Source organism: Emydura macquarii, unplaced genomic scaffold (genome assembly GCF_026122565.2).
Source record: "Emydura macquarii macquarii isolate MOO-44397 ecotype Brisbane River unplaced genomic scaffold, CSIRO-AGI_Emac_v2 contig_2768, whole genome shotgun sequence".
NCBI classification, from domain to species: Eukaryota; Metazoa; Chordata; order Testudines; family Chelidae; genus Emydura; species Emydura macquarii.
In genome coordinates, this window is record NW_027132905.1 from 5,707,809 (window position 1) to 5,844,008 (window position 136,200).

The window sequence follows — 136,200 nt, forward strand, 5'->3', positions numbered from 1 at the left end:
TTGCAAAGCCTAAATTTTGTCCTGAGACTGACAGTTTCCCCTTTTAGTGAGACTTTGCAAAACTGCTTTGAGTGTGTTTGAAATTTTTAAACTCTGGAAATAACACGATTCCAACTTTTTTTTTTTTTTTTTAAATCAACCTCACCATCAACACTGGAGTTGAAATTGACAGTATTTGAGGCACTCATTCCTTGTACCTAAACTTAAAATTAAAGTAAAATCATGTTTTACAAAAATAAACACACGGGAAAATTAATATTTAATACTCAACTAGAGTATAATAAAAGAGATGCCTAACCCTTACCAAAAATGCCTACAATATTCTTCATCCTAAATTTTAGGTCCTGTAAGTAGTCATGTTTTGGACTTTTACTATTGAAAATGTTGGGGAGTTTTTTGATACAAAAAGTTCACTTGTTTTCCCATTTTTATTCTTCTATACAGCAGAAATATGTGTTGACTGAAAGAGTGTGATCCTCTTACTCTGTGTATTAAAAATGATGCTCGTTTGGATATCCTCATGAGAGATTTTTGTGTTGTTCCAGGGGCATAGCAATCACATAATCATTCTTCAACATACCTCAGTACAATTATATAAAGCAGAGCACTCACTGCAAAACTGAGCAGTCACATTTCTGTTCTCCTCCTACAGACATGGCTTCTTAAGATAAGAGATCAAAAGTTTCTTAAAAGCCATTTAATGCTGGTGCCTATCCCATTGCCAGTCACATTTGTACTGTTAACCCAGTTAAATTACTCCAGATTTGTGCTGTGAATGATATATTGGCTATGAATATCACAAAACAACCACTGTGGTTTTAGAGCAGTGGCTCTCAGATGTGGATCTCTTTAGCTCTTTCTTTTTCTGGTGGTCCACAAAACCACTGAAAGAGAATACAATACTGGGCAAGATAAGAAAACTAATTGCGAGTCTGGGCCATAATTTCTTTTTTGCAAAGTGATCGCAGGGGACTACTCATTTAATGAATTATTAAATTAACTATTTTGCTGCCATTGGGTGGTCTCTCCAATTGAAAGAAAATGGGTGGTACTTCACCGTGGCCCTTATTCAGGTAAGCTCTTAAGGTGCTTTAGGTCCCATTGACCTCAATGGAATTTAAATATATGCTTGAGGTTGAGTATCTGTTTTAAGTGCTTTCATGAACTGGGGCCTTAAGAGACCTGATGCTCCAGTCAACTCCCACAGAGTTCACTGGGCATGTAGCTAGGAGGTTCTGAAAGGATGAGGAATAGACACAAAACACTACTGATATACTTAGCAGAGTTACGCCAAACCCTACCCAGACAGGAAAGCGAAGGAGAGTCTTGTCCTGAGAAATTTCTGAGGGGGCTGCCTGGGACCAGTTCACCTTGAGATTCTCTCTGTTTTAAAATGCTCCATTGGTTGCATGTAGGCAAAGGGAATAAACCCCATGGACTTCTGCTGGCTGTAATGCTCTGTGAAGAGCCACCTGCCCTCTCTACAAACGATGTGTCTATTTTAATAGGTAACAACCCTCCCTGGGTTGGAGGGGGTGGGGGGTGTTGGTCTCTGAATGCAGTGCCCCTGGGGTCAGCTCCTGTCCCTTTGGGCGCTAGTCTGGACAAGTCACTGACTGTCCCACCCCCCTTCCAGGCAGGACTCCAGCTCGCCCCTGCTGCCAGCCTGGCGGGCCGGGGGGTGTTAGCGGGCTGGAAGAGGGTCAGGGGGCGCCTGGTCTCCTGTCCCTGCCCCAAGAGTCCCAGCAGGCCCGCGGCTCGGAAGGGGATCCCGAGCGGGTGCAAGCCGGAGGGGGGGGCCGTGCTAGTTCCGCCGTGGCCCCGCTCCAGCCCGCGGGGAGGAGGCGGGGAGCGGGCTGCAGGCCGGCTTCGGGCTCGGTCCGTCCCCACCCCAGGGCGGCGCGCGCGGCTCGGATCCCAGCCGAGCCCGACCCGGGACCAGCGCCAGCCCCCCCCCCTTTGCCCCCAGCCAATGAACGAGGAGGGAAGGGGCCAGCCCGGCGGCAGCGCTATAAGAACGGGGCGGCTGGGCTGGGCTGCACGGCTGGCTCCCGGGGACCAGGGCTGCGCTGCCATCCGACCCGACCATGTGCGGTGAGTGAGTGGCTGGCTCACCTGCGGCCCCTCTTCCGACTTCTCCCCCGCCCCCTTTGTAGGGAGCTGCCCCCCCCCCCAGTGCCTTTCTTCAGGGGCCGTAAAACACGGGGGGGGGGCGCATCCTGCCAGAGCCCTTGTGCCCCCCGCCCGGCCCCCAGGAGGTGGAAGCCCCCCCCCCCCCAGCAAGGAGACTAGGGTCAGCTTTTCTCTGCCCCAGCCCCCCCGTTCGCATCCAGGGCCCCTGCTCTCCAGTGAGCCGGCGCCGGAGGTGCCGCCAATCTTACCCATGCCCCCCAAAACGTGTTGGTTTCATGGAGGATGGGGGAGCGGGGGGCAGGCTAGGTGGCTGTTCTTCTCCCCCCCCCCTTTCTCCAGCTCGGTGGGGCTGCACGGTCCTGGTGGCCGCCCCGAACCGCAGTGAGGACAAAGCCCATCTCCTGTAATCCTGCTACATGCTGGGTGCGTGCCCGGGGGCGCTAATTGAATCTTCTGCGGGACAGCAGGGGAGCAACTGGTGGGACAGGCGTGACTTTATTTTTAATTTGCAGCGGTGTGTAGCTGTGTTGATCCCAGAGGGATCTGTTATCGGGCTAGCTTGGTTACTAAAGTCTAATAGTCCCTTTTTAAATTTTATTCTCTCCTCCGATGATTTAGATCCGGAAATATTCACTGTAGTACCCTGTTGTTTAACTTCTGTTGACTTTTTTTTGGTGTTTAGGTAGCACATATAAGCTAAAGATTGGCAATGTGGGTTCCTAAAATTTAAATATCTAAATTTTTCTCCAGAGAAACCTAAGCACCCTTTTCAGGTGACAAATTTGGAAGATTTTGGCCAGATTTGGTGTTTGTGTAAACAGAAATGTGTAATAAGAGTATGCGGCGTAAAAAGTGTTTCTTGTAAGCAGATGATCTGGCTATTTAAATGTAAAATGAAAAGCTCTAGTTATTCTAAAACTGAACTAAGCTGTGAGACAAGAAAGTGAAGTGTTTGGCTCCAACAACACACTCACTCCAACTACTGAATGCTAACTTTCCTCTCTTGAGGAAAAAAAATGCCTTTACTTTTGGTCAAATTTCAAAGCATAGGCTGCCCCCATCTTGGTGAAATCTTGAAATTACAGCACAAGCATTCTTGTGAAATTTTCCATAGAAAATTCTCAGAATCCTTTTTCTCACATATGACACGCAGTCTGCCAGGAAAAGCCAGAACTGCAGGCTCTTGATAAGAGTCATCAAGCAGAGATTAACTTTCTGCATTTACTGAAAGTCCTGAGTGGTATTTTGGAAGCCCCCTTCTTGTTTTGTTTGTCGATTCCAGTGCAAAATGGCTTCTGTACAATCAGCTACAAGTAACTTGATCAAATCAGATAATTAACGGTCATTATTACAGTTTATAACTGGATTAATTTTCTGTGATGAAGATACAACGTGGTATTGAGGTCAAAGGACCAAAACCCCGCAAAAGACAAAACAATGGCTATGAACATCTGCAGTTGGATATAAAATATCTGATTCTATCTTGTACCTCAGATTCCTATTCAAGGGCAACATTTCATTGTTTAAATTGTGCTAGTGAGGGAAGACCATCACTTTCAATGGCTTTTTTTCATATAGAGCTTAGGCTATAATATTTTGGCTTTTTTGTTACAAGTTCTGTTGAAAACTGCATCGACTGAACATCTCTGAATGTTATTAAAAAGTATCTTCTTGGTTTCTCAGGTCTCCTTTATATCAAGTAAAAATATTTGTCAATCAAGTAACTTGGTTCAGTTTCCAGTGGATGTTAGCTTTTCAGAAAACACTATACTAAAATGTTGGTTATTTTTAAATGTATGTTGCTCAACTTCTCTTTAAATCCAGCCAAAAGCATGGCTTGTGTGAGGAATAAAGTACACGAGGAGTGAATAAATTATTAAAAAGAAGGAAATACTGTAGAAGTTTGTTTTTGAGAATGAATTATTTCCCTATATCCAAAGAATTTGTAATATATTCCTTGGCAACCCAGGCCACAGCTATCACTTTCAGTGTAATAGCCTCTAGTGGCTTCTGAACCTCTTAGTTGACATATGTAGAAATATAGCTAGAGTTCCCTAGAAACAAGGAGCCTTTAACAATTACAGCACATTGGTAGCATTGTAAAGGCAGTCCCAAAGGAAACTTTTCCTGGAGCTCTGCATAGTCACAAAGACGCCACATTGAACACAGAAGCCTGATGTGTCTTTAAATACATTGTGCAATCTGGCACAGAAAGCAAGGTTGGATCTGAGAAGGGAGGTGTGTAGCAATGTTTTGGAATGATATTAAGGAATTTGTATTTAAAAATGCTGCTCTTGTGGCTGATGGCAAGCACCAAACAAGTGGAAATGGCTGTCTGAAAAAAGCTGTCAACAAATCCTCCATCTAAGGTAGCTTTTATATGTAATAAACTATAGACGTTACTTCCAAGAAATCTGTTTAAGGATAACACTTGTGATGTGTTCAGATGCCTTTTTTAAGTTTAACTAATATGTATCAATGTCCTCTGCGCATATTGTCACCTGGATTTTAATACGATGGGCATTCTAGAAATGCCTACGCTACATAGATGTGTGCAGTGTTGGTCCCAGGATATTAGAGAGAAAGTAGGTGAGGTAATATCTTTTATTGGACCAACTTCTGTTGGTGAGAGAGACTAAATGGAGGGATTTCTTTTCTGTAGCAGAAAACTGTTCTCCTAAGGATATGCTGTTCTGTGATCAGTCTAATGAGCACAATAGTTTGTGAGACTAAAAAGCAATCAGGCCAACTCTAATATCTATGGTAGAAATCCTTCGAGATTGCTAGCAATGAATTTGTCCCTAGAAGATCAACTATTATCTTCACTACAACTTCCTTGGCTGTGGAGGACCACAGGGATATGTAAATGATGTTGTTGAGCTCTTAATACTTTTAATTGACTATTAAAGGAATCTTTTAACAAAGGCTTCTTGTATTCAAAATGTTAATTAGTCATTGCAGTGCCATATTTGTTAATAAAAACAATGTTTTCAAGTTTAATAGTCTCTTCCTCACTTAATAGCTCAACTTTGACTCCTTTGGCTCTGTGATGTCACTGTTTCACTAGTTCTCTAGTCTGCATATGGTTTTCTGGACTAGACAGGAGCTAATTTATAATGTGGGTTTAAAAAAAAACAAAGAAACATTTTTTTAACAGCAAAACCTTCCAGACTACCATTATAACAAAAATGGTCACAAGCACAATTTTTTTGTCTTTTGTTTGCAGGTCACCTTTTAAAAAATAACTGTGAATGTAGTCGATTCCCCTAAAATGATCAGTTCCAGAGGGGTAGCCGTGTTAGTCTGTATACAGCAAAAACAACGAGTCCTGTAACAGTTTAAAGACTAACAAATTTCTGCGGGCATAAGCTTTCGTGGGCTGCAACCCACTTCGTCAGATGCATCCCATGAAGTCTTTGCTAAAGTGATCAGCAGTTATCCTTCAGTCTCATTAGAAACATTATGCTATTACACTGCTGCACTTATGCTACTACACGCCAGCCTTGAGAAAATGACCTGACACATCAAGAATTCCTTCCTGTTTTAGTGATGTCCCGTTCCCTTGTCCTTTTCTCCCTCCCACTCAAGAAAAGAAAGATCCCAGCTTGTGCACTCTCTTCTTATTCTGTCTTTCTTTTTGTGAAGCAGAGAGTTCGGTTCTTTTCTACAGCAGAGTGATCTCTGCACAAGATGACCTCATAGATTTTTAAGGCCAGAAGGGACCATCATGTTCATCAGTCTGATCTCCTGCACATCGCAGGCCATAGCACCTCACCCACCCACTCCTGTAATAGACCCATAACCTCTGGCTGAGTTACTGAAGTCCTCAATCTTTATTTAAAGACTTTAAGTTACAGAGAATCTACCACTGACTCTAGTTGAAACCAGCAAGTGACCCAGGCGCCCATGCTGCAGGGGAAGGTGAAAACCCCCCAGGGTCTCTGCCAATCTGACCTGGGGGAAATTGATTCCCTATCCCAAATGTGGTGATCAGTTAGACCAGTGGTTCCCAACCCGTGGCCCATGGGCCAAAAATGGCCTGTGGGGTCTTTCAGAGCGGCCCGGGGCTCCCCTCCCATTGGCTGCAGAAGGGAGCCACTGCCTAAGTATCAAGGTGGAGCATGTTGCCAGTGCAGGCTCCCTGCTGCAGCCAAGAGGATGGGAGATCAGCGATCCCCTCCCTTTGGCTGTAGCAGGGAGCACGGCAAAGCGCTCTGCATGGGTCCCTAGGCTCTGCGGTCCCTGCTGGGGCCAGAGGGAGGGGAGCACTGATCTCCCATCTCCCTAGCTGCAGAAGGAAGCCACTGCCTAGGGACCCAGGTGGAGCACATGGTTTCCCTGCTGCAGCCAGCAGGACGGGGGATCCTCCTCGCTGAACTCCTTTCATCTGGCTGCATTTTAGGGGGCGGGCAGCTTCTGGTGGAGGCTGGTGGCCCTTCAGGGTTGTAAAAATTGTATTTGTGGCCCTCGAGCCAAAAAGGTTGGGAACTACTGAGTTAGACCCTGAACATGTCATCAAGACCCACCAGCCAGACACCTGGGAAAGAATTCACTGTAGTAACTCAGAGCCCTGAAGCATGTGGCATGATGAATGGGTCCAATGCTCTTTGTAGAGTCAGGGGTGGCAAGCAGGTGAAGGTTATGTTGAGGTAGCACAGAAAGAGAACTTTGTTGGTGGGGGACCATGTTCCTTCTCTCCGTTTCTTTTCTCCTTTGTCCCCTCACTTGGTTGTCCTTCCCTTTTGACTTTCCTTTCCTTTGTATTTGCTTCCCTAGTTTTTTCTTCTCTTTCCCTGCTAAAAGACTGTTGCATACCATATAAAATAGGAACTTTTCAAAAATAGATGTGCTCAAAGGACCTATCCTGGGGCAATTAATAAACATTTTTGGCCCTGACTTTGATTACCAACGTCCCCTTTTGTTGTACCTTAGTCTTCGGATGTCTAGTTTTGGATCTGGATTTGAAGTAGATCATAAAACTCCCATTTTCAGCTGCAGTCGTCATGAAGAGTGGGGAAGGCTCTTTTCAGCTCGATGTTCACTGCTGTTCCTAATTGGAGATGTCTGTGAGGAGAAAGAAAGGCTAAGCGTTGCCTAGAACTGGCGCACTTGCTTAATGAACATGAAACTGTAATTGGTTGCAGCATTTAAAATGGCTGGATAAATTTCTCTTCCCATTTGAAAGCCCACGGGGGATGATTGTACCAAATATAGAAGACTTTCTTGGGAAATGTTTTTGTGGTATTAATGTTTTGAACTAGATAAAGGGATTTTAAATCCACTTCTGAAGGCATCCAAACAAACTAAATATTTGCTTTCTGTTTTCTCTTCCTTCCCCATCCCCCTCCCTTTTCAGGAATCTTTGCTTATCTGAACTACAGAGTACCTCGGACCAGGAAGGAGATATTTGAGACTCTGATAAAAGGGCTACAGAGACTAGAATACAGAGGGTATGACTCTGCAGGTATCTAAACTTGCTTGTTATACAAATGAACAGTTGCAAACAGGATTATGCTAACTGCTTATCTTTAAATTTAAGATAACACTGCTACTACTTCTAATTAAGACTCAGCATTTTGATTTGCACAGTATTCTCTCATCCTAATTTTCTACCATTGCCTGGAAAGGATCAAAATAATTTCTCTTGGCTGTTTGTCTCATCTTCAACATTCCTTAGGACTTCGTAGGACTAAAAACTTGATTTAATCAGACGTTCAGCTACAGCTGAGGTGTAGACCATGTAACCAAAGGAAACAGGATGAGGGATATATTGTTTACCCACTATAAGGTTGGGTTTTGGGGTTTTTGGGTGGAGGTGGTTGTGTGTGTCTTGTTGGGGTGGAGGGGTTGGAGTAGGGAATCAAGGAGGCTTATCATATGTCATTTTAATTTTAACTTGTTAATGTCACTGGCCAAAATCTAGCTGGGGTCCTTACTTAGGCAAAACTCCTCTTGACTTCAGTGGGAATTTTTCCTGAATTGGGGAGACAGGGCTTTCCCTAATCTAATTTGAATCTTTGTCTACAGGAGTCCAGCAATAGACTTCAAGATCTTCTCTTTGAAGGCTAATTTTGAAGTAGAGCCATGTCTTTGCATGTGCATGTCAGTCTAATCTCAGGTTGGACATTTCTTATAGACTCCTAGACTTTAAGTCTTGAAGGAACCAACATGATCGTCTAGCTAGATGCATTTCTTAAGTAAATGATGCTTACAGATGTGTCTTCTGAAATCTAGGTGTTGCCATTGATGGAAATAATAACAAAGATAAAGAAAGGTACATCAGACTAATCAAGAAAAGAGGAAAAGTAAAGGCCCTAGATGAGGAGTTATACAGTAAGTTTAAGAATTCTTACATTGGCTTTGTACTTATTGCTGATATCCCCTTAAACCATAGAGTAAAAACTTTACTGCTGATCACTGCACTGTATAACAGGCATTAGATTGGAATGAGTGGTCTTTTATCAGAGATACTTGCTGTCACAAAGTACATAGTAAAGTAATCTTCATGCTCTAAGTGTAAAGCAGCCTTCTTGTTAAAGTAAAGCTGCTGGAGAGGCCTTAATACACTCTTCATTTTGGGTGGCTACCATACTATTTGAAATATTAGCTGCTTCTTACAAGCAGTCATATATTTAATGTACATTCCGCAGCAGGAGTACCAGAGCATGGACTCTTGTACAACAGAAGCTCTTACTAGCATTAAAGCAAACTGGTTGTCGTCACAGCATCAGTTTTATATAATGCTTCCATCTATGAAGAGCAGAAATCACACTCTACTATAAAATACAATGCAGACCTATATTAATGTGAACTTTTGGCTCAGTTTATAAATGCTAGGTTTGGTTGTAAAAGGATTCAGCTTTAGCAAATAAAGGTTTTAATCACAATAACTTGAACTATCCAAAGTAGTGTCGTGAAAGTAAATACTTAGGGGTTTTTTGCCATCTTCTAACTGCTTTTTAATCTACTGAAATCTAAAAATGTTGGGGGACAAAGTTCTGTTAATCTTGTGTTGGTGTGACTAAGATTCAATTTAAAGCCGTCAGTGAACTGATTTTCCTCTCTACAGAACAAGAGGGCCTGGACTTAAAGGCAGATTTTGAAACACATTTTGGAATTGCTCACACTCGCTGGGCAACTCATGGAATGCCCAATGCTGTGAATAGTCACCCTCAGAGATCAGATAAAAACAATGGTAAGTATTCTGCGTACCAATCTGGAATCATGTTTGAATTCGAAATGTCAACAGAGATTTCAGAACCTAGTGAATTACTATAAAACTGATTTAAACGTGTGTAAATTACAAATAGTCGGAACTTTGTTACCTTATCAAAGAGAAATTTCAAAGAACAATTTTGTGGATTTTTGTGAACCGGGCAAAGCAGTTTAATTGCTCAAATAAAACATTCATGCAGCTAAAAGTCTTAAGTGAAATTTGTCATGCTTAAGAAACACAAATGCAATAGAATCACTAAGGGCATAATTTGTTTTAACAATAAATATTTGCGTGTAAAAGAATTTCAACACAACTAGTCATCTACTTGGATATAATAATACAGAAAAACATCTTATTGGGCCAAACACATCCTTGGCATAACTACATTTCAAAGGAATTGCATCGAGGATGGATTTAATCTATTGGGGCTGTAAAATGCATAGTAATATTTTTGTAACCAAATATAACAAAGTTTGAGCAGTCTACTTGTATGTTTGAATCATGATTAGCTACAAAAATCCTAGGGACAGCTCTACACTTAAAACACTGCACCAGCGCTGCTGCACTGCTGTAGCGCTTCAGTAGAGACCTTACTACACTGATTGGAGAGCTTCCCCCCTTCATCATAGTTGATCTACGTCTGCACTGTCTGCATCGGGGGTTAGGTCTGTATAACTGTGTTAGCTCAGTGAAAAATTTACACCCCTGAGCGACACAGTTATACCAATGTAAAGCTTATAGTGTAGATCTGGCCTAAGTAACTTACTCCTCCTTCCCTGCCCCCTCCCACCTCTGGGAGTACTAGCTGCTTCAGATGTATCTCTTTGCACATATAAGAATACTAGAACAGTTTAGCTGGTTCTAAAAGGATTCTTGTTTAGAGCTAAAAATGTTTTTGATCAGCCCAAATTGAGTACAGTTCTGCTAAATATGAATTTTTCATTGTATTATTGTACATGAGGCTGTACCAAGAGAGAGGTGGACATGGTTCCTGTCTTGGAAGTTTACAATCTAAATCGCCTATTGGAGTTTTCTAGATTTGGGTTCAGATTTTTCAAAAGATTCAATCAGATTTTTTTCTGATTTCTCAATATCCATTTAGGCACCTAAAAATGGGAAGATACTTGTTTGAAGGGGAAGGGGTAGGAGTGGGCATCTTAAATACAGAGCATAGAGGTAGCAATTTAAATTATGTCAGGAGCACCTAGATCAGTGGTTCTCAACCCAGGGCCCAGTCAGCGCACAGCTGCAGCCCATGTGACATCTTCAGGGCCATACAGGTAGTATATATATTGTGTGGATGTGGCCCACAACACCTAGAGAGGCATATGTGGCTCACAAAAATAAATAGATTGACAACCACTGACCTAGATGGTGTGGCCTGACATCCTAACACTTCTAAACAAATCAATAAAGGCCAAATGTTCAAAAGTAGTCAGCCCCCAACATACTAACCTGTGTTTACAACCCTGCTACTTCTTATGGTGCCTAAATGGGAGCAGAATTCTTTTGAAAATTTGGACCTTAAGGGAAATTTTTAAAAAGCAGTAACTTTTAAAAATATAAAAACATTAATTGTCAGTCACCCCCAGCACTTGAAAACTTCTGTCCAAACAATAAAACATACAAGTTTCAAGTGTCCAGTCACACTAACACGTTCTTTGGTTGAGCCTACAGTATACGAATGGCCTATTGTCTCTTATGAACGTCATGATTTTTGGATGGTGGGTTTTAAATTGGTGTACGAGGGGTTTAATCATCCAGCAATCTGGCTAAATAGCGCATATTCTATGTAGCATCATTGTTATTAAACATCTAAGAAAATACTGTCCATAATAAACTAAAGTTAACAAAGATTACTATTACTATTAATATCTAATTACAATATTTAATCTCAGAAATTGAGTGTGAAGTCTTCAGAGAGGGGAACAGACTTCTTTTTGAAAAACAAGACCACACTCGCATCCTCCTCCATGTCCCTTATAAACCAGCCAAGCGATTTCTCCCACTGGGTGGCTGGGAAGAGAGGAAAATAATTTTACAGTTTCTATTTTGGGAAGTGCTCCAATACTACAGGGGGGGACGTCAAACTTAAGTCCTATAAGGTTGTATTTTAAAAAGCAAAACACCTAGAGTTTTATAGTTCACAGTGGGTGCTGCAATAAATCCTGATCTGAAAGCTCTGGAAGTAACTAATGTATTTTGTGGCTTTACGCTTCTGACATTAATTTTATGCGTGTGGAGTTACACCTCTTTTTTTTTTTTTTTTTTTTAAATGATTTGAATTTTCCTTTCAGAGTTTGTTGTTATCCATAATGGAATCATCACAAACTATAAGGACCTGAGGAAATTTCTGGTAAGTTTATAGCAACTTGAATAATTCCAAAACTAGAAAATACAAGCAATTGTGTACAGAAGTCTCATGGTATCTGCATAGTGTGTATTAAAATGTGCAGTATTTCATTTCAAAATTGCATTGTAATGGAACCTGCCTAAAAGGATACCCAGGAACTAATACAATGCAGTGCATTTATGTGGGCCTGAATAAAGAATAAAAGATGCCACTAGGCCATTTACGTGGCATGGCTAGTGTTGTCTGCAAATTTCTTTGCCTATTGTTGCTCATGTTTTTCTCTGCTCTGTTACATTTGCTTGAAGTCTCTTACCTAAATATGCCTTTGAAAATAATGCTATTACGTTTTGTTACATCTTCACACTTTGTTCAGTGATAAAAATATATACCAGCCCAATGTGATCCTCAGTTTGAGATATGTCTTTCTGGTGAGACACACCAGTTAAAAGGCACTAGTTGGTTTCCTGCCTGAGGAAGAAAACACTTATCTTGCCTTCAATATATAACATTTCAGGAGACCAAAGGCTATGAGTTTGAATCTGAAACTGATACTGAAACTATCCCAAAGCTGATCAAATATGTGTATGATAACAGAGAGAGTGAAGATATCAGCTTTTCAGCCTTGGTAGAGAGAGTTATTCAACAATTGGTAAGTGTGGGAATTCAGTCTTTCTGTGCTAGTGGGGAACTGTTCATGATGTTGTTAGAATATTCTCCATGAATTTGAGTCCACCACATAATTAATTAAAAGATGCTGCAAATTAACTTTTAAAAAATCTTTTTAGTGTTTTGTAGAGCAAGAAATTAGATTAAAATATTGAAAGTTTAAAAAACTTGGTAAATCTCAAACTTCATTAGCAGTTTTTTAAAGAAGCAAGGGGGTATGTTGCTGCTTTTTGCTAGACTGCTTTATTTTTAAAATGCTTTTGCTTAAAATGAGACATTCTGCAGGGGGCAAATAGTAGCCATTTTTTTAAGAAGCCTCTTTTGTAGAGGGCAGTAATCTTGAATACTACTGTGATTTATTTAAATACAGATTAGACTTAAATCAGGGCAATGCTGAGTAGCTTAATCTAATAAAAAAACTTTGGCTTCCACATTTGGAGTTCAATCTTGTATGTATACATGGTTTAACTGTTTGTTTATAAATGGGAGCCTACTATTGACTACCAAAAGTAAACCAAATATTCTATAGACATATGAATTGCAAACTTGCACCATAAATATTGAAATTCACTTGGTCCTCTACACCAATCTCTGTTCAGAATCCCCTTTCTCCTCCTTGCAGCAGCTCCATAGGATTTTCTGCAACACTAAGGCTGCAGTAACCACTGAAGGGCCAATGTGGGGCAGGAGAGGAGGATAGGAACCACAAAGAGCTAGTTGAGGGACTGGTGAGCTCATTTGCATAGACAGTCTATCCCCTTCAATAGTTCTGTGCATTCTGCTTTGTGCATTCCACACCGCACCTATGCTAGCCTCACTGATTTCACATAGTCCTTGTATGTGGGAGTCAGGAGATAATGCACTCCTTAGTCTTGGTAAGATGGAACAGGAGTTTACTCTTGCCACAGTATGGTATTTTTCATCTTCAAAGCTCTCTAAGGCTGCTTCTGAGTGTGGCGTCCTTTTAAAAAAAAAAAAAAAAAAAAAAAAAAAGAGAGAAAGAAAAAGAGCCCAGTAAGTGCACTTGATAAGCAAGCAAACTAAGAAGTAGTAGGACCAGAACTTTGGCCTAGAAACCTGAAAGTTATCCCATGTACATCCTGTAATGCTGAACAAATTTGTATTACATTTCCTAATGTTACTGCAAATCTTTTGGCAGTTTGTAGCGTGCACATTTGTCTGCCTTGCATTTTCAAGGGGGCAGTCTGACCTCAGGAAGAGACTCCAGATAACAGTAAGGAGCTAGACTCAAGAGGCTTCTCAGGAAATGGGGGCCCCAGATTAATGCAAGATGTGACTCATTCATTTAACTTGTTTGGGATTTTCCCTTCTTATCATTTGTTTGTACGGTTTCCAGGAAGGCGCTTTTGCATTGGTTTTCAAGAGCATCCATTACCCAGGAGAAGCTGTTGCCACCAGGTTAGTGAAAAATCCCTTTTTAAAAACCACTTTGTTCATTCATGTTGGTATATAATATAAAATCTCTGATCAGTAAAATATAGGAACAATCACTTCAGTATTTAGCCATTTTATTTTCTAGATAACTATAACATTATTTAATCAAATACAATTTGAAAACAAAGGTTTAGAACAAAATGAAATCTAAAGAAACTTGACTAATGCTATGATGAAAATACTGTACGTGTGTAACATTCTGTTTGGTTTTTTGAGATGAGCTAGGTAATGGTTGCGAACTGCAGCTTAATTCCCTCTGAACAGTTCTTCAATTCACCATTAAATAGAATTGATTTAGAGATCATGAACTATTCTTACTTTCTAAAACTACAGAATTCTAAAGGAGTAAATTGTTTCGTGACTTTCATTTTGAAAATTCCCTGTCCATAAATGTGGCTTTGGTCGTTGAAGTAGTAATTGTATAAATCATGAATTACCATTTTGTAAGCACAACTGAAAAGCAGTCAGGTAACTTGATTTACCAGACTTACTCTTGATGCATGTAGGAATTGATACATAGTGTAGCAAGAAGTCAGAAACACTACATAGGATGGGCTATAGGTGTGTCATTTGCTAGGTATGCTGTAGTGTGTTACTTGAAAAGCTCAGTTTACCTTCTGTATCCAAAGTGCTTTTACTTGGTATGCATGCTTTACTGTTTGATAACAAACCAAAAAAAAGGAGAGAGGGCTTGTGCACTCTTGCTTCATTCTGAATGGTGTATTCATTCAAACTGGCTAGAAGCCATTGAGCTAAAATGTTATACAAACACTGATTTCTAGCTCTAATCCAAGAGACAAAACTCATGCTCGTGTTTACAAACTCTTCTTTTATTTCTGATTGGAAAAGCAGCTTTCAGGAAAAAGCAAAGGTAAGTCATTTTATAAAATGATAATTCATGTTTTATACCACTGTTACCTTTTTGGTTAAAGACTGCTTTATGTAGTCAGCAGCTGCTGTGGCCTGCCTTTTGCTATAGGCATTGAGATGAAAAAAACTAATGTAAAAGTCTCCTCCGTGTTTTGGAATACATAAGCAAAATCCTATAATTGTGATGGCAGGCAGTATTGTCTATGCCAGTTGTCGTCTGTATTCTTTATTTTAGTATCCTCTGAAACTTTGGTATTTGTAGTAATATGTGGGAATTTTAAACTTACGAAGAAGTCAACCTCATTGCTTTTAATCTGAGAACATCTCCTTTAAACCTTGCTGATTTGTATGCTGATTCTTCTTAATAGAAGCCAAGTTGGAATAGATTGAGATTTTAAAAAATTGACTGGTTTAAAGCTTGTTCCAGTGACTTAATGTGGCATATGATCCATCTGGCTTGGAAAAGTGATAGAATTCTGCCTTGCCTCTTAACGTCACACAAGTCCATAGGCACAGTAATTAAGGCTGACAGTCCTGTGTTTGAGAGGAAGAAAGGCAAAACAAATCCCTAATTATACAATGATTATTGGGCTTACTGTGGTCTCATTTCAGAAGCAGAGAAACATGTAACTTTATATGTCGAAAAGAAGAGCTGCTTCTTGATTGGGTAGTATAAAGGGATCCAAGTACTATTTTGAAGATTGGCTCATATACATTTCCGTATGTGGTGTGGAGAGCAGCCTAGATGATACAGCTTGCCCTCCACCTGGACCTAGAATGTGAGGGCGAGCTCCCTTTCCAGTGGCACATGGCCCTCAACAGCTGTAGGAAGGAGGGGGATAAAACCTTCTCCCAAGGGTAGGGCAAGCCCTGGGCACTAGACGTTGCACCAGCAGCAGCCAGAGCTGCCGCACTGGCGGGGTGGGGATGTAACCATCTATATAACATGCCTTCTCATGGGACGGGGTGGGTGTATGTAAGGAAACTGAGTTGCATTTGTAGCATTCCCAATATATCATGCCATAAGGGTGTGGTTGAAGCATCTGCCTCCCTATGGAACAGGAAGGGGTGTGGCCTTCTAACTGCAGATGTCTATTTAATCAGAAAACCTACCCTGTATAAAGGACTTTATCACTAAGTTGCTCATCATTTCATTCACAGGCGAGGGAGTCCTCTACTCATTGGAGTTCGCAGCAAATACAAGCTTTCCACTGAACAGATTCCTATCTTGTATAGGACATGTAAGTTATAGCTATAGCTTATCTGTTTGTTTTTCAAGATACATAACAAACTTAGAGCAGGATTTTCTTTTAAAGATAGATTAATTTCAAGTCACAGGAAGTCCTTTAAAAGAGGTAATTTTTTTTTACCCTTAAAGCAATCAACAGATGCTCAAAGTATCCCATTTTGTATTACTGTTATATAATGTCTATTTGAGAGTGGGTCACTTAAAAGCAGTGTATCTCCTTGCTACCAGGTAGTCTGGACAAATACATGATCCAATGTTACACAGCGTAAACAACTCTAAATTCTAAGAAGTGCAGATTTCTTGTTAGAAATGGTGACCATAGCTTTTTTGTGACATCTTGAGTTGTGTAGTTTACCACCTATTTCAAACAAATTGCATTCTACATTTCAGATTGGTCTATATATTGGACTTGTCTCATTTTATTTAATCACTAGGCAACATTGAAAATGTGAAGAAAATATGCAAGACCCGAATGAAAAGACTGGATAGTTCTACCTGCCTTCATGCTGTTGGAGATAAAGCAGTAGAATTTTTCTTTGCTTCTGATGCAAGGTAAATAGCACTTGTGGTTTTTGGTTTGCCCTGTAGCAGTGACACTAGCCAGTTCTTGACATCTTATCTGTTGGTTCTCTGCTGTGCTTTTGTGATTTGGAGGGAGGCTGTTTTATCCTGGAGATTTGAGAAGCCCACCTGGTAATTAGTTTACTTACTTGATAAGGGTAGAAAAATTTATACCAGAGGTGGGAAAGAGCTTTTAATAGAACACCAGTTTTTGAGCTACATGCTAGTGATACTTGCCAATCTCTAGCCTTTCTGCCTCTGATCTAAAATATACTAATGCAGGCAGTCGAGGCAAGTTTAAGCAGCAACTACCAGCAAAGTATGTTGCTGGAATGGAGGGTAGTTTTGGTTTTTTAATCATACATCTGGTTCAAACTGAAACATTGTTCCAAATGTAAATCTGGCCATTCTCTATTTGCATGTCTTTCTGTAGTGCTGTCATTGAACATACCAACAGAGTAATTTTCCTAGAGGATGATGACATTGCAGCAGTGGCTGATGGGAAACTTTCTATCCATCGGCTAAAACGTTCAGCTAGCGATGACCCCTCTCGAGCCATCCAGACCTTGCAGATGGAATTGCAGCAAATCATGAAAGGTAAGTTGGAACAGCTACAAATATAGCACATTCAGAGGTGGAAAGTCTTCCTGATATTGGAGTGTGGGGGATTTATACCCCAAGAAAATTGCCATCTGATCACGTAATGACTCTTGCACCTGTTTCCAGCACTTTAAAGTCCTTCCTGGAAGCTGGCAATTCCAGGACTTCTGATCAGAGGGAGGATAGGGAGTGCATGGCACTAACTGCCACTGCAGATGATATCAAATTTATGCCCTATGTAGTTTTAGTTTTTAATGTGTTTGGTACTCATAAGCCTGGACTGATATGACAAAATTATAACAACACATCAGAACCTTGATTACAGACAGAGAAACTATTTCTGTTAACAATTTCCTCCAAAATGTATTTATTAGACTGTCCTTTTTTAGGAAAAACTAATCCAGTTAAATGGAGCAAATGGTTTACTTTTCTTCCCTCCCCTATCCCTAACCTCCATCCAGCTGCAACCAGTGATGTTACATTGACTCTCTTCATCCAAACCAGCATGCTACTACAGGTCATTCTAAAAGTTGACTCTCTAGTTGAATTAAAATTGAAATAACAAAAACCATTGAAACTTGATCCTTTGTGTTTGTCTAAATAGGCAACTTCAGTACATTCATGCAGAAGGAAATCTTTGAACAACCAGAATCCGTTGTCAATACCATGAGAGGCCGGGTGAATTTTGAGACCAAATCAGGTAGCTTGGAATATTTAATTATTAAATGTTTGTTATAAGCCAACAAAACTTTAACACATTAGCTTAATAAAATCCCTTGCTGAAGTATACTTTTTTTTGGGGGGGGGTTATTACAGTTCTGTTGGGTGGTCTGAAGGACCACTTGAAGGAAATCAGAAGATGCCGACGCCTGATCGTTATTGGCTGTGGGACCAGTTATCATGCTGCAGTAGCTGTACGTTCAACCTGTCATAAAATATATGGAATACTTAGCTTTGTGGTTTAGAGAAGAGCTCTTTTGCTTTCTCCTTCATTTCAAACTAAGTCCTTGGTATGGGAGTCTGAATATTTTTTTTTATGTATCTTTCTTTCTCTCTTTCCCATTCCCTTTGCACTTGACACTGTGTTTAAGCACCTCTGCTATGACCTACCATGCCAGAAATTAATCTTTTTCTTCTTGATGTTACAGAAAATAAGGTAGCTCAGGAATAAATGAAATCTTTATTTTACTAAGTTTTGTAAATACACTGATCCTTCATCTTTTTGTTTTCCTTAAACTGTAAAGGATTGATGTGGATGGCAATATTAACAATTGCCTTATGCTTATTGAATATAGACCCGACAAGTATTGGAAGAATTGACAGAACTGCCAGTGATGGTGGAACTTGCTAGTGACTTCCTGGATAGAAACACTCCTGTGTTCAGGGATGATGTGTGCTTTTTTATAAGTCAGTCTGGTGAGTTGCCTTGACCGTTCATCCCTATCTGAATAGAGGCATGTAGCAAAGTATAAAAAATCGAATAAACAAAACTTATTTTTGTCTGAATGTCTGAATTTGGAGTAAAACAAGGGAGGATAATCACTAATAGTACCAGAGCTCTATATTGGATGCAAATCTTGCTTTTCAAATCAATGGTTTGAATCAAAAGTAGAAACAACTTGTGAGTAATGCTCAAATTCGGTTTCATTGTAAATGTTTTCACTCATACTTACAAACATTTCTTGTTCTGCACAACTGGATTCAGTTGGTTAGAGCCTGAAGTGTAACCTTGAATGTGACAGATTTAAAGTTTCTCAGTGCTCTTGCTGTTCTGTATTTAAATTTAAATGTCAAACTACTTGTTCTGCAGGTGAAACCGCGGATACGCTTATGGCCTTGCGGTATTGTAAGGATCGTCGGGCTCTGACAGTTGGCATTACAAACACTGTGGGAAGCTCCATATCCAGAGAGACGGACTGTGGTGTACATATCAATGCAGGCCCTGAGATAGGAGTGGCAAGCACAAAGGTAGCTCTGTTCACTGTGACTTTTTATACCTTTCCTCTGGGAAACCCAATCAAATTGGTAGTTCAGATTTAGGTTGCATTAAGGGTCAACTCTAAGAGTTAACATTCTGTTTTCATCTACAGGCTTACACCAGCCAGTTCATCTCTCTTGTAATGTTTGGTCTGATGATGTCTGAAGACAGAATTTCTTTGCAGAATAGGAGACAGGAGATCATCAGTGGCCTGCAAACATTACCTGGTATATTTGAAGTTCAGACTTTTTTACTATTTCACGTAGTAGTACCTGGAGTATTCGGGCTCATTAATGGATTGAGACTTCCCCTCATTCTGGAATACAATAATTTGAAGTAAAGTGGGGGTATTAACTTGAAATCAAGTAATTTTGAAAATAAGTAGCACATCTGCCTCTGTAAAATCCTTTCTGCCCCTACTTGTTATTTAAATCGCTGCTGAAATAAATCAAGCTTATACAAAACAGATTTCAGAAAGAATTGCAAAAATAGATTTAAAAATACTAAATGTGTCACGTGGACACTTAATCATACAAGACCTTAAGAATCCAGTAGTCTCAATCCAGTCTTCATAACTTTGCATCTTTGTAAATAAGTTTGAATTCATACAACTGAGTTCATCTCTTACTGCTTCATTGAAACATATTGAAATACTAATAAATGTGGAATAATGGCATTTATACTACATTTTCTTTTATTATGTGATCTGATAGAGATGATTAAAGAAGTCTTGTCCTTGGATGAGAAGATACATGACTTGGCCCTTGAACTGTACAAACAGAGATCGCTCTTGGTTATGGGTCGTGGCTATAATTATGCCACTTGCCTGGAAGGAGCATTGGTAGGTATGCTTTTGAAAGCTTAGGATCCTATTTACAGGTTGTTTTAAAATATAGCTTTCTTCTTTTTCCTGTAGTTACATTTTTGGATTAGAATTAACAATAGCCAAAATAACTGATACAATTTTGGGTATCAACTTTTAATTCTTTTCCTCTCCCTCCCATTGCTTTTTGCTCCATCTGCAAATGTAACTATATACAGGTAAACATGATTTATTGTTATTTAAAAAATTCCAAAAACGTATATGGCTGAGGAAAAAATGTGGGAACCTTTTTGATTGTTGAGGCACCATCTTTGCAGTAAACTTCACTCATTAGGACTATCAGAGATGTTAGCATATGTCTGGTCAGAAATGATCACCATACACCAAAGATCTGACTAATCCTAAAATATAAACCTGAGAACTGTCTGTAACTCTGGCCATTTTTAATAAATCTCAATCCGTTTTGCAAATTTCTTTGAATAACCTAGTCACTCTGATGCCACCTGGGTATTTTTTTGCCCCAATCAAAGACTCCCATTGACTTCAGTCAGACATAAAATCTGATAATAAAATCATTATCAAATGACACCATTTTTATAGAACTGAAATTAAGATAATTGTGCTGAAAATAAGTGTGGGAAGCTAGTTTTGTTTTAAGAGTAAATAAATCCATTTTTGAAAATACCATATTAAAATAAACCTGTTATCTTATTTCCATGTTTAAACAGCTGACATTCAGGTTTGTATCTGTTTTTGCCCTCTGAGGTTCTTACCTGTTTTGCCCTTGATAGTAATGCTTTGGCATTTGCTTTCCAGAAAATCAAGGAGATCACATACATGCATTCTGAAGGTATCCTGGCTGGTGAATTAAAGCACGGACCACTGGCCCTTGTAGATAAACAAATGCCTGTTATCATGGTAATTATGAAGGATCCCTGCTTCACCAAATGCCAGAATGCGTTGCAACAGGTCATTGCTCGACAGGTAAGCTGTCTAGTAAGCACTGTATCTTATGGAGAGAGGTTCTGCAAGTTGAAATATGACACCATTGATCACATTTCAGAAACGGAATGTGATGGCGGTTCTGACTAATCATCAAATGAGATGCATTTATCGTTTGATTATAATGTAACATTAAAAGTTGACCCTAGTGGTGAAGACTGACTTGTAAAAATGCAGTTGGAATAATAAAGCTGTATATGGTGCTATAAAGTTAAAATCTAGATTAAATTAAAAATACACCAGGTAAACAAGCACCTAATTTCTGATAAAATAAACATGCATTGACATTTTTCTTACTATGTTTGAGTAATGCTTTCAGAATATACTATAGGTATTTCAGAAACCAGCAACATACACCCAAAAATTATCCTATCTCATCACTTTTCATTATTATGTTTTATTTATAGGGTCGCCCAATTATTCTGTCTTCTAGAGAAGATACTGAAAGCTCAAAATTTGCATACAAAACTATTGAGCTGCCACACACAGTTGACTGTCTCCAAGGAGTCTTGAGTGTTATTCCCCTACAGCTGCTCTCATTCCACCTGGCTGTTCTTAGAGGATATGATGTAAGTGTCTTCTATATTTAGGTACTGCAGTTAGAGAAACACACTTGTGAACTTCCTCCTACCCGCATAAAGAAAGATGAATAGTTTAACCATGTTTTCTAACAAGGGAATAGCTGGGCTCTAATTAGGCTAGATGAAATTTCTGTACAAGCTCCCTAATTTGAGCTCCTTTTAACTGGAGTATTAAAATTCCGTTTTCAAGAGAGTGAAATTGAGCAAATGATCAGTCGTTAGAGTGCAGACTTCTCTGTCCATTTTCAGGAAATATTTCCAGGCAAAGTGAAATTATTCAAGGAGCATGTGTGATACACTTTCATAAAATTTACTAAGAACATTGACTTTGGAATGGTGACCATTCTTGGAGAGGCCGTCCCATGGCCTGTCTTAAATTTCATCATGTGATTGAAACACCCAGTCATAGTAATGCATATATTCAAGGAGGGTGGATTGTAAAATGGCTTTTGACTTTTGTTGTGGATTTAAAACCTTCAAACTCGTTGCATTAACATTTTTGTGCATTCATTGGTGTTAGGACAGATGGGCAGTGGAATTCATTGTTGCATGTATGCACACACACAAATGTAGAAGATTGTTTTAACTACCATATACTGAAAATCTGTCATTCATTCCAGGTGGACTTTCCAAGAAATTTGGCTAAATCTGTGACTGTGGAATGAACAACCTACAATAGTTGGATATTTTTTGTCACTAAAGGTCTAGATTTTACTTCTGTAAACTTATTTTTAATTGATAGTTACATAATGTTATAAGTGGAATGATACCATTAACTGGAAAATTTTGGGGACAATTTTAAACTTGTTTTGTTTTTAATGGAGTTTTAAAAGCTTTTGATGTGCCTTGTACCGAAGTGCTTTTACTTATGGCAAATGTTGTTCCTCTAAATCCTAAAAATTGCCAAAGAAGAGGAAAAAAATAATTGTTTACACATGGTATAATGAATGAATATTTTTACTACTGTGCAATATATAATATACAGCTCTGGTCAGAGTAACTGTGAACATTTTTTTGGCCAACACTACTTAACTAGTTTTAAAGACTAAGTATTTATAAGTATAATTGTATAGCTTTTTAAGTTATTTTTTTTTTTAGTATGCCCAGAATGTATGTCCTGAGCATGTAACATTTATTAATTTGTGTACAGAGTCACTTTTTTTTATTTCATCTTTTGAACTGGAAATCTGTGGCCTTTGAGGGTTTCCTTTCCTCACACTTTTTTCTCCTAGCCTTTCTGAACATTTCCACTGCACCTGATATTTTTCTGTTAAACATCTTTTTCTCCCATCCCCTTTCTGTGGCTGAAAATTCCCAAAGAGATTTCTTCAGACTTCAGGTTTATTTAACTAAAAGTTCACCGAAGCCAGATCAACAGTTTGATTCATGCGCAGTCCCACCTTCATCGGCATGAAATGTACTGTGCAACAAAATAAGGGAACTGAGTATTTTCAAGTCAGTTACAATGCTTCTGTTTAAAGATTGTACAATCAAATTCCTATGCAATTAAAGAGAATAGAGAATGTAAACTCTTCTTGTGTGTGTGAAGTCTGTTGCCTGATTTCTGCCCCTTCCGCACTGGTGACTAAAGAAACAAACGTGTACAATAACTACTCTCCAGTACAGTATCATCTGCTTTTCCACCTTTGCAGAAAAATTTTCTTAACCTGATGTTTCTACAATCAGAATATGAAAACAATCACTTCTTTTTTGCAAGAGTGAAAAATGAGTAATCAAGTGCTTCTTTTTCAGGACTGGCTGTCCAAGGCTTCATTCATAGAGAGGGAAGGTCTTGTGCTTAAGACAGTGGTTGGGTTTCAAAATCTGGGTTTAGCTATGCCACAGGTTTACTGTGTGACATTGGACAAGTCACCTAACTCTCTGTACCTCAGTTCCTTGCTTGTAAAATGGACATTCTTCCTTTCTCCTATCCTTTGTGTGTCTTGCCTCGCTAGACTGCAGATTCCTGCTCTGTGTGTACAGTTCTTAAACAGTGGAGGCCTCAATCCCAGTTGAATTATTTCCTTTGTGCACATATAGCTAAGGCAAGCATAATAACTTTACAGTAATTAACTTTAACAAAAATCTTCCAGCACAATGTCTTATAAGTAGAGTAGGAGTAGAGAGGTTATTTTTACCTCTGTATTTGGCATTGATGTGAGTACTGCTGGAATGCTGTGTCCAGTTTGTTACCCACAATTCAAGAAGGATGTTGATTAAATTGGAGAGGCCTCAGAGAAGAGTAATGAGAATGATTAAAGGATTAGAAAACCTGTATTATCGTGATAGACTCAAAGAGCTTTATCTCCTAAGCTTAACAAAGAGAAGGTAAGGGGTAACTTGATTAGTCTACAAGTACCTACATGGGGGAACAAATATTTAATAATGAGCTCAGTAGTCTAGCAGAGAAAGGTGTACCTGATCCAATGGCTGGAAGGTGAAGCTAGAAAAATTCAGACTGGAAATAAGACATACATTTTTGACAATGAGGACAATTAACTATTGGTACAATTTATCATGGGTCATGGTGGATTCTTTATTGCTGACAATTTTAGAAAAACAGCCAATCTTGAATTAAAAAAAGAAGCTCTTGGAATTATTTGAGGGAAGTTACATGACCTGTGTTATATGGGAGGTCAGACTAGCAGGGCCGGATTTACACCTTACGCGTCCCTAGCACAGCATCTTCAATGCCTCCCTGCCTACAGCTGACCTTCCTGTTTTCCACAGGGTTGGGAGGGATGATGGGGGAGAGAGGGAGCTCGCCAAACCAACTCTGCACGGGAGGGCAGGCAGAGGAATATGCTCGCTCCAGCTTGTGGCCTGGCTAGGGAGCAGGGCCTCAGGGCCAACAGGAGGAGCAGGGGGTGGGCCTAGAGTTCCAGCGCTCATGCGGGGCCCCCAAATTGGCTGGGGCCCCTGGGCATTGGCCTGTGTGATAATCTGCCTCTGTTTAGGCGCCCCAGGCACGTGCCTACTTTGCCCAAATGGAAATCCAGCAATGCAGACTGGATTATTACAATTGTCCCTTCTGGTCTTGGAATCTGAGCTTTTCTATGGTGCTTATCAACACAGTGAATCTTGTATGTTGTAGCCCTTAAAGGAGACTAAATATTATATTCTCATTTGAACTACCAGTTCTTTGTATTGTGTCCTCCTTTGATGTGGCTGAGTTAGACATTTCCCACAACTTTAAACAGGAAGCCATATTTGTGGTCATAACACTTGTACCTTTCATGTGAAGAAAAATCTCACCTGTGTTTGTAGTTGAAAACCTTTAAAACAATTTCCAGTCTCCATTTGACTCATGCCAACAAACAAATGTTTATGTACATCTTCAAGCTAGGATCAACCAAACCTTGGTGTAAGGGTTGGTTTCCAGCTTTCTCTGTTAGTAAGAATTTTGGACTACTTTTCTCACCACAGATGATGAAAACTGCACACAAGGTGCAGGAAACTGCCCTTTGATGTTTGGGTATCAAATCACACAGGAACACTGGTCTGTTTTGATACAGAAATTCTCAGTGACTCCTTCAAGGGCCTGTTATCAAATACTTCCCTGCAACCAAAACAAAACAAACCCCTTCATCCTGTACAGTTGGATAATTGCTGTACTGTAGCATAGGGCCTCAAACCCCTCTGCAAATTTTAATATGAAATAAACACAGTTATAGACTAGCACTGAGGAGCTATTATAGTTATCTCATTCCCTTGAGGTTTATAAGAGTGAAGTGCTCTACTGGTTTGCCACAGCAGAACATTCAAGAATTACAAAAAACTTGAATTAAGGTATGTGATTTTAATAGCTCATGCAAGTTCTTGTCAAGAAAATATTTTTATTCTATGTACATACACGACACCCCCCCTGCAGGGCTGCTTTTAAATAGAGATGTTTTAATACTTACACAGTTTAAAGGCTCAAATAGCTTGTTGTAGTAATTTCTGATAAATAGCTCTTAAGCACAGTTTGTTTAGTTGTTTTTTTTTTTTTAAAAAAGATTTTGAAAAGTAAAAGTACAGTGAAAATCAGGTATGGATGCCAATGGCATCTGTAGAAGGCAGATTTTTTTTTGGCAGGTGCTAGAAAGGTCCTCTTCTGTTTTTTGAGCAGCCAATTTTCTTGCATTGCAAAAACGTGCAGTATTAAGGCAAGTTGACAACTAGTCTGTAAAGCACCTTAATTCCGTTGTTTAAAAAAATGGCTTTTAAAATTAAAGTGAGGAGAGACTAGGTAGAGGTGGAAATGATCATTGACGAGACACTACCTCAGTTGCTGGTGCCTATGTCAAGATTGTGTTTTTTGGTCAGTAGCAGTTTTAAAAAGCAAGCAGTCTTAAGGTGCAGGGGAAAAGTGCAGAGAAGCAGGCATGTAATGTAGATTTTTGCTGGGAGGCCCTAAATATTCCCTTCACTTAGGGGGCTTTCAATGCTCTGTCATCCCTTTCAATAAATATATAAATACTGTGCTATTCTACACCACTGCTGTAGGTTACAACAATTATTCAGAGATTTAAAAACAACATCAACAACATATAACAAACTGAGGGAGCTGTACTATCTCATGCCAATCTCCCCCACCCCGTTTTCTGGTCATTGCTGTGTGTTGCAGAATTAACCAGAGTGGCTCTCTGGTGGCAGAGAGGTCATGTCCCACCATGCTTTCCTAAAGACATTGAGGGAAAGTGACCACAGCATGCTGTGATGCAATGAGCGCCCAGTGACATCCTGACAGGAGGGGATGACATCACTTTGTGGCAATATGAGGGGCTGCCATGACTTCACCTCATGTCACCATGGCAGTGGTGGTCATGGTGCTTCGCTAGGTAATGCCAGTGTCAATCAACTCATGATGGCAGTTTGGCATAAGGTGACATCACTGTCATGGTGACAGTATAACATGGATTGATGACATCACCTCAGCAGGAGGCGGGCGAAGGAGGGGTAGCTGTGAATAGCCAGCCCCAGAAGCGCCCTGTTTCTACTGCAGGCCGCCCGTCGTCTGGCCGCCACCCCCCTCCCTTCTGTAGTGGCTAGCGGTAGCTGGTCCCGCCTCCACAGGCTGATTGGCTGCGGCCGGCGTGCGCTCAGTGGTGGTTGGGCGGTGTGGCTGCTCGTCAAGTGCTCCGGACCTGGCGCGGCCCGTGACTGAGGGGGCCGCAGGAGGCGGGAGGCCATTGTGGCTAGGGAGGCCCTGGGTGGTGGAGGAGTGAAGGGGCTGTCGCCGGACCCAAGCGCCCAGCCCAGCCGCAGGAGGAGACGGTGAGGGAAAGCAGGAGGAGAGCGCTGCGGGAAGCGGGCTGGGGGCGGGACGGGGACCTGCGGCCGGGCGGTTGCTGTGGTCGGGCGGGGTCTCCAGGCCTTGGGGTCAGCGGTGTGGGGACTTGAGCCCGCCACCCTCCCCGGGCCCGGCTTACCGAGCCCGCTCCCCTGAGGGCGAAACGGTCACCGGAAACTTTCCCTCTCGTCCCTCCTCCCCCGCCTCGCCCTGCGGGCTGTCGCTGGGGCTCGGCCCGAGGCGGTGCCGCATCCTGTCAGAGCCGCGAGCCCAGGCCCGCCGGCCCGCGAGCTCCTGCCCACGGCTCGCATCTTCCCCCTCCCTCCCCGCTGCAGCAGAGGCCGCCTCAGGTGGATGCCCGCCCGCCTCGGGGGCGCTCAGCCTCGTGCCGCCGGAGGGAGGGGCGCGGTAGTTGCAGAACTACATGGCGCGGGGAGGGGATTGATCCCCTCCCCGCCCCCCATGGGTGTAATGAACTCTGGGGGAAAATCACCGTTAATAGGCGCCCCCAGAGAACCCGCTCAGCCTTGATTGCTCAGTGACAGGTCCGGTACTTAAGGGCCGATGTTCCCTGCACTGAGCTATTGGGTTGGTTATGCTGCTTGTGTGTGTGGGCCCCCGGGTTTAAGAGCAGAAGGTTTCGTTGCCAAACATCCACTCTGAAGATATTTTGAATCTCCAGGAGCCTGTATCATTTCCTTCTAGTTGCTTGACGTTAATTAGTGGTGTGCTGTGTTTTGTGTACCTTATATCTGTTTTGTTAGTAGCTGTCATAACTAGTGAAGGCATTTCAAGGCCAGAAGGCACTATTATGACCATCTAGTCTGGTCTGTCCTACTGATACACAGTATACACCAGCAGTGATAGCAGTTTACCTTCAGAACTGAGATGCTGTCTCAGCTTACTACTTTTCAAGAACTAATTCACTATCAAGGTCATTCGGTAAAAACTGCGTATTCTAAAAAATGTCTCGTTCTACAGTGTTAAAATATATTTATGGGAGGAAAAAGTACATTTTAAACTATCTAACAGTAAGATACATGCAAGGTTTAAGTGCATTTATGATACAAAAATAGTTAAAAACAAACAAAAAAAGGGACACTGAGACTTTCCATATCTTGTCTCAATGACTTCATCTTTTCATTTATAAATTTAGCAAATTTGATTTTTTTTATAACTGCCACTACTGGAATCTCAGCCTGGGATTTAAAAATCAGGTTATGATCCTTGAGATTCTTTGCCCTTCATTGCCAGCAAAAGATTCTTCAACAAAAACATAACCATCAATTTTGTAGAAGTGCTTTTCTCCAGAGCTGTATTCAGAGTGCAGTACTAACAGTAGTAACCTGACTTGTCTATGAAGTAAGCAGATGTGACTTGAAGATATACAGAGAATGGATCTGTTTAGTAAGAACGTGCCATTTGCATAGTCATTCTCCTTACTGTAATGACACTTTAAATAGTGCATGTATGCTAAAATGTATTCATTTTACTGCATCTGACATGCTGTATTAGCCTTGTGGTTCTTGAACTTTTCTAGTGGTTGCAGCAACTAGCTGGAAAACAAAATAATTTTCAGATTGGACCACCCAATGTATGTTAGCTTCTTTTTTTTCTTACCACCATGTGCATATATTTATCACTTTTGTGTAATAAATGGGTAGTACTTAGTTTATAATAATCCAAGAGAGTTCAATTTATGAAGATGATGTCTTTGTAGTTATTTTGGTGAGGTTATCATCACTGTCCATAGAATCATAGAATATTAGAGTTGGAAGGGACCTCAGGAGGTCATCTAGTCCAACCCCCTGCTCAAAGCAGGACTAACCTCAGCTATATCATCCCAACCAGGGCTTTGTCAAGCCTCAGCTTAAAAACCTCTAAGGATGGAGATTCCACCACCTCCCTAGGTAACCCATTCCAGTGCTTCACCACCCTCCTAGTAAAAAAACTTTTTCCTAATGTCCAACCTAGACCTCCCCCCTGCAACTTGAGACCGTTGCTCCTTGTTCTGTCATCTGCCACCACCGAGAACAGCCTAGCCCCGTCCTCCCTGGAACCCCCTTTCAGGTAGTTAAAGGCCGCTATCAAATCCCCCTCACTCTTCTCTTTTGCAGATTAAACAAGCCCAGTTCCCTCAGCCTCTCCTCATAAGTCCTGTGCTCCAGCCCCCTAATCATTTTTGTTGCCCTCCGCTGCACTCTCTCCAACTTGTCCACATCCTTTTTGTAGTGGGGGGCCCAAAACTGGACACACTATTCTACATGCGGCCTCACCAATGCTGAATAGAGGGGAATAATCACTTCCCGTGACCTGCTGGCAATGCCCCTTCTAATGCAGCCCAATATGCCATTAGCCTTCTTGACAACCAGGGCACACTGCTGACTCATATCCAGCTTTTTATCCACTGTTACCCCCAGGTCCTTTTCTGCAGAGCTGCTGCCCAGCTCGTCGGTCCCCAGTCTATAGCTGTGCATTGGATTCTTCCTTCCTAAGTGGAGGACTCTGCACTTGTCCTTGTTGAACCTCATTAGATTTCTTTTGGCCCAATCTACCACTCCCCCCAGCTTAGTGTCGTCCGCAAACTTGCTGAGGGTGCAATCTACCCCATCCTCCAGATCATTAATAAAGATGTTGAACAAAACCGGCCCCAGGACCGACCCCTTTGATCTTTGATAGAATGAATACCTTGGTTTCTGTTTCTGTATTGGTCATATTGAGGATACCAATGACTGAAAACTCCTGTTTCTGAAATTCTGAAATTTCATTGGAGTCCCTTACTTTCCATATCAGTGTTGGTCCTACTGGTACTGATCTACAATCAGGATGTATGGAATGTGCTGTGCATACCTGGGGCGTATATGATAGATCAAATACATTATTGTCAGTTAAGAGAACAGTACTTGGGAGTCAAGAAATCTAGCTGACTGATAAACCTGATGGTCTTGAGCCCTAGTCAAAACACAAACCAGTTTCCAACAGTCAGGAGTTCAGGGAGCCATTATTCTGTCTTCTAAATCAGATTAATTTTAGGATGGTTTTATGCAGTCAAATTCTGTCAAAATGCCATTCAAGTTCGTAGCTTCCTCCTTCTTTTAATGTTTTGTCTTTGCTGTCAGAAAAAAAGTGTTACCTTGAGTTAAAATCCTGGTGAAGACAAGGTAGTTTGTAGTCTTTACATGAGTGAGCAAGTTGAAGACTGTGGGTGAGCCTAGTCTCTAATTTGACCTGCTAATTTGTATAAAACTACAAACGGCTTTTTCTCTACTAGAAATTTTAATTTGATTTAGCAATACACCTTTTTTTCCTAGTGAAGATAAGACCTAAGGAGGGTCTGGCTCCTAACTGCAAACTTTGGCTTCTTTTTCCCCCCATCATAACTTTCTTGTAGTGTGCTGGGAAATTACTTAAAACTTACCTTTTCCCTTCTTGATAAATTCAAGTTTCTTTGCCACTCTGGTAACTCCTGGGCTTCCACTGTTTTTCTTAAATGAAACATGGCAAAAATGGAAATTTTCATTTTTACTCCCAACCTCCATTCTTCCTAAATGCTCCCTTTCTCTATTGCTGCTGGAAACTTCATTATCCTCACGCTTAGTCAAGCTTGGAACTTTGCAGTTATCTTTGACTCTTCCTTTTCTTCTCCCATTGGATCCAGGCACTTTAGAAATACTAGAAGAAGAAGCTGTAATATTTATAAAGTCCACTGTTTTTTTTTTGTCCTACTGCAAAAACCTAGTTCATGCTATGGTTCTCTCTTGCCTGGATTACTTTCACCACATCACTAGTTCTCACTTTTATCCAGTGTTCAGCAACATTCAGCATTCTATTATTGCTGTGAGTATATCATCCCTCTCTTGAGTCTTTTTATTGGCTCTGTGTTTCTTTCTGCATACATTTCAAACTCCTTGGACACACTTTTATGTCTCTTTGCGATTCCGTTTTTGCCTGTATCGTGACTTTTCCCATTGCTTGCGAGGTCATTCCCTGGGCTCTGCTTTGTTGCTACTGACTTCCATACCTGTTATCTACTCTTGAAAGGCACAAACTAATGTTAAATTTTGCCATGAGATTGCAGTCACATACAATAGTAATAGAATAACAACTCCACATATAGATTTTACATTCTCCCCCTTAAAAGTTGCTGGTTAAATCACACTCCCTGGGAATGTTAAGTTATGCAGTTTGAATCAGTGAAAGAAAGTTGCTTCTTGGAGTGATGAAGGAAACAGTTGCTTTTTTTAGCAGTGATTTCATCCATAAAGATTTCTGTGTGTTTTAATTTACAAGAACTGGTAGCTGGTTAAAGAATGCCTAATTTGTTTAAATCTGTGAATAGTCCATTTATTTTTGCCATCTTGCATACATGAACCTTATTTATTAATAAGCCAAAGCAGTAATAATAATTCTTGATGAAAAATATCATTTAATAAATAGTATCTGTATTGAAAAATGGGTATACAGAAAATATATTGAAAAGATTTTAATAATTTGCCTGTTTAGAATAAACAACTGTTCGATATCTCTTTTTGTGTTTAAGGAACTTGAAAACTGTGCCAGGTCCTTGGGGAGAAAGCTACATGACACTGCATCATGAGTGACAATAAATGTGATAGTCAATTTTATAGTGTTCAAGTCGCAGACTCCACATTCACTATACTAAAACGGTACCAGCAATTGAAGCCCATAGGATCTGGAGCCCAGGGCATTGTTTGGTGAGTAATAAAAACTTTATTTAAACACAAACAGTTTTAAATACAAAGCAAAATATGAACATATGCTTGGTATAATGAAAAGGTAAATTTACAGTTGGCAGAATATAAAATACTGATTGTAATTAATACTTTTATCTCTTGCTACAGGATTATGAACTAAGCAGGCTCTACTTGCTTGCTGTAGTTTCTAGAATTGAATTTTTATTTTAGGAAACAAAATAAAAATTTTAGATATCTGTATAAGTTGTTAAAATGGGTAGTACATGTCCTTCTCATTAACCATTTTATTTTTATTTCTAGTTCTTACATTCCCCTTGTAGTTATGATATTATAATGTAAGGTATGACAATGAGATGGTGAGAGATTCTGGGTTTTACTCGTTTCTTCATCATGGCCCCCTTTTTCCCCCCCTTTTATTCCCAATCACTCCTATCCATTTCTAGGAGCCATCAATGCAGTGCCTTGCCATTAACTGGCAGGATGAGGCAAATCAATGTCATTGTCACTCCATGGATTAACCAGAAAGGGATGCTGTGTGAGGGGTTGGGCTGGCCGTCTCTTCCTTGGTGTGTCACCTCAACTTTGTGTCCAGCCTCCACTGGCCCAGGATGTGTGAATCGTTAGTCTGATCCTGAACCTTAGTCTCTTGTATGGCACCACAGCACTGGGCCAGCTAAAGGTAACATTTTTCAAATGTTTTCTAGACTGCAGCTATCAGCTCTACTCAGATTACTTGTTAGGCCCATGTTTTATTGGGCAAAACTTACTTGGTACTAGCAGGAATGTGTAGGTAACTCTAAAACGATACCAGTGGTCAAGGGAACAGAAAGGCATCATCAGGAATACCCTAGTATTGACTTTGAGCAACAGCCCCGTGGGGCTGTTTACACTTTAAATCCTGCCTGTGTTTTTGTGCATCCAGAATTTGTATTGAAATCAAATGGGAGTTCTTGTTGTGTAATGAATGCAAGGTAGGGCCCTAAATTGGGAGAAATTTTTTTTTCTTTTGCTTCATCTGTCCATGTCTTTGCTATTCTTATAATTGAGCTTTTAGAAGAAAAATTGCATGTTTTCACAGCAAACATTGTACAAATAAAACATTTTTATATTTTTCTACCATATATATGTATGTTGAGCAAACTTATTTAATCGCTCACGTTTTCAACTGCTGCGGATATGTCTGAAATGCCATTGTCTTGTTAATAGGCAAGAAGTAAAAGAAATTTACAACGGAAACTTTCATTCTTCTTTGAAATTAGTGTGTTTGAGTGAGGGATTTATGGTGTCACTACATGTTGGATATTAATGTTTAGATCAACTTCAGTATATCTTTTTAATTTTTTCAGATTAATATATTAGTACCAGATGGCATGAAGTAATGACCACCACCCTTTCTTTTCTAGATATGGTGCCTTTCTGATCTGTCCCACTTCCCTGCTTTTACAAACCAGATTGCTCCCTCAAGTTGAAGTCCATTGCCGAGGTCAGGCTGCAGGGTTGCAGGAGGGATAATCTGACATAATGGTTTGGTTTGAGAATTCTGGATTTAAGAAGCAGGGAAGGAATACAAATTAGAGCTACCAATTTCTCATCTTCATCTGAACACTGTCTGCAAATTAAAGAAGCAGCATCTAAAATTACATCTGCTTGTAAAATATTTAAAGTATGTATGGAAACTTGCATAATAAGCATTAATAATCCAGTGCTTTCAGTACAGAAGAATATTTTCTCCTAACTGTTGTACTTCCAGTTTGCTAGCTGGAAAGTAGTAGCTTCCAGGAGGTAGGATTTTTGGCTTTTAAAAAAAAACCTTTTTGTTAACCACAAAGCTAATTTTAAAAAGACTTTTATCAGTCTATCAAAATCCAGTTGAGCTCTGAATTGTTGGTGGGGGATCCCCATTACTCAGTCCACTATTTTAACTACAAGAGATTTGGAGTTAGTTATTTCCTTAACAAAATGTGAACAGGAGAAATGAGAGTTGCCCAGGTTTTACTAAGGATAAGTGTTAATATTGTTTCCCTTTCCCTTTTGGTTGATACTAAAATGTGCAAAGAAGTCACAATTTGTTCTAACATCCATTGTTGATGTTGGCTGGTAGAGGGAATCTTTTTCATATCTGAAATACAAAATAAAGATTTTTGAAAGGAGTTCAAAGAACTTGGGTTCCTTCAGAGAGTGGTTTAACTCTCCTCCCTAGCCTGTTTAAGGTGACTAGTCACATATTGCCATTCTATATTGTAGACAAAGTATAAAACTCAGCTTTTCCCACAAAGATTCTGTTTCTTAGCTTGTGACTATTAATGTATTTGAGCTCCTATGGTAAGACTAAATCTACCAAAGTTTGAACACTCTTTTTCAGATTCTTCCCTTTCCTCTCCAAATGACTTTTTCATATAGATTTTGATTTCCTTGCTCTCTTCTCTCTTCCTCAAGCCCCCCCATGGATTCCAGATTTTCCTTGCTCAACTTCTTCCCTATTCCAAAAATACTCATATATCAGTCTCCTTCAGACAGCCAAGCCATGATCTTGAGGATCCTGCTTTTTTCATTTCTGAGATGCAGACTGGGTCAATGTCTGTACTAGAGGAAACATTTCAAAATAAGACATATTGCATGTTTTTAAACAGAATTACAAAAAGAGATGGCATAGACATTTTAAGACTTTAACATATAGGTTCCTAAGATTAAACTGACTATGGGAGCCAAGTAATTTACTTTTGAAGAGATGCTTTACTGAGAATGATCATGAAGCATGTAATGTAATAACTTACTGTATATAGTTTTTTTCACTCCAGTACCCTTCGCAGACTAGTTGAGAGCAAAGGCATAGTACCTAATTAATGGTGAAGATGGAAAGCCTATATTTGTAAAGGACAAATAGTTGACCAGAACTATTCTTGGCCAATAATAATCAGAGCATCACAATAGCAAATTACTTTGTATTGTTGGCCTTGCAGTTGACCTTAGGGTTTGTTGCTGCTTGTAAACTTTTTTTTAGAAAGGAGAGGGAAGAATCAGAGTAGTGAAATTGGCAGTGTACAAATTAATTATAGCCTACTGTAGTTCAAATAGATAGATTTTTGTATATCCACTAAAAAGAAATAACTTGGTTACCACAACAATGAGCATGGTATAAATGCCTAGACAGAGAGAGAGGTAAAGATGGGCAGGGAGGAAATTAAATCCTTGGATCTTTTGGAGGCTTATGTATTTTATATAAGGGCAGAAACTGGTATTTTCAATGTCTTGTGTGCGGGGATGTAAGTCAACAAAAGTCAGGGTAAATTTTGCTCAATCTGCCAAATGTCATTTTATAAAATTATTGTATTTCCTGATTCAACTCTGATCTTAAAATTATTAATGAAGCATTATCTTTTACATGGTAATGTAAGTGCATTCTTAGTCTGCATTGTGGTTTACTGTGAGAGCAGAATGGCAATAGCGGTATTCTGCAGCAGTAGTGAATACCCTAAACAGTCTTTCATCTGTATTAGAATTGTGAAGAACTCACACTGGCAAATGTTTTTAATTTAAAATATCTGTAAGAGAGTCACTGTGTGATATAGGATGCTGGAAGAATATCCTGTTCATGTGGAAGGAAATATATTTAATAGACTTCCCATTATTAGCCTAGGTGATAAGAAAAATTAAGTGGATTTGGCAAAATAAACCAACTTTCATAAAATTTTGTAATTGTAGCAGTTTTCATCTCTTCTAGAGATGTCTGTCTTTTCCTTACAGTGAATCCTTCTAAAACTAGGTGTTTGAATTTAGAGGAATAGGGAAGAAATAATACTACTTATTCAGTGATCTGAAAGGTTATATGATGTTTTTCACTATAAACAAATAGTGAATTATAGAGCATTTGAAAATGAGTATTTGATTATGGTAGAGGTGATGGCCTTTTGGATTTTTTTTAAGTGTCAGTTTGTAACACTGTTAAGTATTGGAGTTCTTTGTTTTCCTTACCACATTGTAGTTTCAAATCTGCTTTCATACTGGTTAAACAATTATAAAACCTTTGGTCCATTTCTTTCTCTTTGTAGCAGCCTACCCGTTTTTTTCCCCTAGACTGTATGCACAGCATACACAATTTAATTTGAAATATGTTGTCAAAGCCGCTCCTGTAGATCAGCGAACAAGGAGTGGGCGAAGGATGGGGCTACTGACTTGCTTGTATCCCCTGAGAGAGTTTGTCAGATTTGTTACCTGATCACCGACTTGTGGAATTACACGAGGGACTTTATTCCCCTTAAAATCACATATGTATGCATTGCCATTGGGGTAGCCTATCTACTTGTGACTGAACTTGAAAATCATCAACCACTGTTTCATCCAAGCACACTTGTTTGTTAAGGGACTTTGATATTTTTTTACTGATTCAAAGAATTAATACGTCTAGCATACAAATATAGTGTTATCTTGTTTGGGTAAATATTGAAAAATGTCAATGTATTCTGTCTGGGTGAAAATATTGTTTTAAAAACATCTGTTCAGTTGCCTTCCTCCCCTTATGTATTCTGTTTTGCATATTCAAGCTTTGGTTCTGTGAATAATTGAAAATTACTTGATAATGGTAACTTCTTTAAACAAAGCAGTTATGTGAAATAGGTAACGGCTAAATAGACTCTAATTTTAGGTTAGAAATGTGTGTTAATTAGGATTTGGGCACAGAATCATGGCAATCATGCTCTTTTTCTTATTTCCTCTTGCAGGAGACTCCTGCTAATGTCACTTCTACTCTTGAACAGTACTGCTTTCCCTGTAAAGGAAGCAATGATTTAACCTTGACATAGTATGTGCTATTTTATTTCAGTGTTGATGCCACCACAGGGAAGACTATTGTGCAGGAGTACAGTTGCTCTTAAGTTTCTCTTAAGTCGACTGCTGGGTGTGTAGAAGAAGTAAAGAGAGGCTGCTCACAAACACCTTTAAAAATATTTGGCAGAGCCGAACATCCATTGGTACTAACTGAGCAGCCAAAATGGAGCTTTGATCATAGGGGCTCAGAATTAGATACTTGTGGCTATTGAAAACAAACTTGCAGCTCCTCTTCAAAACTTGCTTATATAAATGGGGGCAGAAGGTCACTAAGAAAAAGTAAAGCTCTTCAGATAAAAGCAAATGCTATTTGCCTATCTTTTAATTGGAAACCCTTCTTCCTAAAATCTGTGAATCCTCCTATTCAGTCTGTGGGTTGGAGTGCCCTCCTCCCAAGGAATCATAAAACTAGAGAATACTGAAGGATTCAATCAGTAACATTAATTAACTTATTTGTTGGATTTTTGCAAGCTTAAAAAATGTCTTAAACTGCATACCTATAAGGATCTCAGTATCCAGAGCCTTGTGTGTCAGGTGGAGAGTGATGCACTGAGGCATTTCAACTTAAGGTGAGGACTTTAGTAGTGTATATTTAATACCTGCAACAGAAATGCATTTACCCTAACAGTACTGCCAGTAGCACTGTGTGAAAAACTCATTTAACTCAAAATAAGCATCAGAGAAACTTTTTATTTCAGATAGGGTTAATACAAGTTAAAGTTTGATTTTGACCAAGACTTTGGGATTAGTGCCCCATATCTTGGAGAAGGTACTATGGAAACTTTTAATAAAAATGCAGAGGGCTTCGGTTTTACACTTCAGTCATTACTGCTAAAGGATATGCAGGTTGTTTGTTTGTTTGTTTGTGTCTGAGCAGAGATGAGAAGACATGAATATGACCAGGTTTGTGGATATGCATGATTTCAAGTCTTTATTTCTTCCTGTTCCCCCAAAAGATTTGCACTTACAATGTTTCTTTCAAAACTTTCAGTGCTGCATTTGATACAGTCCTTGGGATAAATGTTGCTGTAAAGAAGCTGAGTCGTCCTTTTCAGAACCAAACTCATGCAAAAAGAGCTTACAGGGAGCTTGTTCTTTTAAAATGTGTCAATCACAAAAACGTAAGTTATTTTTCTCATGAATTTAATTTTTTCCAAATAGTGCTCCTAACAAGGGTGCATAAAAGTAAGCCTAAATTATGGAAAGGTCACAACTGGTTAAGTGTGGGTCAGAATTGGTAAATTATTATAGATAGGTCAAAACTTTCATAGTAGTCTTTGCTTTCTCAAATATTTGAAATGTAAAGCAATGAAAGAGTGTTGGGACTTTGGTAACATGTGTTAATGTGTCTAATTAACAAGAAAAAGTTTTAGTTAGGCCCAATCTACACTAGGGTTTAGTAGGAGTGGATGTTTTTGTTTCCTTTGAGGTGGAAAGGGGAATTAGGTTTTTGAATCAATGAGGCTGCATTAGTAGAATCCTTCAGTGTAGATACTGCATCAGTGTAAAACTGGGTTGCTGCAATGCAGTTTACTCCAGTAAGTCATACTGGTACCAACCCTATCTTATAATGTGTCAGTGTGGGTTTGCACATCAGTGTGGTTACACCATTGTAAATTTCCCTAGTCTAGGCAAGACAGCTTTTAGGGCTTCAATTGTGGGGGGGGGGGGTGTGTGTAATATATATATAAAAAGCCAAAATAAAGAACAACCTTACTCAAGAGTAAACTATGAGACAGAATTGTAATTTGACCATACCGTACTTGCCTATAAGCAATAGTGAGATGGCATAACATTGCTAGCTTATCTGAATAATATGGAAGATATGATCAATATTACTTTTTAAAATCTTGATTTAACTTGACAATGCTTTGAAAACAGAAAGCATCATCCTGGTGCAAGTACTCAGGGTTCTAATTAAAAGAATACCAGAATCTGAATACCAGGACCGTATTGTTATGAAATTTTGTAAAGGATTTTGAGAACTATTTCTAGAAACATAAAGCATTTCTACACAGCAACTAGACACGCGCCATTGGCCCATGCCAGCTGACTTGGGCTTCTGAAGTTCTGGCTGGAGGGATGTTTCATCGTTGTGTGGACTTCGGAGCTCAGGGGTGCAGCCTCTCACCTTGCAGGGTCTTAAGGCCTGGGTTCCAGCCTTAGCTCAGAAGTCTACACAGCAGTGAAACAGCTCTGCAGCCCAAGCCTGAGTCAGCTGACATGGGCCAGCTGTGGGTTTTTCTTTGCTGTGTAGACGTACCCATAGAACAAACAGGTTGATGGGGCATCTCTGTCTTTGTACTATTTGGAAGCCGTTTTTCTAAGTATGGAAAATACTTGCACACCACTTTATTTCTCTCAAATATCAGAATTTTTGAGTGATAGATACATGACCAAGCTATTATTTGAGGCACAACATTTTAGGTTTTATTTGGAGAGAAGTGTGTGTGTGTGTGTGTGTGTGTGTGTGTGAGAGAGAGAGAGAGAGAGAGAGAGAGAGAGAGAGAGAGTGTTTTCATGTAACTAAAACATGACTTTTTAAAAAATGTACAGGTCCTCTTCTGGTACTTCAACACAGGTGCTGCAGTATTTTGCTTGTACCGTGTGAAATACATGAACTAAGACCAATGAAATACATTAGTAACGGACCAGCCTCATTTCACGGTCGAAGTTGAGTGACGAAGTACATCAGCAGTGTAAAGAGAAAGAAACTGAATTTTTGAAATTGTTTTAATAACTACATTGTCTTGCTCTGCATTTAATTTGTAAAAATTCATAAATTCAAGGTTTCTTCACGTTTTGTTTTTCCTTTTTAGATAATTAGTTTGTTAAATGTATTCACACCACAGAAGTCACTGGAAGAATTTCAAGATGTGTAAGTACTGCAGTTCTTAGATTTTTCTTGATAAACATTGCAATGAATTTAGAGACATATTCTGTTTTTTTTTTGTTTTTTTTTTTGTTTTTTTTGCATCCATGAAAGTGCGTGGTACTGAGGATAGACTCTGGCCCCTAATTAATCTTTAAATGTTAGTTAGCTCCTTGAAAAAATCTATAGCTAAAGTTGTTGGGGTACGTAATAATAGAAAATAATGGGAATAGTAAAAAGAACGCTTACCTTTTGTCAGCCATCTGCAACCTTTACTGACTACATGTGCATCTGTAATTATCACAGCTGTTTTCCTTTAGATAGGACAATCAAATCAATTACTTCAAGCCAGTAACTTAGTGTGGATAACCTGACATGCTTTTCTGAGATCAAGCCCATCAGAGTTACAATATCTTCAGCCTTAATTATAAGCTGAATATATTTCTTAACCCCTAGATTTTGTATGTGGCAGTAACAGATCTATCAATCAAAATATTTATGAGGCTCCAATCACTGTGGTATCTAGGTGCTAATGTGTGTGGTGTTGCAGCTTTGGAATGGTTTTATTTGATGAATGGGATAAGAAAGGGATAGCACATTCACTTCGAAATTAATCACTGCTCTTTATTTCACAAAATGCTTCCCTAATTTTGTTGATGTTAAGTCATAATGCAATGAAAGGAAATCTCAGTGTGACACGTTTCTTTTTTCATTCTGTCTGTAACTTCTGTGTAAATTTCATCTGAGCCTAGATTCTGTTAACAGACACAACATAAACTACCAATCCTGCTCTTAAATTATGTTTGGTAGAATTCATGGTTTTAATGGATTTCCACTCTTTTGTGATGTCAATCTATTAAAAAAAGCATATGTTCATTTTTATTCAAACTTTTACTATTTTTATATAATTGTTATAAACAATTTAAATTATGACATTCAAAATTTTTGCCTTGTACCAACATTCTGACACTCACTCATTTTTCAGTTACTTGTATGCGGTCCTACTTAAGAATATGTTCTGATGTTAGTTATAAAATCTCTGATGTGAAAAATGTTTTTTGATTCCTTCTGTTGTAGGTATTTGGTTATGGAACTGATGGATGCTAACTTGTGCCAGGTTATTCATATGGAGTTGGATCATGAAAGAATGTCCTACCTTCTCTACCAGATGCTTTGTGGTATCAAACATCTCCATTCAGCTGGTATCATCCACAGAGTAAGTAGTGTTTTGATATTGACATCAATAACATCCATCTTTAAAGGTGGTGTTTATTTGAATTCTTTTTTTGCTAGTTATCTTGTAAATCAGTGTTCCATTTCTTATTCATATTAATCATAGTAATATGAAAACCGTATCTAGTTCAAGGACAGACAGATAGATATGTGTGATAAATGAAACTCCAAAAAGCAAACGAGCTCTGCAGATGATAAAATGGCATTTTCAGCAAGTTTTGTTTAAGTGAGACCAAATATTAACACTGAATTAGGGAAAAATATAAAATACAAGATATTCATATTGATCGGCGAGGGAACATGAGTAAAGAGGCTCCAAGAACCTTTTGGCTATAACAAGGGAATAATTTGTATTGAAAACGAAATCTTTTAAAAACTTATGTATGACAGTAATATTAATACTGAAGGTAAAATCAGTAAATGAGTGCTCAAGATTTCAAAGCCCTGCACTACTGATGTCTGTCTTTTTGCAGCCCTATTGGGCTTATATTCACTGTCCCAATCGGGATGACTAACCCTGCTCCTTTGTGGGTCCCAATTCCTTCCACTCTTGCCTTTTAATTTCTTCCATGCAGCCATTGCCTGGAACCTCATGCCTTCAACCTGTCCTCCTTCAAGTCCCTTATTAAAACACAACCAAGAAAGTTTATGAACTCCAACATACCCACCCTTTAACTTGCTGAAAAGATGTCGGGGGGGGGCAATATAGCACTAATAGGATAGACTTAAATTTACCGTATTTAATTGCACTGCATCCAGGCAATCTGCTTCTAGGCTTCCTTAGAGTTATGGGGCACTCTTATTTTCCTAAATGTATTGTTTCAAATTCAGTAGGCTCTTAATGGGGAGTTCTGATTGACTGACTGGTGATGCGGTTATTTATATTCCATGGAAAGGAGGAGGTTGTCTTTTGTTAAAAATAAATTTTATGTATAAAAATTTAGAAAACATCTACTCCCATTGATCCAAAGCCTGATCCGAAGCCCACTGATGTCAGTGGAAAGGCTCCCATTGGCCAGTGGACTTTGGATCTGACCCCTGACTGGGAAAGAGGATTTCATAGCTGAACACATCCATGGTAGTGACTTCATTATAAATCTTTCCTCTCCCTGAGTAGTTGCTACTAAGTTATTATATGAGCACTACTGTCCATCAGTGGGCAGATATTTGAAAAATAATTGCTGCAGTCTTGTACATAACTGAACAAGAATTTGCCTTCCTTCATCAGGTGGCTATGTAGTAAAATGAAGGCAAGAACTCTGAATTAAAGTGTTAATTATTGAGGTTTCAACAAAATATAATTTGTTATCTTAATATCTTGATATTATGGGATCATCATTCATGATTCTATAGTTAAGGTTAAGTTGAGTTGCATTTAAAGCATCAATTCAACTTTTCTACCTCTGAGGATTACAGTGTGTCCTCCCCAAAAATCTCAGCACTTACTCTTTGAGTACAGAATGAAATTTCTGTGAATTTACAGGTAAATCTGTTAATTGGTTTGAGTTAATTTAAAATCGGCCATTTAAGAAATTTAGTTCTCAGTGTGAGAACTATAATTTGTTCCAAATTATCTAAATAACATAACAGAATCTTCAACTTCCTTTATAGTTTAAACTTGCAGAAATTTAGTATATTAGCTACATTTGAAGACACTTTTTTATTGACTGCATGTCCTTTTTTGCTGTTGTTTTTAACAGAATGTTTCTTACTCATCAGGGACTAAAGAGTAGTGTTCTTCTGCAGAGGATTTGGTGAAGAATTGTACTTTTTCAAAATGGCTGTCATTTATTTCCCTTGACGGAACATAAGCTCCAGGCAGCCTTTAATGCATTGTTTTATCCATATTAAAAATGTTGTCTACCTTTTCTTTGAAAAGCTCTAGCACTCCCATGCTTTGGAACAGGGGTCAAAATTTGATAGGGAGATGTGGTCAAGGTGTTCTTTATGTCAAGGATGTCTGTCCCCATGAAAATCTGTCCAAATTTAGCCAAGTTGTAAGTCTTTGAAAAATCACAGTTCACAGATTCCCAAGACTACGTTGACATAGGTCTTGTCTACACTCATGGTTATGCTGGCAAAGCTTTGTCGCTATAAGGTGCGGACACCCCCCCCTCCCCCGGAGCAATATAAGTTTTGCCTGCATAAGTGCGAACGTGGATAACGTTTTGTCAGTGGGAGATGCTCTCCGCTGACATAGCAGTCACTGCTCATTTAGGTGGTTTTGTTATGTTGGCAGAGAGCTCTCTTCTGCTGACCTAACGTGGCTACACTCATGTTTATGCCAGTAAAACTTATATCACATGGGGTTTTTTTTTTCACACCCCTGAGTGACAAAGTTTTGCCGGCGTAACCACGAGCGTTGACAGGGACTTAAGTGGCTAAATTCCACCAAAGGTTCTGTCTGGACTGATCATGTGGTAGCCCAGGACTAAGGATTTTTCATGTAGTTGCAGCCATAATGCTCTTTTTAAGTATTTTTGTGTGTGTAATTTATACATAAATTAACTAAATGTAATGTATATTAAGTAATGTGTATTAAGCTGTATGTTGAATACAGTGTGGTGGCTTATACTGATTTTATGGAAAGATGCATGGTATCTTTCAGTGTCATAAGCCTTTCTGTTAACTGAAATAATTTTTCTTTAGGATTTGAAACCCAGCAATATAGTAGTAAAATCAGACTGCACACTCAAAATCCTTGATTTTGGACTGGCAAGAACAGCATGTACTAATTTTATGATGACTCCTTATGTAGTAACACGGTATTACAGAGCACCGGAGGTTATCCTTGGCATGGGATACAAAGAGAATGGTAAGTTGCGGGAATGAAGTATTAAACCTTTTATCTAAAATGCAACTTTCCCGGAAGAATCTCTCTGGCAAGACACTTTCAAGTTTTCTATCTGTAATGCTATCGTAATTCATAGCATGGTGTTGGAAATAATGAGATTGATTGAGTTAAACATTTGAGGAATAACATTTGTCCTGTTCCATGTGCTGTTCTCTTTACCACTTCTTTTCTCTTTATTGCCCCTCCCCTTCCATTCTCACTTGCTTTCACTCCACATTCTTCTGCATTCCTATTAACATTGTTCCATCCTCAAAAAAGAATACATTGTTTATAAGACAGTTATGCTTCTAGATTTAAAAAATGTAGCAGAACCATCATAGGTAAGTAATTAACTTGTTATAAGGAATCTTCTCTTTCCTCCTGTTTACTATCCCCACATTTGTTGCTTCATTTTCATCATGTCTGTTTAAACTCTCTGGGCCAGGGAGTGTCTTTATACAGTCCTAGGTTTATGTAGCACCGAGAGGCAGTAGACACTGTTTTATTAATAATAATACATCTAAAGTATCTTAAACAAAGCTATCAGCAAGAACAATGTCCTTGAATTTAATTCCCTCAAAAAAAGTTTTCAGGCAGTTGCCAGTCAAGCAGGGTGATGCCCTGTATTCTGCTGTAGACCGTCAACCCAGAGCATCCCTTCACTTCATCTTCCTTAGCCTGGATTACCATTAATGGCTTAAAATCATACCTTTTTTGAGGTGTAAAGCTTCTCCCATGGCTTTGTAACCTGAGCGATCCACATAATTTCTCTGAGTCATCTGTTATGAAGGGTTCTGTCTGCTGCACAGGGTCCTTGATAGTACAGTAATTATTGGTGTGGGTCAAAAATATTTGATATGTGTATAGTAGAATTTGCTCTGAATTGGGCAAGAACGTTCAAAATAGCATTTAGAATAATAAACTAGTCTATAAAACTGTAAATATGCAGTTTAAATTTTACAAATTAAAAAAAGTTTGTGGTAATTTAAAAAATTCTTTAATCTTTTGTCCTTGTTGCACCTAACATATAATAGTGGATATCTGGTCTGTTGGGTGCATAATGGCAGAAATGGTCCTCCATAAGGTCCTGTTCCCAGGAAGAGATTGTATCCTTCTTTACGGTGGTTTCAGGGATTGTAAAATACAATACATATTTAAAAGTATTGAAGGACTGAAGAACTGGTCAGAAAGCATTTTATAGAGGTGTTTATTTTTGTTTTGTGTTTTTTTTTAACAAAAAATAAAGGCCTACATCACTAAAACTGAATTACTGTCTAATTGCAAAATGTAGGAAAAAGCAAAGTCAGTATTCATACTATTGAGAAACCCATCTGTTAGCAGTTTAGTTTTCCACATTCTTGTGTTTTTGTTGTAGGTAGTAGGTTTATTTGTTTGGGGTTTTTTTAAGTTTTCCACTTTTGTTCATGACACTTCATAATTTGATCATTTCATTTTTACTTTCAGTTGATATCTGGTCAGTTGGGTGCATCATGGGAGAATTGGTGAAAGGTTGTGTGATATTCCAAGGCACTGATCGTATCCTTCCCTAGTTATCCTTGAATCCTTTTCCACATCCACCAAAGATGTACAATTATTTTTATCTATTTATGTATATAAAAGTGTAAAAAAGAAAACAAAAATGTTCACTGCTATATTTTAATGGATCTATTGTAATGTTTGAAATTAGTGTCATTAACCAAATAGCTGAACTTCCTTTTTTCTCCTTCTTACTTGACAACATTTAACTTAATTCGTACTGCTCGAATGCTTACTATTCATATTAACAACTTCACATTTTGAAGTCTTAAAAGGATATTACTAGGTTAAAAAGAAAATTTCCTTGCCAGTAGTTCCTATTGTTAAATCATTAAAACTTACATCTATAAAAAATTACTTTTTACAATTTATATTGTTTGCTCTTAGCATTTCTGTTTGCTCAGTGAAAATAACCCTATTCTCAGTAGTTTAAGTTTGTAGTCAAAAGTAGTTTTTGGGGTGGGGTTTTTTTTTTTGGTTCTTGTTTAGTAGCACACAGCAGTGCTGCAGCATTTCAGATGCAAATGTTGCAGGAGAAGAACATACGTTTAAAAGCACAGATCTCTTGGAATATTTTTTTTAATTTTATAGAAACATTTCTATTGGTCTTAGGTTTTCTAAAAGTTTGTTCTTACAAACTTGACATGTTGGTCCAAATTTATCCCAATAATATCCTCTTGTAATATACTATACAAATTCTATGTGATCTGGTGTCACTAGTATATATATATCTAGAATTCTTTAGAAGTTTGAAGTAGCAATGATCTGTTTGGATCCGGGAGGCCTCTTAACTCATAAAATACATCTGGTTAAGCTAACTTAAACTATCTTTGGCCATATATATATATATATATATATAGTGTATACATTTATTAAATTAGTATATTTCAAAGCCTTTCCTTACAGGCAAGTATAAAATATATCTTTCTTACTTGTTTCCAGTTTATAATACAAACATTGGAATACATTTTTCTCCATTTTAATTATTCTGAAAATGAGACACTGAAAAATGAAGAGTTATGTGAAACATCTAGTTCTGCGTCAATAAATACAATTTTATCTTCCCAGTTCTTTTATCCTTCTAAAGTAGATTCTGTAAAGATATGACCTCTATAAAACACATGAACATGTGACTATATAGGAATTTAAATCTGAATGCTAAATTCATGACACTAATCTTCAGCAGTTGATCATGCATTAATTTACAAGCACAAAATAATATAAAATATTTTTCACCTCTTCTTCCCTTGTATATTTCTTGTTTTATCCTTCAAAGCCTTCAGACCAACCTAACACAATTCTTCATGTATGTTGTATGTCTTCTCACTTGCATGTTAACATTGGCTATCCTGATTACTGTCTTGATTTATTCATAAATAAATCAAGGGAATTTTTTCATATTTATCAAATATGTAAGTGTAAATAAAGCTCCACCAATCTAGATTTAACATAGCATATACTATCTCTAACAGCATAGCTACCAGCAACATCCACGATAGTTAATGTTGCCTAACATTTTCCATTCTAAGATTCGCTGTTTCCAGTTGCTTATAACTTTGTTAAACTTAACTATTTGGGCAGAAATTTTCCATTTCATGTGTCTACCTTGGGTATATTTTTAAGTTCCAGCTAAAATGGTTCAGCAGTTTCAGATGAGATTGGAGAAAAATACATTGTTTTGGCCCATGTTAGATACTTACAGCTGTTTCATTGAGAAACTGTGGCACCTCCATCCTTTAGCGCAGGGATTTGAACTTTCGCAGAAGAAGTTTGCTCTTATGCCAGGGATATGCCTTTGACTGCGTGAAAATCACAAAGTTTGGCCAAGTTATAAGCCTCAGAAAATCATAGCTAACAAATGCACAATAGACGTTTATTGGAGGCTGGTGGCATTATTCTCCAAAGATTCTGCCTGTGATGTGCATTTTCCACCCCTACACGACTAGGTGTTGAGCTGGACTTTCCCTGCAATTGTTCCTCCCGGTTGTTATGGTGCCAGGTAGCAGAGCAGAGAACAGGAATTCTCTCTCTCTTTTCTGTTCTTTCAGTGCTCCCACTTCCCAGGCAGTGAGGTGAAGGAGGAAGCAGCCTAATTCAAATGCAGAAATGGTGGGGAGCGGAGGAAGGGAACAGGGACTGGAGTCCACCCAGTGGCTTCCTGGAAATAATTATGGCTCTCTGCAACTTTGGGGGACCAAGAATATTTCTCTAGATCTTAAGAAAACTCAATTCTCCATTTATTTTCCTCCAGAGCTTCAAGAAGAGTCAGAAAGCCTATAGATCTGCTTATAGCTAGGTAAACTCACCATTTATTAGAATCTTCTGAGGGACTTCTAAGAGTGAAGTCTCATACCAGTAAGATAAGGGAAGCCTCTGAGGCAGAGGCGATCCACTTCTGTGGATGAAATCTGCAAGGCTGTTACATGGTATCCTGTGCACACCTTATATTACAATCAGGATTCCACCTAGTCGGGGTTTTAATTGCTACTAGACCCAGTCCTAGAGCATAGGAAACATTTGTTTCTACTTTCAACACTGGGGGAGTCTTTTGGAGAAATCCAGTTCAAACGTTCATTGGTCCTGTTCAGTTCTTTGTTAGATTATTGTAGGTCATTACGTTTTCCTGAGACTGTTCTTGACTAAAGAAAGGGAAATGGGGATTCTGAGAGTAGGGCCTGGGTGTGAAGTTTTATTAACCCTAACTGATGATACTTTTGAGGAGAAACAACCCTTGGTATGTAGATTGGTGGAGCCCCTACCAGAAATCCAGTTTTCCAGGTGGGAACAATATTTTTTTGTGTGTGTTCAACAACTTTCTTTTTGTGCATATTGTTTTAGCATGAGAGTTAACTTCTATGACTTTTAATTTTACTATGCTTTTGATGTCAGTTTTCCATTTGAATGCATGGAACAAACATAATAAAGTTAATGTATTAGAATAATCTTTGCATTAGATGTCTATGTTTTTAATATGTATCAGTGCATATTATAGGTGTGAAAAGTTCTCAGTTGTGGCTGTATTTTTGGCAGACTAACTGACGTAAGCACTTCACAACAATTTCTAAATAGAATTTTTTTTATGCAAAGGCATGCCATTTTGTTTGTTAAGCTATTGCATAAATAGATACTATAGAAAGTTTTAGATTTGACATAACTACATGTTTAACTTGTGAATGTTGACAGAGTTAGTGTTCAACACAGTGCAGTACTGCATTAGAATCCCAAATTCCTTTGATTCAGAAAATGAACAGGGATTCTGTCAATATGAAAGTCTCCTGCAATGCTAAGACATTGAGATAAACTACCTTACATAAGTTAATTTGCTAGCTGTCCAAGCTAGTTCAGCAATAGGTACCTTTTTCCTAGAGTGGACTGAATTCTCAACAACTGCATCACAGTCAGTGATGATAGAAATAATACAAGAATAACTTATCTGTACAGTCCTCTTCAGACATTCCTGTGTCTTCTATTACATAGCATGTGATAAGACACTTGATAGAGCCACATTGCCAAATATTTTCTGAACCCCTGCCTGTGCAGAGAAGACCATACGTTTTAGTTCTTCCTTCCTCTACTTTTTTCAATGTAAATAAATAGAAAAATGATGGGAATTTCTAGCTTAATCCCAATAAAACATACTAATTGTATGTTGTTTTCCTAACTGCTCCCTAAGCATCCTCATTATACAGTGACAAATTGGGATTCACATTCTTAGTCAAAATGCTGTTTTAAAAGCCAGATAAATGAGACAGCTTGACAGAGGGGGTGTACAGGTGTCATGTAGATAATATTGAGGGCAGGGGGAGAGTTGGGAACATGCATCCTGTGACTTTACATTGGAACTCTTAATAATCTATGATTGATTGAAGAGTAGTCACTGTTTTTGTTAGGTATTGCCATCATTGATAGTTTAAAAACAACACTGATGTAGAAAATTCAGATTTGCTATTTTAGAAGCCATTATAATTCATTAGTGTTGAATTTTCATTCCATGTTCTTAAGGAAACAGTTGTCTGATGAAAAATCACTATGATGCAAACTTTCTTAAGTAGAAGAAAAGTGCTACAAAATTCTTCACTCTGAATGTGATGCAGTTATTGTTTGGTCAGATTTGTCCTGATCTTTTCCCTGCCCTTTATTAACTTTCTTTGTGGGGTGCTCTGTACCTCTTAGGTCCAGAAGATTAAGCACCAGTTTTCCTTTCTTTTCTTCCTGTCTGTATTAGCAAAGTGCTTCATTGTGGACACCAATCTCCAGTTACAGACGTGGAGTCCTTTTGAATTCTGTCAGTGCCACTTTTAAAACAGGCCAGTAGATTCTGTTGCTCAACAGAGATTTACACTTTACACATTCTGCAGCACTTCCAGTCATTCCTACTATTAGGGATTGGAAGTCTGATTTTGGGAATCAGATTTGTTCTTTGCATGACAACTTAATGCTGTTGCTGCAAGAACAATGTTACAGTCCAGATTTGGCTCTTTTACAGTGCAGGTTTTCATTACTTTCAGTGCACACAGATGCTTTGTGGCACATTTCTATAACCAATAACTTATACAATACAGATTTGAAATTTTTCAGCTAATTTTCTTAAAGATAGCCTCCAGATATTGATCAGTGGAATAAAGTTATTGAACAGTTAGGAACACCATCAGCAGATTTTATGAAGAAACTACAACCTACTGTGAGGAATTACGTAGAAAACAGACCGAAATATCCAGGTATAAAATTTGAAGAGCTCTTTCCAGATTGGATATTTCCATCGGAATCTGACCGTGACAAATTAAAAAGTAAGATATTTGGAGGATGGGGGGCACTTTCTAAATTGGTTCACTTAAAGTATATGCAATATGGCAGACAACGTGAACAGGACACTATGCTGGTGTAATACAGTCTGATACCATCACACTACATTGCATTAGGAGGCAGGAGATTGAAAGCAGCATCCTTGCTTTCTCCTGCAGTGGTAGCACACCATGTAATGTCTTACTGCTGCCATTAAAATAGTTCTCGTTAAATATATACATATGTTCTGTTTTCAAAATTCCAGTTTATTAAGATACTGTCTATGGCTTAAATGTTTTTACTAAAAAAACATTTTCGTGAAAGCCATTTTATAATGAAAATTGATCTTTCTTTCTCTAGTTGATAGCAATTAAGCGTGTGTAGTTATCATGCTCATTTTAACTATTGATTAAACTAGCTTTTTTCCCCTAAATTACTGGTATATTAAGTTTGCCTTCTTGCCTCTTGGCCATTTGCAACTGTAATTATATTTAAAAAGCTTCATCAGCAGGCATCTTAAATTTGTTGTAACAATGTGACACCACATTGGTCTTGATATGGAGCTCAATCCAACAAATACCTATTAGTAAATTGACTTGTGAGAGCAGTCTTGCTCACCACCATAAGAATACACGTAGCTAATGCAGCATAAGCAATAACTCCATCAAAAGGAATTAGTGACTTCATAAGTCACAAGAGCTAAAGCTTTCTTTTTATTATATTCGTACCTATTTTTAAAATTCAGGTTAGTTTGTTACATTTGAAAAATTATTTTAGTGCCATACGAACCACGGCCTAGTACCACAATGGGACTTGCACAAGCAAAGTTACTTGAGTGTGTTTACAGGAGTGGGCCCATGACTTGAATGGCATCAAATAATGTTTCATATCAAACGTAACCTTAATTTTAAATATATGTAACAATATAATAAAAAGAAGCTTTGTCTCATTTGGCTTTTGAAGTTACTAATTTCTCTCAATGGAGTTAATGCTTTCATATGTACAGCCAGATGTGTAGTTGTACTAGATATCTATTTCATCTTGATGCATAATGTTCAATGAGCCTCCCACACAAGTTATAAGAGACCTATTTAATCTTAGTGCATTGTGAGACAAGGTTGAAGGCCAAGGCTCTTCAGGTAACTAATAGAACTACTTGAATTATTAACTTTCTTATGAAATTTGTTTGTGATCTTTTTTGTTAGGATATATTGTAGCATATGTTTTTGTTAAACTTTACCACTGTTACTTCTAAAACTCTGCGTTTGTACTCCCCCCCCCCCTCTTCTAGCAAGTCAAGCTAGAGATTTATTATCAAAAATGCTGGTAGTAGATCCAGACAAACGAATTTCTGTAGATGAAGCCTTACATCATCCATATATCACTGTCTGGTATGATCCAGCAGAAGCAGAAGCAGTAAGTATACATAAAAAATGTTACTTAAAGTATTCATTTAATCTTCATATTTGAGACAGTAGTTTGTGTCTTGGGTCAGGTCAAGAGCAGGCATTAAATTCTCCCTTTTCAGGCTAGCAGAGTTTACATATGTAATCTTGAGAGGAGAATTGCTTAAAATAATTAAAGTATCATCTCCAAAACAGCCCAAGAAGTGTTATTACTGTTGGTTTGAAAACCCTGTAGTTGATTTCTTCTCCATAGATTATACATAGTTGCCAGTGCAACTATAATTTAGGCAGGTTTTTAATCCTACCGGTTTTTTTGATAAAACCATTGAATTTTGTTGAGAATCCTTCTGTCTTCATTTCTTTAAACCTGATATCCAATTTTCAGCTGACAAATCTAATCATTTTGGTACATCATTCTAGTAGCCTGCTTTACCTGTCAAACTGAGAGCATATAATTCTGAGCCACCTCTACAAAACAGATATTCTGGAAATATTGGCAAGGGACCCTGCTAGAGATGAGCAACTAAAAATAATATTTCACTTAGATCTTTTTTATTTTTATTTTTTTGAAACCATGGCTAATTATACTAATGAAGTGTCGTAGTTATATTTCATTTTTTATATTCTTTGTAGCCTCCTCCTCAAATCTATGATGCACAACTGGAAGAAAGAGAACATGCCATTGAAGAATGGAAAGGTAACAGCCAAAAATGACTGATTCCAGTTATGGTGGTAATTTATCAACCATTAGTACTAAAGTAGTGTAACTGCTACACTGCATGGCTGACCAGAACCCACCAGATAAATTATATAATATTGCATGGAACAATACGAAAATGATTAAATACCCAGCAAATCATAAATGTCATGGTATGAAGTTAATTATAGAGTGCTATACAATGCATTTGGAAAGGGCAGAAAGTAGTATTTTGCAAAATGCAAGTTTTATTTTTATTTCCGTTATTTTGTTAGCTCTCTTTAGTGTGGGTGGGTGGGGTGTTAGTGTGGGTTTTTTGTTTTGTGAACCAGCCTTCTAAGGTAAGTTTTTATAATGGACTGATATGTTTTTCTTAACCAAGAGTTCTTCGAAACAGATACACACTATCTTTCCCCCATCTAAGCCCCAAACTTCAATACCTAGTCTCAAATCTGTTCTAAGAGTCCTGCTTAGCAGAGTCGTGTATTTATAATAAGCCACCCATTTTCTTTCTTACATAGCTTCTATATTGGTGGAAATGTGTTAATTTGCACAAAAAAAATTAAAGGCATTATGTGTTCTGGTAAAATTATGCCTTGTATATTGCTTTGTGTACATCACCTTCTGATGAAACCAAGAAGTGAAATAGCCCTTACTCACTCAGGTAGTCTTGATCACATTAGCAAAATTAGTTTTTCAAGTTAGGGCTACATAATATTACCTTTAGAGAGAAGAATTTATAGATAAGTAATTTCTGTCATGGTTAAGAAAAAAGGGCTAAGGTTTTACACTAGAGGTTGTTTGACTTCTTTATTATGCTTTTAGGTGGACATACTTTTTTCTGACCTTTGTAAATGTTTAATTTCAATGTAGTTCAGCGATACAGTAAGTTTTTACAATGGATTAACTATTATATTTCCTTTAATGTGTTTAGAATGTGTCTTTTAACTTCGGTAAATATTGAGACTCTTTGCAAAGTCCATTCATCATTACAGATGTTTGTTCCATGGGAAAGCATACCTCTAAACAGCTTATAAATACCCTTTTAAAAATGCACAAGAAAATGGCTGAAAGCACTGTTTTTTATAATATTATCTTTCCCTACCGACCCTTTTTCTTTTACTTAAGAATTAATATACAAAGAAGTAATGGATTGGGAAGAAAGAAGCAAGAATGGTGTGGTAAAAGATCAGCCCTCAGGTTAGTCATTGGTTTTAATATTTTAATTTTTTCTGCAGCTCTGTTACATGTGCTTGGTGAGTTACTCATACCACATGAATGAAAATCAGGAATCCACTTATGCCAAAAAGTTTTGATGTCTAAGGCTTTTGGTCCTGATCAGTCTCCCAGATTCATAGTCATTTTGACTTGCAGTGAAGCGAGTTGTGGAAACATGTGCTGCTGCTGCTGCTCCTCCTTCCTTACTGGAAGATGTAAAAAGAATTGTTTTGAGTTTAATTGTTTATAAATCACTGCTTTCTAAGACAGTCTCCCGTCCTGTAGCAATGAGCTGTGTTCTTGATGCCCAGATGTATATTATCTTGCATTGGCTGTATTACCAACATCTTACAGTTAAAATCCAGGTGGTTGTGGCTTCTCCTAGACTGATAACCATATTATAATAGACAGTTTAGCATGTCTGTACTTCTCAAAGAGTTTAGTACAGTGGCTAGTGTCTGCAATGGTTTCGTAATAGAAAAATGTCCAGTGCACTGAAGAAACTTGCAGCAGAGTTTCAATCCCTCTATTCAGATTTTGGGGGGTTCTTGCCTTGGTCTTGTAAGTTAGGTGGGTGGTAGTGATTTTTTTTTTAAAGCAGAATATAAAAATTGAGGAAAAACCATTGCCCTATTTCCTGTCTATATCCATTGTACTTACTGGTATCCTTTTATTGTTCCAAGGAACTAATTTTTTTAATTAAGGTAGTAATTTTGTCAGATCCTGAATCCTAAGCCAAAGAAAGTGCAGGTAAATCATTTTTACTTAGATTCCCGTATTTGTAAATAATAAAATAACTTATTATCCTTACCCTTTCCCTTAATAAATGATACTAGAAACAGCATATATGAAAAGCAGATACAGCCAAATTTGAAGCCTATTCATAAACCCATTGTGTCGACTCTTCATTTTTGCTGGGAAACAACTTCATTTGCTCTTCCATTCTGGTTTTGAAAGAGTTTGCTTTATCTTATCCCTGTTTTTCAGTTGGATATATTATATAGATTTACATTTACATTTAAATTCAGAAGTTAATATTATGATCTTTTCAAAGGACTGAATGGTCAGATTCTGCACAGGGACTCCAGTGAGGCACCTTACATTTTACAGTAAATGCTTTCAGGGGAATATCCCATGTTACCGTCTGTGAAGACCCATGTTTTTTGTGGGTTTTATTTTTTCAGGATTTCCAAAGGTATGAACCAGTTTTTACCTTATTCAGCTCTTAGTAAATTTTAGCTTTTAGCTCATGGGAAAACCTTCTACTGACACAGGAGCAATGTCCCTGCTTTTAACAAAATAAAAGACTCCAAAAGGAATAATTAATTCTACCTTTTTACAGTGGAAGGAGATAGTCAATCCATGCCTGAGGGTAGCCCTTTGCCCGGACTAGTACAGCCTCAGCAGGAGATTCCTCAACCCCTCCCTGCTTGCTCTTACAATGCTTGAGCATCAGTGCACCACCCTTGTTGAGTTCTGTTTAGATGAGAATGAATTTATCAGAACAGGCTAAACACAGCTCTGCTGCCATTTTTTCATACAATCGGAGGACAACATTTCATTACCCCTGCAGTTAACACAAAAGTGATTTGTAACCCAATACCAGGCATACTGACCATTTCCCATTACGCTCAGCATCTAGGTGTGCTTATGCAGATACAGTGTGATCATGCTGGGTACTTAATTGTACTCATGCATATACAAAGCCCATACAAATAAATTGCTCTCTCCCCTCCCCCCTTCAGCTGCTGAGCAGGGGAAGTGACCCCCAGATCTTACTTACTCATACAGTTCTCTGGGGGATGCCATCTGATGAGAGAAACTTCTGCACATCCACATATTTTTCACCACATGGTGTAAATACAATGGTTTTTAGAATGTCCATTGTCAGATAGAGTAACATTAAGAAAAACGTGAAGCAAAAATCTCAGGTAATGTAACTATAATCTTCTGTCAAGGAGAAAGTTAGGTTACCCCTTAACATTAATTCCAACACATTCAGGAAACAGAGCAGGCTGTCCAACCATCCCTCCTGGAGAGTTAGAGCTAGTATCGTCTGAAGTCCCCAAAACTTACTCTGGGCTGCAGATTGGATACTGAATACCCTGAATTAAAAAAACAAAACGTATGAAAAAACAAAGTCACTTTTGAGGCAAAATTCTAGTAACATTATCAAAGTATTTATATGTTATGACTTGTTTTGTTTGTTCACCCAACAAAAATTTTACTTCACACAGATTTTAGTTCACACACTTGTGTGCTTGCTTACTTTGAATAGTACCTTATTCCACATACACTAATTACCATGGGCTTATATCTTCTGCCTGACAAAAAATTTTAACTTCTTCCTGTGTCTCAAAAATGATCATAACCAGCACAATCCTAGTAAGTTAAATATTTACTGTTTCCCAATACCAAGTCTTATATTTTAATTAGCATTAGTGTAATTGGGAAATAGTTCACTCTGTTAAATTCAAACTTATATCTATTGTGTTGCCTCTAAAATTGAATTCCTCATAACTACTGTCGTACTTGTTACCAGTACTGTTTTGGAATTTGAGGAGGATAAACCTTTCTTTGTGAGTTTTTGGTTAGCAACTGATATGGCTTTATGAAGTACCATGCTCTGAGAATGTGCCAACCATATTGAAAGTAATTCCCCCCCACACGCACTTTTAGTGTTCTCTGGTATTCCAGTGAATCTTACTTTTTCTCTCTTCCAATCCAGTTTTCAGACGAGTCCAAGCTGATTCAATATAACATTTCTTTACTATAAAACTCTCAGACATAGTCAGGAGGAGGTGTATATGTTCCAAACCCTGAAATAGACTTGAACTTCTTGATTATTTCTGTCTAGCTTCTCATCTGTCGTCGGTTTGAGTGCATCATATCTTTTAGGCAACATATGCACATTTTTACTGCAGTTTAGAAATCTGAGAGAGTGGCTTCTAATGTAATCCCTTCCAACAAGAAGTATGAGCTTGTCTTCCTCTGAGGTGTGGGTATTGTGTAGAGGAACCCAGTTGCTTTCTATATGGACCTCCCAGTCCTAAGTCTGGCTTCATTTTTGAAATCTTCCAATGCCTCCTGCTCCCTACAGGTTACTACTGGCTCTTTCCTTGTATGCCTCCTAGCCAATTCTAGAGTCTCCCCTGATACTTTCTCCACACGAGGCTTTCTAGTCTGAGCTGCATGCTGCTTCTGGAATAGCCAAGTGGCCCTTTCTGGTCATATGACCCATCATTCTCTCTTGAGTACTAAATATCGCAGAATGCATTCTCTTTAAATGGCCAAGCCCTAGTGACCAGCATAGCAGTGCTTCTCCTCAAAGGAATGCCATGTCCTGTGTTATGTGACAGTAAAAATTAGTAATCCAAGCCACTCTGGGAGGTGTTGGGTACCTGTTGTATGCTTTGACTGTTCTGACTAATATTACATTTTGTGATGTGAATAGGTAATGCAGAAAGCATTACTGTTAAGAGTGAGATGGAGATCTTCCCATCTTCTCAAGAAATAAAGTGACAAATTATTCAAAAATATAAAAATAAACAAATGAGATGTCAAAAGGGCATGGAACAATGTTTCCTTTTATAACACTACTGTGGAAATGTAGAACTGAAAACTGCTTATCAGAAATGTATGCAGACTTGTTTTCTGCTTTTTTTTTTTTTTTTCAGAAGTACTAAGCTGCTTGTATTTTTTTTTTTAAAGGTACAGCGTTCTTTTTGGAGGAAAAATGCACACTGTTGCATATATTTTGCATAGATATGGGAGCTCAAATTTTGAGTTAACTTTTATAGTCTCTTAATAAATACAATAGTAATACATTGTGTACTCTGGGGAAGGAGATACTAAGAATCCTAAAGCATTATTATCTGTATTTGCAATAATGTCTTGCCTCAGATTTTATTATGCTTGGTTTACTTAGCACAGATGCAGCAGTGAATAGCAACAACAGTCCTTCCCAGTCATCATCTATCAATGACATTTCATCCATGTCAACAGAGCAAACATTGGCTTCAGATACAGACAGCAGCCTTGATGCCTTGACAGGACCCCTTGAAGGATGCCGATGATCAGCCAGGATTGCAGACTTAACATTGGAAAAAAACTCGTTTCCATTGGGCCTGAATTGCTTGTAAGTTAAGTTAATGGAACCAAGTAGAGAAACTCCATGTTCTGCATGTTCTACTAAAGTAATGCCTATGTTTTTACTCAGTTGTAATAAGACTCCCTGCTTACTGTTGTAGAATGAAAGCAAATCAATGTCTAAAGAAGAAAAAAATTACAGTTTAGACACTACTATAGACTTTTTTATTTCTGCCTATTTCAGGTGAGCAGTTACAGTAGATGTGTACTAGATAACTTCTGAGTGAGTTCATGGACCTTCTGGTCTATTCACTAGATTTCTGTAATACATAAATGGTCATTACATTTTTGCATAAAATTACCCTGTAATGGGTTTTTTGAATGTATGGCGTCTGTATAATTTGCTTAAACACGACTACAGAAATTTGCTCAATTTAACTCCAGTATGTTGTATGTGTGTTACTTTACATATTGGACATTCAGTACTATATTCAAGGGGCAATTGTTCTTCCACATGGCACTTTTTTTTCCCATTGAGCCCTTTCTCTCCTCACCACCCAATAATTCTGTATATCATCTTGTAGAATAGATAAACCCGTGAATTTCAAGTTTTTTACACATGAATGTGACTATGCTTCTCTGAATGCCATCTTTTAGTTGTTTTAGTGGGAGATAGAATGGGTTATCTTGATCTTTAGGAAAGATTTTTCTTGATTGAATACTCCTGAGTGCATCTGTGAAGTAACATGCCTCTTTAAATGAGAGGTGAAGTACTAAACTATTTCCTTTTTTTCTGGCTCATATGTTGTTTTGGTCTTTTTTTTTTTTTTTTTTTTTTTTAATCAATAAAAACTTTTAGAAACTAATCTTCCCCTAATTTTTCTTTCAGGAACAAAATAGACTCCTGTAGAGCTTCTCCCTTAGTCACTCCTTGTGTCTCAATGTAAAATCTGGTAAAGTGCAGAGACAATGGGGAGACTTGAAACCTAACTGACCCCCAGAATAGCTGCACAATTTTTTTTCCAGTCTTGTTTATTCTACACATTCTACAGTGTGAACACTTCTAAATTTTGCCTGATTTGACAACTGATTTTCTTAGATATTTCTTATATCCATAGAGCTAAACTCTACTTCAAAATTAGACAAAATTCTTTATTAAAAAAGCCATCTGTCTACATTTTTAACATGGTGCCACAGGAGAGGGAAGCTGTTAGCATTGAAGCTCTTTTTCACTTTTAACAGAAGCTTATCAGTGCAGTTTTCAGATTAAATAATACAAACATTGCCTCTTACATTGCACAATATTTTGAATTATTAGAAAATGTGTGTGCAGTAGAATAGTGTTTAAGTTATCAAATATACAGTTGTGCATTTGCAAACAGAAAAGCATGTTTGCTTTGGAACGCACAAGTGTAAGAAATGCTTTGCTAAAGGATCTTTGTGTGTGCATGTGTGTATTGTTAAACTATATAACTAAAATAGTAATGAAAAATGTCAAAGATGAGGCAAAACATATTACTTTCATAGTGGCACTATAATTAGCCGTTGATTTAGATACTGAAGTCTTGAACATTCAAAGAGAACTTGTACAACTTTCTTACTGAACCAGCAATTATATTACTGAGCTGAATTGTTCAGTATACTGTTTGGGAAAGGAAAAAGAAATGCCCATGATTTTGCATGCTCATGGTTATAATCTAAAAGGTAGAAGTGTTTCTGTTAATGCAGTGTACCCATAAATGTTTTTAAATAGTTTAATTTGCTGTAGCTTTGAATTTATCAGAACAGAAAAATTCACAAGCAAATTGGATAGAAGTATCTCAGTGATGTAAACTGTAGGAAGTAAATCTTGAGAGTTCACATCTGGCATCTTGGTTTTGATTTTTTTAACAAGTACTGTTTTTTAGCTTTGTGTTTTTGTATTTTTGTATTTAAAAAATACAGATTTATTATTATTATTTATCTTGTGTTTCTAGTGATATGTGCAAAATTGTCTGGCAAATTTTGTCATTAGATCAAACCTTTGGTAAAAATGATTATTGTGTGTTGATCCAACACTTATTCCTTCTGGTGTATTGATCCAGCAACTGCTGTTTTGTTCTGGAGATAGCTGCACTTCACAGATTGCATATAGGTTAGTTGTGTAGGCCAAGACTTTCAAAAGTGACTAGTGATTTTTGGGTGCTGAAGATGAGGTATCTTTTAAGGAGCCTTGTTTTCAAAGGATGGGAGGTCAGGACTTTCTGAGAATCAGGACACTTTAAGGTATCTCAATTTAAACACCTAAAATCACTAGTCATTTTTGAAAATCTTGGCTTTAATTTGAACTTTGAAATAATAGGATGAAATGTGCCAAATAATGCAACTTACCACTAAGGTTCCTTAAGATTTACTTTCCCACTGTACCTGAGACATAAAGGGCTGGAATCTCAATAGCAATTTATTGCATGTCGTATTGCTGCTGCAGAGAAAATACAATTAAGCTACCTTAGTAATAAAATAAATGACTTATTAGTAAGTTATTGTCTGCCAATGTTGTTCTAGTCCTGTCTGTATCTTGTCGCATATTTTGAAATCCTTGATTAACTTCTGGGAATGACCTCCTGAATTTGTAAATTTCAAGATTATAAAAAAATCTTTGCTTAGCTTTCCATACTCTTCAAGTAAAACATACTAACCTAACTTCTTTTCTGTTTTAACTGTTGTCATTGGGGAGCAGCTTGCTCCACTAAATTTAGTCTGTTTGGTGTGCCTCAACTGTATGTATAGCGTGATCAAGGGGGATTCCATTCATAGTTGTCATTATAATTTTTTACATTGTTACAAAAAGAATCATTTGAACTAGTAAGAGAGTTTTTTCTAATTTTATAGTCTAGTCTCGAAAATGTAATCCTGGAATAAAAAACAACTGAGTTTAAGTGACCATATTTTCCCATAATCTTTACTGTAGTAAAAGATGGATGGGAAACTTCAGTTGTGACTGCAGAACTATAGCTTTCTTGGTAACATGCATGAAATATAAAGTCTGCATATTATAAATTGAATTCTCGTATGAAAAGAAACAGTTGCTAGTACACTGAACCATATCTCTTGTCTTGACTTTCAAGAAGTTGGATGTGCAGTTGCATTCACTAAAATGCATGCAGAACTGTATGCCAACTTCCGTGTGTACTTGCACACACACATTGGGTATTTACATGTAGAAGATAGGCATATATTGCATGCAGATTTTGAGCATACAGTTGAAGTCATGACTATTTGCAAATTAAGCTGTATCCAGTTTACAATATTGATTTTGTTGTCACACAAGAACCCCATCTTTGATGAAAACTGATACTCACCTGTGTAATCTTGACAATAGTTTAAAAGTTTAGAAATGAAATTTACAGTAATTGCAATAGGATAACTTCTTTCAGATGTAGATCATATATATGAAGTGATACAGTTGACCAGTTTTCTGCACTTTGTGTTTAACATTTAAAAATACGTGTGTGTGGGGGGGGGGGGAGGAAGGGGGGGAGAGAGAGAGAGAGCGCGCAAGCAATCCAACTGATTCTATAAACATGGATGTTGCCTTTTTGTATGACAAACTATATATAATGTTAACACTAGTCACACACACAGACTTTTGAAATGTTTAAAATAAGTGATCAAACTTAGTTCATATACTTAACTGCTCACTTGAAAGGAGAAGGGGATAATGGTTAATTTTCAGATTATTATATTTAAACAGCTTTAATTATGTAAACACTGAGTAACTGAATGGCATTGCAGAAATGGAGTGTGGTTTAAAAAGTTGGTTTAATTTTATTTGTGCTGTTATCACTTATCCTCAAAAGCATGACTAAACTAAGAACCCAACCATTTTGAAGTTGAGTGAGCAGTCTACAGAATGTGCTTTGAGGAAATACATTCATATGAAAGATTTTAGTTTTTAAAAACCAATGTCAAAATAAGGTTTGTCTGCACAGATCACATAAAATATACCAGTCTAACCACTGGAAATGCAAGCCTTTGAAGTTTGTTGCATCTTATTTCTGGTAAGGATTTAAAAACTTCCTTATCAAAGAATACAAACTAGATAAGCTCAGTCTCAACTAGAAATTGTTACTAGTTCGTTGTGAAGATACAAAAACCTGTTAGGGACCAGATTGTTGTTGGGATTATTTTGTTGGGTTTTTTTAAAATCCTAAGAGTGTGTGGGTGTTTGTTCAAAATTATGTAAAAAACACGATTTCTCCTTCAATTTATAAATCTTTTCTAAAGAAAAGCTTTTTAGATGGACCTCTACCTAATACTAAATCAGTTTCTTTTTTGGATCTGGTTTTATTTGACTCTTGTCATAAACTTATGATTTTAGAAAGAAGATGGGGTTTAGAACTTCAAAATACAATTTAAATGTCTGTTGTCCAAGAGTGGAGTGAGTGACCCATTTCAATGTGGCAGAAGTGCACTGTACTGATTTGGCATGCATTGTAAATTCCTTGAAAATTCCTCAGGTGCACAAGTGCAGACAAATCTTTACTGAACTTAATACCAAGTTGGCAGGTAGGTTCAGTCTTGCAGCAATATAGTTTGTATGGGCTGTTTCATTTGAATTGTGAAACTTAGAGTGGAAGTACTTTTAAGTGAAGAAACACTGAGCAACCTTTGTCTGTAAATGCTACTTGTGTATAAAATTGATTTTATTGGGGCTTGATGCTAAACTTAGTGATACTGGGTACTTGGATCCACATTCATTCCTGGGATGTGCACTATGCGGCTCCCGTTTTAAATTCATATGTTGTGCACAGTTGCATCCAAATGCAGAATTTGGACCTAAATTATGTTCCCATGACTGATTTCCTGATCTTGGTAGTTTCATTACTTCTTCATGAATGTTCTTGAGTTCATTTTGATGTTGGGGGTATGGCAGAAATAAATGTATTCTGGTTCATTATCTTACGTATATTATTTTAGATTATCCATCATATAAATTACAGTGATGTTCTAAATAAGCATTATTACACAAATCTATCAAATCAAACCTATTCTTATGCCCACTTATGCATGCCAAAAATGTCTTGAGCTAAATGATGTTAATACGTTTTAAGTAAACAATTTTTTCTCTTAATATTTGTATTAGAGGAGCGTGGAGAGGCAACCAACCTTTGCATTTGTGTTCTCCAAAATGACAATATTTATTTTTGTAGCTATAATTCTGCTTGTGGATTTCAATCCTGCAAACTTGCAGCGTTGATGTATAGCTATATCTGGGTCCGATATTTCAGTCAGAATATATATTTAAAAAATCAAAACAGAATATTCTTTTTTTTGGGCTCTGTTACTGAATATATGGTAAATTAGTTTGGTCCCAGAATTCAAAAGCAGAATATTGAAGATGTATTTAATATTTAAGTTTTTACTCTGTCTTGCTGCTTAATTTTTGAAAAGGTGCTTGCAGTTTTGCACAATAAAAACTAATTTTAATTGCAGTTTTGAAGCACTTTAGGATTCTTCTAAACACAACCCTGGCATTCTATTTTTACATTGTTTTGCATGTTAAAATTGTTTAATGTGTTGTAAATCTTGATGTTGCTCTTTGTGACCCTGTAGTTAAGGTTGAATCAGCATGTCACTTTAAACATAAACCTATTTTGAGAGATTTAAACATTTGGGCTTACTTTTTTTTTAATAGGCTTAACTTAATGTATTGTAAAATGAGTTAGGAAGCATCCACTTCCCCAAATCTAAAATGGTTTGATTAGCAGTGTGGTTGCTTGGCCACCTGTTACATAGGTATCATAGTTTCTTGGTCCTAAGAGGAGGATCAGCTAAGAACATCGGGTCCTTTATTGAAAACAAAGTCTATTAATGCATACTATGCTTTAGAGGAGAGTTGCTATTTTATGGTAATGCCCAGACACCCCAATCAAGATTAAGGCCATATTGTGCTAGGTGCTGCGCAATCACATGTGCAGGCATAATCCCTGCTCCAAAGAGATGATTTTGTGACCCTGATCCTTGGAATGGGCCTTTGAATATCATCAACCAGGAACAACTAATCAGCTAGAGCCTTCTTTTCTGTTCTCACATACTCTGCTTAAGGCACACTAGCTGAAACATTGACAGTAATATTTGTTGCTCTCCAAGTTTATGGAAATGAAGCCAGAATTTAGAGCTTTATAATAGCACACTGCATGTACTCACTGCTGTCTTCTAGGGAAAAAATTGGGAACTTAAAGGTCTTATGTGTGCACGATATTTCTCTGAATTTCAGATGCTTGGATTGGTGCTAATTTATTAATTGAAATTGGCAGAAGATTAGCAGTGTGGTTGTCACTTTTGATATGTATTTTTTTTTAAATGGCTGGCAGCTTAAACTTTATAAAGTGGCTAATGTGGATTTTCAGTTTTGTTTAAAATAAAATTAAAAAGTCTTACAGTAGTTTAAATTTCCATGATAGGTTAATGCCTCTTTGGAGCCATTAGTTTACTGGATGAATAAACACTTTTAAAAACAAGACTCTATCACTACATAACTCTTTTTTGAAAGGCCAAAATTATATTACATACTGGTGGATCCAAATGTGCTGTACCAGTCTTTCATGGAAGAAATGCACTTAAATGGAGACAAATACACACGAAATTACCATAATATGATTTGTCCAGTGCAATGATACCTTTTTGCTCTATAGATTATATACAAGGATTCTCCTAACTTCCATCTGAGTTTCTGAGCAAGAAAGAAATGGATATCGAATACAAGTATGTTACAGTGACTTTAAAAGCTTTTAATACAAACTTTTGAATCCATGTAATTCAGTCTACAGTGTTTTATAGATATGAACAAAGACTTCTCAGCATGAGTTGAAGATGAAATATCAGCCTTAAGAGAATTTCATGGATTTTCCTGGTTTCAGTCACAGGCATAATGTGTTATATGTATGAAATAGTTTGTCTTTTGCTTAGTTTTAGCAGGTGTAATTTTTATGAGAATCTTCTGTCTGAGATGTTTAAGATGTCGATGTTTAACATTTGCCTATTCTGTTCTCTAAAATTTTTTTCAAAAATCTTCATTTGTGTTCGTTCCCACCAAAATGTGTATCTTATAGGTCCTTTTATGTATTTACCAATTATCACAAAAAACAGCATCAAGCCCTAACATATATCTTATTCAGAGTTTATGACCTTTATTTTAGTTACAGTATGGTATGTGATATCGGAAGAGATGTTCTTTTAAGTCTAATGGTATAGTTACATAAAGTGGCCTATTCTGCCTAATAAACTGGGCTTTGATTGCCATATCTCATTCTTGATGCTTGTGCAATAGGGAAATGTTCTGTGTAATGGCAGTGGCTATTTTGTCTCATGCTGGATTTTGATGTCAAGAAGATTAAAAGATCTTTTTTACAGACAACAGTCATTTCTTGTTTTCAGATTAATTTCAAGGAAGCTAGAGTTTTCATATGGAATGTTGTCAATAGCTAACTCTGAAGTGATAGCTTTAGCCTCATCTGAAACTTAGTTTCCTAAGTTTCTTTTTCAAAAGTCTTATTTTAGAACATCAATGCTAAAGCCACTGTAAAATTTCAAATAAATATGTGAACTTAAAGTATGTGAGAAGCCTGTTTCATTTACTGCAGCAATGTTATCTTTTTGTCTTCAATTTTCTTGCTTTGAAGTTACACATTTGTGCTAGTGTGTCACACTAGCAAAGTATACACTTCCAGTCATTTTGTAAGAAAATTTCAATTATTGTAAATTTCAGTTAACTAGTGGTTCTGAAAATGCAAAAATTAATAGTGTGAAACTCCAGTGAATGAGATTTTTAAAAGAAACTGCTTGTGACTGTTTTCTCCTTATTAGCTGGAACAGCATGACATGTTAAAAGCAATTGGATATTATTACCAGGGTAGAAAATATACAGTGAGAGAGAGATTGCAGTGCTCACTAATCAGGTACTACTGACAGCATTATCTGCACGTGTACTTAAATAAAATAGTACCAAGGTCTGGATTTTTCTAACACCCCTCAGAGTTTACAGATTTAAAAAACAGTTGCTTACAGACAGAAAATTTCTGAGGATTGTCTTTTCACCATCTGTCTAAGAAGTGAGCCTCCTGTTTTGGTCTGTTTCATTGGACGAGAGAGCCGTAGAGCTGCTTTCAAAAACTTTACTCAGCCGCAATTATCTGGGCATGTAAGTGTTTGTTTTTCATTGTCAACTTTGTAAAAGGTAGGGGAAAAGATTTTGTGGCTCATCTGGTAAGTTTTCATGATCATTTTGCAACGCTGTTATATACTGCAATATAAAAAGGAAGGTTAAAATCTGGAATCGCTAATGCTTTCGTGCTACTGAAGGTCTTGCCACTTTTTTTGTTTTTGTTTTGAGTTGGATGATATTAAATGAAGGATTAACACAACCATTTCTCTGGATGGATGTTGTAATTGGTTGTCTTGTCCAAACTTGTGTTCTAGAGTTTGAGTTTTATATAAAGAAGTGAAAAGCCTTACTGCATTGTGTGTCAATCTCTCTTGATTGGAAAAAAATAGTTTTTTCTCCTTTCTACAGGGTACTGCTTCCAACTATCTGGCTGAAGAGTTGGGAGAGTCAGATCCTTAGACAACCTGATATTTGATGGCAGGATATTTTTCAGGTTGCTGGTTCAGCTGCAGAAAGACATCTTGTTGTATGAACTAGAACAGAATAGAAGAAGATAGAGCTGCTTGGCAATGCTGTATTTGTGCGGGGTTTTACAAAGTATACTGAAATACGTTCCTTGTCTTACATCTTGTCTTGTCTGTTCCCCTCAAGTTCTTCGGAGACAGCAGTTCAGTTATAGAAGGGTGTGGAGAGAGGTGAAAACAAGATAGGAAGAATTCTTGAGGAAAGTGGGACTTCAGGAGGTCATTTAGTCCAACCCCCTGCTCAAAGCAGGACTAACCTCAGTTAAATAATCCCAGCAAGAGCTTTGTCAAGCCGCAGCTTAAAAACCTCTAAAGATGGAGATTTCACCACCTCCCTAGGTAACCCATTCCAGTGCTTCACCACCCTCCTAGTGAAAAACTTTTTCCTAATGTCCAACCTAGACCTCCCCCCTGCAACTTGAGACCTTTGCTCCTTGTTCTGTCATCTGCCACCACTGATAACAGCCTAGCTCCATCCTCCCTGGAACCCCCTTTCAGGTAGTTAAAGGCTGCTATCAAATCCCCCCTCATTCTTCTCTTCTGCAGGCTAAACAAGCCTAGTTCCCTCAGCCTCTCCTCATAAGTCCTGTGCTCCAGCCCCTAATCATTTTGGTTGCCCTCCGCTGGAGACTCTCCAACTTCTCCACATCCTTTTTGTAGTGGGGGGCCCAAAACTGGACACAATACTCCAAATGCGGCCTCACCAATGCCGAATAGAGGGGAATAATCTCTTCCCGCGATCTGTTGGCAATGCTCCTACTAATGCAGCCCAGTATGCTATTAGCCTTCTTGGCAACCAGGGCATACTGCTGGCTCATATCCAGCTCTTTATCCACTGTTACCCCCAGATCCTTTTCTGCAGAACTGCTGCCCAGCTCGTCGGTCCCCAGTCTGTAGCTGTGCATTGGATTCTTCCGTCCTAAGTGGAGGACTCTGCACTTATCCTTGTTGAACCTCATCAGATTTCTTTTGGCCCAATCCTCCAGTTTGTTTAGGTCCTTCTGCATCCTATCCCTACCTTCCAGGGTATCTACCACTCTCCCCATCTTAGTGTCATCTGCAAACTTGCAGAGGGTGAGGCACTTGTCACACAAGTGATCCAAGGAAAGGACCTGCATATTAGAAGGTGCAAAACTGAGCATGACAGGAGAAGAAGGGAGCAAGGAAGAATGAATTGGGACCAGTTCAAAAATTCAGCCAGGTGTGGGATTATGTAAAGCCTTGAAATGTGTATGAAAAGATTGAATTTGTGGTGGTAAAAGACTAGAAATTATGGATAGTATTTAAGAAGGATATTAGGTGATATGGTCAGAGAGCCTAAAGAGTGTGTGGAGTGGACTGGACAGCATACACCTCATGCACAAGTAAGGGTCTGTAAAGCCTGACTTCCATGATTTTACAGTTTTGAGCTCTGAAACTGCCTACTTCACTCCGTGTACATATCAATGGATCACACAGAATGAGGCAGTGTTTCAATGAGATGTTCTGCATTGGCACATCATTCCTGATCTCAAACTTGAATTTTCCAAGAAGAAACTTGTTCTTTTCTTTCCATAGAACTACATTTAGGACAGTTTATTTACAGGACCAAGTCTTCATGAACTGGCCCAGGTTCAAAGACCACCCAGTTCATAGCTCATACTCCCTGTCTCCAATGAAAAATGTTCCACAATCCTTCTTTATTAAGAATATTTTTACTGGCACAGTCTCTCCCTTATGCCTTATGAAGACCTCCCTCATTCAGTTCACATATTATCAAATCATATAACATGAGGCAGCACTTCTTTAGAGTGCTGACTTATTCTATCTGCACCTTCACAAATCATCCCCCATGTGCACATATCAAATTTTATTTTAATGTATACAATATACACACACAAAGTAAGGCTCTGGGATTTGTTTGCTTTTAACCCTTATGACATGGCTAAGTCAAACCTGATTTTTTTTTCCCCACTGTACCACCAAAAGAACACATATGGTGCTAATGTCTCTGATAAATCTCAAGCTTCTGTTGCCTTCACTGAAGCACAAGAAAAGCTTATAACTAAGTCATACTTCTGCTTTTCTTTCTCTTCCCATGGGAAAAGTGTACCTGTTCACTCCATAACTGATGAACTGTGTATACTCAAGATTTCAGAAATATGTGCCCTTGGTCTCAACACACAAAATTTCAGCCTGAAAGAAGTAGATTTGAGAAAGTTAAAACTAAGATACAATACAATGGCAAGTGTTGTTCAAAAAAGGGAATTTTCTGTCTGTATACTCCATTGTGTTTTTGGCAGAAACCAGCTGGAATTTTACTTTCTTGGACTCTGAATGGAGAAAAACAATAGTTGTCATACTGGTACAGAGGAGGAGGAAAAATGCAACTAACCCTAGGCACTGAAATATGACTTAGAAATATGTCCCCCAGTTTTGTATTTAAAATGTCATCCAATTTTGTGTATTGCTTGCCTTTTAATATGAGCTGGTAAACAGTAACCTAATCACATAATTTATTGATTATATCCCATCATAACACAGGCTGTCAGTTATACCAGTCTTCAGAATATAAATTATGTTGATTATTGTTCTGGTTTTGCTTCAGAAAAATGCAGATTTTTAAACTCTCCAATGACATGCATTTGAATTGACCTTGGTTGCTCATTAATTGGTGTTGATTCTAGTGACTAGAGAAACTATATTGGTAATTTGTAAATACAACTGTAATAAGGCTGTTTGGTTAGTTACGGTAGAACCTCAGAGTTACAAACACTTCAAGAATGACAGTTGTTCATAACTGAAATGTTCATAACTCTCAACAAAATGTTAGTTATTTTTTCAAAAGTTTACAACTGAACATTGACGTAATATAGCTTTGAAACTTTACTATGCAGAAGAAAAATGCTTCTTTTAACCATTTTAATTTAAATGAAACAAGCATAGAAACAGTTTCCTTACCTTGTCCAATCTTTTTTTAAACTTTCCCTTTATTTTTTAGTATTTTGTTTAACACAGTATTGTACTGTATTTGCTTTTTTTGTTTGTTTGTTTCTGCTGCTGCCTGATTGCATACTTCCAGTTCCAAATGAGGTTTGTGGTTGATTGGTCAGGTCTTAACTCTGTTGTTCATAACTGAGATTCTACTGTACTTTGTGGATGGGGAAATGGACAGACTGAAATATAATCAATTCTGCTTTGCACAGGTTCAAATAAAGATTTTTTTTCTTCCACTCAATGCTGAGGTGACTTTTATTAGTATGCTGTTCTCATTGCACTTTTTGGATTGTCTTGAACAATCACAATTTTTATGTGAGCAGGCAAATATAATTATTTTAACATATAACTTTCAAATTGTGATTTTACATTGTTGAAAATGAATAGTAGGCATTGCTAATTTAGTTTATTAAAATACTGCGGTTTTATCCCTCATTTGTATTAAAAGTTTAAAGAAGTTTAGTTTGTACTACTAAGCTTATTTTGTGGTTAGGAATCTAATTTCTGTGTTGAAATAGGAATAATCATTTAATCAAATATCAACCGTTTTGCAAACTAGTCTAGTTCATTGATTTAAAAACTTGGAACAATTTTTGCTCTGTCTTCTTTACATCATTTGTTAATTCCCCAAAGGTATCAAAAAACTCTTCCATTTCCCTCTGAAGCATTTCATTTCTTCTTTCTGCATCTTCCTGTGCCCGCTCTGCATTTCTCATTTTAATCTCCACCAGACTGTACCACTTCCGTTGCTGACCCAGTTTTGAATGCAGATCCTTAATCTTCGATTGCAGCTCTTTGTTCCTCTGCTCCAGGCTGTTTGAAAGATAGACAGTGCAATTTATAGGGCTTTTTTTTCCTCTCTCTTTTTCATGATAAACCTACATTTTTAAAGAGCATTTCATTTTCAGCATGTGGTTCTATAAAATTAAGTGTGGAGAGGCACTTGGTATCCTCAAAGCAGGCTATGTTAGGTCCCCCTTCAACTTGTTGCCAATGCCCTTTTTCCCATCATCTTCATGATTTATCCAGTTTCTGCAGCTCAGTGAGTTAATGAACCAAGCCTGCTCACAAAGTTGTCTTTCCTTTTGAAAGGTTAATGGAATTCTCCATTTTATACTTATGCTGGTATACCTTGTATTGCAGGGTAAAAAGCAATTATTGTGCATTTCCTGCACAAAGACCCACATGCTTTGACTTAGGTTATGTGCAAGACCGCTAATATTAAGAGTTATGGAAGAGAGAGGATATAAATCAGTGTGTAGTTTCACTTATATTCTTAGAACATATATGCAGACTCCCATAAACACACAGTTGGATTTTACATCAGATTTTAATGGAATCTCACATGTGTTCAGGATCCTTGCACAGCCTATGTATCTAATGTTGAAAAACTTAACAGCTATCAAAATTTGCTTTTCCAGACCCTTGGTTATTTAACTTTATAACTTATTGTTGCTTTAACTTGTATGGAATATAGATAGATGGGAACCACGCCGCCCACATGCAAGAGGCCTCTACAGTGGATCACTACACCTGTTCAACAGCAAACAGCAAAACAACTGTTTTTAGGAAAGAAAATGAATGAGGATACCAAATTGAAACTGCAAGGGAGAATTTAGGCAGAATGTAGTAAGGATGGAACTAAAAGAGGAACAGCTCCTTTATTTTCCCACCAATCCCTTATTTAATCTTTATGTTTCTCAACATGAAGGTTGATGTATCCCAGGCCTCTGACATTTTGTCCCAGTTGCAACATTTACTTTCCTTTTTATTTTACAGATAGATCTGCATAATATATGGGAAGGCAATGTTTTATCGTTAATTGCTTTTAATTACATTCATCTGAAATGCTGAGGTGTCTTCAGTGCTGGGCAAAAAGTATTTAGGATTTAGTTTACTCCCAGATGAGGCTTCATCTTATAGTGTTTGCAGGCAAGAAATTTATTAACCAGGAATAATTAACCCCTTTGAAAGTGGAACTATCCCATGAAACTCAGAAACATCCAATGAATCTTCAATATCTGACAGTTTGCACTTGCTCTCTTATTTTGGGGGCATATCAAATATCCCCATTTGCAATTCACTAAAATCATTTCTAGGTATATCACAGTTTAACTAAATATTCCATTTGGATAATTTATCTGAAATCTTATAGCTAATTAGGGATTGTATCTGTTTAGAAGGAATGGGCATTTTTGTATAATGAACAGGCAGCATTGTTCAGCTGACTGAGCTAGGAGCTGCTGCATTCTTTTTTCAGGTCTACTTCTGACTCACTAAGCAACTTGGGATAGGTTACTTTCCCCATTCAATTTCCTGATTCAAATAATGAGGATAGTACTTGTCAACCTCCCTTGTGGGCTGTTGCAAAGAATTTTCCTTTTAAGTTTGTAAAGTTCTGTGTCAGTGCTTAGTATTTGTATTGTTCATATCCTGGCTTATTTTCCCCCATGCCCAAACTGACCTCCCAAAATACCGCTCTTTATGCTGGCTGAAAGTGGGGGGAAAAATTCCACAACAGACTTTACAGATTTTTTAAAAATCTTCTAATTCTCTAAGAAATTTTAAATGCTTGGAAATTTTCCAACCAGCTCAAATGATACTGGCTTCTATTAATTTTAAATAAATGACATTAACCTAAGCTCTGTAACAATGAGTCAAACCTGTTCTCTTGTAAATACTGGACAGTGAGAAACATTCACTATGAAATGTAAAAATAAATAATTCTATTGCAGTAGCATCTAAGGATCCCAGTTGTGGATCTCTGCCACTTGGCAATAGGTACAGTACGCACAAACAGCATAAAGTCCCTGCCCCAGAAAGCTCATAGTCTAAGATCCTTTACCTTGTAATTTTAGCTTCTTGCTCTGCTTTCTGCCTGGACATCTGCTTCTTTAGGCTGACAAGATGGTGCTGCAGTGAAGTTGAATTTGCTGAGAAGTCATAGGCAGGGGGAGATCCTTCACTGCTGTTATCTGCTGGGCTATGTCCCAAGTTTTCCTGGAGCACCAAAACATTGGAAGTGGCTGTGTTAGTTTCTTGGGACTCTTCTGGGCAGGTGGACCTGGTTAAATACCTTGAAGGCAGGTTTTCCTCAAACATAATTTCACACAGGGAGCTAGTCCAGGAGCCCTGGCCAGTATTGCTCATGCCCTATGAGCTTTGCAAAAGTTCTGTTTTGTTATAAAAGAGAGCTTGTTTTCATGCATCTGCCTCACCCTGGTCTGTGAAACTTTTCTTCCTCACCACAGCTGTTTGAAACTTTTCAAATACTTGGAAATAGTCCATTTTGTTGAAGCCTGGATCTTGTTTCAGTCTCCGATTTTGTTTTTGATATGGAATGGGTGACGCCTCAAACTGGTGTGCCAATCCACTCTGCGCATGGCCTGATTGTGCTGGCTTGTTCTTCTCCCCAGAAGACACCGCCTCCTTTTTACCCTCCATCTTTTCTGTGCAGTTTGAATGACATCTGGTGGGTGGCACATTTTTATAGCTGTCTGTATTACTAGTTGCATTCTTCTCTTCTGCCATGGTAATCTTGGCTGTCAGTAACCTGTTGCGGAAGGGGATATCTGGTCTGTATTCTACAAATACAAGGCTTCCTATGTTCCACGTTGCACAGATTATTGTAGAGGCATGTAAAATCTGTTTTGGGTGTCTAGCCAGCCTGGCGTGAGAAAAACTGCATGAATGGAAAACAGCTTGCTGTGCTTTTTTTATTACTGACATCAACTGTTGCACATTTTAAAGGAATCAGAGGGCAATGGTTAAAGTAAAGCTATTCAGTCTCTCTTCAGCACTGTTGTGTCAAGGACAAGAACTCTGAGGTCAAGGAAGCTTAGGGCTTTTTTTTTTTTTTATCTACTTAACTCTTCAGTTCCGGTAGGAAAAATGAACTAACATGAATACATTTTAAATGGACGTTTATTTTTTTAACTGTCTCTTTTCAGAGGGTACTCAAGTAAGTAAAGTAGAGCTTCATACTACAGATAACCTAAAATAACTTGAATACAGCAAACTAAATAGGAAAAAGAAAGTTTGTCCTTACAATTAAAATAACTTTAAAACTAGCTCAAACAGTTTAATAATAATTTGGAGCGCCTTTTCTTCCCAGCCGTTTGGTACAAGGAACAAGAGTGAAGTTGAATGGTGGGCAAACCTACCAATGTAAATACCAATACAAATAAACTATATGAAATTGGCAGAATATTCAGTTGGCCCACCTACCACTTTACTTCTTTTTTGTGTGTTTTCTTTCAGGGTTTTCACATGTCCAGGCAGAGTCCCTCTTTTTGATGTTTTTACTTCTTCACTCTGATTCAGAGTTTGTATTTGAAAATAAAAACCTGAAAATGGGCTGGCTTAATGGAATTTGACTACAATTCTTCAGCATCCACTAGCTTTGCTTTACATGAGGTTTTTAGCTATCCCCCGGTCTCAGATGAATAACACGCTATTATTCATCACAGTATGCCTAAAGGGCCTTGCAGACCATAGAAAGTAAATGGGACTTTTGAAATGTTATTCTAAGCCTCAATAGAAAACAGCCCTTGAACAAGCAGATGGAATATTCAATAAATCTGAAGAAGACTTGAAATTTTTATCATAAGAAGAACCAAGATAAATAAGAACTACACACATTTTGAGGGCAAGAAAACTCTATTTCCACAAAACAATCTTTGGATCCCATTCCTTGAGTCAGTAAAGTACTGAGCAGATAAAAATCAAGCACTGCAACTGCTACCAAACAAAAGCCTTTAATACTCCAGAGACATTTTTTCCTGGAATAATGTCATTGCTTTACACAATTTTATGTTTCATAAATAACAGATGGCTGAAATCTCTGATGAATTAGATTCTCTATCTTTTACGAAAAATCACTTTCTGACACAAAACAAAGGAGAGGTGGGGAGAGAAGCAGGCAACTGTAAAGAGCACCAGCTGTTACTTACATAAACATGAAAGACTTCCCTTTTTTCATTCAAATGTAGATTTTCTTGTCAGACATTCTTCTAACAGGAGCTATGGCAAAATCACATCATTCTCCCTATCTGTGAGGAAGTGGTTCTAGGTACTGTAATAGGAAATGAACAACCTAACCTCCTTGAGAACTGAGCTCAGGATAGCATTACAGTGAAGTTGCTACTGATGTATTAAGCGGGTTGACAGCAAGGAAAGTAGAAGGCTATTTTACTAGTGCATTAGGTGCTTTGTCATATACGGTTCAAGTTGTGCAAAATATATGTTCAAATTGGCCCTGGCAGAGTTTTATAGAGGACACTTTCTGCCTCAGAAATGACTTCCTATCACATCCTTTGACTGTCTGACTCTTCTGTCACCTTTTTTTATTTTCTACATGTCTTTGGGTGTAGGTGGAAAATAAACAAAAATAATTAATTCCTAAACATTTTATAAAGCTAAATCTTTTTGTGTGCAAAGAGAATTTACAAAGACTTCAGAGAACAGCTCCTTGAGGATTGCATTAGAGAATATGGAAATTGGATGGATTTGGTCTTTCTGGATGAGTCTCTTATTGGTTTCACAAAGCTGTGTTTTGTGTAGCATTTTAGCACTATCTGAATTCTTATTTGTTTTGTGGTAGCAGCTAGAGGCTGCAACCCAGTGTGCTAGGCACTGTACATACGTAAAACAGAGATGGTCCCTGCCCTGAAGAGTTTGCAGAATTTGCAATCTAAGTCACCACCCCTGTGCGTTAGACACACAACTAACTCAGCTACTGCTGCTGTGCTCCTCATAATGGGGGAAGGAGAGTGAGCAGGGCAGTGTCTCTAGGGAGGAGGAAGGGAACTGGCCAATGTGTCAGTAGCCTGATTTGTAGGGAGCTGGTAGAGGGCATAATGTGGAGGGCAAGAGAACAGGGCAGGGGCCTTGCCTGGAGGAAAAAGTTTCTGCAATTCCCCAGGGTAGGAGCGGGAGACCCATGTCCTGGGGGCATTGGAAGGGTTCAGAAAGAGACCTTCCCATCAGTCAATAGTAAAAGGGAAATGTTCTGTTCTCCCCACTCTGACCAATGTGTGTAGACTTTGTCCATTTCAGATTCAGTACCCTGAAATGTGTGTGCAGGTGCGCGTGTATACACACACAAGTGATTCCCTTTGAGAGCTCAGAAACCAGATCCAGAGAATAAAATCTTGGGATTTCTAAACCAACTACATGATTTTTTTCAGGGCTTGTCTCAAGATTTTTGAACATGGAGGTGAGGCAGCGGGGCTCTCATGGTAACATTGTGAATGTTGGCAATACTGAGGGCTTGAAGATGTGATAGGAGCTGGAAGAGTAATTTCTGTTTTTACCACTTCTAGGAGATGAAGCACAACCTCTCCATGCCGCCTACTGAAAGAGATGGATCATTTACAATAGCACCCAGAATTGTTGTCCCCTATCCTCAAGTTTAAAAATCCAGCCTAGTGGAACACTGCAATAAACCCCCCCAAAATGGCCTTCCTGAGAGAGTACACGGAATAGTTTGTACTAGTTCCCTTCCAAATTAAAGGTCAACGACAGAAATAAGAGTTGTATTTTTTTTTAACCCTGAGGCAGAGGAAGAATTTGGATCCAAACCTTCAGCCTGCATAGGCCTGGGATGTTTTGAAAAATTGTTTAGTTTTTGGACATTGCACAACCATTGGATGGAACGCAGGAGTCCTTGTCCAGCATGACTTTTTCCTGGAATTTAGAGATGCTACCGTGTGCGCTTAAAATGAAACATGCTTGAAATAGTTTTTGCAGGCAAGTTATGGGATTTCCCCCGATTCTGGTCTAATTCCCGTTTCATGCTCTTGAGATCAGAAGAGATACACTAAAAAAGAAGAGATCGAAAACAATACAGTCCATTCACATTTTGTCAGACATGAATTACACTGTGGGCAGACTGAAGCATGAACTTTCCTGAAAGGTCAGTGAGCTAACTGTGGCATGCCAGTTTATAATGAATACTTAAGACTGTGTGGTTGTGTATCTGACACTTCTGCTCTTATCAAAAGATGTGTCCTGTATGTGTGTGTCAAAATCTGACAGATTCCATCTACAAGGAAAATGAACTTGTTGTTGACCATGGTTGTCGGTAATGGGTTCTTACTTAACCTGGTGTCAAAAACAGTTTGGCTGTTAATGAAGATAAGACCACAACCATTCTCAACACAGTTTACAGAAAGGGTGTTAGACACCACTTCCCACTAGGGTCAATCTGTTTCTGTAACAGTGTTGAAAATGGTTTTTGTCTGGCCTACACCAGCAGCCAAGTCACTTTCAACATCTGTTATGGCAAGAGTATACAAAGGGCTGGGAGGAGGTAATTCCTAACATCCATCCTCACTTGCTGCTAACTTGCCTGCTATCGACAGACCCTCGGCGGGCCACGTTCTGCTCTTGTGCAGAAGCATGCTGTTACTGAGAGCAGAAAGTATCACAGTACGTCCCCTGGCAATGTTCCTCTACCCCAACTCAAGCAAGAACTGTGCACAGAGTACAGTAGGGGGAAATGTGATCTGGGGGCGCTGGCAGACCTTGATCATGGTGCACTGTATGTGTAATATGGTGCTTGTTCGAGTGGTGAGGCGTGTCTCTGGGTGGAGGAGTAGAAGTATGTACTGTGAGGAAAATGAAAATTTAAAGTATTGGCTTTTGGGTTAGATATGTTCAGTCCAACCTTCATTGCCACAACAATGTAGTGTTTTTGCGTATTAGTATGCAGTGTCCCAACTGAATGACATCACCATGAATCCAAGGTTAATGTCATTCAACAGCATATGAGATAGTCTAAAACTAGGGCAGGGTGCTGGTAAGGGTGTGGTCTAGGATGTGTGGATAAGGGAATAGCTTGAGACCTGGGTTCAATTCCTGGCTCTGACACTGATGTGCTGGACTACCTTGGCAAGTCACTTTCTCTCTCTGCCTCCATTTCCCTACCTGTAAATGGGGATAATAGCTCTTTTGTAATGCACTTTGAGATCTATTGATGAAAAGCACCGTAGAAGAGTTTGTCATTTTTATTATTAATTATTGCAACCACAAATCCAACCCTGCTAGAGAGCCCAGCACCTCCTGAATATCCTCCTTTAATTCTGACTCCTCCTGGAGTTCCAGCTGAATAAAATATTCCTCAGTTCCTCTCCTAAGCCCCTCTTTAATATCACTGTTTTTAAACTGCTGTAGCTTCATTTCAGTGGGGCTGGGGTGTGTGCGAAGTCATTCCTTTTTTTTGTTCAAGTTAGTTAAGCACTTTAGAATCCTACCAGATGAAAGGCATCACTAAATGTACAGAATTATTTCCCGCATCCTCAAAGGTATTTAGGCAGCTACCTGCCACTGAGGGAGTTAGGTGCTGAAGTGCCTTTGGGGATCTGCGCCATTAAGTGTGAAAGTCACATGCTGTTTGCTGTTTCGCTGTAGCTGCGTTGCCCCCGGGATTTTAGAGAGACAAGGTGGGTGAGGTCATATCTTTTACCGGATCAGCTGCTGTTGGTAAAAGAGACAAGCTTCAAGCTACATAGAACTCTTTTCAGGACCAGAAAAAAACCTGACTTTTTTCCCCCTAACAGCACACAGGTGTGTTTCACCCAATGGCCACTAGATGTCATAGTTGCTTTTTAATTTTAAACTGATATAGATGAAAATGCATAGAGTGAGAATTTTCAGTGAGAAGAATTGGGGTTTTCTCCAAGTTCAGTAGTCATTTTTGATGAGCAATTTTTAAAGCGAAGTTAGGGGATATATTGCTACTCAATCTGAGCAAACACTGAAGATGGACATGGTGTGTGTGAAGGGGGAATCTTTTTATTAAAAAGACTTACAGGTACCTTGCAACAGAGGGCGTTGTGTGCTTCACTCAACAGAAAAGATGGACCTGGGGGTGAGACTATTTCAAACACGCGGCTCTGCAGAGCTATGAAAGTGACACTTGTGTATAAGTGTCATACTAAATAAAACTAGATAGGAGTAAGGGCTTGGGTAGAGACATAAAAGGCGTCTCCAGCAAGTGCTATCATCCATTCTCTCTCTCTCTCTCTCACTGTTGCTTCATCCAGCCTAACAATGCAGGCTGCGCAGTTAGTGGAGACTTATAATACAGAGATTCTGGTTAGTAAAGAGCCCAAACAAACTGGTTTGTTGCTCAGTGGTTGCCCCTTTACCTACTGGCCTTTCATGACCTTTAATTAATTCTAAAACATGTTCTAAAAAAAAGTTTAAGGGACAGAGTGGTAGTTGTCTGAGTCATCTCCATCAGAGGTAGAAGACAGTGCAGGTATTTGCTTCATCACTTGCACATTTACTCAGGCAACTCATTGAAAGGACATTTCTTTACTAATTCACAATGTAGCTAGTTGACCAAATTTCTGCTGGCATCTACTTCTCTGCATGGTCTGCCACATAATTAAAAAAAGAGTGCCAGGATCTGTAAATCTGACTCTTTTTACCTTTATTTTACTTCCAGATTGTCATCTTTATATGCTCATTAGCTCACTTTCCTCTCTTGCTGCAATCTCTTTATCCCAAATAGGTGTATCTTCTTCCAATTTCTCTGCAACTCTGGATGTAGCGGAGGTGGGACTATACCTCCCCTTATCCAACACACAGCATCCCTGTCTCTAGCATATCTTTTCCATGCTGAGAAATAGTGTTTCTTCTTGGCAGGTTGGGTGTGAGGCTATTAAATAAGTTCACTATATTAGTCCTCCAAAATTTGGTTTTAAGATGGAAAAAGAGAGATGAAGGGATGATGGGTAATTCTTCAAGCTTATAATACAGTATTTATTTATATCAGACCTCCAGTGTTCTAGGGTCCTCTGCACAAACGAAAGTAAACCCAAACTGCAACACGTAATAATCAATCCAAGACATAGGTAAATGTCTCATTTTTCATCACAGCCCACCCACCAGATTAAGAGTGCAGCGTTCCCTACACCCAGTTCCTGCTTTGGCTTCTACTTTTATTGTTAAATGTGCAGTTTTTCCAAATTTATTTTACTCTCCTACACTTAGGCTTATGCAATTGGTAGTTTATTGCTCTCTGCGTGCCTGAGCAACTTCTTCAAAGCATCAGGTAGGCCTGCTCCTGCCCTTGCTGATTCTTTCACGCTGCATGCAAGAGGAGGAGGATTTGGATCTTAAACCTCTGTAAAACTTACCATTAAAATAATAGAAAACCTTTTCCCCTCTCCAGATTTTACAGACATCAAAATGGCAAAATTCTCTTCTCTTTATTCAGGATGCCTTTTTCTTTTTTGCCTTATTTTCCAGTGGGGCCTGCATGGTAGACATTTCATTTCTGTATCCAGCCAGCCATGATAACTGCAGCTAAACTACAGCTAAATGGGCACCCAGACACTCATCTCCACTCTGCAGAACTATTGGCATTTGCTGCAGTACCAGGCAATTTGCGCTCTTATATAAGAAAGTGACTTCTTCCTCAAGACAATGTCTCAGTGTAATCTTCCAGCTCCAATTTTGCATGAGAGGGAGCAAAGGAAGATGTTGTCAGTTTCACTATCTGACCTGTCAGCGGATGATTCATAAATTAGATGCTTTCTATAAACGGCAACGTCTGGTGCTTGTGTGTGTTGGCGAATAGAAAGCCATCTTGGTCCCATCCATCAAACAGTTGAGAATGATTGAGTCACAACATATGCAGTTTGCACGTTTTTACATTTTAACAAAATGATTCTTACTAAATTTACAGAAATAGGGCTTGGTGTTAACCTCTGTTCTTCCCTTTTGTGCTTTTGACTTAAACAGTGATTCCTTTATTGCTTTAAAAGACATGTAAGTTCTGAGTGTGCACCATAAAATTGTCTCTAATTCTTCGTTTTGTTGTTATAAAGTAACTCCTAATGCAATAGAATTGGAGGGAACGGTCCAGAAATGCAAAACTGTCCAACTGCTTCTCCTGCGTTTATTTTATTGGAAACAGTTTTACTATTATTCCCATTTAATTTTTGTATTTATTATGCAAATATTGAAGGTGAAAAGTCGAAGTCAATGATGAGAGTTAAGCAACGCTAAGCACTTCTGAAAATTCCACCCTATCAGTTTAGAGAGGCCAGTGTCTTTAATTCAGGCTTGAAACTCCTGTTGATGGGAGCTACTGAATGAAAAGAAAAGATGAAAAGAATCTTACTGCCAGTTTAAAAAAAAAAAAAAGACTCATGTCACTTGAATGATGATGCCAGCTTTAACTGCAGTCTAGACATCCGTGGTAGTCATCAGAATGATGTGACAATAGTTCTGTATTTCCAGCTAGCAGTTTCTTAAGTCCACTTTTTTTAGATCTCACTTTTCCAGTAGGGAAAAGCGATCTCGAAGTGTTCTGTTTTTCAGCAGGAATATTTTCCCCCCTCCTGCATCTGCATCTGCAAAATTGTAATTAAGAGAAAGGAGAAGCCTTTTCCCTTATCCCTTTTTTGCTGATTTAAATTATTTCCTTTCTCTGACCATTTTTCATTTTTCTGTGCTGTTGGTGACCTAGTATGTGAACAACAATGAAAAGCACATTAAAAAATATCCTATGTTAATGCCATTAATCTTATTAGTATTTCCTGAAAGCCATGATTAAGTGTTTGCTGGTGCAGAGGATAGCAGCCAACGTGCTACTGATGGATCATATTTTGCCTCCACAGTGCTGTCAATCATAAGCAGAGCTGGCTGGAAAAACAGAAAATTTGTTTGTGAAATTTTTTTTTGCAAAAAAATTAGTTCCTTTCTGTTTTGTCATTATCTTGAAATGTTTTGACCATCTCCATAGCTGGGGGGGGGCAGAAAGGAATTTTTGCAAACGATGTATCATGTTGCTAATGTTGAAAAATCGCAATTTGGAGTATTTCAACCAGCTCTGGTCAGTCAGGAACAAAGAAATTTGTTACATGAGATCAGGCCCATGTAGTCCAGTATCATGTTTCTGACAGAGGTCATTGCCAGATGCCTCAGAGGAAGATGCAGGAATCCTTGGAATAGAATCACTTGCCCCCAGAGGAATTGTCTTCCCAAGCTCTGTCAGCTGGTGGTCACCCATGCACTATTGTATGAAAGTTTACACCTGCCTCTCTTTCAGGCTAATGTAATTTTGGATATTTTTTATCCAGATAAATGCCTGATTCTTTTAAAAATCCTACTAAGCTCTTGGCCTTATAATGAGTTCCACCAATTACTTATGCATTGTGTAAAAATGTATTTGGGACAGGAACTGTCTTTTTTTCCCCCTGGGTTTAAACAGAGTCTAGCACTTTGGGGTCCTGGTCCATAACTAAGGCTCTTAAAGGGAAATGCTATTTGTATTACAGTAGCATCTGAATTCAGTAGATCTGAATTATAGACTAATTGCTATTCAGTGTGTAACTGTTGTTGATGTAGTGTGTGAATGCATTCTAAAAATATAAACTCACTCTTCTGTATGATCAGCTAGTGTGTAACTTGATAGTAAACACAAGAAAAAATATTGCTGTAGGTGAAGATTCATTTTAAAGAGAAGGCTTTTTTCTTTAAGACAAATGTAAATATTACTTTCCCTCAAGCTTGCCTGATAGTTGGAGCAATTCTTCAAGGAAAATCAAACAACGCTCCAAACTTCAGTAATAAAATTCCAAGACATCACAAAAACTGGCAAAAGAAAAAAAGTTATCCCCTGGCAATCTAGCAAGTTATTTTGCTTGCTATGATTTGCAGGACTAGGGATCAAAAGGTTTACATCTATAACTCTCCCTCATAAATAAAATAAATCTTTTAAAAAGGATAAACTACCCATGAGACCTACTGAGTTGGGTTGGGTCTGCTGTCCCTGGAAGACAAACTGCATTTGAAACACAGATTATTTGGAAGCACACAAGAGAAAATCTACCTTTACATTGCGGTTGTGGTGGTATGAGGAAATGAAATGCCATGGGAAAGGCTATTCTCATGGAATCTGATGGTCTGACCAGAAGTAGAAATTATTAGGAATGTCCAGAGAGAGTCTGTACTTGTTCATTTTCCAATTCAATTGTGCAGATCCAAGAAGTGTGGATAGCTGTAATAAACTCTGTATCTAGACTTGTGGATGCTTCTTCCAGACAAAGTCCAACACTGAACATTTTGAATAGGGCTGTGCAAAACTTTTGCACCATAACAAGGGAAAACTTATTTGGTTCTTTGGTTTTGGCTCTGCTAGCAAAACCACAATGGAGGCTCTCATTATTCTGTCACTCAGTCTTCTTTTCTGCCCCTACAATCCATAAACAGCAATCAGAAGGGATTTGTTGAAAAGCTTGACTAAAACTAGAATTTCTCTGCTGGGGTTTTCTTAAAAAAATCAGTCAAATCCACCAGTTCAATGGCAAAAATGTTGAAACAGTGTCCCCTTTTGTTTTGAGTTTCAGGATGATATAGATGCACTAAACATCCTAGTAAGGTCCCTGAGACTCATGTGAACTGACATTGAGGGGCATCACACAGCTCTGCTTTGAATCTCCTTATTAATTTTGCATTCGATGAAGTGGGTTTCTTCCCACGAAAGCTTATGCTCAAATAAATTTGTTAGTCTTTAAGGTGCCACAGGACTCTCGTTGTTTTGCTAAAAACAGACTCACATGGCTACCCCTCTGGAACTTATTAATTTCGATCATTCTGTCTGGATATATCCTCCATGCATGATCAACTGTTGACTGATTTCTTAAAGCAAATGTTCCATATGTGTATCTCCTTCCCATCTATTGATGTTTTCTATGCCAGTAGCAGATTGCACTTGGTCAGTGGATTATTGATTTTGTTTAATTAGTTATTTCCAAGATCAGATTCATATTGATATAGTTAGTAGAAGTCATAAACACATGCTCTGATTCAAGCAGGTTGGGGAAAAAAATGCACATTTTTGAAAATATATAGAGGGAAAAAATTACACTTCGCAAATATTTTGACCAGCTCTATTTCTTATCCATAGTCACAATTGCACTGACAGACTTCTAGCTTCACTGATTCGAATCCTGCCAAAGGTGGTAACGACTGAAAGTTCTTATCATCTGATGTCTGGCTGGTGAAAATGATTTTGGTTTCAGTCCAGAACCGAGTGAACATATGTCCACAGTCAGCACTGTTTGGCATGGAGAGGCCAAAGATTAAATAAGCATAGAATTTACATTGCCCTCTTGACCCCGAGGGAATGTCTTTAAGGGTTAGGGTGCGGCATATTTTCTGGACAGTGTGGAGAAGTTCACACTGCCACTGCTTGTTCTGCTGATAGAGGACTTCATGTGACAGGAATGTCAACCTGTCTGAAATGTACTCGGAACAGAGACCTGCCTCAATGAATAAATTTGTTCCTTATGGACCAGATGCAGTAGTTCATCCCTATTCAGCAAAGTGCATAAGCAAGTGTTTTATACAGCAAAGCACTTACCTAAAATTAAGCATCTGCATAAGTGCTTTACTGACTAGGGACGGGCTTAAGCACTTTAGTGCTGTGCTGACTCGAGCCATAGTCCCTGTTTATTTTGGTAGGCCCTAATTCAGCATAGGATTTAGGGCATGGGCCCAGATGCCCAAAGGTTCCATTGACTTCAATGGAAGTTAGGAGCCTAAATACCTTTGGGTATCTGGGCCTAGATCCGCCGGCAAAGTCCCTAGAACTCTGGTCCCAAACCAACAAAGCACTGCAGTGGGAGTATTTATGTACTTAAAGTTAAGCCTGGGGTTAACTGCTTTGCTGAATTGGTGCTAAAGTCCTCCGCTTTTGCAGGATTGAGTGCTACAGCATGTGCATCAATTTAAGAATGTGATGTCGATAGGACTATTTGCACGCAAGCTACACCTGTGCTTTCGTAGAGCAGAGCGTTAGCTAGCAAGAAAATATCACCTTTATACTCACTGTGTTGTACCATGACTACCCCAGAACTTGTTACATGCGGAAATGGATATGGCTCCACGTGACACTTTTGTTTGAAATTATCTGAATTTTATTCCGCCAGATGTCATTCATATTTACAAAGTTATCACTGAGCCGATTGCTAAATAGGATAATACTTGCTAGCATTCTGCCATGTGATGAAACTGCAGTTGTAGGGAAAAGTCTCCTCCCCTTCCCCCCTCCACTGCTGCTTAAAAATAAGAAAGAAAAGCTGTTAAGTCCAAATCACTTGATTACATTGCCTTTTGCTAAAAGTCACTTGAATGGGACAGTCAAAATACAGTCTCATTACCATCCATTTGCATGTACAGTAGTGGCAGTGAAATAGATAAAAATCAGTAGAGAAATCAGTAGTGTTCACAGCTTCAGGTCTTCTACCCAGAGTTTATCAGCAGCAGACAGCTGAAGGCGTAGAGCACAATTAATCACAGGACAATCTGCTTTTCAGGGGAAATGATTGGCAGTTGGAGAGAGCTCCAGACTTTCTTGTTAAATGTGTGAGTTGACAGAGGCAAATAATCTTTCATATCACATTAATTTTATTTTTGTTCCCTGTGAACATGCAGGTGCCATGCAATGGAACAAGAGCCTGAGATTTGTGCTTTGAAAGACAAGAGAGGTTACCTTCTAACCTGAAATTCTTCAGAAGAATTAATTTGAAAAATATCCCAGCTAAAGGTAATAGTAAAGCAAGATCTAGAAAAGGAGTTAAACACGGGAGGGACATAGGAGCCAGACCTCCCTAGTCCATCTATGGTGGTATCCTGCCTCTAGAAGTACCATAGCCAGCACATCAACATGGAGTATAATGGGGATGAACATTATGAACAAGATGTAGCAGATGTCCAGAATGCTTTGGACTTTTATCCACTAGGGATACAAGGAAAATAAATGGCCATCACTGTCTCCAATGCAACAGGATCTGGCTTTGACAAACATGAAATAGCTTCCCAGGGTCCTCCAAATGGTAGGACTCTGTCTCCTCCTTTAAGACCTACTACTGCCTTTTGGTTGGATTCTGACTCAGATGAGGTGATTGCACAGGGGAGTAACAACCGTGGGTTATCCAGACCTGTGGTTCAGGCACATGGGATTAAATAGGGTTATTTGCTTGCTTACTTTTTCCCTGGAGCAGGTGGGCAGGGTGAGGCTGGAATTTGGCTCCCCCCACTCACTCCTTTACCTGTTGACCAGAATAGCTTAGCTGGTTGGGGGTTAGTAATTTGCTACTTATGTAAACTGGGGATAACTCACTAGCCCTGTAGGAGCAAGCAGGAAGAGAGGGTTGCAGGTGAATCTGAATCTCAATGCCTCCCCACCGCTTGCTCACTTTTGTACTAACATCACAATCCAGCCCTCTGCGATGGCTTAGTCACTAGTGAGTTCCCCATAGGAATCACCCTTTCACAGGAATCTTTTTCCAGCTTGCTTTCCTGGTAGCTGGCCTCTTAAATTTGGGAGGAACAAGCAGCTGCTGTTGCCCTCTTGTGGTTCTTTACAGTCAGATGTCTGCAGCCTGCACTTCTCTCCTCTGTTCCTTGTTCTTTTCCCCTTTTCTCTCCTTCCCAAAGAGATGGCACATCCTTCCCCTTGCTCCATACAAACAGTGCTGCCCAGGTATTGCACAAAGAGGAGAAATTCCCTTCCTGCCCATGATGTCCTGAACTTGTGATTGGATTTCCATTGCCTTCCTGTGCATTTGCTGCCAGGGTCACTAAATGGTGGTAAAACAATCCAGCCCTCTTAAAACTCACCCATGGTATTTGTCCCCCCTAAATTCTCATGCTGGGAAGTTCCACACGTGGATTATGTGCTGTGTAAAGAGCTTTTCTTTTTCTTTTTATTATTTGTCTTTCAGTAGCATCAAGAGGCTTGGCTGAGATCAGGGCCCGGTAGTGCTAGGCAATGTAAAAACACACAATAAGTGAGATTCCCTGATCCAGAGGGCTTACATGTAAATAGAGAAGACAGACAAGGAGTGTGGGGAGGAAGGCTTATTATTGCCATTTTACACATTGCCTAAGTCTAGCTCCTAAATCACTTAGGCACTTTTGAAAATGTAACCATAGCTCACTGGCCAGTGGTCCCCTCAGGAGTCTGAGGCAGAGCTAAGAATTGAATGCAGTTCTGCTGGATCACAGGCTAGACCTTGAATGCAAGAGACCATCCTTCCTCGTGGAAAACTTGTCTGTAATTTACTGCTTTTAAGTGCCCGTTTGTCCTCACGTTAAGTAACAGGGTAAAAAAAGGTGCCCGGTCATTTGACGGTGCCAGTCAATACTTTGTGTTCCTCATGAAACCTCACCTTGCTCTTCTTCTGTCCAGGTTAATCCATGTTTATAGACCCTGCTCAGAATAAATCATGCTGTCTTGCCTCTCCAAGCCCCTTTTGCCCAGTTAATTGGCCTTCTCTGGTCTTGTGCCTGCATGTCAAATGCAGCAGGTTAGCACAAGAAGTAAAGGTCACTAAGGCAGTTGGCTGGGACCAGGTATGCAGAAGGAAATGTCACAGGTAGGTTAGTGCTTTTCAAAATCCTGCCTTTATTTCAGCACAAAGGATCCCCCAGGCCATCTCGGGTCATGCAGCAAGAGAGGAATGGGGAACAGTTCACGCACATCAGGATGGCCTGTTGTGTTAGCAAATCCTTCTCCTCCTCGGTGGTAGGGCTGGTTTAAGAATATCTAGGGCCACCTGCAGCCCTATATGCAGAGGGGCTCCAATTGGGATAATTAATTCACCCCCACTCCCAGGGTTATGACTAACAATGCAGGAATGGCTGGAGTGGGGGGTGCAGGGGAAGCTACTTGCCAGGGGTGCCAGGAGCTGCCAGCTGAGATGCTTCAGATGAAGCCCCTCGAAACGCAGCAAGAATGGCTGGGGAGCCAGGCCCTGGATAAAGGTCCCAGAAGGAGTCTGCGGTGGCAGCAGCAGCAAGCAGCAGGTGGAGAGAACATGACATTTAAACCTCCCCAGCACATGCATACCTGCACCTCAAGGCCAGCTCTCCCTTTCCCTTCACTGCTTCCCCTGACAGCCTCCCCCCACCAGGGAGTTCTCAGGTCAGGCAGTTCCAACAGCTTGGTGGGGTGTAGGGCCTTCGGCTCCTCCGGACCAGACTCATCTCAGGGCGTTTGCAGGAGCAGTGAGCGTGCTGCACAGAGTTCCCTGCATCCTGGTGGGAACCTCCTGCAGCCCATCCTACCAGTGGGGGAGGGGCTGGGCTGGCTGTCGCTGAAAAAGGCTCTTTGCTAACGTGGTAATGGGCGGAAAGACATTTAGCACTACCGTTAATAGGCACTTGGCTCTCTGGCCTCCAATTTAAAACATGAGCTTCTCTGTTGAATTTGCTGCTGTGAGCGGGTCATGCACCTTTTTGGAAGACCCTGGGCCTGATCCAAAGCCCAGTGATGTCAAAGGAAAGACTCCCACTGATTTCAATAGACTTTTGACGTGGATCCATGAGAGGAGTGTTGATATAAAGCTAAGTGGAGCAACAGTCTCAAGTTGCAAGGGGGGAGGTCTAGGTTGGACATTAGGAAAAATGTTTTCACTAGGAGGGTGGTGAAGCACTGGAATGGGTTACCTAGGGAGGTGGTGGAATCTCCATCTCTGGAGGTTTTTAAGCTGCAGCTTGACAAAGCCCTGACTGGGATTATTTAGCTGAGGTTAGTCCTGCTTTGAGCAGGGGGTTGGACTAGATGACCTCCTGAGGTCCCTTCCAACTCAATGATTCTAAGTGAACATGGGATGGGACTGTCCTTCAGGGTGTCCATGCTCTTGGCCTATAAACTGTAGGGACAAGCTGTACCGTCCCTCCCAATCTTGTTCCAATGGTTGCTTTGCTTGTGTTTGTGGTTGCTTCTGAGAATGTTCTAACGCAGTAGCTCTCAGCCTTTCCAGACTAGTGTACCCCTTTCAGGAGTCTGAGTTGTCTTGCGTACCCCAAGTTCCACCTCACTTAAAAACGACTTGCTTACAAAATCAGCCATAAAAATACAAAAGAGTCGCAGTTCAGGGTTACTGACACATTGCTTACGTTCTCATTCATTTTCTCATATCCCATATCCTTATAAAATAAATCAATTGGAATACAAATATTGTACTTACATCTCAGTGAGTACAAAGAGCAGCATAAAGAAGTCATGGTGTGAAATTTTACTTTGTACTGCCTTCGCTAGTTTTTTTTTTATGTAGCCTGTTGTAAAACTAGGCAAATATCTGGATGAGTTGATGTACCCTTTGTTACACCGCTGTACTCCCAGGTGTACACATACCCCTGGTAGAGAGCCACTGTTCTAGTGAATATGCTCCATTAGTACGACTTCCGGAAAACGAGTATGTCCTGAAAGCCAATTTCAAACCTCACAACTAGCCACCAGTGCAGACTGCAAATATGACACTCAACAAGGCAATCCCAAATTCATGATGCTGTTCCGTAACCTACACCCATCGACCAGTCAGAAGCAAGGCCAAGCAGCCTGAGCTGACTAGTTACACAGCGCCAAGTGTAAATATGGAGTCACTGCAACAATCGGTTGGCGAATTCTTTTCTGACCAGGCATTAAATGTTCGAGACATATACAAATAATTTCAAATAATGAATCCATTTCCAACTGGTCTGTGGACAATGTGTGAACAAAAAGGGAGGCAAAATTCATTGACTACCTTATTAATTATAAATTATTTGTTCAGCTCTCCTCACAAGCTAGTGAAGGACACATGGTTAGGAGGAGAGCTCTGGTTTCCTAATGTTTGTCCCACAGTGCACTAGGCAGGTGTTAGGCCCCCAAATCTGCATTCAGTAGTATGTCGCAGGGGCGCTCTCTTTGTTCTGTTTATACAGCACCTAGCACAATAGGGTCCTAGTCTATGACTGGGGCTGCTAGGTGCTTCTACAATACACATTAATGGATGGACTGCTGCACTTATGCACTGCCAATTGTAGGATCAGGTCCTTAAAGATTTTTTTTAAAGCATCATTTTTAGTTGCAATCTCTTAGAAAATGTAACATGCTGTACATCTTGTTGCTTCTGCTGGCTAGGCTATTAAGCTGATTCCTGGTAGTACGTTTTTTATCTTCTGCTAATGTATGTTTACTTTAATTAATAAATATTAATTGAAATAACATTCAAGTTACACAGTTTTTCCTGTGAATCACCATGATTTAGTTCATAACAGGCAATGTTTTGTTATTGTAAAGCTTGGGATGTTTTTACCCTCTGACTAGCCCAATGATAAAATAGTTCACAGACCCCCCAAGGAAGGTAAAACAAAAAACCCATCTTTTAAAAAAAATGCAATTATTCTTAAAAAAATATTCTAAATAATGCAGCACTTAATTCGCCACTGCGTGCTATTAAATGCCTTTTAGCTATTTCTTTTGTAAACTCTTCTGAAAGTGACTGGTTCCAAGCCAAGTTTAGGTTAATGATACTGAATGTGCTACACGGACTCAAAAATTGCCAAGAAAGTTGCTACTGAAAATGACTTTGAGTCATCAGGAAACTTTTGAAACATGAAGGACTATCTTTTTGTGTGTGTGTGTGTGTGTGTGTGTGTGTGTGTGTGTGTGTGTGTGTGTGTATGTATGTGAGAGAAGTGTCTAGCAAGGGGCCTCAATCCTTCATATCTCATATTTGCCATGGCTACGCTCTTTCCAGAATTAAGGGCCCTGATCCTACAAACACTTGACTACCCGAGTGACTTAACTCTTATGAGTAGTCGCACTGACTCTGTGAGTGTTTTCAGGGTTGTATCTTAAGAACTCAGAGACTAGTTCAGTTTGGTTGTATGTACTTTTATGTGTGTATTTTTGCTTCTGTAAGCAATGTCTCTGCATAGAGGAGGTTTATGATATTGTGTTGCTTAAGCATGGCTGTATTTTATTTTAAATCTTCTAATTAGGTATCAGACTAATGATCTCTGAGTGCTTTCTCATGCCTGTCAATGTTCTAGAGAAGTTAAATGGAGAAGCCTCACAATTTATATTTGCAATATTGAAATGCCACATCACTGGAATATTCACGGGACAGTAGCTGCTGAAATTTAAGAATGTGGTGGGAGCTACCTTTTAATTTACAGTAGACAGAGCAATAAATCAAAACATAGCAGTGTCTCTATTAAACTTTCTTCTCCATCAGCCTATTATGGATGCAGGCTGAAATAAATCATGGCAATCAGCATACTGCACTAAATGTGCTCTGACGGATTCTCCATCTTTGTTGCATGAAGTTGTTTTTTTAATCATTTCCCTGCTCACCTCAGTTGTATGTTTTATTTTTAGTTGGTTTGTTCTCAACAGCTGCCTTTGCCATACGCGGTTAAACCCTGGAGTCGTTCTGCTCTAAACTGATCTTTAATTTATTTATAACAGCTCACGGGGCTGGATTCTGGGCTGCACGCACTCCTCAGGAGCAGTGCAGAAGGTACAGTCAATGGCTGGTCTTGGACCTAGTGCGGCCTCCGGCACACGTTAGAACAGCCCCTAGGGCTGCTTTACGTTCCCACCAGTGGGACCCCTTCTTCTCCTGCCCTCAGCCACTTCCCTGTCATGTTCCTATGCTGGGCCTGTGCAAGGGAGGTATGGGAGGCAATGGAAGTCCACCTAAACCAGCTATGTGCCATTCTCCACACGCTGGATAAGCTGGCTCCACAGTCCCTTTGCCCCTCCAACTGCAGCAGAGCTCACAACCTAGCCAAATGTGGGTAATGTAGTAGATCTTGCTAAGCAAAAAATGAAATCAGGGCTCTCTTTAGTGTGACAAATGGCCTGACTGTATTGTCATTGTAAGGCTTAAGAACTGTTTCAGAGTATGGAAGCTGCCATGCCATTAGACAGGAGGATGTACCTAGAAGAACGTAAACTCCTCTGTTAATTCAGTCCCCGTCAGTCAAACGCTGCATCTCGACAAAGCCAAGGGAAGCTGCTAGGTTTTGTTGTGCAATGAAACTATTTCCACCCAATAGAGTGTGGATTTTGTGATTGAGACACACAGCGGTGACATTTCTCCAGCTCTTGTGCACCTCCCATTGTATTTTGGAGTGGAGTTGCAACTCAGCAGGGCTTCACAATTCCAGCTCGGTCAGAAAGAACTTTCTGTGTGTGGAGTGGGAGTGGCTGAGACAGTTACTTTTCATCAGTCACGAGAGCGGCATAGAGGAGCACAAAAGTGTGAGGCAGGGACGCCAGCCCAATGTGCCCCTGTTTACGATCCATTGCAGTGCTTGAGCAGTGCCAGCAGCTCTGACAGAGCAGGAGTTTGCAGATCCTAGTGTGTCTGGAAGCAGTTGTCTCTGGGGATTCTTCTTGATACAAGTAAATGCTGAAGCATTTAACACTTTCATGGCTGTCCTATTTTCATCTCTGCTAAAAGCCATACTTTCCCCTCTCTTCATTAATGTGGCTCCCAACTCACCCCTGTTCTCTTCCTCGTTCTCTTGCTTACACCTTTGCAAATTCCCCCTCCTGCCACGTGCACAGATCTGTCTCGCACACTCTCCAGGGTTCCTAGTACCAACTCACTCCCTCTCATCTCCCAACAGTCTCCCCTTGCTCGGACGAGCTGTTTCAGGATTGTTTCCTCTGAGTTGGGTGAAGTGAATCTTGAATCTCACATGCCTGGTGCACAATGCAGTCTGGATCACATGCCACCTCAGACACCCTAGAATGCTCCACCATTTGCAAGATTTAGGAGCACAGAGGGCAGCTGGACCCCACAACTGGTCTTCTAAGAAGGTAGTGAATGCAAGTGGCTGGCCCTTCTGTGAATTAATTTACTGAGACTCAGCGTTAAAGAAACTAGCAGTTAGAGTGTGAGGATAGCGCTAAAGGCTAAATCCTGCAAGCCACTGAGGACTCACAACTCATTCAGGTCAACAAAGGTTGCAAGTTTCTATTAGTTCCTTGGATTGGGCCAATGTGAAACCTGGAATGGACTCCTTGGGTTAGTCTTTTTTAAAGCTTTTCTGTCATCTCGTTTAGGGATCTGGAAGGATCTTCTTGTCTCAGAGGAGGGGAGAACTATTTCCTACCGACCTTCAGACATTTCTTTAACATTCTGAGAAATTAGGGGACAATCCCAGTTTTTCTCTCTTTCTAATAGGGTTGGTTTTTTTGGTTTTTTTTTGCTATTGATGGGTCCCACAAGTCTTAAGGAAACAATATCACACTTTTGAGCACCAACCACTGCTAAAACAATGTAATTAAAATGCTAAGAAACTCTTAAGCTTAATGTAAATCTACTGTGCTGAATTGTTCACCTGTGAAAGGTATGTGATTTTTCAAAATTAAAATATTCCATTTTAAAGTTCTTTCTTAGTGACTCCATCTTATTAGCATATATTAGCATCTTTTTGCATAGCAGATGCAAGAAATCTGGGTAAAGTAGTAATAGAGACAAGGTTCATATTTAAAAGGCATTTTGTACATCAAATATCAAGGCTGTTTCAATTAATGATGAAAAAGAGCTTGATTAGTTTTGCAATTTTTAGGAGCACATATGTTTCAAAGGAAACAGCTGGTAAAATCAGCTGGACTTCTGCGAATCTTTCCCTATTAAACTACTAACCTTTTGGAGGACTTTGGCAGTCTATATACTGCTTATTTCATTATTTTACACCTATAGCACCATATAGCAATTACAAAGTGCCTTGAATTATGCCTACTCTTCTCCCATTGAAGTCAGTGGGAGTTGCACCGCTGACTTCAGTGAGAACAAAGTTGGGCCAGTGCTAACTGCTTCTGAAAATCCAAGCCTACGCATATACTGTATGTACTGATTAATCCTACAAAGACCTGTCACCTTATGTATTCATTTAGCTGGCATATAAAAACCGCAAGGCTGAGACTTGCAAAGCCACTAAGGTGAATGGGATACCCAACTTCCCTTAAAATTGTTATTGTATAACAACTCTCTTCAATCCCCTTCTCGAATGAATGGGAATTGGGCATCCACAACCCTGGGACAGCTTTGAACATTTCAGTCCCGAGTTTGAAGGGATCACGTGCTATCGTTGGCAATGGGAGGGCGATAGGTTAGGATTTTGTGAACCTCACTTATGAGCATCATTGAAATGGTTACAAGAATCTCTTCCTGTTTTCTGTAGGCCGCATCCTCAGCTGGCGGGAATCAGTGGGGCTCCACTGAAGTCCGCAGAGCTATGCCAACATACGTGAGTTCTGGATCTGGCCCTATATCCTTACTCTGGGGAAAAAAAATTCTCTTGCTTCTACTTTCCTCTTCCATGACTGCTTTACCTTAGACCTCCTTTGCCTCCAAGACCTCGGGATGCAGTGACATGGACAAGCCTTCCTGGATCCAATTCACCGTTGGCCTGTGCCCCTTTGGAGCGGATACAACTGGCACCACAAAGCAGCCGTCAAATCGAAATGAAATGTTTTGCTTTGGGCCAAACTGAAATGATTTTTTAAAAAAAGTTGTTAAAAAATTTCAGTTTCAGTTCAACCCATAATGAATTAAAAAAAATAAATTTGGAATTGCCAGGAAACTGATAAATGCATTGTTCTCCCAGCTTTGCCTCCTTTCTGAGGGACTCAAAGTATTTCACAAACAACGACCCTCACTAAACCCCTTTGAGGTATGTAAATATGATTATAGTCATTTTACAGATGGCTAAACGGCAGAGTGTGGTTAAATGACTTACCCAGGAGCCAACAAGTCAGTGACAGAGTTGGGAATAGAACCTTTGAGTCCCAACTCTTACCTCCCTGCCCTGATGGCTAGATCACATGCCTGTGAGCAGAATTTGATGGCCTGGAATGGAATTTAAATGATCCTCAATTTTATATGCAGTGAGTGCCTGCATGTAAACTGCTTTTAGAACAAATTCTTCCTGTGATCGTCTATAAGGACATTTTCATCTAAAATTGTACTCTGCAGAAACGGGGCTTTTGGAGATGGGCAGCTAAGCTGCTCTTGAATGATGGCTGGGAGGGTAATGGTAAGGTTGTAGGATTAATTTAATTTATTAAATCTTTGAAGAGTTTACATTGAAGATGGTAAAGAGCCTTTGGAGATTGGTGTCGCATGCAGTGGTGGGCAATGGAGTAATTTATTTGCCAATGATCCATTTTACATTTCCCTCCCATTTTAATTAATAACTTAAAAAACCCTCAAGTGCAGCTGTAGATTTAATCTTTACTTTTTTTTTTTTTTTTTTTTTGCTGTATTAAAATACAAAAAAATTGATGCCTCAGCATCAAAAATGCTTCATTTAGCCACTTCCACCCTGACTCGAGAGCTGCTTTGCAAATCTTGGCAGTCACTGCCTCCCTGTAAATCACCTCATTGTGATCAGGGGGCAGGATTTTGCTTTTAGAAGGTCCCATGCTTTATCTGGAAAGAGCTTTAATGCTTGGGCAACATAAATTGTTTCTGAATCACACTCTAACCAGGCTATTTAAAGATGTGTGCCTCATATCAGCAACACAATAGAAATAAGTATCCAGAGCAGCTACATAAATCAAGTGTGTGGGCCAGAAATGTTGAAGCCTGACCTTTTCTTTAAAATATGCGTGCCTACCATGGCCGTGATATTTAGAGGGGCCTTTTAACGTTGCTACAGTTATGGATATTTCAGAATTTCTATTCTAATAACCTATTTGCAGGGGGGAAATAAGTTGGCTGCTATAAAAATTCATTCCAAGCTGAAATCTAGTTATGAGGTTCCGAGCTTAAGAGCCAACTAGTTTATATATAGGAAGAGTATATACACACATCTTGTTTTGAAGTTACAAACTAAAAGTGAAGGATTTTAAGGTATTTTTCATATTTCTGTAACTTGTTCTTAAATTTTTAAAGAGAAATTCAGTAGCTGATGTGATTACTTCTCAATGTGGACTAATGACCATCTACCCTACAAACAAAAGGGTTCAACAACCCTGAAGATTGAAATGTACCAGCAAGTCAAAGTGATGCTAAGCCCAAACTGTTGAGGTTTCTCGGTTTTCAGACTGAACTCATGCGCAGCCATTGCAGCTGGCACAACTCAGACTACATTCTGCCCTTGGCCCGCAGGGCACGTGAAGGCTCACACCTAAAACATGGACAGCGTTTACTGATCTTTGGGCAAAGCTGGGCCAAGATTTGGAGTTTGTGGCAGACCCAAGACAGGCCTTGGAAAGGGGTATATTATGAAAGTCGCACACATCTCTAATTGTGACCTTAATATAAAGAAACATAATGGACCAGATTCATCCCTGATTTACCCCCTTTCAGACTTTCACTGACTGCCATAGAATTATGCCAGGGATGAATATAATCCTTTGAATCAAAACGTCTCACTGGAATCTAACAAATTTCCATGGAGTTGATCTTTTTACTTATTTGATGCAGAAATAAAATGCTGAGTCTTTCCCATGCCCCTAGACAACAAGATGACAAATTGTCAGCTATTGCTCTAGGAGCTCTGTTGTGCCAGAGACATGGTTCCTATCAAAACAATAATTCATTGTCTTGTCTTCAAAACCACTCAGCCAGCCAAAGAGGAAATGAACTGAATTATGAAATAACAAGTAACAGGCTAAGTGATATTAATCATGCTCATGGCTAAGGACAATTTGAGACATCCTCTTTTAAAATTCTGTTTAAGTAAATACATCTGTAACTTCCTTAGTCCCTGTAAGCCCTGGAATTTAAATGTTCAGAGCGGAGCCTGACTAGAAGGGGGTTAGATACACAATGGAGCTTTCTGTAATTGGTGCTATGTAGCACTGGGCATACCTGATCATAGCGGATTTAGATTAAGATAGTGCAGAGCAAACAGAAGTAAAATCTCATCTCTGATGGAAAAACATGTTTCTATAAAAACATGAAATAATTTGTGTGTTCACTTGCTTTGAAATTTCTGCTAGAGAGGGATCCAATCCGCAAAGTTCAGATTTCGGTCTGAACTTCTTTAGAATACAGACATGGTTAGGAGACCCGGGATATTTAACTAACTGAAGATAGGTTTCCATAGCTGAAAACCTACTCCACACTGAGGGCCTGATTCTCAGTTAGATTAAGGCCAGGACCAGTGACTGCATAAAGGAGCATTCACATAGGAGGAAAGGGATCGCTGAGAACACCACCTTGTGCAGGGAGCCTCCTTCCTATCTGGATTATCCCTGGTATAAGGGCCGTACACTGCCCTTTTCCCAGGTCCTATGGGGCTATGAGAAGCAGAGCAAAGGTTAGAGCAGCCCTAAGGCTGCTTTAATTTAGACTGAGGGCTGGACAGGCAAGGTAGGTTTGCAAAGCCCAAAAGGCTGTGGTAGGATTTATATGGCATATGCACAGCTGAGGGCAGAACTTGATCTGGAAGGACAATGCGGGAAGATAGTGCTGATGAAATTGTTTAATCAAGTTAAACAAAGAAAGAAACAACAAATGAGAATCACCCTGAGAGAGAGAGAGAGAAAATGCACTGTGTACTACTCCCTGTATAACAGCCTTTTCCACAGACTCCCAGTTCTGCCGGGGGGGGGCGGGCAGCAGTACTCCAGGGAGTGTCCTTTTCATTTTACTGTAAATTACCTATTCACTGCACCATGGGTCAGCACATGCAGAGGGGAGGAAAACTATCCACTGAACAGCAGCAGGCTAGAAAATCTGTGGGAACAGCAGTGGCAGGATCTATAGCTCTATACATCTTCCTTGTGCCACTTTCTATACTGGCATTTGCCGCAGTGTGACAACAGCCTGGTATAAAGCTGTATGAGAATAGGTTATATTCCAGTCTAAGAATGCTTATCTCAGTGTAAGCACGTCTATCAGAATAACTGTCTACACTAGGGAGGTTGTACCACTTCAACTGTGTTATTTACTTATTTTTATTGTTCTAGCATCAAATCATGAAACATAAAATGCCCATTTCCAAGGCGTCACAAGCTTCGTGTTTTCAGGTGAGCCATTTTGTTAATTTCGTACTAGCTATGCCGCTGTTATCAATACGCTGATTCACCCTGTTACATGTGAAAAGCAACATTCTCTGCCAAAAGCCCTGCACAGTGTATCACTGCACATGCCTATTTTTAGCTGGGAAAGGCAGTATTAACATTTAAAAAAAATGCTTCCCCAGCAGAGTGCCAGGCCCACCTGCGTGCCCTGCATGGTCATTGACAATCTACAACCCACTTTCCCTCTATGACAGATTGAACACAGGAACAAATAACAAAGCTGTTCGGGTAGCTCTTGATTTATAGAAGTGGAGGTGGTTGGGGAAACAGTTACTATTTGCAAATAATATTTCTACTGCAATTCCCCATCTTAGACAAATACTCACACCAGGACTTACCATCACCTCCTGACCACACAGTTTCACCAACAATTAAGTTTTGGAGGCCCCCATTCCTCCCATAATGTTGTTTCTACACCTAGTAGTGCCATGGGAGTGGGGTTATTTAGTACACCCGTTCTGTCATTGTGTTAACTGTATGAAAAAGAATGATTTTTTCTACCACTGGACTGAAGAAAAGAGCTGTAACTAAACATGTGTTGACCCTTGGTTTGAGGAGGTGGGGCATGAATTTTGGAGGCTGAGTACTGGGAGGGAGAAGGACTATCCAAGCTGAAAGAGTTCTTCACAGCTTCAAGAACCTTTCTCCACAGCCCATGAGGACTTTTCCTCTCTCATAAAGGGAGCTTTGCCTGGAGCCTTTTCTCCCTTTTTACCTGGTGCATCTCCCTGACACTCTCCCATCTTTCCCCTCCTGCCCCCACAATATATATAGGACTGGAGAGCTCTCTCTCTTTCGACACTACAACTAATACATCTCCATAACCCTCTTCCCTTCTAACCTAGTCTTCCTCCTCGAAGGGAGACACTCTCCAATTGTGGACCAGTTCTGCGTTCCTTCTTTAGGTGGAGCTGTGCTCATATGTTTCTGATGCAGGCAATGCATCCTCTATAAGAAGCTTCCACAGCACAAAGGGGCTGCAGGGTGCAGTTTCTGAGCAGATTCCCTATGGGGTTGGGAGGGATAATGCACATCCTTCCTGACCATTCAACAGCTATGGTGCTCCACAGGGTCTAGGGTGAGTTGATACCACAGATCTAGGTGACTTCTGCCCATTTCCACTCACATGGGGAGGTCTTCTCTGCACGTGGACCTGGGGGAAATAATCTGTCCCTTACATTCTTAAGTATCAGGCGGCCACTGAAAACACACATTCAAGACAGACATTGGCCAGAAAGAGTCAATTCTTGGTCATGTTGACAAGCCACATTTTTATTATGACTACAAGAGAGAAAAGTTCCCATTTACCAACTTTTCTGCTGAGCCTCAAGTCAAGCCTTCTGAATTGTAGGCAGCCGTTTAGTCAACTTGAGGAGGGCAGTGTCTGTGTGGTGAGCCATTTATAGCTGCCATCTGATGAAGTGAGCACATTTGTTTAAATCACTGGTAATTAATAGTTTTTTCTTCTTCCTTTTGTCTATTTGATACAACTCAGCTGGAGTACAGCAACCCAATGGATAAGGATTTTATTTAATTTAATGACTCTGACTGCAACAGTTAATTGTGTCAGTGTGTGAATTGTAATGCATCACCTGTCACATAAAGGGGCGTTGAATGACATTAGGATTAACTGGGTTTTTCTTACCAGGCAAATGAGTTTAGCCCTTTAGAGAGAGAGCAAAGTTAATGATAGCAGAGGGTTGGCTCTATTCAGGGATAAAAGTCAAATTTGTGTCCTTTCCCGTGGCATTGAGTTCAAGGCACCAGAGGAGAATAGGCCCTGGGATATTGCCAAGAGGGATGTGTCGGGGATTTCAGACACAAATGCAGGGTTCTCAGGGCACACCGTGGTGCTCCCCAAAGCCAATTCTCTTTAAAGCTACATTTTATTTTTTGGGATGGTTTGGCCCACGAAGGGGGAGAAGGAGACAAATGGGCAGTTGCTTCCAATGGGTGAGCCTGTGAAGAAGAAAGCTTCCAAAAATATTAGAAGAAAATTGCTACAGGTGGTGGCACAAACCCCTCCCAATCTTGCCCTCGTTTTGGGTGCCCGCTGAACAGCCAGGGAGAAATTGGGCAAGGATCAGACACATGCCTCTGATTAAACAAATGAAGAGAGTTCAATTTAGAGAAGGGGCCTGAACCAGAAGCTTGGATCTGAACAGCAGTGAGTGCCCAGAGTTTGGATCCCAGCTTGGGCCCAGCTCTAGTTAAAATGCATTCTTCACTCTTCTGCTACTGCCTTTGGAAGACTGGTCTTCATGTAGGTCTCCCCCCCACGTGCAAAGGAGTGGAGGCTCAAAAGGAGATTTCAGATACCCTAGGTTGAGAAGAGGGTAAAACACAGGGTGCAGTCAGTCAGACATAAATATATATAGGGCACCTCTGATCTTATGATCCTTGAGATACATCCCATGTTCTTTCTTTTTCTCTCTCTCCCCCCTCTTGTTGGTGGGAATGTTTTATATAGATGAGCATTGCCTATTTCACATTGGTATAGAGTCCTTTTAACTCTTGGGTTGGGTTTCTTTTTTTGGTACAAACTCTTCCATCCCTCACAGTCTTGCTAGGTTGACATTTATTGACCCACATGACTTTATAGTTCTAATAAATTTAGGCCATGTGCACACTGGGGAATTTGCCTCAATTTATGACACTGGTAGCTACAGGGTAAAAGCACCGTAAGTCATGATTTACACCAGTGTAGCTTGTTTCCACCAATGCAAATAGCTGCTTTACTTAGCTACACTATCTGCTTACGTTGGAGTAGCTGGCTGTAATCAGGACAAATCCCGAGTGTCAAGAAGGCCTAAGTTTGGTGGTGGTGCATAAGCTTTGTTGGAGGAAAGATGCTGCAGTGAATGCTGTATTTCTCTCCAGGAATCCTGAGCATGCACATGCTTTTATCATTCCACTGACATTCTGGGGTTAATTAATTTGGTTAGAGCTCATTGATCTCATGATGATGATGTCAGAGTGTCCTTCAGTGACACTGAAATGCAAGCTGATCCTCCTAGCATGAGCAAGTGGCTGGGAGTGAAGTTAATGAGTTAATTACTTTTGTAGACCTATCAAACATGAAAATGGTTTTCCTGTTATCTGTAATGAGTGCCCTTCTTGTTCCTTGGGCTGGTTTTTCCTTCATACGTTCAGGTACATTCTGAATAATTAACTAGTCAGTTCAGGAATAGAGGCTTTTGTTTTGTGGTCTCTGAAACAGTAAGGAAGGTGCATGTGAGAAAAGCACTGAGTGATTTGTGAGGAGGAGAGATTGCATTGTGGCTAGCCATCCACAGGGCCCCATCCTTTTCCTGATGGACTTGCTCCTGATTTACACCAGGGAAAATGAGGGAGGAGACTCACACCCCAAATTCCCAGAGTTGCAGATCAAGGTAAGTAGCCTTTCATGAGAAAGTTAGCAAATTATAAGGCAGACACTGAAAATATAGAGAGGGGAATGCAGTCCCTGGAGCTGGCGTGTTACTGACCAGGGAACAGATATTTTAGGTGGTGAATCGTGTTGGCTTCTCTCTATAAATAAATTGCTGAGGCAGAAAGAGAGTTTTGCATGGGGAAGTTGGTGCGTTAAATTCCAAGTCAGAGAAGCTTTTGCCTGCAGGCAGCAGAAAAGTCTGTTTCCTTTTCACCCTGAGATTGCACTTGACTTTTGATTTATTAAACTGCTGCATGTTTTTGGTAACCAGAAGCTGTTGGCACATACCTGGAAAGGGGAGCTGTGGGTTTGATTCTAAAACCACTTAAGCTGGTCTTACCCTAGTGTAACCAGTACTTGTGTAACATCCTTCCTGTTCGCCATCCCCGTCTGGGGTTTGTCCTGGATACAGTAAGTCTGCCTTGTGGCGTTTTATACAGCTTTGGGGGACTGGGCCTGCGCATCCTCCATGTGCTCCGCATTGGGTGCCATGTGCATTCACCTCAGACCTAAGGCCCACGCAGACAAACCACCAGGAACAGTTTTATTCTGTGAGGAAATAGACCAGGATTGCAGTCCAGTAGCCCCCTCTCTGCTTGCCTCAGGCTCCCAGCTTCAGGGCTAAAACGTCCTGCTGGGGAGCAATTCTCCCAACATGCAGCAGTTTGTAGTCCACAACTTGTAGTTCCCACCACTGCTGCTGAAACACACAAGACCTTGGGCTGCACCCAAATTACAGAGGGGCTCGGAGAGGGCAGGCCCCTTGACTACTTTTAGGGGCTACCTCACTTCTGTCTGATGGATGCCTTACTTCCCACTACTGTGTAAATTAAAGCAAGCCACTTGACAATCAGCACCTCTCCTCTACCTTTCCCTCCCCATAATTTGAGCACTGAGTGTAACTCTATTAGGCCAGATCTCAGCTGGTGTAAACAGTGTGGCTCCATTAATCAGGAGTCAGTGGAGTTTTGCCAATTTGAGGATCTGGCCCAGTGATTTCAATTGGCACTGAGATGTCCTAAGCAGCGCTCATGAGTAGAGATGTGTGACGTAAAGACTTGGAGAAATGGAGGGGACATTCCCTACCTCTCAAATCCAAAAACGTGTTTGGCATTAAATCCCAAATGAGGCAGCTCTTCCTGTCTCTCCAAACCCCTAATTTCACTTTACCCACTGTTCCCTTGGCATGAAACTTCATCCCCAAAGTGGTACATCAGGTTCACTGTGAAATCCATGCATGTCTACTGCCTTTCTGTCACGCTCCTGATTAATCTCCTCGTGTTAAACCGGGATTTCACAGAGCTCCCACTTTCACGAGAGCTCCTTCAGCCAACATAAATAAATGGTCATGCAATGGTTCAGACTGCACATGGTGCATGTGCTGCAAAGAGGCAGATATTCAACATAACAGACGTACTATGGGGCAAAAGCAAGTGTGCTAAACGTTCAACTTTTCATGTAGATGGGGGAACGTGAGCGTTCTTTAGCGTCATCAAAAGAGAGGAACAGAGGCCTGGTTCTAATGATCACTCTGCATTTGTAAGTGCATGCTGCTCTGCGAATTGAGAGCAAGGATGTTTTCGAATACTTTCATTCAAACTGAGCCAGATTCTAATCTGTTACCAGTGCAAATCCAGAGCAACTCTGCTGAAGTCGGTGGAGATATTCTGAATTTACACTGCTGTAACTGAGTTCAGAATCTTTCCCCATGTGCTTTTGTTGGTATGTCTCTGATGGGTGAGCAGGGCACAATTAAAATGTAATTTAATCACTATTCTATTATTATTACTTATTGCAGAAACACGTTGGGGCTTAATCCAAGATCAAGGCCCATTGTACTTGGGACTGACAAATGCATAATAAAGAAAACAATCCTTGCCCCAGAGAGTACCAGTTAACTCATCTCATCACTACTCTATCGATGAGTGTAACACAGACTACCAGAGCCACTGGAACACAAGGACTAATGACTGATTAATTGCTAGTCTGATTAAATATGCATTAGATATTTCATTTAACGTTTACTAGATCTTAAAATAGCTTTCTGGTTATTGATCACCAGTTTCTTACAGCTGCAGATGCACTACAGTTAATTAAAGCATGGCAAATCTATAGGATGAAATCAGGTGCTCTCCTTCTTTAAGGAAGGTTCAGGGCGTTTCCGGCATAAAGTTAAAACTGAGAATCTGCATGGAGTTAAGTTTGCTGTACTGCTCTGTTGGAATAAGAATTCCCATTTGTTTGCCATTTCTGTTAAGTGGGGAAATGGTTTGGATTGCCAGGGCTGTCCTGATGAAATAAAGAAATCAGGGCAAAAATATTCAACATGGTGGCCCCAAACTGTTATTGATCCTTTCAATATATTTTAAGGTATTAGGACAAATGATACAAAGAGCCTCCTTGATGTCTAAAGTCTGACTGTATTAAGGGTGTGTCCTTGAGGTGGTGTAGAAGAGTTTGTGTCTTGCCATTTCATATTACCCAAAGCGTTACATGGGAGCAATCGTAATGGTGATGAATATAAACCGTTAGACCACTTCCTGGGCTTTGCTAAGGCTGCTCTGGGCCATTCCACTGAGGAAAGTGGCTATGGCTCCCCTGCCCTCACTCCCCAGCTGACAAAATGGCACTTTGGGGCACAGGCAGCCAGTGTAATATGATTCAACAGAGCTATGTGGCTTTGCACGAGCTGGGGATCTGGGAGGGATCCATTAATTTGAAGTGAATATTGGAGAATATTTCCCAAAAGCAAAGTCCAAACACAGAGACCACATGTTTGCAGAAATGATTGAGTGAATCATTCTGAATAAGGAAGACTTTTGAGGAAATCGTAAGTTTTCATGGTCACGAACAGACAAGGCAACATTTCTCAAATTATTTGCTAGCAATTTTTCACCCAGCATGGCTTTAATTGCACTGATTCAAGTTAAAGTGGAGATGATTTGATATTTAACATGATATTAACACTCGGGAAGTTGCTAATGCCCAAAGGTATCTTGCTACCGTATTAATTTGGCTGGCGAAGATGAAAAATGATAGCGCCTTGAATAGCACAGCAATTTGTAGCACATTTTTCAAAAAATGCTGATCAATAGATAGATCAAAATGCCACAGTCTAAACACACTAATCAATTCTGAAAACCAAGATTAATCCCCTGATTCATTTTTAATCATTCAAAATAATCCCCTTAGTTCACATAACCATAGATATATGTACTGTGGCCTGTGAGGTACATTAGTGTATTAGAAGAAGGGAGAAACACATGCTCTGACCACTTTGATGGTTTCTCTCTCTATGCTTAGAATTTGGGAATTTAAAGAAATTAAGAAGTAGAGTGAAGGCAGCACATTGGGTTTAATCATTGTTTGTTCAAACCAATAACTGGTTTAAACTTACTGTATGTATGAAAAAGGCTTTTCTACTATTGTAGCATATTCTCTGTTATAAGCCACTTTGCCCCTTTATTTATAATAGAATTTATGATGTTGTCCTGAGACAAAGTATGTATCTCGGTTGGATGTTTGTAGCTGGCCCTACTGAGAGTTTTGGTTCTGGCCTCATGAAAAGTTTAAGCTGTGGTTTCAAGGAAATGTACTGGCACTAGGGAATGTTAATCTGGTTAGTTCTGGAGTAAGGAGGAAGCACTCTATCCCTTCTGCAGCAATGGACCTGCAAAATGATGTCTGTCTGGCTTCTCCACCCAGAGAACCTATTCAGCATCCAGCTGGGCCAGGCTGTGCAACCTTCCTCATTTAGACCTGGATTTAGCAAAGCACTTAAGCACCTGCTTAACATTTAAGCTTAAAGATAAGCACATGCTTAAGTGCCTTACTGAATGGAGGACTTTGCTTTGTCAGTGTCTTCTTTAGAGAACACCATGGGGATAAAGGCCCCAATTCAACAGAGCACTTAAATACGTGCCTGCGTCACATTTCCTGCAATGGAACTTGAGCACATGCCTCAGTGCTTTGCTGAATCATGGCCAGAGACAGCTGCAGGGGAGCTTAAATGAGGGCCATCAATTTCAACTTTAGGAATCAATGGATGAAATTTGATGGCTTGTATGTAGACGCTCAGACTAGATTATCATAATGGGACCTTCTAATAATGGCCTGAAGCTCTATGAACTTTAAAAGGTTCAGAAATCCAGACTAGCAAACTACTGAAAAAAAAGAAAAGACATTTGCAGCTTATTTGAAACTCACCCAAACTACCTGACTCTGGGCTGTGCATTTTTTTTGAGACCTCAGTGGGTCAAACTTCTGTTTACGCTAGGGTGAATCCAGAGGAACTCCAGCAAAGTCAGTAGAATTATTTTGGATTTACGCTGTTACAAATAAGAGCAGAATTCATTGCAATATTTTCCAGTACTTGCACTTTCTGTTTCAGCCAAACACTGAAAGCCTAAATTAAAATACGTCAATTAAAAAGTTAAGCAAACTTATTTCAACTTCTGGCTAAAGCGTTGAATCTGGTTTTCATTTGATCCAAACTGGGATTTACCCAACTCCAGCAAATGTATCCTATAGGATGCCCATTTGGTTCATTTACACTAAAAGTTATTTGCCGCTTTTAAAGGGAAAAACCCCCCAATCTATAGGACTCTTGTGTTATGAAGACAAATGAGTTGGAGAATAACAATACAGGAATGGATAAAATGAACTCATGGCATTTTGTCCTTGTTTGCAATTTTGGGAGTATACAAAGCCCTGTTTTTGTCATTATTTCAGCAGAGTAAAGGATTTATTTATTTAGTAAAGCATTAATCTTTCTTGTCGGTAATAACATGCGAATTAGACACCTGCTCTAGGCATCTGTGGAGCTCTTTTTGGTTAGGTGGTATTGACATGTCAGATATTTGGACTTTAATTCAGAAAAATGGTGCCATTTTCATTTCTCTCCTCTAATGAAGAATGAAGGCGTGAGCCGATACAGAGCTGTCCAAAGCAATGCAAATAAAAATGAAAAACAATATATAGTCTAGCCACTAAACTACATTTGACATCTCATTTAAAAATAAACAGCCTGTCCAAGGGGTATTCATGGTATTTTTAAATCTTCTTTTGAATTCTCATTTAACTAGCAATTTGGCTTCTTGGATGCTGGCTGTGAGACTGAAACCACTTCATCTACAGATGTAAACCCAACAAACGTCAAGGGGAAGAAAGTAATGGCAGCTGCATGCAGACATTGAGCAGGGGGTTGGACTAGATGACCTCCTGAGGTCGCTTCCAACCCTAATCTTCTGTGATTGGCCCAGATGCTCCCCTCAGCTCTGGTTCCATGCCACACAGTTCCCTCAACCCTCTGAAGCCCCCTCTCTGCAGTCAGCCCTCTGAGGATCTGAGCCTCTGAGGGGGCAGTGGAGGATGGAGCCAGAAGAACTAGTGCCTTTTCCCCCATTCAATCTCCCACTAGAAAATTTTCTTGGCAGGAGATGGTATCAATCTTTACATACCAAAAAGACTTTTATGGAGCATCTATCCAAGCTAACTAGTCAGCATTAACTTCTGGAAGTTCCCCCTCCATATTGTATATCCCCAGCCCCGAGCGGAGATTTCAGAGCAGCTGCTGGCATGAGGGCCAGGGTGCTGAGGGAGTAGTACTACTATGGTCTGGGGGAAAGCAACTGCAAAGCACCTGGGCACAATATCTTTGCCTCACCCAGCAAGTTTTCATGCAACTGACCCAGTCTCTGCAGCTGTCCTAAGAACTATCGGATTCCACTGTGTATACTGGGACATCCTCATGTTAGCTGGCTCTGTCCTGCTGCATGCTTGGTCATGGTGCAAATCATGCACAATGAGCACAATCTGCAGAGGACCACTGAGTTTCAGTTAGACCCTGCGCTAGAACTTCACTTATGTGGATAAATATGGGCCATTGAGAAGAGACGAGTTTCTTATATGTCCACATATTTAGGACCAGATTGTGTTACCCTTTCTTACTTTGGGTAGGGCCATGTCTACAAGCAGACCCATGGGGGAAGGCAGTGCAGAATGTGCATAAAGGTATTGCAGTCTGTGTTTTACTCTGAAAACTGATACCTATCTGTCTTACAAGAAGGATGCTCCAGTGGTTAGGGCAAAAGCCTAGAAACTTAGACCCATGTTCAATTCCCTGCTCTATCACAAACTTCTGGTGTAACCATGACAAGTCACTAAGCCTCTCTATGCCTCAGTTCCCCATCTGTACAATGGAGACAATAGCCCTGCCCTGCCTCCGAGGGGCTTTGTGGGGAGGAATACTTTAAAAATCGGGAGTTGCTCAGATACTAAGGTGACAGGGGGAGGGCCATAGAATTACCATAGATAGCTTGTTCTGGTTGCTTAAGGCAGGCTTTACTGGGATACAATTTTTCCTTTGCAATTCTGATGTCTCCACTTACTGAGTGATGCTCCTTTGTGATGAGTAAACGTTTTCTGCACAAAAACAGAGACTTATAAATCAGTCCCAAAAATGAATTATGCAAATGTAATAATTTAATATATTCCTTGTGAAATGCTGCTGGCAGTTTGACAATTATCATTTTTCTTCCCCCCCTCCACTCCCTTACCAATGATATCTTGCATTTTCCTTTAAAACTAAGGCAGGAGGGGTCTGGCTTTTGAGCCATTTCATGTCAGAGAGATCAAATGAATATTCGGATGCATGGTAAATTAATCAAATGTTGTCATTTTCCCAGCAGTTCACGGTCATTAACTCTGTGCGGCTTCCTTTTCTCTAGCAACAGGTGAAACAGAACCTGCCAACAGCCAGATTTCATCAGTGTCGGAAGGCAGCCACGTTCGCCATCCTTCACTCGTCTGCTTTAAAAACACAGGGCAGGGGTCTGAGACAAAGCCCACTGAAAGTCAGTGGAAAACTCCCATTGGCTTTGGCTGAGGCCTCAAATCTTGCTGTCCCCCGGGGAAAAACTGTGGCAGTGGTCAGAAAACCCTGTGGGGGTCCCATGGTGGAGTTCCTACCAAATCATTCCCGTGCAGAAAGGACATGTTTTGCCCCTTTGTGGGTGAGCCGTGGATCTGGCCACCTCCACCCCACCTGTCCTCTAGCATTTCCAGGAGGCCTTGTGCCTCCATGCCCGCTGTGGGTGCCAGTTGCCTTCCCTCCATTCCAATAGTTGGCCCTATCAGCAGCAGCCTCTGGAACGCCGTGTAAAAGGGTGTTCTCAGAAGGGGCTCCGAGGAAATGTAATACCGCAGGGCAGCGTTACCTTGGTGCCCTGATCTCCAGGGGGCTGGTGGGGTATGAAGTGCTTTCTCCCTCCAGCCTGCCTGCTCCACAATCCTCCCACCCCAGGCCCATAGAGTGCCCACCACAGGCTCTGAGGGAAGGAGGGAACGCTGCATGCGGATGGAGAGGTGTACAATCTCACCTCCCTGCTTCTGCTCTTGGCTTCAAATCCCTGCTCCAGTCCTTTTGACCCATTGTTTTGTCCCTTACAGAAGTATGGTCAAAGGTCTGTTTTTTTAGTCTGGGTCTCCCAACTTTGCTCCAATGAGAGTCTTGCTGGGTGGAGGATTGTGGGACTTAGCCCAGACAGAGTTCCTCATTGACCAGGGACAGCACACATGGCTGACTGCTCTTGCCTGCCTAAATCCCCTAGGCGCCTTTGAAAATCTCAGTCTATAGTGGTCAGCAGTGTGAAAAAATCCTGCTGTATAGAAAGTGAACTCCAGGCATTATTGGAATATTCCCCCACCAAACCCCCTCGATTAGGGGCATTTAATAGGATTCCTTTACGAACGCTAAAGCTGCACAGTTCTACTAATCTGTTACATTTGGCCAAGATTCTTCACTACCACGTATTACAAACGTCAGTCCAGTCCCCTAACGTGTTCATCAAATATTTCTTTGCTTCTGCTTGATAGATGTCAGGCACAACCGCTACTGGAGCGGTGTCGTTCTCAGAATTTCCTGCCTTGGGGTCTCTTGGAATTCAGCACTTGAGTGATCGCATACTTCTTGAGCTTGTTCAGTCTTGATTTGGAGCGAGAGAACGGTAGTTGCCATGTCAACATTCCAACGGTTCCCGCTCCCGTCTTAAAAAAGTAAATGGGGTATAAAGCAATTCGATACAACAGGCTGCGGTGCTGTTGTCAATAGCTATTTTTGCGTCTTGTGACATGACAATATCCATAATAAACACAGGCTGGCACTTCTTCTGGAGAACATAAAATAATCTTTCAATAAAATACCCTTCCTTGTCTTTCCATTAACATGTTATATTACATGTGCCTTATATTGGAAATAACAAAAAGCCATTTGTTTTTCTGTTGTTTTGAGCTGTGAATTTATCAGTATTTCAACAATGAGTTTTGGCTTGTTTAAAAAACGCAACGGGCCTGCCAGTGTAGTAGGGGCTCACCTGTGACTAGGAGACTGCCCAGCATTTGATCTATTTTAGCTGGCCTACTCCTTGCTGGAGAAGATGACACTATAGAAGGGGGGACATGTGACTGGAAGGCTCTGAAGAGGAAGGTTTTTGAGTTGTGTGGCTACTCTCTGGCAGTACAGAGTGATTTGGCAGCTATAAAAATACAAGCAGAATAACTGGTGAATTTAGGACATACACCCGGTAACGCATGCTGAGCCCCTGCCGACCCAGGGTGTCAGGAACTGAAGCTGAGTCTCTGCATGGCCCTGCTTGGAAACACTTGGGTCTCAGTATAAGGGACACAGCAGTCACTTTTGCAGGCCCACAAATTAGGGCCCCATCCTGCAAGGGCACTGGTTTCCACATTGCACTTGGTTGGTTATTAGAACGATCTGAAATTGTCATATTTTCAAATCTTTAGTCTGAACCAATGACACCTGGTAGGAAAAGAGAATTTAAAAAAAAACCTTATGAGCTAAGGCAAACCACCATCTCAAACTGTTTAGACTGGGATAATGGGATATGTGAAGCATTCTGTTACAGCAGAATATGAAAGAAAATGGCAGCAGGGAATAGATTCTCAATTTAAATAATGAGCTCCCCTTGCTGCATGACAGATGGTGATTGTCTCAGAGTTGTGAAATCTCTTTGGAGGGGTCAGATAGCTTGTATTTCATGGAATAATGAGGGAAGAGGCGCTGGTTCCAACACATGCCGTATTTTTCGTGTTTTTCCAGTGGTATTCCCAGCTGTCTCTTCTCTACCCTTGAACAGAGCAGATTTGATCCCTTCCAGATCTCTCATGAGTTTGGCTTCCCTCTACTAAAGGAAGAAATCAAACGCTAATGGGAGTGTGACTAATATTCAAAGTCATCAGAATGTCCCATCAGCATCTTTATTTGTTTGAAAGAAGCTCAAAACCAGAAATGGCAGAAAACATTTTAGGCTGAATGTGCCATTTGTTACCTGTGCAGAGCTGGCTGCAATCCAGCTTCCAGTTATCTATACTCCAGGGCCATCTCCAGGTCTTAATATTTGGAAAGGCAGATGGGATGGCAAAAAAAAAATTAGTAATGTGGTAGGACGACTTCCATCTCCCTTTGAGCAGGATGGGGGTAGGTTTCTGTTATCGTTTTTTTAAACGGTAAACCTAGAAATGCACAAAGCATCTGAGTAGTCTGAAGACTAAGAAAGACATCTTCCTTCTTTCTTTGTGGTTTGGTAGCTGGGCCATGCTTCCTCAAAATTCAGCACATTCTTATAAATCCTTGCAACATGCTTTTTCATCTCTGGGTAGCAATATGTTAGAAGGAAGCCAAATCAATCAGCACCCTCCTTTCATGGTGGATCAATGACAGGTGTCACCTTCTTGGCTGCTTCTGATGCCAGGAAGAGAGACTTGTTGCCACTTCAAAGGAGAGCGTGTCTATCGGGCAGCGAAATCATTCATTTCCTGAGCTGTAGCCTTGAATGATAAATTCCCTGACAAATTGGGAAGATGAAAAACAAAGCAGTCTGGTGACACTTTTTTCATTTAGTTAATGGCTTGTTAACATACCCCTGTTAATCACCCTGTTCAGACTGGCCTGGCAGCTGAGAGAGAGACAGATTTGGGTGACGCCACACCATTGGCAGACCTGAAGTCTGGCCGACCCTAGAGGATTTTGGCATCGGAACACACCTCATGTCCCCTCTCCCCCCGACACGTTATTTGTGCTCATCCCCTGGCAGGTATTTGTTTCCTTGCCCTGTCCCTTACCTGCGGGGAGAGAACCCTTCTACAACCTTCGGCAGGGAGGGATCACCCAGCAATCACAGCAACTGCTGTTGGTAACAAACTTGCAGCTTTATCAACCCCCTTCACTCTAATCAGAAAGCACCACAGCTCTTGTGCCCTTCAGCTGTAGTCACTGAGTAGAGGCTTCCTTCCTTTCAGGCTCTGGCCGATTCTCGAGGGCCGTGCAGACGCACAGAGGGGGTCTACACTGCAGTAAAACACCTGCAGCTGGCCATGTCTGTGACTTGGACTCTCGGGGCTCAGGCTGCGGGGCTATAAAAATGGCAGTGTAGATGCCCAGGCTTCGGGTGGAGCCTGGGCTCGGGAAACCAGAGTGTACTGTGCAATTGTATAGTCCCGTAGCCTGAGCCCTGTGAGCACAAGTCAGCTGACACAGGCTAGCCGAGGGTGTTTTATTGCAGTGCAGAAGTACCCCAGGGGCCACACTCTCAGGGTGCACACTGGACCCATGCCCCAGCTCAGGGCTCAGATTCTCAGTCTCACATGTCCTTGAAGCCTCAGTGGCACCAGCGCATGCCCTCTCTGGCTGCTCCTGCAGTCCCTTCCTCAATGGCAATGCCATTCTCCAGTCTGAGGAGACCCGGCAGCAGGGGCAGGATTTCCTGCCAGCTCTCAAGCCAGCCAGGCTGAAGAAGCCAGTTCCTCCTCTCTGTCCCCCCCTAGTCTACTGGGACTCCAGGGGTCAAGTCAGCTTTCTGTCCTAGCGTTGCTCTGGAGTGGGGGTTCCAGGCAGGGACGTAGGTGGTTTGGTTTGTTCCACTTTGGCCAGACACTTAGGGCGTGTCTACATGCAGAGTTGACGGATGTGATTTTAAACCGCTTTAGTTAAACCCCTGCCCATGGGTCTGTGGACGCCCTGATTTCACAGTATTGCTAACTCCAAACAATTGGCTTAAAAATTGTGAGATCTTTTTAAAACGCCACTAATACAATCGGGGTTCTTTTTCTTTGCCATTTGATTTCTATGCCTTTTGGGTGCACTCACGTCAGATTTTCAAGTTTTTCCCGGCAACCATGAAGGCTAGAAATGTTGAGAATGAAAGCTGAGATTCTCGAATAATCACTTTACTCCAGGAGCTGGGGCTTGTAGGAAAACACTGAACAGTGCCATAGAATTGTGGGAGTGGGCAAATTCCATGTAAGCCATAATAAGGCTGGTTTACTTTGTCTAGTAAGAATGGGGTTAAGCTAAACCAAAAAAGCTGCCCCTAAACTGAAATAAAAGTGTCCACAGGGGGCTTCACCAGTTTAACTAAAGCACGGCTACCCCTCTGGAACAATTTAACTAAAGCAGTTTAACTAAACCAATGCAAATGTGGATATAGACAAAGCCTCAGGTTCCTTCTAACACCATGCAATAAAGGCATGACATGCAGGGCAGCTGCGAAGAGCAGGATCTGAGGTTGTGAAAACCACTAGGGAATGCAGATGCCCAATTCCCATTAACTACAAGGAATTTGGATGCCTGATTCCTGGTAGGTGGCTTTGAAAATCTCTCTTTATTTCCTGGGTCCATGACATGGGTCAGTGTCATATGACAGAAGAGAGTGTCTGCGGATGTCATTCCCCCTCTTCACAAGCTCTGACATGTAACAGTCAAGAGACATCAGTACTTCTGATTTTTCGCTTTGAGACACAGGGGAGGCTGCTAAATAAAAAGGGGGGCAAGAAGGAATCCACATATTCCCAATCTCTTAGTGAATTAATATAAAAATTGTAGCTCTGTCTTTTTGCTTTTTTCTCCCCCAGAAGACCCACCCCTTGTTCTGCTCTTCTGCCTTCACAGTTCCTAGCAGGAGACCTAGCTGCGAGCGTGTTAACGTTATGAGCAACTTGAGATATGTTGGGACAGATTTTCACAGTGCTGCGCACCCATAGCGCCCATTGACTCCAGCTGGATGTGCAGGTGCTCAGCGCTTCTGGAGATGAGGCCCCAGATGCCCCAAATTAGTGTGCACTTAAAAAAAAACAAACGCTGGCGTAGTTGTGTGCTTGGACCCCCTATAGTGTTCTGCTGCACTTGCCCTTCTCTGGCATGCAGAGGCTGTCACTCTTTATAAAAATTCTTCCTTTTATGCGTTGGCTTTTAGCACGTTTAGCTGATACAAACCAATCAGAGAGACATTCTGCAGAGACATCAGTCTGGAAATGAGCGGAAAGGCATTAGCAGAGGGGTTCTGTGCAGTGGAGCAGTTGACAGTCCATAGTGTTGACAGGGAGAGAAACCTATAGGGAAAAAAATGGGTTATTTTAAAAGGTTATCATTCTAAATTTAGATCCAAAGCTGCTAGAGAAGATTGGTAACTTTTTTAGCAGGCTGACTGATCGGTGTGTATCTTCAAAGTCACTGGGGATGTGTGGGGAGCAAGAAAAAAGCTTCATTCTGTATAATCCTCATCATTCCCAAAGTGTGAGCCCTATTGGGACAGACTGCCAGTTAGTATATCTTTGTACAGCACATCACCCAATGGGAGCCAACCTGGTTGGAGCTTTTAGGTGCTACCAGAATATATACGTTAAATAATAACGACCCCCTGATGTGTTACAGGGCATTCCCAATGAGCTGGCAAAACTCCCACATGCTACAAATGATACACTGTACCTCCTTGGCAATAACCGTCATTACCCCTCCACTTTAAAGGAAAACTTCATTTGTCTAGAAAACTGAGTACCAAGGCAACCTCTCTCTAAAAAGAACTGATGATGTGGAGGACAAAGGGTTTCTGGAGCAGAGTCCTAAGGGGAGATATGTGACATGCATTCAGTGGTCTCTCTTCAGTTCTGTAGCCTCCAGTTTATACATTTAATGGTATGATGATAATGCGCTGGGGCATTCGGAGCACAAGTTGATGTTTTGTCTCTCGATTTTTTTGGTTACACTAAAATCTGCCCTGCAGCTCTCAGATTAATTAAATGCTGACTGTCAGCGAGAGCAGGAGAGGAGAGTATCTTCCTGCTCTTTATATATGTTAGACAGATTGAAATACATAATGTCCCTAGGAAATAAACATGTTCCATTCGGCAAAATCAATAAGGCAGAAATCTCCATGGAGCTCTCCTATTATATTACAAATAGATTAAAAACATAGTACCTGGTGTGAAGGATTGTAGCTTCAATGTTCCTGGTTGTTGCTCATGAGGACACTGTAGTAAATATGGTATGCATACTTATTGTGTAATTTACTGTCTTTATCTTTAGCCGTAAATTTGTTATAGTTGCTAATTTTCATTCCTTTGCCTGTAGTAGTGAATTTTTTCACACATACCTATTCGATTTGTTTAAGTACCTAAGAAGTCAGCTACTTTCTACAATGTTCAGAATAGTCCGAATAAACCACTAATCAATTTGTTCCAATTGTAGCCCTCTACTGAATAACTTTCTTGTTCTAATGAAATTCAGCCTCTACCCCCAAACAGCGAGCCTCAGGTTTTTCATTTTCTGCTTCAGTGTGGCATGTGCTCTGTTTCACACATGCAAAGTTTCCTCTTTCATGCAGTTTTGCAGTCATTTGCATCCAAGAAGATGGATAGCTAGCAGCTAGGGTTACAACTGCAAACTCAGGACATCTAGAAAGAGTTACTTCAATAATCTGACACTAACCAAGACTAAAGCCAGCACAGTTCATGTGGCTAGTCTAAATCAATAGGAAATAAATTAATCCTTTGGCGTTTTCTCTCTAAAAGGGGCCAATCACCATAGGACTCATTGAAGCCTGGCCATGTGTTTGGCCCTTGTTCGTCTGATTTCCTGAATCATGGGACAGGAACTTCTGTTTTTCCTGTTCTCTTTTATGCAGTTTGTTCTTCTAATGCACCGGAAAGGTTCAACGATTCCTCAGCAAATGAATATTCATGACTTGGGAGAGCTTCTTCCACCCTGGTTCATGTTGTGTTGTACTCACAACCTACGTAGCCCTAATGAAACTAACGGGACTACTTGTGCAATAAAGGTATTCTCCTATGGGAGTAAGGGTGTTGGAATGGGGCCCCCCCTGTAGCTGAAGGTCTTCATGAAGAATTTGGGATGTTACAGATCTTTTTTATGAATAATACTTGTTCCCAGTGACATACAGAACACATAGCAATACCTTGACAAATCATGTCAACACGAGACCTGCAGATATGAAGCAAGAAGGCTAGGAAATCTGTACGGAGTGCAGGTCAGACTGAAAGGCTGACATAATGGGTGTTGGGCTAATGAGTGAATGGATGAATGAGTCACTCTCTTCCTTCACTGGCAGAGAATTAGCTGTCTGACTAGCTGTTGGCAAATTCAGGGCCCCTAGCAGCAGAAAAGCCTAACCTGCAATCGAGGGCTCGGGGGGAACTCTCATAGCCTGATAAGTGGGCAGCCTGGCAGAGGGAGTGAGTGTGGCCAGGATGCTGAGTCTGTGCGCTCCACCAGCAGGACTCCTGCCAATGTCTAGTCGTCCTGGAATTGCAGAACTTCCACAGGAGGCTGGTGGTGGAAATGCCGCTGTCCTCTCCGGGGGTAAGGATGCCTCTCCATGGTATAAGGGCTGTTATTGAAACAGAGCTGTGCAGTTTTCACCTCCCTGTGCTCGGGCTGTAAATCCAGCCCCTTCCATTGGCTTCTCCTGAAATTGTTCCCAGACTCCAGCTCAGGGGAACCTGATAACCAAGATACCACCCCGGGGGAAGCTGATTTCTTGCTATCCCAGAAGCACAGGATGACTGAGGGCCTTGGTAGCAAAATAGAATATTCACCCTTATCGTATCTAGACAAAAGGGCAGATCCCAAACTAGTGTAAATCCGTGGAGCTCCACTGAAGTCAATGGGCCTCTGCTGATTTACATCTGCTGACAATGTGGCTCAGAAAAGTCAAATGTTTTGTGCTGCCTCAAGCTTCCTGCAGCTCTATGGACTGCGGCAGGATCTTCGAGTGGCGAGGTAGGTTCAGAATTGTGCCTGTTACTCATTCCCCTTTCATTACTGATTTGTAAAAGCATCAGACAGCAAAAGGGTTTGTTTCCTCGGGAAGTGCAGCAAGGCAAAATTTTGCTGGGAAGTCATCGTGCTTATTAGTGTCATCGTCACACCTGACTAGAGACCTCTGCTGCTTCTCTGTTACACAGAAAAGCTCAAGCTTGCAAACACTCTTATGCTTAAATCGAAGCACATGAACTGTCCTGTTGATTTCACTGGAATTAGTCCTGTGCGTAAAGTTACTTACTAGTTTATGCCTTAGAAGAGCTAGGCCCCAACTTACAACACCAAACCACGTGGTATTTGGGGAATGCATTTTGTTATAAGGGGTCAGAGGTTAACGCCCTTTTCCAAAATCCACAGCAACCTGACTTAGAATCTCTGCTTGGGAAATCTTTTCATCTTGCCTTGAATGCTTTTTGATTATTTTCCAGGAATGTTCTGCTCTCATTCCCACCCCAGGCTGCTAAATATATTCCAGGCTGCTAAATATACTCCAGGTTTGGACCGTAGACCCCAGTTTATTTTTAATTTTGTTTTCAGTATCTGTTGCTTTTTCTTCCCAGAAGGACACGACATGATTTGTACTCAAAGGCCAAGCTCCCCTTTACAAGCTGCCTTTCCTCCTCCCCTGAAATTGCCTGCTCTTGGAGCAGTGTCCAGATCCTTTTCAGAGGGATCTTTCTGTTGCACAGCCTCTAGGGGTTTGTCTGCCCGGCAATTAAACACTTGCGGCTGGTCCGTGTCAGCGCACTTAGGCTTGCGGGCCTTAGGCTGCGGGGCTGTAAGATTGCGGTGTAGACATTGGGACTCAGGCTGGAGCCCAGGATCTGGAACCCTCCCCCTTCGCAGGTAAACTGAGGCAGTGAGCGTGCTTTGTGCTTGGGTCTAACAGCTCACAGTGAGTTAAAACTAGCAGGAGAGCAAAAATTATGAGGGGAAAACAGGACATTAGTCCTCTTAAACGTGATCAATAACGTATCTCCCCTCCGTCTCTATCCGGTTTTATTTTTTTAAATGACTAATAAAGCCCATATCCACTAGCTTAGGGAAGGGAAGCAGTGTCTGAATCAGAGCAGGCCGTAGGGAATTGGCACTCCTGAATTCTATTCCTGGTCTGCCACTGGCTGGCTGTGAGACCTTTCTGAAGTTACTTAATCTCTCCCTGCCTCAGTTTACCTGCTTGTGGGAATAATACTACATATAAGAGTATGAATTAATTGCAAATAACTTCTAGCTCCTTAGATAGTAAAGGGAGTACACGATACTTTCATACAGCACGGTAGAAGGTTATGGATTGCTAGTTTTCCTCTGCTTGTGTGCCAGTGTTTAGCAGATCTCCATTTATTATTCTCCCTGTTTTGATTAGATGCAGGGAACATGTGTTGATTGTTTAGATTTCAATAATGGAAAATATAAAGAAATTATTATGATTACTAATTAATTGTTCATTATTGTTACACTGTCAGTGGCAAGGTGCATTCCATATATCTTTGAACAGCAGCAAGTGTGGTATTTGCTATATCGTGGTGATCAGTTCGTTGGCTGCTTTCAGATGCTGGATGGTAGGTGGAGGAATATTGGCTGGGACTGGGAAACATACAAGTTTTGTTGGCTTAAATATGTCTGTGATAACTCTTGTGGTATGACTAAGCTGTGTGTCTGCGAATCTAGTGTGGGAAGAGTTTAACCAAACGGGAGCACAGTATTCGCCAGTTGGGTAGCAGAGAGCGAGCCCTGAACTATGCAGTGTTTGCTCATTGGCTCCCCACAGGGACCCTACCAGTTTGTTCAGGAGACAGTTTCTTGATCTTCTGAGCTATGTTACTGAGATGATACTTGTGTGTGAGTGTGCTATCTAGGGTGGTCCCTAGATACACTGGATCTGGATCATATGCCAACTGCTGACCATTCAAAAAAATGTTAAGCTCAAGTTGGCTCTGACCGTGGTATAAGTGGAAGCATGTTGACATGATCATTGAGGTACTTTTTTCAGTCTCCATTTCTTACAATATGGCTATGGCAGCCATATCATTATTCAGGTTTTCTTCAATCTTTTGGGAGTCGCGGTCCTTTGCGGCCAAGCTGATGTCGGCAAACATGAACCACCTGGAAATGACATTAGGTAGGTGGTTGGTGAGTATATTAAATAAAGTTGATACCAACATTGAGCCTTGAAGAAGTCAGTTCTTCTGGATTCTCCAGGCACTGGTTCTGTTGCTGAGATTCGCCTGAAAACATCTACCATGGGACACCAGCTCAGTTGCCATGACAGTCCATCTAGGAGGAACTCTTGACATCTTGCACAGCGGACCAGTGTACCAGATGGTGTCGTAGGCTGCTGTAAGGTTTAAAAAAAAGGCAGCTCCAGTTTTCTTCTCTTGAAAATGATTCTCAAAATAAGCAGTGAGTATTAGCACTTGGTCACAGGTGTATCGATTTGGTCGAAAACCTGCCTGATCATCATGCAAACATGTTCTCTCATGGGCAGAATTCTCCATAGGATCATCCACTGCAGGAGTTTGTAGCTACAACTCTGAAGTGACACTGGGTGATAGCTGGCTGCCGCAAAACCTATGGGGCCAGCGCTGCACGCTCTCCATCCAGCTGATAATGTCCTCAGGTTACTGTAGTGCTCAGAATGGGAGACATCCTCTGCCACTACCAAAAACTCCCCCATCATCACCAGGCTGGGCTTTGGGATCTCATTCTGCCTCTGGAGCCATATTCACAGGTTCAGGGTGGCATGCTTTGCTGTGCCAAGGCCAAGATGCCTGGGGCATCCAGGACAACCCACTGCCTCTGTGACACTGCGGAGGATACTGCACACATGCTGGGTGGCTGTTCTTTCCTTGCTGAGCTCCCTGGAGGTCTTCCCAAGTTGAACATTGCTGACTCAGAAACCATTGACAGGCTCAAGACCATTTAGCTGTTTTGTTTTGTTTTTCTTCTTTTCTGAACTTGCCCCGCTTGTCTTGCCCACGAGTAATCTCTCTCTCTCTCTCTCATATTAAATAATTATTATTTAGATTAAATAATTACTGAATTACTGAAAGCAATACATACATTGATCTTTATTCTGCTGATATTGGCTGTGGATGGTCTTTTCCTAGGTCATGGCTAGGACCACCAAAAATGTGGAATAGAATGTATATTCTACTGTGCGTGTTGGTAAAGGATAATGGTTTGAGATTGACTGAAAGGGCCGACTTCTATTTAATTTGCGAGCAGTGAGTTAACTAAGCTTATATTTCTCTACTTAACCTAGATATAGACATTCACTCTTTATTGAATGTTTGTAGGTCTCCAGGGTCAAATCGTGGCTTTTGTGATGCAAAACATTGCTAAACTGATGACTGGGTCATGGCTTGACAATGATCACAGTACTCTTCCCAGCAGTACTATGATCAGAGCAAAGAAAATATTTTTCAATACTATATTACGCAGTAACTGTCCGTAGCCTTCTTGAAATGGTGGACTTTGATTCAGGAATGATTGGGCCTCAAACAAATGTCAGCTGGCCCCAGGGCAAACTCGGTTCCCACAGGGATGACATTTGCCCATTTGACACTCTTGCAATACTGTCTGCTGACTAGCTCACAACTATAGCAGTAGGGCTAGCACTATTCCCCCCCGGCCCCAGCTGTGGGTCATGTACCTTGATAGTGACAAAGATAAACCAGACTCATTGAACAATGTTAGCACTTTGGAAGTGGTGGGGTTAGAGATCCAAGTCCAGGTTCTATTAGTATAGTAGGAATAAAACCTTCAATATTGTAGGTCTGCATTATTACAGAGCTGATGTGTGAATAATTTCATCAGGACAAAGGCGGGTGAAAGGGTTAAAAATGAAGCCAGTGCTTGTTCCTCTGTGGCTTTATCTGTATGATTGCTTTTCATATCTTGTTTACTGTGGTTAGCAGAGCAGCTATAATATGGAGTGGTAGGTGCAGTAAATCTTGTTGTTGTGCACAGCGCACTTTGCATCAAGGCTCCAGGAAATGCAAGGTAAGCATTTGGAGGAAATCTCTGTATAATCATATATAATGCCAAACAGCCAGTAGTTTTTAAATATAATATATTGACGGTTACACTGTATTGTAACTTAATCTGTACTGGGTATACGAACTTCTTTTAGTTCTAATAAGGTCACCAATTGTGGGTCTGCCCATATATAATATCTCTGTTGATTATAGTGCTGCCCATTGATCTGAAAGTGATCAGCTATTTAAAGACATTTCCCCCCTTCTACCTGAGATCTACATTTAAACTTTTGCCCAATGAGCTCTCTGATGAGATTTCTATAATCCAAAAAAAAAATCCCACCATGTTGAGGAAATCGTCTCTGCGCTTACTTAAAAGACGAGATTGATTTTATTTTATTTTGCCCTGTGACAGAGGCCTGTGACTCCAAAGGAAAATGCCACACATCAAAAATGCAGATTCAAATTGCATTAATATCCTTCGCATTTGCTTCCCAACACTTGGAACACAAGCATCAGAGGTGTAGCTAAATTTACCTTTCATTTTGAGAAGTGTGGTTTGTTCATCCAAATGTTGCAGGACAGGGACTGGGGGCATTTGGTTTGATTTGCAAGCGTTAGTGAAAAATGGCATTCCCGGTTGTTGGGTTTTTAGGTCAGACCTGCTTGTAAAAATTCCAAAGGTAATGAATGATGAGCAGTTCGAGTGGTGGTAATTACTGAAAATTGATACTTCTCAGACAGTTGTACTCTAAGTATTGGCTCGTGCTGGTAACGGGGTGTCAGGTTTTAGGTTCTGTGTGCAGGGAAAGTATAATTGGGTTCAAAAGTATTAGTGGGCTTAAAAAAGAATTAGGTATGTTCCTGGAGGTCCATCAATGGCTATTAGACAAGATGGTCAAAGGCACAACCCCGTGCTCCAGGTGTCCCTAAACCTCAACAGCCAGAAGCTGGGACTAGATGACAGGGGATGGATCAGTCAAAGTTGCCCTGTTCTGTTCATTCCCTCTGAAGCAGCTGGCACTGGCCACTGTCGGAAGACAGGACCCTGGGTGAGATGGGTCATTGGTCTGACCCAGTCTGACCGTTCTTATGTTCTTAGGTGTAGAGCTACTCTGCTGACTTACCTGGCATCCAGATCAGCAGGGTCTCATTAGTTCAAGCTCTGGAATATAAAAGGCTGACAGTCTCTCTGAGGCAAAAGGGAGGTGGAAGGAGGAAAAGGAAATTCTGCAGAAAGAACTCCAAGGTACAGTCAGCTCAGGTGGGAACTCAGGCAAAGGTTTCTGCTTCTTCAGGGCTTTGTTCCATAATAAAGGTAAGAGCCAGGAAGGGGAATGAGTCTGAGCCTGCTGTATGTATCCTCTGCTGAGTATGGAGAGACTTTTAGCTGCTTATGGTGCCACATGCCATGCACCGTTTCTCTGTGGAGAGGGCCAGTCATCAAGGGATCGGTAGAGCTATTCAGCACTTTCACATTTCTAACAAATTGGAACAACTTTTATTTGTTAAAATTCAACCCCCAGGACATTTACGCCACTTCTGGCGGCACCTGAGAACTTTCAGAGATGCAGAGGTGAAACCTCTGAACCTTATAGAGCCTCCATTCCACTGCACTTCCTCTTGCTTCCGTCACCTTTGCCAGGAGACTTTGGATGCAGCTCTGCTAGTGTTGTGCCAGGTATTTGTGGTTCAATGAGTCATGTACTCCAAGGCTCTGCTCTCCAAGGGGAGAGAAAGAGAAGGGAGTGCTTGTAACAAGGAGGTCAATTGACATTTGCTTGTGAACGTGTCCGCTAAAGTGACCGATGCCAGTGCAACCGGTGATCCAATAGCTAAAAATCCTAACATCCGATGGAAGGATGCTTTGGAACCTATTGTAATGTTGTCATCTATTTGGAGAACCTGTTTTGGTTTCGTGAGCCCATCTGCATAGTTTGGATTGTTTGGAAGTTTGTTGGTGTTAGAGCAATATTTAAGAATAAGTGTCAAACTATTTTGCGGGAACACACGTGATTTATCCTACTGAGCCAACTCCTCTGAAGATTTATTTTTTATAACATTGCCAGTATGTCTTTTAGAACAAATGTTACCTGCACAAACTATATCCTCTACAAAATACTAGCCTATTGGCACAGCTAAAAAGAGGCTGAATAAAGGCTTCATGCTATGCAAGTCTAATCCTAAACTTGGAGCATGGCCAGTGATTTTTGGCACCTGCTTCTCATAAGATGCTGATTCATTTGCAGTGTAGTTAGTAACTTGGATTCATGACTCTCCTTCAACTGCCTAGATCCTCTCAAGCTTCCTCTTTTCCATACTCCCTTCTATGCTGTCCCTTGCACTCTCTGCGGTTACTGCTCCTTGAAGTTGGGGCCATGTCTTCCATTGTCTTTGTACTTGGGTGAGCTCCACTAGAAACAATTAAATGAGAGGTAACGTAGACTAATGATTACAGCAGGCAGCTGATGGTTGGGACAATGTGGTTCGTAGATTCCAAGGCCAGAAGGGACAATTGCAATCATCTAGTTTGACCTCTGGTATAACACAGGCCATACAACTTCCTCAAAGTCATTCCTAGAGCAGATCTTTTAGACAAAAATCCACTCTTGGTTTAAAAATGGTGTCAGTGATCGAAAATCAACCACAATCCTTGTAAATTGTCCCAGTGGTCAATTAACAACCCTTGGTAAATTGTCCCAATGGTCAATAAGTGGTTCTATTGCCACCTCTCACACTGGATCCCTGTATAGCTGTGAGCCATTACCTGAATCATTCTGTGCCTCCATTTCCCCATCAGTAAAATGGGGACAACTATACAGGAGTGTTGTGAGGCTTAGCGAAGGGAAATGAAGATGCTTTCAAATCCTTGGGTGAAAGACACTCTATACGTGCAAATTACAGTGTTTAACTAGCTGGGCAAAAGGAAGCTGTTCCAATTGTGATATTGGTTTGGCTGAACAACACCAACGTGTGTGTGTGTGTGTGTTTGTGTGTTTTCCATTGAAAAGAGATTTCTGGGCTTGATCCCTTCCATGTGTTATGCCTGAGATTTATGGTACATGTCAAAAAGGAGCAAGCCAAACTGGAGGAATTTAGGTTGGGAAAATAGGTTCCTACCCTACCTTACCCTTGGCTTTCTTACAAGAAGGGAGCTTGTGCCATGGACCACAGAGAGTAGGGTGGGACTCAGGAGACCTCGGTTTTATTTCCTGCTGCTCCACCCCAAACTTCCCGTGTGTCTTATTATTTACTTATTCATTATTTTCTTTTTGGTGCTGTACAAGATCAAAATAAACATGAGCCTCTGCCCTAAGGAGCAGAATGAAAACTGAATGTCACAGTGGCTCTGAGCAAAATTCAGAGCTAACGTAAGTGGGTGACGCACCATTGAAGTCAATGAGATAATACCCCATTTCGCCAGCTCTCTGTCTGGCCAATTCTATGCACCAGACCAGACTGCATGCATTTTGGTTAAAAATCGCAAGAGCTTTCCAGCAGCAGGGCCAATAAATGTAACGGAAACATGCTGAAACTAACCTAGTTAAGTGATGATAAATCATGCCAAATGGCTACAGAGTTCTAATAAAGCAGGTGACATGGATCATACGGAACTCCGCAAGCTTTCAAAATGTCATTAAAAATCCAACCTAACCATGACAGAGAGTTCAAGAGGAAAGTACCTTTTTTTTTTTTTTGCAACTAACAGAGTCATTAAAATGATTTTCTTCAATACGCGACACTCCGCCTGAGTACATCTGCACTTATGAAACAAGAAAAAACCAAAAAGCCCTGTGCAAAATTCCTTAACTGGAATTAATCAAAGCAACAGCTCACATCCAGTTCAGCCCAGTTTATGGTATGGCTGTCAGTTAGAGCTGAATTAGCTGTAACTAGACCATCTTATCTGAGCCCTCCTCAACTTCCTGTAAGTTGGACAAAGCTGGAACCGAATCATCAGAACCAAAACCCAGCCTTGTTTGGTCCATTTCTAGTTTTAATGGGGTTATGACTATGGGGTTATATTTTCATGGCTGAATGGCACCAAAATCCCTTTGACTTTCAGTGAGCAATGGGTACCTACCTGCCCTTTGTGCCTTTAGCTAGCTTCACCCATGATTCTCAGCCAATATCTAGACAACCAGAAAAATGTTCTACCAAAGATGTGACACATGAATTCTAGATATTATAAAAGTCCCAGAAATCAGGGTGACAGGTAGGCACAATGCAACATGTACATTTTAAGGTGTCTGCCTTGCCTTTGTTCACTATTGGGATGTTTAGTGCGAATAGTTAATTACGTAAGTTTATGTGCGTAAATTTATTCTGGAGTTAATGCTGGGCTAAAATATATTCCCACCTTAGAGAACGCACCCAACTCAGCGACACAAGCAAACAGGAGTCTGTCGTACCACACCACAGCAATTCAAGGAGCACCTTAGGAAGCTGATAACGGGGCATGGATTCTTTTATCTCCTTGTCACTGGTTCTAATCCCAGCCAGTTCCATAACGAGTAGGGACAATCAACCATCTTTTGAGTTCATGAGGCTAGTTCAAGTTCACCGACCTATTCCTGTAATTCAAGCAGGAAAATGGATTTTTTTTTGACTAAGGATGATTCCTTTAAAACTTTTTCTGGCTAAACTTGTGCTATGTACAAGGGAGTGGAGCAACCTCTTTCACCGCCCGCCAAAGCTAGAAGGCTGTAATTATTTAACTTTGGCACATGCTGTGTACCTGGTTTGCTTTTTCTCTCGAATGTTTCTCTCGTCTCCTCTGTGCTCCTTTGTTCATCTCTTCCTAAGCAGTCTGCAAACCCAACGGCAATTAGATGTGAGGAGAACTGTCGAGCCCCTGGTGTCTCAGTGGGCGTGAAAGCAGATTCTCTTGGACCTAGCCGGGGTGGCAGTTGCGCATTGGTCAACTGGGTTGGGATGTCTATATTGCAGTCACTGGGGGTGACAGCCGCTCCAGCTGGCACCCTAGAGCGAGCTGGGTCCCAAAACAGTGAAACCACATCAGCGTGACCCAGCTGCCCAAGTAATTGCGGGCTAGCTTTGTACAGCCCATGCTGAAGTTCATGCTGCTGCAGTAGCGCCGGTCAAGGACACAGCTAGCTAGATTAAAGCTAGTTTGGGTATGGCAGCACGAGCTGCGAGCACCCCCTGTAATTGCAGTACAGACATACCCATGTCTCTATCCAGGGCCTACTGGGCAGCAACCTGCACCCCAGAGGCTTCTATCACAGCTGAGGCTTTTGTTTGTCAGGGCAGACAACGTAGGAGCTGAATGCCCATGGAAGATGAGCTACCTTCTCTCCCTTAGGAGGAAGAAGAGGTTTGGAGGCCTCCAGCAGAAGATGCAAAATAAACCATTTTGATTTCCTTGCCAGCCTTCTAGAGACCAGCTCTTCTCAACTGCAGTTTGAACCCCACATGTCTCCTCTCTCCTGATATCAGACCCCTAAACAAAACAGATATTTCTACTCTACTCTTATGCCCCAGATGTCACGAATGTAAGGACAGTCTTCTGGACAATGCACTTAACTGGGATTCAGGAGATTTAGGTACAATTCCTGACTCAACTACAGTCTCCTGGTGTGACCCTGAGCAAATTATTTAAATCTGTCCTGTGCTTCAGATACCCCTCTGTAAAATGAGATGGCTCAGGGATGTTTTGAGAGTAACAACAATTAATAATTGTGAGGTGCCCAGATACTAAGTGATGAGGGCAATATGAATCCTTAGATCAGTAGATAGAAAGGTCGTTTTCCTTCCATCGAATTGGCAGAAGGCACTTGCACTATATAAGACATTGCTTCAGAACATTGATGAGAGATAAAGACGTATTTTTAAATCACTATCATTGCTAACCATCTAGAACAGTGGTTCTCAACCTGTGGCTCAGTCAGCACACAGCTGCAGCCCATGTGACCTCCTCAGGGCCATACAGATAGTATTGGCTGTGGCCCACAGTAATAAGTAGGTTGAGAACCACGGATTTAGAACAAGGTAAAAATACGTGTATTTAACTAAAACAAACAAAAATCATTAGCCATTCACAAGCAACTGAAGCTAAGAAATTTCATAGCCCTGAGGACTACCTGCATCAATAGCTGGAGGGTTTATGCTTGCAAGATCTATTGAATAACAAGACCAATAGATTAGATCTTGCTCAACTAAGGTGCTGAACAGTGTAAATAGAAGGAGAGAAATCTGATGGTCAAACCAGTGATTAAATTTTGAGTAATTACTACAGGTTATACATGCTGATAAATAGACATTCTTCTCTCAGCACAGGTCATGTAATATCACAGAGTGCGATACATTATCCAAACGCTAAGTAATGATGCACTTATCTGCAGAAAGGGCACAGTTAATTTGCAGGGTAGGAAATAGGGGCACGTCGTGGAAAGAATCTGAACTGTTTAGGTGTCCACTTAATATGGGTTTTTTAAAAAAAATTTAATTAATCTTTCATCCTTTCTGAGATTGGAGTACCAGCATAATCCCAGAGATTAATTAAAATGTCTGTGTGGGAGGGAGCTTAATGTAAAGATGAAGGATGAAATCCTGATCCCGCTGAAGTTGAGTCTGTAAAGCTTTGCATGGAGTTCTTTGAAGCGAAGGAGACAAGCAGCTAGTGTGCTTGAAAACTAAATCTAAGGGCTTGTCTACACTTAAAAGACTACAGTGGCACCCCTGCGCCGCTTCAGCATAGACACTACCTATGTCGACGGGAGAGATGCTCCCATTGGCACAGGTAATCCAACTCCCCGAGAGGTGGTAACTTGATTGGTGGAAGAATTCTTTTGTCAACCTAGCGCTGTCTGCATGGGAACTTAGGTTGGCTTAACTACACCGCGCAGGGGTGTGGATTTTTCACACCCCTGACTGACTTAGTTAAACTGACCTAATTTTCCAGGGTAGGCCTAAGGCTGAAATGTTCCAACGAGAGAAGCAGGAAGCAGCATCTTCTGGGAGGGGAAGCTGTCTATTACCTGGGGACTAATCACAGCACTTAGTTTACCTGAGGGTATGTCTTCACTCACGGCAGCAAATTCAGCACTGCCAGATCGATCCTTTAGGATTGATTGAGCGGAAGTGGAGACCCGCTCAATCAATCCGGAAGTTGACTGAATAAATCCACCCGGAAAAAGATTAACAATGCGTTTACAGGAGGGCTTTTCCCGCCGGCGCAGTGTAGTGGGGACACTGTGCTAATTAGAATTTAGGAAGTTGACGGGAGATACGCAAGCTACTCTATGTAGCTTGTGTATCTACCATCGACTGCCACCGAATTTCATGGTAAGTGTAGACCAGGCCTCCGCCTTATCTTGGGAGGTACTTAGCATCCTCAGCTCCCATTTTATTCCTTTTGTATTGAATTCTAAGGGAGCTGAGAGTCCTGGCACCTTCTGGGACCAGGTCCCCTGGAAACTAATGTGGTGCTGCTGCTATGTGCTGGGGATGCAGTCCAGCACAGTATATTGTCCTCTCTCTGAGTAATTATTTGATCAGTCTGGGTGACAAATTGGAGACTGTATTCAGACTACACCATGCACAGCTGGTTTGTAAGATGAACACTTTGTGTATGTGAAAGGAAATGGATAAAGATTAATGGTGCTTCAGAGGTTTGGCATTGCTCAGTTTCTGTTTAAAAAGTCATAACCTGATGTAAAACAGCAGGAGAATGGAAGAGTGGTTGTGGATTGACCTGAGATTGTATGAGAGCCTCCAGATGCGTCACAAGGGCTTGGATGAACTCTACTTGCACTGTGGGTTGTTGTGAGAGAATCTCTTTTCCTTTCTTATTGACACTGGGGTTGACAGACATTTGAATGTGGGCTGAGGTTATGGGACTCAAGGGGGAAGCATTGGTCCCAAGACTCTGTGTAAATAAAACCCTCAGATTTTCCTCTCAGCTGACCACTTCAAACCTCCTATCTAGTTTTTCTCTGCCACTTGGGAGGAAAAAAAACACTTGTCAAATAGCTCTTTTTCATCAGGAAAATGACATGTCCCCTTCCTTAACTGCATCTGAATGAGAGTGAGGCTCTAGAAGCCCTCAAAATCTTTTCTGCAGCTTGTCTTCACATAGCCATCGCTCTGTCCTCCATTATTCTTGTTCTTCACTCAGGTACGGACACCTGCCCACTGAGAACAGGACTCAGGCCTCCAAAGAAGCTGCAGCTTTTATGAGGTTCTCAGGCAGGGCTTCTATCATAGAAGGAGGTAAAGAATGACTTCATTAAAGCCTAATGAAGCAAACAGCAGGCAGAATGAATGTCTGAGTAAAAACCTTGAGAGATGTGTGTTCTTTGCCTCAGCTAGTGTATGTGACAGTCATGAAAAGCAGACACCTGGTTCAATGTGTTCTAACAATTATAATGACACGCACACCTGAAATCAATATTGACACTATTCAGTCGTTTTCAAAACATCAGAACGGTTTGAGGCTAGTGCCAACCCAATTAAAATTTGATCTGAGATAAATCAAACACTCTTTCATGGCATTTGGGTGCTTTCATTCTAAGGCCACAGTGTTACTATAACGACAGCTAAAGAAATAGTTCAGATTAAAGGTATAGGGCCAGATCCTTAGGTACATCTAAGGAAGAGTTTTCTGCCACCTCCCTACCCTAGCAATGATGGGAGCAGCCAGTAAAACATCAATGCCCAGCACAAGTTAGAGTTGGAGTCCCTTGGATCATCAGGGTGAAGCACATGCCAGCCATACCTCTTCCTGCTCACAACTAGGGATGTAAAATATCGTTAACAAAACAACCATTTAAACTATTAAAATTTATATTGTTTAAATGGTTAACCGATACATTTTTACATTCCTAGGGGGTGGGATGGGGGCAGCCCAATGCACCTTGGCCTTGCCACTGTTCCAGTTTGAATTCATCTTTCTTAAACATGGGGAACCAGAACTGCACACAGTATTCCAGATGAGGTCTCACCGGCACCTTGTATAACAGTACTAACACCTCCCTATCTCTACTGGAAATACCTCGTCTGATGCATCCTAGGACTGCATTAGCTTTTTTCACAGCCACATCACATTGGCAGCTCATAGTCATCCTGTCATCAACCAACACACCCAGGTCCTTCTCCTCCTCTATCACTTCCAACTTATGCGTCCTCAGCTTATTGCAGAAATTCTTGCTATTAGTCTCTAAATGCATGATCTTTCACTTTCCACTATTAAATTTCATCCTATTTCTATTACTCCAGTTTACAAAGTAATCCAGATCTTCCTGTATGATATCCTGATCCTTCTCTGTACTGGCAATATCTCCCAACTTTATGTTATCCGCAAACTTTATTAGCACATTCCCACTTTTTGTGCCAATGTCAGTAATAAAAAGGTTAAATAAGATTGGTCCCAAGACCAATCTCTGAGGAACTTCACTAGTAACCTCCCTCCAGCCTGACAGTTCAGCTTTTGATACTCCACATATTATGTTGCCTTCCTTTCCCACTCCTCCACACTGGCTTTCATTGAGGAAGTAAAAGATTCTGAGTACTGTGATAGCCAGAGAGACTGGGCTTTCCTTACTGGTGACAGTCTGTACAAATGTTTGGGACTCACAGTAACAGCTGCTCAGTTTAACCAGCAGATGTGCAAGTTAAAAATACCATGATGAGTGTGAAACATTGGCTCTCCTGGCATCTGTATTTCCCTAACCTCTTCCTCTTGCCAACAGCTCCATGATTTCCTTTTACAGCCCACTGATGTTGAAGGTAATCATCTTTGATTGTTTTTAAAATACTGGTCAACCATATTTGGAACTTGGGAGATGGGGCTTCTGGACTCTATTCTCTGTCATTGGCCGTGTGATCTTGGACAAGCCTCTTACTTGCTGAATCCCTCAATTTGCCCGTCTATAAAGTGGTTATGACAATACTGCCTAGAATAATAATAATGCTGGAAGTCTAAATACTAAGATGGGTGAACTTGAGTGCCTCATATTAAGTGAGGATATGGATATAATAGGCATCGCAGAAACTTGATGGAATGAGGATAATCAATGGGACACAGTAATACCAGGATACAAAATATATCAGAAGGGACAGAATAGGTCATATTGGTGGGGGAGTGGCACTATATGTGAAAGAAAGCATAGAGTCAAATGGAATAAAAATCTTAAGTGAACCAAATTGTGCCACAGAATCTCTATGGATAGTAATTCCATGCTTGAATAATAAGAATACAGCAGTAGGGATATACTGCTGACCAAGATGGTGCCTAGTGACTGTTAAATGCTCAGGGAGATTAGAGAGGCTCTAAAAAAAAACAAAAAAACCTTACTAATAATGGGAGATTTCAACTATCCTCATATTGACTGGGTACATGTAACCTCAGGACAGGACACAGATAGTTTCTTGACACCTTAAATGACTTCTTGGAGCAACTAATGCTTCTTGGAGCAACTAATCCTGGAACCCACAAGAGGAGAGACAATTCTTGATTTAGTCCTAAGTGGAGTATAGGATCTGGTCTAGGAGGTGAATATGGCTGAACCACTTGGTAATAGTGATCATAACATAAATGTAACATCCCTGTGGGGGAGGGGAAACACCAAAGCAACTCCCACGTTTAATTTCAGAAAAGGGAACCACACAAAAATGAGGAAGTTAGTTAAACAGAAATTAACAGGTACAGTGTGAGCTGCATGGAGACTTTTTAAAGACACCATAGTAGAGGCTCAATTTAAATGTATATCCCAAATTAAAAAACATAGTAAGAGGACCAAGAAAGTGCCACCGTGGCTAAAAAAGCAAAGTAAAAGAAGCAGTTGGAGGCAAAAAGGCATCCTTTAAAAAGTGGAAGCTAAATCCTATTGAGGAAAATAGAACGGAGCACAAACTCTGGCAAGTTATTAGGAAGGCCAAAAAAGAATTTGAAGAACAGCGAGCCCAAGACTCAAAAAGTAACAGCAAGATGCTGAGGGGCTACAAGATGGTTAGAGAGTGAACTAACACCCAATTTCAGGGAGGGACTGAATATGGCATGTATACGGTGAAGTCATTTTTCCTCACGTTAATGGGTCAGATCCGTAGCTATCCCTATTTTACACTCGACACAGCTGAAGAGAGAAAAGGGAAGATTTGTGGGCCAATGTAACAGCTGTCCTAAAGGCTGCTCTAAGTTCTGCCTGCTGCAGTGGAGAGCTGTGCCAAGCACAGGTGAAAGGGGGCTAGTGTTATGGTTTTGATCTTTACACAACATTAGGAATATGAGGAAACCACACAGACGCTGTTGGGTTCCAAATAATCATGTCTACTAACTACAGCCAAAGCCTCGTTACCTACATACACTGCTGCTCTGTTAGGTTCTGGTGGCTTCTGCACTAGAAGACAGGGAGGCCACTAGAGGAATCACAAACTCTTTAAAGGAATACTACCTGATTCCTGCACACTCCCTCCTATCCTTTCCCGCCTCTGACATGCCCCCAGCCCCGCTAGCTGGTGGGAAGTGAAGCAGGTGAACACAGAGGATTTCCCTTCCTCAGGCTGAATGCTCGACTATCTCTTACAGCAGCTTTGCTGCTGCCGTTTGCTGCTAAGGCAACGCAAAGCAGCTGCTTTGAAGGATCTGGCCCAACATTTCAGAAAATCCTTTAGAAGACATGCTTGAGCGATTCCTCCTCAGTCTTAAAGAAGGTTTATAATGTAAGGCGTGTGCATGTCATCATCTCCCTGAGATGCACAGCAGCGAGCTGTTAAAGCAGGGCCACTCTTCATATCCTCAGACAAGGTTCATCTTCTGTTCGCACGTTTGAAACTTCAAAGGAAGGAAATGAGAGGTTTTCCAGCGCCTTGGCTTTGTTGTATTTTGTCTGATGCTCATAAATTATCAATAAAGCGTCTGAGCTATCAAGTTGGGGTGGGGGATGCCGTAATTATGTTTGGCGTTCAAAATGAGCAGTATCAATTTTAACAAGGCAAAGCTGAGGGCAGAGGGAATTTTTAATGCTGCTACCTGAACTCCTGGCTGAAGAGAGGAAAGCAATTATGAAGGAAAAACTAACCACAGCCAGGCGAGGACAGCGTTCAATTTTCTCATATTTAGCTTGTTCTTCTTGTGGCAAATTTGGTAGCCTCGCTGTTGATCAGAGAATGGCTTTTGATACTAGAGAGCAAGATCAATGGGCACACACCAGCTATGAGCTGGTGGTCTCAGCGGTCATCAGCTCTAAAAAGCCCATTCATGGTTAAAAGGCATTTTAGCCTGAAAAGAATATTTGTGCATCTAAAATTCAAGCAAATAAGAAGGTTACATTGCCTGTGCCCAGAGCTGCAAACCTGTATTGGTCCAAGTAACCCTCACTCAGGCAGGCGGGGATCCTTGCCTGGGTACTGTTTGCAGTATTAGGCACTGTGTTCTAATCTTGGGGATCGAAATTGAAACATTTGTTCCTTAATTCCCACTGAAGTCAATGGCTGCATATGTTGTGCACACTTAGAGCTAGACGATAATGAGGTGAGGCCTCATTTGGAGTGCTGTGTCCAGTTTTGGGGCCCCCACTACAGAAAGGATGTGGACAAGTTGGAAAAAGACCAGTGGAGGGCAACAAAAATGAGTAGGGGACTGGAGCACAAGACTTATGAGGAGAGACTGAGAGAACTAGGATTGTTTAGTCTGCAGAAGAGAAGAATGAGGGGAGATTTGATAACAGCCTTTAAATACCTGAAAGAGGGTTCCAGGGAGGATGGAGCTAGGCTGTTCTCAGTGTTAACAAATGACAGAACTAGGAGCAATGGTCTCAAGTTGCAGGGTGGGAGGTTGTATATTAGGAGAGTGGTGAAGCACTGGAATGGGTTACCTAGGGAGATGGTGGAATCTCCATCCTTAGAGGTTTTTAAGGTGTGGCTTGACAAAGCCCTGGCTGGGATGATTTAGTTGAGGTTGGTCCTTCTTTGAGGAGGGGGTTGGACTAGATGACCTCCTGAGGTCCCTTCCAACCCTCATCTTCTATGATTCTATGATAACCTTGCAAATTGCCCTGAGTGATGGATCATGCATAGCTGCATCGCCCCAATGGCAAATCACAGAACGAATTATGACTCTGAGTTGCATTCCCTCCCCTGCTCGCCAGTTGCTAGTAGGAGTAAATCACTTCACCCAGTTCCTGGAGCTGCTAACTTCCACTGGGTGTACAGCCTGCTACGATGGCCAGGGAGTATGCAGCCAGGATTCTGCCCATTCTCTGCCTCCTCCACTGGAGAGGGAGTATCTGATGAGTATTTCCCTCCCTTTTCTCCCCACCATCTGAGTTGGGGGACAAGTGGGGCTTTCTTCCCCTGAGTAAAGCTCATAGTGAATCACCCATGACACCTGGTTCCACTAAAGTCAGCGGGTGTTCACCTCTCTTAAAAACTTCTTGCTTACAAAATCAGATATAAAAATACAAAAGTCACAGCACACAATTACTGAAAAATTGCCTATTTTTTCATTTTTACAATATAATTATGAAATAAATCAACTGGAATATAAATATTGTACTTACATTTCAGTGTATAATATATAGAGCAGTATAAACAAGTGATTGTCTGCATGAAATTTTAGTTTGTACTAATTTTGCTAGTGCTTTTTGTGTAGCCTGTTGTAAAATATCTTTAGGGAAGCTTGTCTCTCTCACCAACAGAAGTGGATACAATCAAAGATTACCTCACCCACCTTGTTTCTCTAATATCCTGGGATTGACACAGCTACAACAACACTGCATACAGTGTATGTTATACACATTCAGAGCGGTAGGGTGAATAGTCACACGGCAGGTGAAATGATGGATTGAACACACACAGAAGGCCAGGTCCTCAGCTCCTGCAGTTCTCATAGCCCCATGCAGCTATGCCAATTTAGAGTAGTTGAGGGTCTGGCCATTCCTGAATTTACTCTCTTATGAACTGACTGTAGAGTGAGCAGATGTCCCGATTTTATAGGGACAGCCCTGATATTCAGAGCTTTGTCTTATATAGGCATCTATTACCCCCCACCTCCTGTCCCAATTTTTCATACTTTCTATCCGGTCACCCTAACTGATGACCTTAGGAGGCTGTCTTGCAAACTGTTTGGGGTCCACATTATTTGCTTCACAGAAAATTCTTAGTCAATTCTTTGTCAATGCCTGGCATCCTCTGAAGGGCAAAAAATAACTACATTCTTATGCAGCGCAGAAAGAGCATTTGTAAACAGGACTGAAGCTATATGAGTGTTCAGCTGCAAACAGAGTAAAGGATGGTAAAGTGTAGGAATATAAAATAAGACTGTGGACAAGTATTTATCAGCTCCTAAGCCTCCAAGAGGCTGTCAAATACCAGAGCATACCTTAATTAATAGCTTAATTAAACGATGCTACAACTTTAATTTTGCCTAGGAAATTGTTGGCTTGGTGCCACTAAATCACACTTTGTGAAAGACAGGCTGCTGGCCCAAAGTGAACAGCAATGAAACTAGGCAACAGGGACCCAGGCAGTGTTTCCTAATGGACAGAGCATTGGTCTGGGCCTTAAGAGAGCTGGGTTCTATTCCCGCCACTGGCCTGCTGGGTGACCTTGGGCAAGTCAATTCCCCTCTGTGCCCCAGTTTCTTTGTATGTAAAATGGGGAGGAGGGGCTGACCATCCTTGTAAAACCCTTTGAGATCAAGGGATGCAAAGAGCTAGGTATCATTGTTATTTCACTGGGCTGGATAAAAACTGTTCAGATTTAGGACCCAGACCTGCTAATCCCTATTCATGTGAATAATCCTCACTGCGACTGGGAGCTCTGTTGAAAGTTTCACAGGACTGGGCTTCTACTTTCCATAAAGCTGGGCTTCATATCGTTAGTACAAATCACATGGCTAAATTTCTAATGACTGAGGACAACATTGTAAGGTTAAAAAAATACTATGGGCCAGAATGAGGTTGCCGCTAACATAGGAGGGAGCAAGACACGCACCCACCCTCTGTGGCTTCCTCGGGCCTTGGGTTTCAGTGGAGGGGGAGAGCAAATCTGTGCCTCCTCCCTGAGCAAGTGGGCAGAGAATGGGGCAGAATGAGGCAGGATCGGGCAGATCCTTGGTTCTGTCCTTCCAACACCAAGGCCTCCCATTTCCCTGTGTGAGGAGTGTCTAATGGACTGTAATAGCACAGCATAAAACTCCCTGTGTAAAGCTGCCATGACTATCTGACACTGACGAGTTCTGTTCAAACCCAATGAAGGGTCTGACCTCAATTTGCAAAGTCCAGGGCAGTTTATTTTTAACAGAGGCTTTCATACCAGTGTCACAGGGCACTTCACACTGAACAGCAGCTGCTGCATGCAAGGAAGTTGTTTTGGTTACAATAGACGGAAATGTCCAGAAGAGAATGCCCCAGGAGGAGACTCAGCTAGCCACACCAACAAGCCTTTCTCTGCTGAAGTCTTTAAAGGGCTGTTGGTCCCTGATTAGGGAGCTGTGACTGAGGTCATTGCTTCGAACAGCTGATTTCCTCTCTCCTGTCGGTTTGTATTTGTGGGATCTGACCTACTTTTTACTGTTTGTAGCACAAAACCCTCCCATGTTTTCTGACATATGAAAAACTACTTTTAAAGCAGTGTTTCTCAACATTTTAAGTAGCAAGTACCCCCTAACTTCTGAAAATTTTAATAAGTACCCCAACACTCAACTTTCCGCTCTGAGAAATACAATCTTTTCCCCCTTTACCGGTGGGCAACTGTATTTCTCGTAAAGCAGAAGAGTTCTCAGTTCTGCAGTGCTGTGTGGCTATGGCAGATCACAAAACCCCCTGCTGTTTCTCCCATCCTTCCTCCTCCCCTTCCTCCATATAGGAGCAAAAGTCACTGCCAGCCAATCACTATGGCCTGATGGTAGGGTCACGTGGTGTTCTCCTCACACTGGTGGGAACTTGTGAGGTCTGAGCAGGCACTAGCGGCTCAGAGTAGATAGCAGCGCTCTCCATGGCCGTCCCTAGGGGGGGTGCAGGCCTGGGGCAAATCACACTGTGTGGGCTCCTCTTAAGATTTTTATACTGATAAAATCTGGGACTGTCAGTTGCTCAGCTAGAGCAGTGAAATTGACAAGTAAACCTGGGGGTAGAGCCCAGCTCCAGGACTGGGCAAGCCGCTGGGCTCTCCACTTGGCTTTCTGGGCACCAGGCTTTGAGCCGGGGAGGGGAGCTGCCACCTGGGCAAGTTGCAGGCAGCTTCCGCCTGGCTGTCAGCCCGGGAAGTGGTCGACTGCCACCCAATCCGAGCTGGGGCAGAGGAGGCTTCCCCGCAAGCTGGGACCCAGGGATGTGGGCAGGCAGCAGGCAGCTGCTGCCCATCTTCCAGCCAGGGTGCAGGAGGCTGTCTCTCGGCTCAGAGCTGGGGCACAGGTGGCAGCCACCTAGCTGCGAACCCAGCTCGCAAGTGCAGGAGGCTGCCACCGGGCTCCCACCTGCGAGCTGGGACTGGGCGGGACGCGGGCGGTTGCTGCCCAGACTGGCAACTGCTGCCCGGTGTACCAAAAAGGAGTTACCCTGTGCAGTGACCGGGGCAGTGGTTAAACCAAGACCAGGTCATGTAAGGCAAGCAGCCTTGGAGTAGGAGGCTTCCCGGGTGAAAAACCAGGGGTGGAAGCAGGAAAGGAACAATGTGTTAAGAAGGAGAATCCAAGAGAGAGTTGAAAATATAGCACCAATTTGTGCTCCAATGGGAAAGTGACCTATTACAAAGACCCTGAGCCATCCATGGCTCAGCAAAGGGGCAACAGCAACAAACGCACAGCAGTTCTGCTGCCCAGGGAGGGCAAACTGTCCAAGCCTGCATCCCCGGCTGCCCGGCACAGAACTGTGCTGGGCAGAGATTCTGGCCCAGATCCTGAAAGCTATCTAGACTCCTCACTTCCATTGATTTCCATGAAAGCGAAGACCTAAATTCCCTGAGGATCTGTGCCTCTGTCCAGTGCATAGAGTTATTTGAGGACAGGGCTGCAGGTGCTGCCGAGCTGCTTGTGTGTTATTCTCCTTTCCCCGCCCTTGTTCTGTGTGTTTAGACTGTAAGTGCTTCAAGGCAGGGACTGTCTACTGCTTTACCTTTGTGCTCTCCAGCAGAGTGGGCACATGGTTTTTGTTGGTCCTCAGGCACTATCATAATAAACATCCTAAATATTAATCACAGGTGCATTTGTGGAAAACCCATATATGAGGGTTTT

The 136,200-nt window shown here is 40.5% G+C and overlaps 2 protein-coding genes across 10 annotated transcripts; both read left to right on the forward strand.

Annotated features, from left to right (window-relative positions):
• Nucleotides 1-2,058: 2,058 nt before the first annotated feature.
• GFPT2 (glutamine-fructose-6-phosphate transaminase 2) lies at nucleotides 2,059-23,011 on the forward strand. Its single transcript, XM_067566602.1, has 19 exons — nucleotides 2,059-2,094; nucleotides 7,490-7,597; nucleotides 8,368-8,466; nucleotides 9,203-9,328; nucleotides 11,647-11,705; nucleotides 12,217-12,351; nucleotides 13,726-13,787; nucleotides 15,855-15,934; nucleotides 16,377-16,494; nucleotides 16,937-17,100; nucleotides 17,708-17,803; nucleotides 17,920-18,017; nucleotides 18,399-18,519; nucleotides 18,914-19,071; nucleotides 19,194-19,308; nucleotides 19,795-19,922; nucleotides 20,721-20,888; nucleotides 21,314-21,475; nucleotides 22,108-23,011. Exons 1-19 carry the CDS (start codon nucleotides 2,088-2,090, stop codon nucleotides 22,150-22,152), a joined length of 2,049 nt encoding a protein of 682 aa, XP_067422703.1. The 5' UTR covers nucleotides 2,059-2,087; the 3' UTR covers nucleotides 22,153-23,011.
• Nucleotides 23,012-26,616: 3,605 nt separating this feature from the next.
• On the forward strand, nucleotides 26,617-93,007 carry MAPK9 (mitogen-activated protein kinase 9). 9 transcript variants are annotated; one of them, XR_010923379.1, is made up of 14 exons: nucleotides 26,617-26,746; nucleotides 31,303-31,477; nucleotides 37,293-37,422; nucleotides 39,121-39,179; nucleotides 40,251-40,389; nucleotides 43,056-43,221; nucleotides 44,704-44,775; nucleotides 49,380-49,562; nucleotides 50,849-50,973; nucleotides 51,597-51,660; nucleotides 52,789-52,860; nucleotides 56,812-57,016; nucleotides 84,070-84,181; nucleotides 92,611-93,007. XR_010923379.1 is itself a non-coding variant. In XM_067566779.1 (12 exons), exons 2-12 carry the CDS (start codon nucleotides 31,356-31,358, stop codon nucleotides 56,952-56,954), a joined length of 1,275 nt encoding a protein of 424 aa, XP_067422880.1. In that variant the 5' UTR covers nucleotides 26,617-26,746; nucleotides 31,303-31,355; the 3' UTR covers nucleotides 56,955-58,926. The 9 variants fall into 9 exon arrangements, 3 of the variants coding, with proteins under 3 accessions (XP_067422880.1, XP_067422881.1, XP_067422882.1); XR_010923382.1 differs by lacking the exon at nucleotides 84,070-84,181; XR_010923378.1 differs by lacking the exons at nucleotides 84,070-84,181; nucleotides 92,611-93,007 and adding an exon at nucleotides 74,937-75,242.
• Nucleotides 93,008-136,200: the final 43,193 nt, after the last annotated feature.

Coding starts and splice junctions, on each gene's coding strand:
- GFPT2 (XM_067566602.1), top strand. Junction 13,788..15,854: donor GGAGAAGCTGTTGCCACCAG/GTTAGTGAAAAA, acceptor TTTCATTCACAG/GCGAGGGAGTCCTCTACTCA. Junction 17,804..17,919: donor GAATTTTGAGACCAAATCAG/GTAGCTTGGAAT, acceptor GGGTTATTACAG/TTCTGTTGGGTGGTCTGAAG.
- MAPK9 (XM_067566779.1), top strand. CDS start 31,356: ATGAGTGACAATAAATGTGATAGTCAATTTTATAGTGTTCAAGTCGCA. Junction 37,423..39,120: donor AATGTGTCAATCACAAAAAC/GTAAGTTATTTT, acceptor TTTCCTTTTTAG/ATAATTAGTTTGTTAAATGT. Junction 39,180..40,250: donor CTGGAAGAATTTCAAGATGT/GTAAGTACTGCA, acceptor CTTCTGTTGTAG/GTATTTGGTTATGGAACTGA.